Source organism: Schistocerca serialis, chromosome 5 (assembly GCF_023864345.2).
Source record: "Schistocerca serialis cubense isolate TAMUIC-IGC-003099 chromosome 5, iqSchSeri2.2, whole genome shotgun sequence".
NCBI lineage: Eukaryota > Metazoa > Arthropoda > Insecta > Orthoptera > Acrididae > Schistocerca > Schistocerca serialis.
Window position 1 is genome coordinate 12,201,246 of NC_064642.1, and position 144,179 is coordinate 12,345,424.

The window sequence follows — 144,179 nt, forward strand, 5'->3', positions numbered from 1 at the left end:
ATTACGTAAACGAGTAATCTAAGATTTCAAATTGTGAATTCCATTTCTCTGCGAACTGTTACTAGTGGAAAAAGCAACTCTGCACCCATATCTTTTTTTTCTATCAGACAACAAATTCTGTAGGCAATGGTCCCCAAATACAGTATGAGAAAACATTTTTACTTTCCTCGCTCTGACTATTAGCTATGTTACCTGCTTTGCTCACTGTCATTAGTAGCAATATTACCTGAAGTAGTGACTCTGCTGTTAGTTTTGGCTTTGCAAATATTATCGACCAAGAAAGGTTCATAACCATAATTAACTGAATTATATTTATTAAATTCATGCCAGCTTTAAGTTATTTCGGGAAACAAAGGTACTGAACAGACAGATGAAAAACTGAATGGAAAAAGGCTTTTGTTATGAGATTGCTGATAGATAGAGTGGAGGGTAAAATTTGATCTACACTAGTTTCTTTCCGAAAAATGCAAGAGGGATGACATTCTGCTTTCCTGGTGGACAAGTAAAGTTAATTCTTTCATAAAGCTCATTAAAAATCTTAAATAAACGATCAGTTCTATTAGTAGGTCCGTTGCAGGCGAGCAGAATGTCATCTACGTGCCTAAAAAACGGTTGAATACGCCGCACGCCAGCCGTATTCAAGATTCATAGCATAACACGTTGAATTAAGGCCACTGGAGAAAACGTGACTCTAGTGGAGGCATGCTGGTACAACGAGCTGCTCAGAAAGCGCCTTTCTATGATGCAGGGTAGATGGACAACCAACTTCTATGTGGTTCGATGGAACGCCGCACACACCAGTTTACAGCCCGTAAGTCACCAGTTTCTAAACAATAGTGGTTCACAGCCTCGATGTAATTTCCAGAAGCCGAATCTATTTGAAATGTCCAACGTAGGCTGTAAAAATTTTTCACGCAGATGAACCTTCTTCCACCTTCAATTGTGCGTCACATTTTCTAATAGGAGGTCACAAAACGAATAAATTCTAGTCAGTGCTGTTCCATTCATACATAATTCTGCTGTTGAATGAAACAACAAGTTGACTGATACCAATCACTTTCTGTTTACGCTGAGGTAGCAAATGACATGGGGTACCTTCCAGTACCGTGTCGTAGCTCCTTTTGCCCGGCTTAGTGTAGCAACTCGACGTAGCATGGACTCAACAAGTCCCCTGCAGGATGTCGAGCCACGCTGCCTCTATAGCAGTCCGTAATTGCGCAAGGATTTCCGGTGCAGGACTTTGTGTACGATCCGACCTCTTAATTGTGATTCATAAACGTTCCATGGGATTCATGTCGGGTGATCTGGGTACCAAAATGATTCGCTCAAATTGTCCACAACGTTCTTCAAACCAATCGCGAACAATTATGTCCCAATGACATCGCGCATTGTCATCCATAAAAATTGCATAGTTATTTGGGAATATGAAGCCCACGAATGGCTAAAAATGGTCTGGAAGCAGCCGAACATAACCACTTCCAGTCAAAGTTCGTTTCAGTTGGACCAGAGGACCCAGTCCATTCCACATAGACAAAGCCTACACCATTACGGCGCCACCATTGTCTTGCACAGTGCCTTGTTAACAACTTGGGTCCGTGGCTTTGTAGCGTCTGCACCACTCTCGAACTCTTCCATCAACTCTTACCGACTGAAACCGGTACTGATCCAACCACGCCACGGTTTTCGAGTCGTCTACGATTCAACCGTTATGGTGACGAGCCCAGGAGAGCCACTGCAGGCAATGTCTTACTGTTAGTAAAGACAGTCGCGTCGCTTGCCTGCTGCCATAGCCGATTAACGACAAATTTCACCGCACCGTCGTAAAGGGAACGTTCGTCGCGCGTTCCATATCGATCTCTGCGTTTATTTCAAGCATTGCGGCTTGTCTCTTACCACTGACAACTCTAGGCATACGCCGCTGCTCTCGTTCGTTAACCGAAGGCGTCGGGAGCTGCGCTGTCTGTGGCGGGAGGTAATGCCTGAACTTTTGTGTTCTCGGCCTACTCTCGACTCTATGGATTTCGGAAAATTGAATACCCTAACGATATACGAAATGGAAAGTGCCATGCGTTTAGCTCCAATACCCATTGCGCGTTCAGAGTCTGATAACGCTCATTGTACTGGTTGTACGGACATAATCACGTCGGAAATCCTTTCACATGAACCAGCTGAGTACAAATGTCGAGAAACAAAAGATTATTTCAGAAACACAGCTCTGTGGAGGTCTTTGATTAAAAACTAAACGTAAATGCATGAAATGAGGAGCCAAACGCATAAAATTACACCCGGGAAAGAATGGGCCAAGTGCATGTACAGGGTTATTACAAATGATTGAAGCGATTTCACAGCTCTACAATAACTTTATTATTTGAGATATTTTCACAATGCTTTACACACACATACAAAAACTCAAAAAGTTTTTTTAGGCATTCACAAATCTTCGATATGTGCCCCTTTAGTGATTCCGCAGACATCAAGCCGATAATCAAATTCCTCCCACACTCGGCGCAGCATGTCCCCATCAATGAGTTCGAAAGCATCGCTGATGCGAGCTCGCAGTTCTGGCACGTTTCTTGGTAGAGGAGGTTTAAATACTGAATCTTTCACATAACCCCACAGAAAGAAATCGCATGGGGTTAAGTCGGGAGAGCGTGGAGGACGTGACATGAATTGCTGATCGTGATCTCCACCACGACCGATCCATCGGTTTTCCAATCTCCTGTTTAAGAAATGCCGAACATCATGATGGAAGTGCGGTGGAGCACCATCCTGTTGAAAGAAGAAGTCGGCGCTGTCGGTCTCCAGTTGTGGTATGAGCCAATTCTCCAGCATGTCCAGATACACGTGGCCTGTAACGTTTTTTTCGCAGAAGAAAAAGGGGCCGTAAACTTTAAACCGTGAGATTGCACAAAACACGTTAACTTTTGGTGAATTGCGAATTTGCTGCACGAATGCGTGAGGATTCTATACCGCCCAGATTCGCACATTTTGTCTGTTCACTTCACCATTAAGAAAAAATGTTGCTTCATCACTGAAAACAAGTTTCGCACTGAACGCATCCTCTTCCATGAGCTGTTGCAACCGCGCCGAAAATTCAAAAGCGTTTGACTTTGTCATCGGGTGTCAGGGCTTGTAGCAATTGTAAACGGTAAGGCTTCTGCTTTAGCCTTTTCCGTAAGTTTAGCTCCCTGCTTGCTTTATTCGTCGACTTCCGCGGGCTACGCGTGAAACTTGCCCGCACGCGTTCAACTGTTTCTTCGCTCACTGCAGGCCGACCCGTTGATTTCCCCTTACAGAGGCATCCAGAAGCTTTAAACTGCGCATACCATCGCCGAATGGAGTTAGCAGTTGGTGGATCTTTGTTGAACTTCGTCCTGAATTGTCGATGCACTGTTATGACTGACTGATGTGAGTGCATTTCAAGCACGACATACGCTTTCTCGGCTCCTGTCGCCATTTTGTCTCACTGCGCTCTCGAGCGCTCTGGCGGCAGAAACCTGAAGTGCGGCTTCAGCCGAACAAAACTTTATGAGTTTTTCTACGTATCTGTAGTGTGTCGTGACCATATGTCAATGAATGGAGCTACAGTGAATTTATGAAATCGCTTCAATCATTTGAAATAGCCCTGTATAACGCTAAAATACGGAATAACAACGATAGTCGCAATTTGCACCTAAGAAAATAATACAAGAATAGAAAGTCTACTATCCGTAAAAAGAAACAGGCAGAATCCTACCTTGTGAAGGTTTACAGTAATGTGGTAACACACAATAACCCCTTAACGGTCGTAAAAGAGAACTATCATCTGAGAATACGTCCAGTGATCTCAAGGTCCTTTTTCTGTCGTAATACATCACTTATAAATTGTCGCACTTTGTAGAAAAAGATGGTGTGTACGTGCAAAGATTAGACAGCAAAAACAGAAACATTATTTGAAAGTGCAAAGAACATATAGCAAAACATAAACATTATTTCATTTTATGTCTTAGCATTGTATAGATATTCGGTAGTGCTGAAGAACACATATGTTGCAGTGAATATTTCAGGTGGTACAGCAATTTTTTTGTGTCAAGTTTATATAGCTTAAAGTTTGCAGTCATTTACGGAATCATGTGACAAGTTGAAAACGTTAACTGCAATAATTATGTTACCACCAGAGGCATTATTGCGCTTAAATAACGACTTTGACTGTGGTTCGGTGATAAATGCTGAACATTTAGTCAGCTATTTCGTTAGATATCAATAGTTTTGAAATTTAAGTAACATCCAAAGACAGTCAAATTGATAGAATACGAGTAAATGACGTTAACTGCTACAGACATTGAAGTCTAAGAATGATACCGGCATTTATTATGCACATCTCTTAATTGAATCTAAACGAGCTATGACATGTTTCGACATAAATATTAAGAGTTTGAATAGTGAAATCCTGTTCAAATTAAAACCACAGCTGACGAGTGCGACAGTTAAGGACGTGTTACAAGAACTCAAAAGCGACAGCCGAGCCTCCGTTTTACCATAGAACACGCACTTATCGCGCGCGCGCCAGTAGACAATCCAACAGAGCAGGAGACGGGTGGGAGGGGGGAGGGCAATTTATGGGTCAGGTGCGGCCCACGCCAACACCTGCCGCTTTCCAACCCGAAGCCTGGCGTCTTGTTCTATGGCTCTCGCCACCTGGAAATTACAACTTTATCCTCTGTGTCCAAATAGTTAATTCTCCTCCCTTCCCATTACACAGCAAAGGGAAGAGAAGGTTTCGTAGGAAAGTAGTACAAACATTGTTTCTGCAAACAGTTCGTACTTGATCTATTTGCAACAGCTTTTTGGTAAAGGTTATGACTGTATTTCTAACCTGACCTAATGCAATCACATCAATTACTACATATTTGTGATCTGACGTATGTAGGATGAATTCCAATGCCATCAAAAACGCAAGAGACTGTTCAAAAATATTTTCTGAACGTTTTGGTTCTAGGGATATGTGTTGAACAGTGTTTCATTGTAATCTAATAATGCAGCTATGATCTACTGTTTTTGAACCCCAGTTATCCTTGCATCTGTGAAAATAGCTTCAAAAGTAAACAAATAAGTCATACACAGGGGGTAATGGGTATACGTGCAGACTGGTGTGGTGAGTATGGTGTACCGAACAACAATACGTAAGCATTTAAGCCATTTGCAGGCTAATAATTATAGCTAAGTCGTATGTTCTTAGGATGGGTAATACCTCCAAGTACGTGTGGCACCATCAACCCTTTAATGTTAATTTCTCCTGGGCACCAGGTCAGGTGTTGAATTGTGGGCACCTAGATGCAAAATGGGAAGTCTATACTGACAGGGGTGGTCCACCTATTGGTGCAGCTACAACCGTGCAGAAAACATCGAGTAGTACATTACGTGACGTGTTTGCAGGGAGACTGTTCGACGCTTGAAAAAACAATCAACAGTCTGGTGCTTGTACATGCTCGTATTCAGGTATCACGTCTAAAAATATCAGAAATTATATCAATTACAGATGGTTCAAATGGCTCTGAGCACTATGGGACTCAACTTCTGAGGTCATTAGTCCCCTAGAACTTAGAACTACTTAAACCTAACTAACCTAAGGACATCACACACATCCATGCGCGAGGCAGGATTCGAACCTGCGACCGTAGCGGTCTCGCGGTTCCAGACTGCAGCGCCTAGAACCACACGGCCACTTCGGCCGGCTATATCAATTACACCCTGTACAGTTATCAAAAGTGTTGTTCGTGTAATATTCTCAAAACAGTTGTTGCACCAAATGCAAAAATTCGGCGATGATGTCTCCGTCGCTGTCGGATCAGCTCAACATAAGGTTTATGTGCCGCTCTTTCAAGTCATTCAGTGAGCCTATACACGAAGTGCACATAGCACACATCTATACCAGTAATCCTATTCTGACTGCTGTGTATCACTATCAATGTACAACTGTGCCAGTAAAACAAACTGGAAACTGAACCGAACAGTACTGGATGCAAGCTGTATGCTGAAGTGTAGAGTGGGAATTACTGTTCTCTGGCACAAGTGAGCGAATGGAAAAAGTTTCTTTACAAACAAGACACAGAGAGAGTACCGTCGATATTTACACTGTTGTGGAGCTATTTTCGGTGTAATATAGATACAGATATAATTGAGAGTAATACATCTAACGAAACAAAATTGTTCTGTAACTAGCAATGGGTGGTCACAAGTTAAAACTGTGGTAACTACTGAATTACCTATCTGTCTGGCTATCACCACTGTTATTGGCTCAGTTGAGACACTTTTACAAAATTCTGCCGACCTTGCAAATTATTGACGTGCTGTACATAGCTCCGAATGTAATAAACAAGCTTGAGCGCAATCAATATTCTCCCCACACTCTGTATAATCCTCTGGTAAACGACACACCTTCCACAACATCTTACTTACGAAAACCAACTGAAAGTACAGCTCGTCTTTGGAAAATTCGTCTTTATACAAGACGCTTCAAACACAACTAGTTAAGTTTCGGAAATCCTTTTATAGTTATGTCCCTCTATGCCTGACTGGGGAACACATTTACGGATTTGTATACTCTCACAAAAAAACAATGAGCACAAAAAACTTTATACATAAATACAAATACACAGATGCTGCACATCCACTTCTGAGTCGATCTTACAAATAAATCTTCTCCTTGAATTAGAGCAGCAGTCCAATTCCCCCCATGAAGCATGGACCTTGCCGTTGGTGGGGAGGTTTGCGTGCCTCAGCGATACAGATAGCCGTACCGTAGGTGCAACCACAACGGAGGGGTATCTGTTGAGAGGCCAGACAAACGTGTGGTTCCTGAAGAGGGGCAGCAGCCTTTTCAGTAGTTGCAGGGGCAACAGTCTGGATGATTGACTGATCTGGCCTTGTAACACTAAGCAAAACGGCCTTGCTGTGCTGGTACTGCGAACGGCTGAAAGCGTGGGGAAACTACGGCCGTAATTTTTCCCGAGGACATGTAGCTTTACTATATGGTTAAATGATGATAGCGTCCTCTTGGGTAAAATATTCCGGAGGTAAAATAGTCCCGCATTCGGATCTCCGGGCGGGGACTACTCAAGAGGACGTCGTTATCAGGAGAAAGAAAACTGGCGTTCTACGGATCGGAGCGTGAAATGTCAGATCCCTTAATCGGGCAGGTAGGTTAGAAAATTTAAAAAGGGAAATGGATAGGTTGAAGTTAGATATAGTGGGAATTAGTGAAGTTCGCTGGAAGGAGGAACAAGACTTCTGGTCAGGTGACTACAGGGTTATAAATACAAAGTCAAATAGGGGTAATGAGGAGTAGGTTTAATAATGAATAAAAAAATGAGTGCGGGTAAGCTACTACAAACAGCATAGTGAACGTATTATAGTGGCCATGATAGACACGAAGCCCATGCCTACTACAGTAGTACAAGTTTATATGCCAACTAGCTCTGCAGATGACGAAGAAATTGAAGAAATGTATGATGAGATAAAAGAAATTATTCAGGTTGTGAAGGGAGACGAAAATTTAATAGTCATTGGTGACTGGAATTCGACAGTAGGAAAAAGGACAGAAGGAAACATAGTAGGTGGATATGGACTGGGGCTAAGAAATGAAAGAGGAAGCCATCTGGTAGAATTTTGCACAGAGCATAACTTAATCATAGCTAACACTTGGTTCAAGAATCATAAAAGAAGGTTGTATACCTGGAAGAATCCTGGACATACTAAAAGGTATTAGATAGATTATATAATGGTAAGACAGAGATTGAGTAGCATGGAGCGCTGCATCAAACCAGTCTCAGGACTGAAGACCACAACAACAACAACAGAGCAATAATTGTCCAGAAATCTTTTCCAGAATGCTCTAAGTTCTAACACATTTCTTGTGGTGGCCATTTTTGCAGCAGCTGTATATAAATTGCAGTTGTTTCAAAGAAAATGCCTTTTTTGCATGTTGCACATCGAAATTTTTATTTTTATTTATGCACCCAGACGCGTTTCGCCTTTTTTACTAGGCATCTCAGTGGGTGTCCTGAAATATTACATTATTCTTCCATTTTTACACATAGGTTATGGTTTCACATCTAGGTTATAGATTTGAAAATAGTTCCTTAACCTGTTTGTATGAAACGGAAAGGTACTTATAGGTAACATTTAATTCGTTGCATCTAAGCAAACTGCTGTTTCTGATCCATATTTACTTGGTCTTTTAGTAGTTGTTTCTTTTCAGCCTTTGTTTTGTATATATGATAATTTTCCTTTAATGTTAGGATATGTCTTTCATTATTTATTCTAATTATTTTCATATTTTCTCTCAGTAAATTAGAAGTTACCTATAAGTACCTTCCCATTTCATAAAAAAACGTTAAGCAACTGTTTTTAAATATATAACCTAGATGTGAAACTATAACTATCTGTAAAAATGGACAAATCATGTAATATTTCAGGGCACCCACTGAAGATGCGTTGTAAAAACGGCGAAACGTGTCTGATGGCATACGCAAGAATAAAAATTTCGATGTGCAGCATGCAAAAAAGGCATTTTTTTCTAAAAACAACTGCAATTGCTAAGTTTTGTTTTATGTCCCTCCAGTGGTTGATCTGTATTAACACTACAGAACTCAACAATCGTTGTAGGAAGGTTTTCATGAAACCGCAGTTCACAGCAGTAAATCAGGCCGTGCTGCCAGGTTAATAATTCTAGCTTACAGTCGTCCCACACGAATCCGCGGTGCACCCTCTCCTTTCACTCAGCGTCACAAAATGTGATAAGATTTAGAATGTATGAAACTCTGCCAACTGATTCAGTACGAGAACTTCCCCTCAGCCAGTATTTCGTAAATTTAATATACTATGTAATTAGTAAAATAACTTTGGCACTGATTAACTGAAGTAGGTGTACAGTATCGGAGGACATTAACTTATTAAATTAAATAGCAGTGGGCCACCTTTACAGTTAATTTTATAGTTTCAATCTAAATGTATAGCAGTTCACTTATTAAATTTGTTGATAACTTTTGTAACATTTGTGCTTCTAGTGATCATACCTTAACATAGCTATAACCATGACTGTTACTTTAGCCTGAAAGGGTTTTTCCTCTCCCATCAGTTCCCATTCAGAATCATATATAGACTGACTGAAAGAAGCCGCAGAACGAAAAGAAGTTGTGCGACGTAAACGAAAGTACTAGGCGTGTTTCTACGTCTTAATGATGGTGTCTATTCAAATTTTTCAACAGTCATACAACACTGCTGCTAGTAGCTCCACTGTGAGCATGGAAATCAGGTTTGTTTCAGACACACTCTGTAACGGAGTGTTACCTTTGAGAGCAGACGGGGTGAGTTGATGTTACTCAAGAATCCTTTTAAGGCCACAACGTCGCCATTAAGAATAACTAACTGAGTTTGAAGTGGTGTAATAGAGCTATAAGAAGAAGGAAGTTCCTTCTGCGATACTGCAGAAATACTTCTCAGACTGCTGGCAACGACTGTCAAGAGAATGTATGGTTGCAAGAAGACTAGGATCTTGAAGGCCAAGTGTGGCACTGCCAAGAGGGAAGACCATCGTGTTCGGCGTACGTCTCTGGCTCATCGTATTGCAATTTGAACAGCAGTTTACGCCTCAGCGACACAACGAACTGTTACAAATCGGTCACTTCAAGAACACCTCCGAGCCAGAAGCCCTGTGGCACCCCAAAGCAGCCTCATCTGGTATTTCCCAGTGTCAAGCGACAGGTCATTGGAAGGCAGGGTGGAGGCCAATTCTGTTTTCTGATGAAAACTGCTCCTGCCCCGGTGCCAGTGGTGCCCGAGTATTGGCTAAGGGGAGGCCAGCAACCAACCTGTCAGTGTGCTAGACGCACTGGACACACATCTCGAGTTATGGTCTGGAGTGCGGTCTTGTATGAATGCCGGAGCACTTTCGTGGTTATCCCACTCACCCTGACTGGAAATTTGTTCGTCAGTCTGGTGATTGGATCTGTTGTGCTGCCAATGGCGAATAGCATTCCAGGCGGAGTTTTCTAACGGATACCGATGTTGTAACGAAATGTCAACCCGTTACCTTGGCCTTCTCGATCAGCGAATCTGTCTCCAAACGAGCACATTTGGACATGATCTAATGACAACTCAAGCGTCATCCACAAACAGCAATAACCGTAACAGCGTTAACCATCCCTGTATTGACCGGCCATTTGCAACAGGCATGGAACTCTAGCCCGTAATCTGAGATCCAGCACCTGTACTACACAATACATGCACGTTTGCGTGTTTACGTTAACATTCTGGCGGCCACACCGACTATTAATGTACCGGCATTTCACATTTGCAACGGCTTATCTCGCTTTTACATCAACCTGTGATCTTGCAATGTTAATCATTTACATCCTTTACCTAGGTAAATGTATTCCAAATGTTTCCAAAAAACACCGCAGTGTCATTCCAGAATGAAGGGCAAATGGCACATAGACCAAGACATAAACCAGTAACTACAAAACAAATGAAATACAATTCCGGAGTATATAAGATCAAATGTGCTGAATGTGACAGTTATTATATATGACAAACAGGGAGGAATTTTGAAATTCGATACAGGGAACATTGCAGTCATAGCAATCTGACAGCATTTGGAACACATGTAATAGTAAACATGGAGTCAGTAATATAAATAAACAAATGGAGGTGCTACATAAAGCTCCAAAAAGTCTCTATCTCAACGTGCTCGAAGAGATTTAAATATACGCTCGTCAAAGAAAAACCCCAGACCTACTATTTAATGAGCAAAGCGATTTTATGCACAGGAGTTATTATGAGATTTTTAAACACCTGTTTTAGGCTTACACTTGAATGCAACAGCACGCTCCAGTAAGAACCAGCTGCAGCGGAACGGCCCTCAGCGTACTGGCGGCGAGGTGAGTTGGGCGCGGCGGAAGAGGACTTGGCGTGGCGTTGTATACGTTCTGACTTAGGGAAATAAACTCCACCGCCAATCAAAACAAAGTAGAGGAAACGCACATTTTCGAAAGAATATCTACATTTTAGTTATATTTTATGTTTCTTTGTAAAGAAATTTGAAATTAGTGTAAATTTTTTCTTTTCATGGTCCACTCAAAAAAAGATTATTCATATGTTATTACTTTAAAAATTGTTTTACCAAAAGAATATTCGCCATTAATATGCACGGTGAAATAATAACAGATGTACAATTCTTATAGGTAGAGGGCATGTTTTACTGTTACCAATCAGCTTTCTCTAAAACTGCTATATAAGGTTTTAACAGATTAGAATTTACTTTAGTTATGACAGCGAACCGATTGTTCTGTACTGACAAGTTACTCTGTAACTGCAATATATGGTAAGCTGGCATTTAATACGTTCCAAAATTTCTTTTTGTAAACTAAGATATTTCGATCACTAACTGTATCTCTATCGTTAATTATATTTTTAACTTTGTCTAGCAGATCTGAAGATGGGCAGCTTGCCGGAAACCGGTCACTGAAAATAAAGAATAGCGATCACAGACTGAAATGCCATATTTTTATTTAATGACCGATCGCGGAATTCCCATTGAGGCAATCATGTCTAGTTTTGATAAAATGTATTCCTGAATTTTGATTTCTCTACATTAATTAATTTTTGCTGTTGCGGTTTCTTTCCGTTACTGAATATATCCTCATAAAACAGCTCTACTACATCGTCGCGTTAGTAGAACAGGTACTCCCTTCGTTAACAGTACCACTGCAAGATGATAAGATCAGGTCTGGTGATCCCACCTGGCAGACAGAAGGCGTCGTGTATCGTGAGGCCGAAAAATTGGAGAAACAGGGGATGTAAGAGGGAGCCACCTGTAACGTCAGAGTGGAGGTAGGCTTACACTGAGCAGTTAGTTCGGAGTTATAGCTGCTAGGTTTTCTTAGCGTTGCAAATGGTTATCGGGTTAGCTTCAACAGTTGTGTGAACAAAGTGCATACTTATAGTACATGGAGAGATAATAAGCTTCGCTATTTTGATGACATCGCTTCTGTTTATGGATAATTATCATGATTATGTGCCGTGCGGGATTAGCCGAGCGGTCTCAGGCGCTGCAGTCATGGACTGTGCGGCTGACAGCGGCGGAGGTTCGAGTCCTCCCTCGGGCATGGGTGTGTGTGTTTGTCCTTAGGATAATTTAGGTTAAGTAGTGTGTAAGCTTAGGGACTGATAACCTTAGCAGTTAAGTCCCATAAGATTTCAAACAACTTTTTAGGATTATGTACCCGATAAGTGAGGAAACTACCACACCCTGTCTTCTCTGTCAATGCAACGTAACACAAATACTTATTCGCAAAGAATTGAAATTGGTCTGTGTGTACGACGCAGCCATCTTCTTGCTTGGTTGTACCAGTGTTGCGCGTTAAGGAGTTAGTGTGTTCTATGATGGGAAGTAAAACAATGACATATATACATAGTGTTTGTAAATTTTTTCACTTACTCTTAATAATCTCTGAAGAAACAGACATTGGTGACGATATTGCAGCTCTACTAATTTAACGAAATTTATTTGCAGTTGCGGAATCTTCCTGAGAATAGCTAAATTAGTTATGAAGATATTACCTGTTGGTGACAAATTAAAATTTGCGCCCGGCTGGGAATCGAAACCGGATTTACTGGTTGACGCGAGCAGTCTGCTAGCCACATTAACTACCCCTGAGCATACTTCCAGTAGCCAAACATCAGTATGTCATACTTTCTGCGACCGCGTGCTTAGAATAGTGTGCTCGGATAACTGAAGTGGTTAAGGCAACAGTTCACGACAAGCAGATTTCTTGGTTCGAGTCCCGATCTGGCACCAGTTTGGTGTGACACCAACATCCCAAATCTCCACATCTAATGCCGCTAATTCTGAAATCGAGAATTTTTTTTCTTTTTTAGCTAGCTTAAATAAAGGCTAGTTAAAGCACAATCCAGAGGGACTACCACAGATAGTCCGTTTCAGTGCCGACAATAACAGCAGAGGCTGGATGACAACGCCTCCACCATACGTACAGAACAGAACTAACAGACTCCGGTTCTGCGTGCATTACGTCCGCTGGCCGTGCAGGCTGGACCGGCCGTTTCTAACAGCCGGCAGAAGGCTGGAGGTGCGATCAAGTGGGTTTCTACCGACGTCTAGACGTGGACTGGTACGGCGTATTATCGATAGCGCACCACACCATACTCCTCAGAATCTGTTTCGGTACGAGAAACCCCACTTTGGAGCGATCTTCCTCAAAAATCTGAGTAATTAAATTTCTTTCAAATTTAAAAGTGCAGCTAATCGTTCAGCTTCTGTAACAACAGATGCCTCTTCCACACACTTATCTGCAGCTACCCCTTGCTTGTCCCCGTCAGTCCCACACTACTTCTCGCTTTCATCCACGGAACGACTGTTCTCCCTTAACACCTCTTGTCACTGTCGTTTCAATCTGTTCCTCTTTCATTATGCCCTTCCGTTCTGATGATGCTAAACATGTCTAAAAATAATCAATATTATCTTTGAAACTTACTGGCAGATTAAAACTGTGTGCCGGACCGAGACTCGAACACGGGAACTTTGCCTTTCGCGGGCAAGTGCTCTACCAACTGAGTTCGCAGAAGAGCTTCTGTAAAGTTTGGAAGGTAGGAGACGAGGTACTGGCAGAAGTAAAGCTGTGAGGACGGGGCGTGAGTCGTGCTTCGGTAGCTCAGATGGTAGAGCACTTGCCCGCGAAAGGCAAAGGTCCCGAGTTCGAATCTCGATCCGGCACACAGTTTTAATCTGCCAGGAAGTTTCATATCACCGCACACTCCGCTGTAGAGTGAAAAGTTCATTCTAATATTATCTTTATTTTTAATTAACTTCATTATTATTATTATTACTGTTAGTGTCAGTTATTGTTATTCACACTGATAATTACATGTTTTCTCGTAACGCTTTGCCATATGAACGTAACTAAACCACAAGTAGCATGTTTATGAAGAATGGTTTGTAATATTTTTGGTACGTGTTGTGCCTCGTACGATGTAAAAGAGGACATTAAGGCTATTTTTAACTATTTAACTGGTGGATCGACAAAAATCCAAATCACAATAACATCACCGTCTCGCAGAGTCGATTTAAATAAGCTGACCTTTAGTGTTTATGGTAGATTATTGTACTACATGAGGTATTATTATTATTATTATTATTATTCTCATTATCCTGAAACCAGGATGGAACAGCGCCGTGCTAAACAGCAGTCCAGAGAATGAACATCACTCAATAACGATGTGTAAGGAGCGGGTTACTCGTTTTTATGCAAAACCGTAAAACGTTTTTTTTTATTAAAGTAGCTTCCTCTGCTTCTTCTACATTCATATAAACGCACATGCAGGGGTATGGCTGTTCTAGAGGCTTTCCTCTTCCTATAAGATGATACTACGACGCTCCCAGTTCTGCAAAATTTATGCATTGGCTAAAGATTCTGTCCCTGCTTCAATGTCACTTGCATCCCAGCTTCACAAAGATCTGAAAGACAACAGCAAAACTTCCGTCACTGAAATTAGCTAATGAGGCTTCTAAGTGTACAACCTCAAGTCCATTTTAAATTCTGATCGTGGTCCTTGTTCATAATAGATGTAAACGAAAAATTTGTCTTTAGCAGCTGTCTCACTTCTATACAATTCCCTGTTGTGAGTAATGTGAGAATTGGGCAACTGATTAACATGTAGACCGAGAGCTCTTAATCACTCACTATTATAGAAGATAATACAGTGACAGTATTTATGAGAGTGAACTACACGTTCACCATGCGGAAGTAATTCAGACTAGATCACGAAATCATAATCATCTCTGACACCATTACAACAAAAATCTGTCTAAATAGTAAAGTCCATCACACTGTATACTTGGTTACCCTACGGTCTGTTCCACCTGTAAGAAACAGATAATCCACGAAGTCCAGGCAGCGAAATAGTGCAGCAGTCAGCTGCTAACACGAGCGATACAAAATAGATGTTCTTAACTAATTATACTGTTGAGCAATCGGTGAATCCATTGTTAAAAGAATTTCTTTGTGCTCATCTGGAGTGATACTTGCCAGCTTCCTCCAAGGTTTTCTTCTTGGGGGCCTCTGCATCATCAGATCGGTGTCGTTTAATGTCGCTCTTAGTCTGCAGAAACAAAACGAATTCGTGCGGAGGTGATTGAATTGCGAGGGAAAACGCAGCCATGCTTTCCTTCGCCAGAAACTGGCACACTGCCATGGCTCTCAGGAAAGCAGCATTATCACGGCGGAAAATACAGTCCTCCACCTATCACAGATCGTGTCCTTTCGCCAGCACTGTTACGCAACATGCGCACAACCTACAAATAGAAAATACGGGTAACGACTGCCTTGGTTCAAACCGCACTGATCTGACAATCCCCTTTGCATAAAAAAGGAAATGAAACGAGTGCGATTTTGAAATCTGAATTCACCTGACGCACTTAATTTGGTGAGCGTAGTAATGACAAAACGATGATAATGGAGTGCAATCGAATGAAATCAGATGATGCTGAGGGAATTAGAATAGGAAATGAGACACTTAAAGTGGTAGTTGAGTATTGCTATTTGGGGAGCAAAGTAACTGATGATGGTCTAAGTAGAGGGAATATAAAGTGCAGACTGGCTGTGGTAAGGGAAGCGTTTCTGAAGAAGAGAAATTTGTTAACAACGAGTACAGATTTAAGTGTCAGGAAGCCTTTTCTGAAAGTATTTGTATAGCGTGTAGCCATGTATGGAAGTGAAATATGGACGATAAATAGTTTAGACAGGAAGAGAGTAGAAGTTTTCTTAATGTGGTGCTACAGAAGAATGCTGAAAACCATGTTACTAATGAGAAGGTAATGAATAGAATTGGGGAGAAGAGGAACTTGCGGCACAACTTGACTAGAAGGAGGAATCTGTTGGTAGACATGTTATGAGGCATCAGGGGATCACAAATTTAGTATTTGGGGGAAGCGTGGAGGATACAAATAACAGAGGGAGACCAAGAGATGAATACACTAAGCAGACTCGGACGGATATAGGTTGCAGTAGTTATTCGAAGATGGAGAGGCTTGCGCAGCGTAGAGTAGCATGGAGAGCTGCATCAAACCAGTCTCTGGACTGAAGACCACAACAACAGCAACAATAATGTCATATTCTCTTCGCTTCATTGTTTTGTAGTTTCGGTATTTTAATCACAAGAACGTGTGTCGTTTCCACTAATGTCACGGACGAAAATACTGTGGATAAGTTTTTTGCCCGTTCTCTTAGCATATTTGCTCTCGACTCTTCTATTTCTGATCAGTATAAATCGAAGGAACATATTTCGCATCGGTCTTTCTCATCCAAATTCACATTCTGTTGAATTTCGCTGAACTGACCTCAAAGGCAATCAAGCTACTTCCGTCATTGTTCTGTTGTCCGTCGTTGGTGTTCGAGAGCTTGTTCGTGAATGTTTTCGTCTGTTTTAGCCTATCACAGACGTCCAGAACTAGCCTTGCTGTCAACTGACAAGTCGCCATTTTTCAGACGAAACTGCAGCTCGTGTAAATGAGAATTGCTCACAGTGTTGTCTTTGTGAGGAGTTTTCGACTGCAGAGCGAAAACTACGGCGTTTCTCCTGACCAGAAGGAGAAAGTTTGCTTCTATTGCTGTAAAATGTCGAGCAGAGAGCGAATCAGCTGCTGCAAGAAGTTCACTATAGGTAACGAAGCCTGCCGGACGACGTACCGTGTACTGAACTCGCGAGGAGCTGCCCGACGCGCTTCTAGCGGCAGAACTGCGTACTGCAACACCTCCGTCACCTGCAGTGCCTCTACGGCAAATTCTGGGTTGCCTCTGGAAGTACTAATTCATCGTTCTTCTCGCATCGCAGATATCTCCATAAATACTAATTACACCCAATGAGAAATAGTACAGTTACGTTGTTCATTACTTACTTGTTCCAATGATGACTTGAACAATATTTTATCGAAATGATGCGAAACGAGATAGTTTACAAGATACACTGGTGTGCCAAAACCTCACGACCACTGTCCACCGCGAGATTGGATGCCACCTTCTGGCGCTGCGGGCACGTGACGCGGTAACAAATGTGCGTAAGCGGAGTAGGCACGGACGGGGGATCACCGTAGCGAAGATGTGGGCTGCAAATGGGGAAATCCATTGAGAAAAGCCACTTAGACAAAGGGCAGATTATTATAACGCAGAGCCTGTGAACGAGTATCTCGAAAACGGCGAAGCTGATCGAATGCTCACGTGATACTGTCATCTACGGAAAGAGGTAGAGGGATAGTGAAACTGCTACTAAATTGTTAGAAGTCCACGATTCTTCACAGAAACGGTTTTAGCAGGCTTGTCTGATGTTGTTGTTGTTGTTGTGGTCTTCAGTCCTGAGACTGGTTTGATGCACCTCTCCATGCTACTCTATCCTGTGCAAGCTTCTTCATCTCCCAGTACCTACTGCAATCTACATCCTTCTGAATCTGCTTAGTGTATTCATCTCTTGGTCTCCCTCTACGATTTTTACCCTCCACGCTGCCCTCCAATACTAAATTGGTGATCCCTTGATGCCTCAGAACATGTCTTACCAACCGATCCCGTCTTCTGGTCAAGTTGTGCCACAAACTTCTCTTCTCCCCAATCCTGTTCAATACTTCCTCATTAGTTGTGTGATCTACCCATCTAATCTTCAGCATTCTTCTGTAGCACCACATTTCGAATGCTTCTATTCTCTTCTTGTCCAAACTATTTATCGTCCATGTTTCACTTCCATACATGGCTACACTCCATACAAATACTTTCAGAAATGACTTCCTGACACTTAAATCTATACTCGATGTTAACAAATTTCTCTTCTTCAGAAAAGCTTTCCTTTCCATTGCCAGTCTACATTTTATATCCTCTCTACTTCGACCATCATTAGTTATTTTGCTCCCCAAATAGCAAAACTCCGTTACTACTTTAAGTGTCTCATTTCCTAATCTAATTCCCTCAGCATCACCCAACTTAATTCGACTACATTCCATTATTCTCGTTTTGCTTTTGTTGATGTTCATCTTATATCCTCCTTTCAAGACACTGTCCATTCCATTCAACTGCTCTTCCAAGTCCTTTGCTGTCTCTGACAGAATTACAATGTGTAACGTAAAATAGATGGTGATCTGTGGTATCTCTGCCAAAAGATTACAAAGCTGATGGACGTACATGTGTCTCTGACCACACCTTTCATCGTACACTGTTGAACATGGAGCTCCGCAGCAGACCACCGCTACGTGTTCACATGTTGACCCGACGACATCGTCAATTACGACTGCAGTCGGTGCGAGACCATCAGGATTCGACCGTCGATCAATGGAAATGTGTCGGCTCTTCAGTGAATATCATTTTTTATACACAAGGCCGATTATCGTCTCCTCAAACGCCGCCATAGAGGCGAACGGCGGCTCGTGCATTCTCCTGCGCTTGCGTGGGACCTGTGGTAGTAGCACTGGAAGACACGCCGACAGTTGCGAATTACCTGCAGCCCTTCATGCTTGACGTCTTCCCCGAAGGCAATGTCATGTTTCAGCTGGATAATTTTCTTCGCCTCGGAGCCAGTGGTTTGTGGAGCACTATAGTGAACTGACGTTGATGTCTCGGCGACCAAATTCGCCTGATGTAAATCCCTCGCTATCGTGAGGCATCACCGCGTACGCAAATCGTTGGCCTGTTATTTACGTGAATTACATAACCGGTGCCTACACAACTAACACCACATACATCCATAAACCTGACCACGAACTGTTGGATCCCTGACATGCAGAATCAGTGATATATTTCGTTCCAAAGACGGAGAAACAAGTTAAGAAGGCGATACTGTTTTGGATCATCACTATATGTATACGTGATTACTAATTTTAACATAATGAAGTAATCAACGTATTATTTTTGAGCTACGCTACTTTTTTTTAAAGAATGCCTGTGTCTGAAGAAAAATTTGGCTGGAGCAGAAAGTTACCCAGACTATATTTAAAACTTGCTTTGCTCTGTGTCAGACGTTTTATGTCTTTGGGCTAATGATCTGAATTTTTGGTTAACATGTACTGAACTCCTTACTGTGTCAGCAACAGCATTGATAATGGGTAATAAAAGTAAGTGTTTCTAGAGTGTAGGTATGTACATAACAGTTCTTCTCAAATGAGAATTTGAGAATTACACTAGTGAAGAAGCAGTTAAAATGTGGAACTCTTGATCAGGTACCTACAAGATAACTACGGCTTAGCGCTACCACGTAGCCGGCCGAAGTGGCCGAGCTGTTCTAGGCGCTTCAGTCCAGAACCGCGCGACTGCTACGGTCGCAGGTTCCAATCCTGCCTCAGGCATGGATGTAAGTGATGTTAGTTAGGTGTACGTAGTTCTAAGTTCTAGGGGACTAATGACCTCAGGTGTTAAGTCCCATAGTGCTCAGAGCCATCTGAATAATTTTTAGCTACCACATATTATTATTAATTCTTTTATACTTTCAGTACATTCCTTCCACGTGGCGCGTTATCCCAGATAATTATTCCGTAAGACATTAATATAAATATGCAAAACATATTAGGAGGCCGATTTGTTTGTTTCCTCGACTGGCAATTATACGACGAGCAAGACTAGCCGTAGGCTGTTGTCGGATCAGATCGGTAGTATGCTTCTCCTAGCGTAAGATTCCATTGGTAATTACACGTAAAGATCAGGAGCATTCTACCCTATTTACTGTTTCCTGTTCGTGTTCGTGTTCTACATCTCTTGCAGGTATGAACAGAGAGAGAGCCCATTTTCAGAAAATCACTTAATAATTTTTTGAAGAACATCATTAACAATTTCCAGCTTTATTTCTAACGGGATTTGTTTCAAAAGTAGTATCGTCTGTCAGTACGAATTATGATACTTCCTTGCAGATTAAAACTTTGGGCCGGGTCGAGACTCGAACTCGGGACCTTTGCCTTTCGCGGGCAAGTGCTTTGCCGAGGAGAGCGTCTCTGAAGTGTGGAAGGCAGGAGACGAGGTACTGGCGCAGGCTAATCTGTAACGGTGGGTCGTGTGTCGTTTCAAAGTTCCCGAGATGGAGTCTCGTTCCGGCACGCAATTTTAATCTGCCAGGAAGTTTCATAAGAGCGCACATTCCACTGTAGCGTAAAAATTTTGTTCCGGAATACTTGAAGGCCAGTCATATACATGGAGAATAATATGGAGCGCAAATTATACTCTGTGGAACTGCTTCGTGGTTCCTGCAAACTCACTAGTATTTATGTCCTTTGGTAGCGCCGCTATCTACTCTTTGGATAGAAAATTGTATGTCCTTAGGAAAAGTAATGAAAAGCAAGGTGATAAGGCCGTGGATCGTTGCGTTAGTAGCGCGTGCCGGCAGCCGCCAGTGTGACGAAGTGTGGGTTTGAGATAAGAGACACGCCAGTGAACTACGAAGCTCAAATGGTTCAAATGGCTCTGAGCACTATGGGACTTAACATCTGAGGTCATCAGTCCCTTAGAACTTAGAACTACTTAAACCTAACTAACCTAAGGACATCACACACATCCATGCCCGAGGCAGGATTCGAACCTGTACCGTAACGGCCTCGTGGTTCCAGAGTGGAGCACCTAAAACCGCTCGGTCACAGCAGCCGGCTAACTGCGAAGCCAGGGCAGCCGACGGCAGCAGTGAACCGTACCGCACAGCGGTAACCATGTAGCCAGCGACGTGATGTCACCACACCAGGGAAGGACTCTCGTCATGGGCGACGTGAATAGAGCCACGGCTTAGAGGAAGAAATGCGCGCCAGAGGCTTATAACTAAGTTCGAGTCCCGTGTGCTCCTGCCGCCAGCATTGAGACCATCACGGTCAGTCGCGACGACCTGCCGTCCTTCACACACCCTTCACTTCCAACATCCTTAGAATTTTTGGGAAAAACGTTTCGCACTCTGTTTAAGTTGAAGTAAAACTTATGGGTTGTAATGCCATCATGTCCATGAGGCACAAGTGTTTCTAAGTCGGGAATGATGTATGCTATGAAATGCGTGTTAGAGATCACGCAAAACACCAACAGGAGACATTTTATTATGTGAAGCCCGTATTGACCTCAACTCACAGTATTTTTTCCCAGCATCATTATGGAGAAAAACTTCACTCTCCTTGCGATAAGACCTTGTGGTGTGTTTGCTCTGGAATAAATCGCCGGCCTCGTGTTAGGATTTAAATACGTGTGCAACCATCGTGGTTTATGTTTTCTTCGAGTTGCTTAAATCGCTTGAGACAACGCTGGGATAGTCCCCTTCAAGAAGAGACAGTCGCAGACTTCTTGAATCCAAGCTGATTTCCGTCCCTAATGCCCTCAACATCGATGTGGCGTTAAGCTGTGATCTTACTGACGTACCTTCTCAGCTTCGCTTAGGATTTGTCGGCAAGCACACGCCAGCAGAGAAATGGCTTGCAGACCCTCTAAGAGGGCACCTGCGGAGGACGGACTGACAAATGACGTCATCAGAGGGCCCGCTCGGCCCGAAAGCCACGATAAGCCGCACACTCACTCAGCAGCCGCCCGCCCTGGCGACCTGGACGAGGCACCGTCCCTGGGCTATCGCTCGAGTTCGCCAGTAACCGTACCTACTGAGTTTCTAACGTCTCATCAGTGCAAGAGATTTATTGCTGTTGCACCTCATTCACCGGGCAAGATATGACAGTAGATGTAGAGAGGATAGCAGTTCATGTCAGCGTGTCATATAAACCGTTTTGGAGACAATCAGGGCAGTTCGCGTAGATTACTTGCAGATGATACTATCGCTTACCGTCTAGCAAAGTTATCAGAGGACCAAACCAAAATCGGAAAATGAGTTTAGGAATGTCAGGAAAAGTGTCAATTGACGTAAACTGTAAAAAGAGTCATCTCTTCCACCTGAGTACTAAAACAATCCTGTAGATCTTGATGACAAGATAAATCTCACAAATTTAGATGCTATTGATTGAAGTAAGACGCCCGCTGTGGCCGAGTGGTTTTAGGTGCTTCAGTCCGGAACCGCGCTGCTACTACGGTCGCAAGTTCGAATCCTGCCTCGGGCATGGATGAGTGTGATGTCCTTAGGTTAGTTAGGTTTAAGTAGTTCTAAGTCTAGGGGACTGATGACCTCAGATGTTAAGTCCCATAGTGCTTGGAGCCATTTTGAATTTCATTGAAGTAAATATCTACAGATTACAATTACGAAAAACTTCGACTGGAGCCAGCGTAACGTGGAAATGACTGTGTGAAAGGCGAACCAAAGATTGCGTTTTACTGTAGGAACACTTATAAGATGCAACTAACTTACAAAAGAAGCTGCCTGTATTACACATGCCGTCCGCTTCTGAAGTCTTGCTCCACAGTATGCGATCCTTTCCAGAGAAGATTGGTAGAGGACATTGAAAACGTTCGAAGATGGGCAGCCTGTTTCGTGTTATCCTGAAACCTGGAGGAATGTGTCACAGATATGACAGGCGAGCAGTGGTCACAGCCATCGTCCGGTGCGGGGAGATCTGATTACGACATTTCAGTCGCCAACGTTCTCCAAGCGCGAAAATATTTTGGTCTCTCCCACCTACACGGGAAGACAAGAACATTGCTATAAAATGAGAGAACTTAGAGCCCGCAGCTGTTCACTTTTCCCACTTCCTATCTGAGAGTAGAATATTCTGAAAGTGGTTCTATGAACCCTCCGCCAAACACTTAAGAGCGAACTGCAGAATAGTCATATAGTTGAAGGTATGTGTGGGAACGCAGTTACCATGTAATTCCTTCACCGTACAATTTTAACCCTTTGATGGTCGTATTAATTACAATATCGTTTCTTACTGTGAAAATTGGTTTCCTGCTTTTCAATGGATAGTGAGTGAAGCCATGTATCTGAAGTTCGATTGTTGCTTATAGTTTTATAATTATTTTAAGTGGGACGTGTATGATCCGTTGGAATCAAGGAGGAGTAAATGGCCCCATAATTATCGGTTCCTCGTCGAGTCCAGCGAGACATATATATCGCATTTAAAACAATGTTTTAACTATGATTAGAATACGTAAAAAGAAGAAAGTTAAGAAAGGACCATTATTACGTCAAACAAATTCTAAGATAATAAGCTAGTTACAGTTTTGTCAACTTCTCGCCGCCCGAAAGACGTTACGTTCGTCACAAGAAAAAACACAAATGGTACAACGTCAGATATATCTTGCCCTGCATCCATAGCAGAGTACATACAGCTGTAATGGGAAGTGTACACTTAAGCGGAAAGGGGGATACATTATTGGCAGTATGCCATTCTAATGGAGGAAGTGTCTCTCTTAATTTCTTTAGGGCATTTCAACAGCAAACAGTTTTATGATATGGAACAGTAATAATACAGGAAAATGTGACCACCTTGCTTTTGTAACGCAGATTTCAGTTGGGAGGAATATAAAGAGAGAAGGCAAGCATTCATCAGCATTTTTCGTTTCACTTCAAATCATGGAAAATTAAATATGATTAGACCATCGAATAAAATTCAGTGTGTACATAACTAAAGTTCCAGCCCAAAAACGCTGTATAAACAGAAGCACTGCTCAGAATGACGTCAAATTTCAACAGCACATTATTGACGCAGAGGGAAACGTCATGGAACAAAAACAGAAAGGAAGAATTGACCAATAGATGAAACTACAGTTTTTGGGCTCATGAAAATTGAAAACCGTTATTTTGCTTTTTATGCAATTTTTGGACCCAGGACAATTGCAAACCTATGTAATTTTGCTTTTTATGCGGTTTTTTAACCTGAGGACAGTTAAAAACCCATTTTTCCCATTCGACGTGGTTCGACGTTGCCGTGGTGGATGGGCCTACCTACAACTGTTGACTGACGAACTTATGCAGTCACATACATTGAACAGTACAGATGATGTAATGAGCAACTCAAACCATAACAGTCATACTGCGATGCATCTGTGTTTTGTAGCCGACACTATTTACGTTAAGGTGCGTAGAGCGTCATCTATTGGTCAAATTTTTTTAATTATTTTTATTCCATTATTTTTCCTCCCTGTGTCAGTGGTATGCTGTTCATATTTTACGTTACTCTGAGCAATGATTCTCTTTCTACAGCGATTTGAAAGTGGAACTTTAACTATGGACTACCCGTACATAAACGTAAACAATTTAGACACAAATGTGATCAAGAGACACAAATGCAAGTTCTCTACATACACTCGTCATAAGACAAGACCATTAAATAAATTTAAAAGTGTTTTATCAATAAATATGGCACAAATCTGTATCTTTCTAGCAAATAATGTAGGTAAGACAATATAAATCTGTTGCAGACAGGAAGAAATACCATACAAAACCACCAAAACGCAAGCCAGACGACGCACAACCGAAACTATTAAGAGCTATGTCGCCCATTAGGTGCCACAAAATGAGCCTGTTGGCTCCAAAAAGTTGATACATTCAACGCTACATCGCAACACTGCTCAGATGTGGGACTATCACATCTCTGGGGAATCAGAGAAATAAATTTATACCTGAGACGCCAATTTCTCACTGGTCGCGAAAGAGATAGGGAAACGTCTAATGTGCATATTTTGTAGAAAAATAAAGAGTGAAAATAAAAAATATTCTAAGTGCTACTTTTTTCGGTGTCATGTTTTCAGTGCTTTTGTGTTCTCTGAATTCTGTCGCCTGTTTCTAGACTTGTTCCTTCAAATAACGGAGAAAATGTTTCAAACATTCGATTCCCAGTGGCTTACGGTCTATATGATAAGCAGTGCTTCTCTAGTGAGTTCTGTAAGCTTAAGTTATGGAGCGATTCTGCTTAATTCTAATATGCATTAGACGTCTTTGATTTTAAAGCTGTGTGTGAAATATTGTTGTCAATGCAGGCGTGTACGATTTGGAAATGCAATACGGTATGATCAAAGTGTCTCGTATTCATCCGTCTCAAATAGCTATTAAAAATTCTTACTCGGAAACAAAGGAAAAGAAAAATGTCAGTGTAGTCAAAAGAGGAAAGACCATGGGAAATATATGTCATGCTGTACTCTGTTTGTCAATTGAAAAACACAAAGATCTCTTGTCGATGCTGGCACTAGTTCAACTGCACAGAGAGTTGTTCAGTAAACTTTGCAACATCTTATCCCAAGAACAGATTAGTATGACTGCGTGAGAAACAAAAATGAATACTGAGGGATAGTTTTAGATGAATTTAATGTTATTCTCTAGTAAAAATGATGGAAAAGGAATGAGAAATGTTTTTGTTAAGTACAATCCCACTGGTTACAATATTACTGTTGCATTTCTGTATTATCATAAATAAAATTAATGGCATTTGGAAGGAAAACCTTCTCATGGTATTGGCACTCAGAACCAGTTTTCTGTTTTGGATGTAGAAAGTTTTTAGTAAATTATTTATTTCCAGAATGAGATTTTCAATCTGTCATATTAAAATTGTGTGCCGGACCGACACTCGAACTCGAGACCTTTGCCTTTCGCGGGCAAGTGCTCTACCAACTGAGCTACCCAAACACGACTCACGCCCCGTCCTCACAGCTTTACTTCCGCCTGTACCTCGCCTTCTACCTTCCAAACTTTACAGAAGCTCTCCTGCGAACCTTGCAGAACTAGCACTCCTGAAAGAAAGAGCACTTGCCCGCGAAAGGGAAAGGTCCCGAGTTCGAGTCTCGGTCCGGCACACAGTTTTAATCTGCCAGGAAGTTTCAATATTTTCTAATTCGCCCATTTATTTTTCCAATGATGATGTGGACAGCAGAATATTTTGGTATCAGAATACCTATTCAGTTTTTTGGATACAAATAAGTTATGCATGGAGACACCCATATAGTTTTTTGGTTATTTGTGGAATTACCACTTCCACTCCTCAAATTTGTTGCGGAATTCGAATCTAATCATTGTCACACTCTCGTATCGACCCTAACGCTAGATTCCAGGTCAAACGTAATGGAAAATTTTCGTTTCTATTGAAAATATCTCGGTGGATCCTTATCTCTGTTCTTATGAGGCACGTATGCAACTCTATTAATGGTGTGTATGCGCAATTATAAAGAATTTTCATGTGAAATAAATTAATAGGGAGCGCAGACTTTAAGAACGTATTTCTTGAGGTTATTTTTGTTCTGTCGTTGCAACTGCAAAAGTGGGTGATTCTTTCACCAGACACGTTTCGCTTTATTGAGGCAAAGCATCAGCAGTGGTATGGAATTTAGTTATTTAGATTTTCATTTGTTTTTAGATCGAAAAACAGTTCTTTAAGGATAGGTTGATTTGCACTTACGGTAATGTTTCGGCTGATTTTTCGCTTACATCGGGAAGTGCCGTCTGCTAGTGCATCGTTGTTTTTCTGCGTTAGACACTGATAATTTTGGTCTAATTTTTGGATGTTCTGCAACACTATGCATTTGTTACGTTTTTCACAACACATTTTCATGCGCACCACTGTATTCTGTTTATTTTTGTACTTCAAGTATGTGTTTTGTAGGGTTGCCAACATAACCTTTCCACTACTTTGTCTTAGACCTAAAACAGATATATATTTAAATTTAGGTTATTGTTTGTGTGTAGTTCTATTTAATTACCCTTCTGTGTATTTATGTGCTGTGTAAGAGTAGAGAAGGAATAACGATGCAGAGATTTTTTTATTTTTTTAGGGGAGGGAGAAACCATGATGAGTGTGCATAAGGATATAGCAGTGTAGCAGTGTGATAGAGTCTTGAGTTAGAGGAGAAGGTGAGGAGCGAGACGTAAAATGATAGTTTGAGTGCGGGGGTGGGGTGGGGGGGGGGGGTCGTTGTGGGATAGTGGGAGTGCGTGAAGGATGGAAAACGCTCTTTTCTTTTTCATGTAATTTCATCAATTATTCTATATAGAGTCTTGTTTCCAATGTTTGTCTGGTCATTGAGCAACCGTTTATTTTGTGTTAATGCTTTTTGTATGTGGAAATTTTCTTTAAAAGGGAGGGGTCTGTCGTTACTGATTTTCATAATATCAATTTCTTCAGTATTGATTGGTGAAGACCACAGACCATAGACGACGCAATATTGAATATAAAAATCAGTGCTAGCAGACGGCATTTCCAGATGCAAGCGAGAAATCAGCCGAAAAATGACCGTATTTACAAATCAACTTACTCTGAACGAACTGTTTTTCGATCTAAAAACATATCAAAATGTAGATAACTTAATTACAAACACTGATGATGCTTTACCTCAATAAAGCAAACGCGTCTGCTGAAAAAATCGCACATTATTGTAGTTACAACGCCAGAAAAAGAAAACACTTAATAATTATAAAGCGACTACAGACACCATGGCCACACAAATGAAGAATTTTAAAACGTATGCTACGCTGTGAACTTGTGTTTGCTTTTGAAATGGTGTGGGCTATTTTCGCCGTTAAAAGCTTATGTAGCTGTCGAAAGATGGTTTTAAATGCCAGAAACCTGAAACACAGAAAGAAATTTAATAAAGTAGTGACGGTTACCATCTCATTTTATTCTCATACTTACTTTGCTTGTGATATCCTAGCCAGTCCTTCTTATACCATTCGCTTATGTTCCCCAAAAACCTCACTACCCTTTTCCTTGACCTTGAGTAGGTATTACTAAATTAGCTCCGAAAACCTGGATATGATGGGGAACAGATTAATATGGGAAACACGGAGAGCGTGTCACTCACTAAAACTAACCATACAATTTCTCCATATCCGTGACTGAGTGGGGGTTGTACTCCAGGCTGCGAATAGCCGTCTGCTTCGTAGATATTGAAAGGTAAAGTCACGTGGCTGTTTTTCGAAGTACAGCCCCTAGAAACCTTGAATACCAAGCTCAGACTGGAGCCTCATACACAGTGAAGCTTCGACAAAGTGCTTTTCTCAATCGTTTAGGGACGAGTCAGTGACATGAGAAATACTGAACTCGCCAAAGCAGCAGATCAATCAAATACCTTAATCTGCACTCAAGATGTTCGACATGCACGACCCAATCTAAATTATCAGCTATAAAATTATATTCAGAAATTACAGTTGTCGGAGCAGCTGCAGGTTTGCGATTAATAGCTGATCAGTTAATGAGAAACACTCTGGTTTACAGCCTGGTACCAGTGTTCCGGAGGTCAGGATGCGGAGTGGAGAGGAGAGAGGGGTGAAGAGACGTCAGTAGGGTGTGATGGGCAGGAGACCGCAGTAGAATCTCAGCACGGGTATTCTTGATTTGTCTCACGTGCTAATCGCTGTTAGCGCGTTCCCGTCGTATAGACGCTGACCCGAGAACTTTCCTAATGATGGATTCTTAGCTCTGTGTATTCGTTTTCGATATTTTCCTCGTAGCCAGTTGCTCATATAGCAGTGTGGTGTCCTCAATGTAAATTTCGTGCGACTAGGGCCTCCCGCCGAGTAGACCGTTCGCCGGGTGCAAGTCTTTCGATTTGACGCCACCTCGGCGACTTGTGCGTCGATGGAGATGAAATGATAATTATGAGGGGTTTCCTCAATATCAAACACACGTTCTCCGTTCACGTAGGGCTCTGCCGCTGCTGGTTACTCTGTTTCCTGGACATACACATCTCATGACTTCTTGGCAGCGTTTCAATACACTGCGCCGCGTTTGAGTAACATACACGGTTCAGACACGTTAATGTGACCACCGCCTTTGTTCGACGTCAATGTGCAATGGGCACCCACAGGTGGCAGCAATAACAGTGGAGGATACACTGTATAAAGCAAGTCGGTGGTATGCAGATAACAGTGCAATCGCCATCTATGTTCGACCTCAACGTTCAGTAACCACTTGCAAACGGCGGTTGGCAGCACTAGCAGTGAAGGGCATACAAACCGAGTCGGTGGTATGCAGATAACATTGCAGTCGTTGTCCAGAAGGACATGGTCATTGGGTTTCGGGTCAAGGATGGAAGCATTTCCGAAATGGTTGAGTTTGTAAACTGTTCGCGTGCTGCCGTGGTTAAAGTATACCGTGCATGGCAAAATGGCGCCACTCAAAACCAGCGTTTAGGCGACTATGGTTCTCCACGGGCCGTACATGACACGACTGAACAATGGGAGATGTGTGTGGATGAATGGACAAGCAACTGTTGAATTCGGTGATCTTTATAACAATGAAACATATTACGAAGAGAATCTGGTGCCGATAGTAGCTATCATTCTATCCATGTTTTAGACATGAAGACCGCCTAATTCACCGCGTAATTACAATGAAAACACGTCAAATAGAAGCCGCTGCGTTGAGAACACTATAAAATATACCACTGTTTTCGTCTAACTACTCAATATCTGCTCTCTGCTCTCTGTTGGAAGATTGTACGCTTCAATCACCCGTAAGTCTCACCATTTTGTATGAATGTATCTCAGAGCTGTATGATGATATATTGTTTTGTTCGCACTACTCGTGCAACACGGACAGATATTTCGAAGGGTAAACTTCATTTTTTTCACGCTGTACACAGTGTATGGAAATGTTTTAATCAGGTTTCTACTACCTTCCTGCAAAAACAAGATGGGACATTGTCATCTTGCATATTCGGGAATCCAGCCGGATGTTCGCGTCGTTCTCGCACGATATTTCAACAGCGTGCCTCGCTGTCTTCTTCAGGTGCTACCTGACACTGGTCCTTGGCTCGATCGAGTCCAGTATTTATGCCTGGGAGGAGCTGGGCGTTCCCTAATCGGTCCGCGCCGGGTCGAGTGTTCCATCTGTGGTCCGCGCCCGCCAGACTCAGCTTCAATGGACCCCTCCAGTCGCAGATATTCCGACTGCCGTCGGCGCCCGTTCTGGCCGTCCTCAACGGATGTGGTTATCATCTGAGGTGTGTCAGACCTGGTCTGAGATGTTGGGTACTCTATCTCCTGACTGTTACTATGATTTCCACTTCTGTTTCGTGCTGGGCGCTCCCTAATCGGTCCACGCCGCGTCGTGTGTTCCGTCTGAGGTCCGCGCCCGTCAGACGCGGCTACATTGTCCCTCTCTGGTCGCTGGTGTTCCCTCCGCCGTCCGCGCCCGGCCTGGCTGTCTTCTGAAGTCGAGTTCATGATCTGGGGTGTGTCAGATCTGGTCTCCAATGTCAAACACCTTGTCTCACGGCTGTTCTCTCGGTCTCCACTTCTATTTCTTGTAGAATCCCGGAGTGTCCTGCGCTGAGTTTTCACAAGCTCAAGTGCTGGATTCCAGGCAGTGCTGATTTGGTATCCCGAGTCACGGTTGATTAGATTGTCTGTGACCTTAATCTCAATGGCTTCTTTAATGACACTGTCCCAAAATCTTGAGGTCTGTGTCACAATCTTGGTGTCATTGTAATCCATTGAATGGCCAAGTTCCAGACAATGCTCTGCTATTGCTGATTTAGTTGCCTGCCTGAGTCTGGTATGTCTCTGGTGTTCTTTACACCTGATGTTCACAGTTCTGGTGGTCTGGCCAATGTATGACATCCCACACTGGCATGGTATGTTGTAAATACCTGGCTTGCGTAGCCCCAGGTCATCTTTTACATTCCCCAGCATAGCCCCAATTTTGGTGGGTGGGCAAAATATGCTCTTCATGTCATATTTCTGGAGAATCCTGCTGATCTTGGCAGAGATAGGTCCGGCATATGGCAGGTATGCCATCTTCTTTGCCTCATCTGGTTCTTCTTCTTGATCCTTTGGCCTGTTAGCAGGTTGAAGTGCCTTCTGGATATCTCTAGAGGAGTACCCATTCCTGCTGAACACTGATTGTAAGTGTTCTATTTCTGTGGCCAGACTATCAGTATCTGACAGAGTTTGTGCTCTGTGGACCAGTGTTTTGAGCACTCCATTCTTCTGTGCTGGATGGTGGCAACTGCTGGCTTGTAGGTATAAGTCAGTGTGCGTAGGTTTGCGGTACACACTGTGTCCAAATGTGCCATCTGCCTTTCTCTTCACCAGAACATCCAAGAAAGGAAGTAGTCCATCCTTCTCCATTTCCATTGTGAACTGAATGTTCGGATGGCAAGAGTTCAGATGTAGCAGGAACTCATCTAACTTCTCTCTACCATGGGGCCAGATGACAAAGGTATCATCCACATACCGAAAAAAGCACTTGGGTTGATATGTGGCTGAAGAGAGTGCCTCCTCTTCAAACCTTTCCATAAATAGGTTGGCCACCACTGGTGATAGAGGGCTGCCCATAGCCACCCCTTCTGTTTGTTCGTAAAATTGACCCCCATATAGGAAGTACGTCGAGGTGAGTACATGCCTGAATAGATCAAGGAGAGCCCCATCGAACTTCTCTCCAATAAGCTCAAGTGACTCCTTATTGCCTTAAGCATATGACGTTAAGCATTTCATAGGTTAATGGCTAAAAACGGAAAACTCCAGTTGTGTTTGAAGTTCGTTGCAAAGCGCTATGTGATCTTATTAACATACAATGAATGAGCGTAGTGCTGCGTTACGGATAAGTACACGCGTGGATATGGGGAATTCTTGTAAATATTCCGCACCAACTATTGCTGGAAGGCAGTAGTTAAGGGACCGACTGTCTTGTCGGATAGCAGGCGCGGGAAATATTGATATTTAGCAAACGATTCTGTGACGAAGGTTACTACATCGCTTGCAGGTGAAAAGGTACGGCCAGACGGGGATTTTACACAAGTGTGAAGTAATCAGAACAGCACAGGACACCGACATACTATAAGGAACCCATACGTTGCATTTACAACAGCGCCTAGTGCTCAGTGTGTATGGACCGAATCAGACTGAGGAAAGCTGACGTTGTAATTATCAGACAGCACTCTACTTGTCCCCTCCAGAAGAACCACGTCACAGGCGTAGGGAAATGAAGTACAGATAAGCGAACTCGCAGGCTGAAATCAGTCAGTACGCGTCTAGAACCGGACAGCACGACGGTTGTTTAAGTGGAAGGCGAACCACGACGACCTTCTGGTGATATATATCGGCGGACAACCAGCACACAGTTGCACAGATACGCTCCTCTCTCTGGGTGAAATCGTCTGGCAGACTGCAACCTGAAGTACGCAGGGGCGATTCCAGTGCGCGAACTCGCGGCCTCCCTGGTACGGAGCTGTCATTCCGGCACTGAAAGAGCTGCCCTGGGCGGACGGCGGAAACTGATAAGTTTCATTACAACGACGGCGGACGGCTGTTTCCCTTCGCCGCTCCACACGGAGTCCACGAGTTGCGCGGTCAACACACGCGGCGGCCACTTGGCCGTAGTGAGAGTAGGAGCGCTACGTCTGCAAAGCTGGATGGCCGACGCCGACGCAACAGATTCTGGCGTTTGGCACTGGCGCTGACCCGAGTACGCACTGTGCGCAGCGCCATGATCGGAATCAACAGAAGGCTGGCTGCGTACCTTCGAGGCAATGAAGTCAGCGACACACTTGGCGGTGTCGTCACGCTTCTGATACAGGGCTATTACAAATGATTGAAGCGATTTCATAAATTCATTGACATATGGTCACGACACACTACAGATACGTATAAAAACTCATAAAGTTTTGTTCGGCTGAAGCCGCACTTCAGGTTTCTGCCGCCAGAGCGCTCGAGAGCGCAGTGAGACAAAATGGGCGACAGGAGCCGAGAAAGCGTATGTCGTGCTTGAAATGAACTCACATCAGTCAGTCATAACAGTGCAACGACACTTCAGGACGAAGTTCAACAAAGATCCACCAACTGCTAACTCCATTCGGTGATGGTATGCGCAGTTTAAAGCTTCTGGATGCCTCTGTAAGGGGAAATCAACGGGTAGGTCTGCAGTGAGCGAAGAAACGGTTGAACGGGTGCGGGCAAGTTTCACGCGTAGCCCGCGGAAGTCGACGAATAAAGCAAGCAGGGAGCTAAACGTACCACAGCCGACGGTTTGGAAAATCTTACGGAAAAGGCTAAAGCAGAAGCCTTACCGTTTACAATTGCTACAAGCCCTGACACCCGATGACAAAGTCAAACGCTTTGAATTTTCGGCGCGGTTGCAACAGCTCATGGAAGAGGATGCGTTCAGTGCGAAACTTGTTTTCAGTGATGAAGCAACATTTTTTCTTAATGGTGAAGTGAACAGACACAATGTGCGAATCTGGGCGGTAGAGAATCCTCACGCATTCGTGCAGCAAATTCGCAGTTCACTAAAAGTTAACGTGTTTTGTGCAATCTCACAGTTTAAAGTTTACGGCCCCTTTTTCTTCTGCGAAAAAAACGTTACAGGACACGTGTATCTGGACATGCTGGAAAATTGGCTCATGCCACAACTGGAGACCGACAGCGCCGACTTCATCTTTCAACAGGATGGTGCTCCACCGCACTTCCATCATGATGTTCGGCATTTCTTGAACAGGAGACTGGAAAACCGATGGATCGGTCGTGGTGGAGATCATGATCAGCAATTCATGTCATGGCCTCCACGCTCTCCCGAATTAACCCCATGCGATTTCTTTCTGTGGGGTTATGATGAAAGATTCAGTGTTTCAACCTTCTCTACCAAGAAACGTGCTAGAACTGCGAGCTCGCATCAACGATGCTTTCGAACTCATTGATGGGGACATGCTGCGCCGAGTATGGGAGGAACTTGATTATCGGCTTGATGTCTGCCGAATCAGTAAAGGGGCACATATCGAACATTTGTGATCAAATAATAAAGTTATTGTAGAGCTGTGAAATCGCTTCAATCATTTGAAATAACCCTGTATATAACAACCGCTCAGCGGTTGGAGGGTAGGTGGTGGGGGGTCTAACAATGGCTAATTCGCGCTCCTTTCGAACGACACCTACTTTTTGACAGGTCTCAAAATTCATGACGCCTTGTCACGTAAACTGTCTGTCGTACAACGGTTTAATTTTTTCCCGGTAGATTCAGTGGTGTATGTGGATACTGTGCGCTGAATGTGTTGGTAACAGAGTTAGCAGTAGAGACGACGACGACGACGTCTACGGCGAGGACGTCGACAACGATGAAAGAGATTTATATTAATACGTCATGCCAGATGCTGAAGTCCTGCTGTAGTAACTGATAAAAATGTTTCCTTTCACTAATTTTTGAAATTATATTTAAAATTTATTGAAAGTTTGAACGTGCTCCAATTCTCAAGTTCTGGATGAAGATACACTGTCCAACTAAATTAAAGTATAATGTACGAGAACCCCATAATTATTTCCCATTGTAGAGTATAAGTTTCAAATGTGGCTCAAAGAGGCCTGCAACTAATCTCTGTAATAATGAAAACGGGTGAGGCCCTGTGACGTCACCTTCGGGCTCGGAGACGCTTCAAACTGCAAGGCGTCGATACAGTCAGCAGATCATGTCACTTCTAAGGTGAGTTAATGACATCACATTGGAGCAATTTTCACCACTATTCTGCCCACCGCCACCGTGGACGTGTCACACGATTGGAGGGGGGGGGGGGGGGGTTGTCACAACCCCTCTAACCCACCTTATATCATTCTTTAGAACAGAGACGCCCTGTCTTGAAATCACTAAATGTTATTATGTGTGGCCAAGGAAAACATTCAGACGCACTGCCGCTCAGAATGAAACCCATAAAGCCTCAGGGAATGGCATAAATGGCGTCAACGAAACCACTCCTTCCCTTGAGGCGTTGAATTCCACAGATCTTGCAGTCGTAAACAACAGTTCGGAGAGCGATAAGTAAAAACACGCCGTTCTTGACATTCTTCGACACTACTGAGACCCTAACGACTTTTCACCCCTTATCTAAGGACATAGTGACCCTGTAAAGACGCTGGAAACGATCGCACTGATAGGGAGTCCTGTCCGAGTGTAGTTTTGGCGCTGGCGTACAGTCTGAAACCAGAAGCGACTGTTCAAATTTATTTGAAGAAATTAGAAAGCAGAAAATGGTGCTTATGCTTTTCCAGCCCTCCTGTTTTGTGCACTCATGTGGTGTGATGAAGAAAAAGTGCATCTTTGACACGCACATGAACAAAAAGGCAAAAGGTTCCTCTAAGACCCCATGGTTCAGGAACACTGTCAGTGCCACCCACACACATTTGTTGAGTACTTTAAAACTGTACATGCAAAGAGAAATCCCATGATATTAATCCTAGTCACCTGTAGGTAGGCAACCACTTGACACCTCTCCACTCCTGCACGCCTAATAGCAGCTGGCCAGGACTCTCACGAGTTTTCTCTGTGCAGGTACATTTTTAAAGTGTCCAAGAAATGAGTGTGGGTGGAACGGATTGTATTGCCGAACTGTGTGGTACCGTAGGGCCCTTTTGCTTCTTATTCCCACATGTGAATCGTCTGTGGCGTGTCAGCAGGGTCAGAGGTTAACAAGAGTGTGACCTGTCGTTTTTGACTGCATACTGTGTGGGAATCAACCCCTCAGGTGAAGGGGCGGTTTCACTGACGCCTTTTATACCACCGCAGGAGGCTTTATGGCTTAGATTTTGAGCGGCAGTCTCTCACAAATGTCTTCCTCGGTCACGCATAAGAACAATGCTTGATTTCAATGCTAGGCGTGGGGTCATCTAAAGAATGGTAAAATGCGGGTAAGAGGGGATGTGACGACTCTCCCATTGTATGACACTCCCAACGTGGCGTTGGGAAGAACTGTGAAATGTGGTGCACTGTGACATCACTGACACACCTGAGACGTGACGTGAACTGCTGAACTCTGGCCTTTTGTCGGATGTGTCGACAGCTGGCTGTTTGCAGCGTCGCCGACCCAGGGGGTGAAATCGCAGAATGCCGCGCTTTCGTACGATTACAGACGAAGGTTGTAGGCGTATTTCAGCTACATTTCAAACTTACACGATGCAGTGGTAAAAAATTACGGGGTTTCGCAAAAGTGATGCACTATCTGTGTTGCACGTTGTAACATGTACAATTTTCACGCTACGAGCTTTGCTGCCTCGTAGTTTCCGTAAGAGTATGAAATAATTTAACAGGGTGTAGAGAATACTCCACTGAACAATTTGAGGTAGGGAACCTTGGATCGGAGAAGCCAGCTGAAGGAGATAATAGGAATAAAATCGCATTACTGAGTACTTTTTGTTTACATAAGTTAGAGTTAACTGCAAATATCATCGTTGACTGAATGAACGTACCATTTGTAATGATCTCACAGAATGTGCTAAAACTGATGGCGATAAAGCTTCTGACGTATCGTGACAAGTATCCCTGGTGTGTTTCGAATCACATCAGAGGCAGCTACAGGTCTGGCAACTAATTACATCTCCATATCCACTGGGGTCTGATAGACAACTGTCCGCAGCTCGTGGTCTCGCGGTCATTTTCTCGCTTCCCGGGTTCGATTCCCGGCGGCGACAGGGATTTTCACCTGCCTAGAGTTGACTGGGTGTTTGTGTTGTCCTCATCATTTCATCATCAGCGACGAGATTGGACTGAGCAAAGGTTGAGCATTTGTACAGGCACTGAACCACGCAGTTGAGCGCCCCACAAACCAAACCTCATCTTCATCATCTTCATCATCATCATCATCATCATCGACAACTGTCTTTAAATATCGCAATAGGAAATAATCAAGGGGATTCAGGCCAGGTGACCTCGCAGGCCATGGAAGAGGACCTCCCCTTCCAATCCAGCGGCCAGGAAATTCAGCACTAACATGGCTGCGGACATCCACGCTGAAGTGAGGCGGTGCACCGTCATGTTGTATCCACATCCTCTAATGAACAGCCGTGGTACGTTCTCCAAAAACTCAGGTAGAACTCTTCGCACGAACCTCATGTACAGGTGGCCATTCAGATGGAAAACTCAGGTAGAACTCTTCGCACGAACCTCATGTACAGGTGGCCATTCAGACGGCCGGATGGAGTTCCTAGTAATCAGGTTCTTCCTCCTTGTTTCCTTTGCAGGAAATAATGAATGTACATGTAAATAAACATCACAGTGCACGTAAACATGCACTCATGTTAACTGCAAATAAACTGGAAAAATAGTAATGTTTGACAAAGCGGTAGACAAGTTTACTTCCAGCCGGCCGAAGTGGCCGTGCGGTTAAAGGCGCTGCAGTCTGGAACCGCAAGACCGCTACGGTCGCAGGTTCGAATCCTGCCTCGGGCATGGATGTTTGTGATGTCCTTACGTTAGTTAGGTTTAACTAGTTCTAAGTTCTAGGGGACTAATGACCTCAGCAGTTGAGTCCCATAGTGCTCAGAGCCATTTGAACCAAGTTTACTTCCATATGTCCTTAAGCTGGCTCCTCAGACTAGTTTCTCTGCCTCAAATTGTTCAGTTAAGCATTGTCTATGTTCTGTACTGGGTCGGGGTTCAGTGACACAAGATAATGAGCGTCAGTGACAGAGGAGGGCAAAGGTCATTATTTTGTTATGGGTGGTGGGAAGGAAACGACACTTCGTGGGCGGTGGAGTGGGCTCTCTCCTTGGTTCAGTGGGTGAGGTGTAACATTGTTGGTTCCACTCACAGTCATTCATCGAGAAATTAGACCCTTTAAACAAAGAGAGTAATACATTGTGTTCTAACTCGCTCAATTCCTCGTGGCGGCGGAGCGGCGGAGTCGCATCGTGCAGGCTCCGTTGGCAGCTTATATTTCCTTAATTATTCTCCTCAATTCACCATCAGCCTCCCTCATACTCCCTGCTGCTAGCACTCCTACCTAAAATCTGTTTCTTCAACAATGTCCAATTCTAACAGTACTTATGATCTACGAATATAAACTCTATATGTATGTATTTTTCCAGGTGTGCCTTTGTAATCGTTTATTTCACTTTTTGTACTAGATGTAGTTTAACATGCCTACTAAACATATGAATGTAAAATAAGTAGAATGCCTGGTTAGATGTAATAGAGGGCCTGATGGCCCTAATCTTGTCAGGTTAAATAAATAAATAAATATCCGGCGACGGCTCGTGTTGCAGCGGCGCGCCGACGGCTTATTCTTCCACTCAGTACAGTGCCCGTGACTCGCTGCGACGGCGGCGCGCTCTTCTCCTTGTCAATTCGCTCGTTTCGTTATTAACAAGCGGGTACGGCGTGACGCGGAGTGCTCCTTCCCGGAATCGAACCAGCGACCCTCAGGTTCGGATTCTTCTGGCGGAGTTCATCAGCCACTAAGTTCACAAGTTACCGACTCGGTCAAACCGCAGTCCCTTCGTCCTCACCAGACGCCTGGGCAAGTACCACAAGAACTGCTGTCTGGTAACGTCTGGAATGCCATCTTCTGCGTTGGCCTATTGGCGCGGTACTGGCATCTTCTACTGTCGAGCAGCATGGCAGCTACGTCGTTGCAGCGAAGTATGACGTCCGCTCACTAACCATCGTTCCGTCCGTACAGGCTACGTTTCTTCGTGTCTTCTTACTCCCCTCGAAAGACCTCCTCAAATGACCACCTCACGCCCGTTTGTCGGAGGTATTCATTCGGTGTTTTTGCCAATGTCGCGAAAGTTTCTAGGGCGCCGACTGGCCTTTCGGTCGTTGATCTATGCTTCTCACGTTGGGTCGAAACGTGCCGGCTTTCCATTGTTTTGCCTCTATGCCGGTGTGGTTGGACATTGCCTTGTCGTCCCCGTCCCCATTGCCAGATACATCATGCACGTAAGTTTAATATGCTGACTGGTCCTGGAGCATTGACCACTGATGTGCGAACACCGCTCGTCATTGATCTTGAAAGCGTCACCCGTCTGCTCGGTCGTTGATCTGTCGAAGTGCTGACTAATGCTGCCCAAACTCCGCTGGTCACTGGCCTTCTTACGTTGGCCAGAAACATGACCAATGTCACACACGTGCCGGCTTCTCTTGTTCGACTGCTGCCGCTTCCAGAATTGTATGGCTTAACGCGTCAAAGTCTCTAAGACGTCCACTTAACCTATAGCATTTGAAGATGGTATCTATTCTTTCGGACATGTCTGAAAGAGTAGATACCATCTCCATACATTTAAGGCAAACCGGCCATTGACCTTCTTCTTGTGTGGTGGATGCACACGCATTTCCTGAACTCTGACGGGACTCGGTAAGATTGCCGCGAGTAATGAGTGTAATGGGCAGGGGCAGTAGGAATGTAGAGTGTGGACATTAAGTTGGGAACGTGGGTCTCACGGAGAGCTTGCCAGGGATAAATCCCTGCAGTCGCACTATCCTCTGTGCCCTCGGTGGCTCAGATGGATAGAGCGTCTGCCATGTAAGCAGGAGATACAGGGTTCGAGTCCCAGTCGGAGCACACATTTTCAACTGTCCCCGATGATGTATATCACCACCTGTCGACAGCTTAGGGTCTTGTTTTAATTATCATTTAATTAACCTATAATAAGTCTTTCTGCTTTGAACAACCATAAATAATACATAATTATTATACATAGTTATTGTACACGCTGCAGTTCTGTTACATCTTTGCAACATCTTACCGAAACACCCTGTACACAGTTTCCATCTCTTAATACTTGACTTATGGTGCTGAACCTCTAACATTATAATCAGTAGATTATGACCGCATATTAAATATTTAAATTTAGTCAATAGTTACACGAAATACTAAAACTTTAATATTTGTAGGCCCTGGAAGTCGCTAGATAGGCAAACTGCGACTGGGACACAGTAATCGTTTTAGGCCTTTAGTAGTGTATATTATAAAATTCTGACATGTGGGTAGCATAGAGAGAAGCATCAGGGCGTATAAAGAAACAGATTGAGATGTGGGATGCAATACGTACAGTAGTAACTGACCTCGCTCACTGCCGACGTCTTTGTTGCTCTAAGTATAAGAACTGAGTAACAGGAGAATCAGGTTGGAGCACAAAGTATATGGGTGCCGTCGTTCAGTTAGGCGTGTTTGGTGGAAAGCGCCTGTGATGTGAGACGTAGATCAGGAGGTGTTTCCATTGTAATCGTGTACGAGACGGAGGAGATAGAGAAGATCCAAAGAAGAGCGGCGCGTTTTGTCACCGGGTTATTTGGTAACCGTGATAGCGTTACGGAGATGTTTAATAAACTCAAGTGGCAGACTCTGCAAGAGAGGCGCTCTGCATCGCGGTGTAGCTTGCTCGCCAGGTTTCGAGAGGGTGCGTTTCTGGATGAGGTATCGAATATATTGCTTCCCCCTACTTATACCTCCCGAGGAGATCACGAATGTAAAATTAGAGAGATTAGAGCGCGCACGGAGGCTTTCAGACAGTCGTTCTTCCCGCGAACCATACGCGACTGGAACAGGAAAGGGAGGTAATGACAGTGGCACGTAAAGTGCCCTCCGCCACACACCGTTGGGTGGCTTGCGGAGTATCAATGTAGATGTAGATGTAGATGTAGAGCACATGGAGGCAGCAGCCAACCATCGTCTTGTAGGTTTGGTGCCGAACGCCCAAGGACACCATGTCATCATGGCGGGCTTCAAGGCGGGTCGACAGGGAGTTTTCGGAAAGCTGTCGTAAGAATACGTATGGCACAAACTGAAAGTTGATATAGGCACCTCTAGGAATCAAGCAGGTAGACGAGTCCAAGCAATGGATGACCCGGGAAAGAATAATAGGACATCAGAAAAACACATTTTAGAGTGTATTGCGGAAGAACTCCCACTGCAGATATAAACTATTTTTCATCTACTTCCTAAAACTCTTTTTTTGCCTTTAAATTTTATCACAACATAACGGTGATTTTCAAAGACTGTTTGTAGAATGTGATACATGTGATGTTCGAGTGCTTTGTTAATGTATACTGTATTTGTAACTTTTGTAAAGAAATATCTCAAATGTATGATTTACTAAATAATATTTTTTATGGATTAATGAAATGAAAAAATTTGTGTCTGTAATTTTATATACACTCCTGGAAACGGAAAAAAGAACACATTGACACCAGTGTGTCAGACCCACCATACTTGCTCCGGACACTGCAAGAGGGCTGTACAAGCAATGATCACACGCACGGCACAGTGGACACACCAGGAACCGCGGTGTTGGCCGTCGACTGGCGCTAGCTGCGCAGCATTTGTGCACCGCCGCCGTCAGTGTCAGCCAGTTTGCAGTGGCATACGGAGCTCCATCGCAGTCTTTAACACTGGTAGCATGCCGCGACAGCGTGGACGTGAACCGTATGTGCAGTTGACGGACTTTGAGCGAGGGCGTATAGTGGGCATGCGGGAGGCCGGGTGGACATACCGCCGAATTGCTCAACACGTGGGGCGTGAGGTCTCCACAGTGCATCGATGTTGTCGCCAGTGGTCGGCGGAAGGTGCACGTGCCCGTCGACCTGGGACCGGACCGCAGCGACGCACGGATGCACGCCAAGACCGTAGGATCCTACGCAGTGCCGTAGGGGACCGCACCGCCACTTCCCAGCAAATTAGGGACACTGTTGCTCCTTGGGTATCGGCGAGGACCATTCGCAACCGTCTCCATGAAGCTGGGCTACGGTCCCGCACACCGTTAGGCCGTCTTCCGCTCACGCCCCAACATCGTGCAGCCCGCCTCCAGTGGTGTCGCGACAGGCGTGAATGGAGGGACGAATGGAGACGTGTCGTCTTCAGCGATGAGAGTCGCTTCTGCCTTGGTGCCAATGATGGTCGTATGCGTGTTTGGCGCCGTGCAGGTGAGCGCCACAATCAGGACTGCATACTACCGAGGCACACAGGGCCAACACCCGGCATCATGGTGTCGGGAGCGATCTCCTACACTGGCTGTACACCACTGGTGATCGTCGAGGGGACACTGAATATTGCACGGTACATCCAAACCGTCATCGAACCCATCGTTCTACCATTCCTAGACCGGCAAGGGAACTTGCTGTTCCAACAGGACAATGCACGTCCGCATGTATCCCGTGCCACCCAACGTGCTCTAGAAGGTGTAAGTCAACTACCCTGGCCAGCAAGATCTCCGGATCTGTCCCCCATTGAGCATGTTTGGGACTGGATGAAGCGTCGTCTCACGCGGTCTGCACGTCCAGCACGAACGCTGGTCCAACTGAGGCGCCAGGTGGAAATGGTATGGCAAGCCGTTCCACAGGACTACATCCAGCATCTCTACGATCGTCTCCATGGGAGAATAGCAGCCTGCATTGCTGCGAAAGGTGGATATACACTGTACTAGTGCCGACATTGTGCATGCTCTGTTGCCTGTGTCTATGTGCCTGTGGTTCTGTCAGTGTGATCATGTGATGTATCTGACCCCAGGAATGTGTCAATAAAGTTTCCCCTTCCTGGGACAATGAATTCACGGTGTTCTTATTTCAATTTCCAGGAGTGTATTTGTGAAAGTTGTCATTTGCATAAAACGGTACACGCTTAGAGAGAATGTGTATGGTATGGGTTATGTAAAGCATGGAGTGCTTTTGTACTGTACGGCACTTACTGTGGGAAGTCTAAAAGGTGGCTTGGGTTTGTGGCGCGCTACCTGTAGAGCGAGCGGAAATGCTAGGACACAGTCTGAAGGCAGCAGTGAAAGGGGCAACACTCGGACGGAGCAGACGATGCCTTGCCTGGAGATTCTAGCACAGTAGCATCAGATGACGATTTCTGATCATTTAGGCTTTGGTACAAATTGTTGGGCTATGTTATGGACGTTAAAACGACGCCAAGAAGAATTAATTAGTCCAAACTTCAAGAAACTTGTACATCGTACCATATTAATTCGAGTAAACATGTTATAGAAGCACTTGAAGTGCTTTATTCAGTATCTCAGTATCTACATGCGCTAATTTTCATCTTTGAACAAATGTCTAAAATAACTGTTGTTACCTAATTTTTTAAAGTGAAAGTGAGTATATAAGTTTTGAGTAAAGTGTAGATAAAATTCTTTCTGGTATAAATGAAATTCAGTACTGTGAGTCAGTAACACTAAAGTACAGTTTCATATAGATAATGAATGACAAAGTACAAAAAGTGATGAATAGAAAAATGTTTATGCTATTAGAATATTTAAGTATTTAATTTTTTGGTTATACAGATTGCAGACATACAAGTCCACCTGGCCAAATTTATTTGCACATAATAATGATTTAAAGATTCGAGGTCTTTCCAAATCAAAACTATATACGTATGTGGGTGTAGCAGCTAAAAGACTCCTGTGTCTTTTTCAGAGAGATTTATCTGTGAAGTTACATCAAGGGACAGCAGGAAATTATGCCAAATTTACTTCTTCTGCTTTTCTGAAACTTAACCATTTCTTTGTCTAGATAGGCTGGCGACCGTAACTTGGAACAGAGAAGTCTTAGCATCAGTATTATTTCATTTTACTGCGTTTCTTGCTAACAGCTAGGAAACTCTTACAGAAAGGAGCTAATAGTCTGATTTTCATATCCATTAGTCATACATCACGGTCAAGTCCTGTAAAAGGGGTAAAATTATACTATATGCACAATTACCCATATAATAGTGTTATACGTGGCTTTTCCATTAGCAGGATTATTTGTTCCTTTAAAGTACACTGTTATAGTGGGAGCTATGTAGGAAGTTACAATTTTACTAGGAAAATAATTGGTAAAGCGCCTTGTCTCGCATCACAGATGTCACGAGGTTTTAACTACGAGTGACAGACCATTGTGTGGAGGAGTGCATGTCACGTCAGATGGCAGTCTATCTTAGTGACATCATAAGCTATGTATTTGCTCGTTTGATGTTTGTTAAGTCTGAAAACGCAAAGTCGCGTAAGCAGTGCTTTTAATTGTTGTTTCAAAGTATGTCTTCCGCTGGTGACAATATCTAAAGACATAGATGGAGAGAGGTTAATTGAACAAAGGTTATAACGCGTCATGAGTCATCATTTTATTTCAATTATTGCATATTTTAAGACGTGCTGCCTCATAATGTAAAAAGCGTGTCATATAAAATAAAATTTTACGACCCGCACATAATTACAGGGCAGTTTCACTGACATCGATTTGTTGTAGAATAATGGAACATATTATATTTTGTGTTCAGACATAAATGACCTTTCTAGACTCTGAGAAGCTCATCTGCAGAAACCAGCACGGTTTTAGGAAACAGCGGCTATGCGAGACACTGCTGGCCGTCTTTGTGCATGATATACTCGTACAATAAGCTCTAGACACCGGCTCACAGGTTGATGCCATATTTCTCGACTTTCTAAAGGCGTTCGACTCAGTTCCGCACTGTTGCTTGCTACGAAAAGTTCTCGCTTACGGTCTATCCAGTGACATATGCGGTTGGATAGAAAGTTTTATAACAGACAGGGAGCAGTATGTCGTCCTGAACGGGGTAACTTCAACAGAAACAAGAGTAACTTCAGGTGTGCCCCAGGGCAGCGTAATAGGTCCTCTGCTTTTTACGCTTTACATAAACGATCTGGTTGATGGTATTGACAGCTACATTACACTGTTTGCCGATGATGCTCTAGTCTACAGGAATGTAGTGTCACACAAAAGTTGTGAAGAAATCGATGAGGATTTGCAGAAAATGAATGCGTGGTATAATGACTGGCAGTTATCTCTCAATATCAGTAAGTGTAACCTACTGCGTATAACAAGGCGAAAATCCCCCATTAATGTACGAGTACAAAACAAATGCCCTGTCTTTGGAAGCGGTAACATCCGTCAAGTATCTGGGTGTGACTATTCGAAATGATCTCAAATGGAACGATTAGCAAGGTTTAAGGCAAACTCTAGATTGCGTTTCATTAGTAGAATCCTGAAGCGACGCAGTGTTTCAACAAAGGAAATAGCTTACAATACGTTAGTTCCTCCAGTCTTAGAGTATTGTTCGTCTGTATGGGACCCTTACCAGTTGGGTCTTATTCAAGAAATAGAGAAGGTCCAAAGAAGAGAGGCTAGATTCGTGACTGGTACATTTAGCCATCGCGAGAGCGTTACAAATCTCATAGATGTTTGAAGTGGGACATACTTGTGCCCTCCGCCACACACCGCTTGGTGGCTAGCGGAGTGTATATACAGATATAGATGTAGATGTTAGCCGAGAGCACTAATGCGCTGCTTCCTGGAGTCGGGTAGGCGCACTGGCCCTAGATCGAATCCGCCTGGCGGATTATCGACGAAGCCCAGTGTGCCAGCCAGCTTGCATGGGGTTTTCGGGTGGTTTTCCACATCCCACTAGGTAAAAACCGGGCTCGTCCCCCCCCCCCCACCCGTCTTGCCTCAGTTCCATGACTCGAAGACATCTGAAACACGTTTTCACTGATTTACACTAGACACAGGCAACTGGAGTACACTGATTCCGTCCCAGCGGCTACAGGGTGGCGGTAGGAAAGGCATCCAGCCACCCATTCAAATTAACCTTGTCAAATCCGACTGTAACCACGTCGACCCTGAAAAAACTGCGGGACAAGGCGTAAGCGAAAGAAGAAGATAAAATAACATTTTACATGTTATAGTACATTGTTCCACATTATTAGCAAAATTTGTTTTGAGCAATAAAGTAAGGGTCGTAACAATGAATTAAAAAGACAAATAAATTAGTTGTTGGAAGCGGTGTTTTCAAAAAATTTAATATTGGTAACTTGGAAGAATATAACAGAAAGATACGAGAGGAAAGTTAAGCACCTTTTGTCTGTTAAAACAAAATATAGTACATAAATCATGTTTTGTGTTGCTATTCCAGATGGGATGGCCTCATCAGAAACATCGAGCCTATCCTACCTGAAGTAGCGTATAAAATTAAGTCTTATTACATTACTAAATGAAACATTTTAATGACTCTGTATGTATTTGTTTCTACTGTCTAAGAAACTAGCACTACTTATTATATCTTTTATGTGCTTATGTCGGACATACCCATTACACTATTTGTGTTACTACAGCTAGATATGGTTCTGCATGTTATATGTGTGCTGTTATGTTGTATTTTTGTGTGCATGACCAGTGCCACAGGCGGTAGGGAGACCTCGGTACTTAAGCTTCGAGCCTAGCCTCCCCGCAAGGCGTATTCCTTAGCTGTAATGATTGTCTCGTTCCTTATATTAGTCATTTTCATTTATAGGATTTATTTACCACATTTAAAGTGCAGCTTAGATACATGAACCAATCACGTGCTATGTCTGCTTATCTTATAATTATCTTATCTATTTTAGGCGTTATACTCGTTGCGTTAGGAGTCTGTGTCTAATGTTGTTGTTGTGTTTCTGTCATTTTCCGCATCTGCAGCTGAGGCATTGTCTGCGGCAGTGTCTGAGTTCGTGTCCTCTAACGGATCCTGTTGTCGTGTTTGTTGTGTGTCTGTTCGAGATCTGCCGTACGGATTTTCTTCTCTACAGGCATCATGCAGTGTTCTCGAAACCTTATCTGTGATGCGACCTAGAGTATTGTCTGGATCACGTAACATTTCTTTGATGTGATTATATTCTGTTATAGGTGTTACTTGTGTGAATGTGTTACAATGTAGTGCCACGTTTTCAGGAGACCATATGCCCCGCATGTACACATAGCGCTCTGGATAAGGTCCACGCGGATCAGATGTGCTATGTACAGACCGTGGCCGGGCAGTATGTGAACCACGTCGCGGACTGGATCCACACGTTCCAGCTTCAGCCGTTCCCATGTATTGGGGGAGAAGCAGAGAACGGGACGGCCTTTGTCGGGCGTCTCCCACTCTATTTGCCAAGTGTCAAGAAGTCAGTCGCTTAACTGACGCATTTCTACGATTTTTTTCCATGTTATTTCTAGAACCTTGTCGTGCCTGCCCCTGTTTAGCTAGTATGCCACTGCCTTCTGGCGGATAGTGATGTCAATGGGGCAGGTCCCCAGAACCACACATGTGGCGCCAAAAGTACCCGACATTCCGAGTAGTGCGCTCCCCTGTCCTCGCCTCACTGTGTTTCTATAGTTCATTAGACACACACAGTGCGCCCACGCGCTTGCTGTAAAGCGTGCTATGGCTTCCAAGGCAGCTGTGTGATACGTTCGCAGTGTCCTCAGAGATAGTCTGTATTGTGCGGTTTTCCGCCTTACAAGTTTGTGTATCACTTTCATCGCTTTGTCAATTGTTTCTTGTGTTCACAGTGGAAGTCAGTCTTCGTCTAGATGTATTCGTAAATATCGCGTTACTTGTTTCCTCTTTATGTTAACTTTACCTGGTTTAATAATTGGGTTTCATTACTGTCTCCGTTTGAGTAACAGCTATACTGTTTTGTTTTGCTAGAATTTTGAGTTTATTTGGGCTATATATTTACGAGAAATTGTATAGTTTTCCTTTCTATGTGTTTTTTTTGATACATCAACTAATAAGTTGTCTTCATAAGCGACCACCCCGTTTACCTGTCATCCGCATCCATGTTGTTTAGGATTGGCTTCACAGCACTGTCCAAAAAGACTGGTCCACAGATTGAGCCTTGTGGGTATCCTTCTGTTATTTCCTTGACTACTTTCTGGTGTCCTGCTACCCACCCTGCTGACCTGTTTCTGCAATAATCTAGTAAGCTCTTATACAAGGCAGTTGATAGTCGCATCTGTATCAACACAGTGGACTTCGGCCGGCCGAAGTGGCCGTGCGGTTCTTGGCGCTACAGTCTGGTGCCGAGCGACCGCTACGGTCGCACGTTCGAATCCTGCCTCGGGCATGGATGTGTGTGATGTCCTTAGGTTAGTTAGGTTTAATTAGTTCTAAGTTCTAGGCGACTGATGACCTCAGAAGTTAAGTCGCATAGTGCTCAGAGCCACTTGAACCATTTGAACAGTGGACTACGCAGGCCACCAAAGGCTGCCAGATGCACCTACGATGTCGATCAAAACTGCAACGGCATTTTTATTATTGGTTGGGTGTACTATTACTAGTGCAAGATTGACTGCATTACGTGTTGATCTTTTTGCACTAAAACGTTACTGGTGTGGACTTAGGCCAAGAAGCTGCCTGTGTGAATGTAGTCGATCCTGCACCTTAGCTAACGTGTTTAGGAGGCAGATTGGCCTGTATGTTTTGGAGCCTGTGGGTTCCTCTCCTCTCATTTCTTATTACTGACCACACTGGCTGTTTCTTATTATAAGGCATCGTTCAGCAAGTCCGTTAGAAAAGGGGTGATCTTTGTGGCAGTATTTTTAAGTTTACGAAAGTATTCCATTTGGGCCGGGCGCATTTCTGTTTTTAAGTCTCGCTGTAGCTGGCCCTAGCTCTTCAAGGGTGAAAAGGGACGGTTACTCCGGCAATTTCATAAATATTGCTCTTTCGGTCGCATAAGTCCGTATGGTATTGTTGGTCGTGTGTTGATTCGACACCAGGGAGTAGCTTGCTCAGCAGAACCTATGCGGAGCAGTACGCGCCCTGTGTCGTCGTACCAGCTGCCCGTTTTGAAGTTGACAGAACTGTTGGGGTCTTAATTCATTATGTCTGTAGCTTAAACGGCGTCATCAGCCAACCACATGTGAGTACATTGGACGATGCTAAGTATTGTCTGGTTCTGTACTGGCTCAGTGTTGTTATCGGCCGTCCTTGAAGGCCGTCTAGTTGCGACCATGGTAGAGCATTCAATGTCTTCGAGAGACTTATTGTTAGCAGATTACAAACCTGTTTTGGCGATTCGTGCCCAACTCCCATGTAAAACAGCAGCTAACAATGTTTTGGGCCAGTAGGTAATTAGGTAGGGCGGAATTGTCAGCAGGAATTGGCTGCAGTCCAGCAAGCTCCGTGAATTGCGATGAATGCTATTACCAGCTTTGTACGCATGCTAAAATGAATATACTCCAAGTTAATTGGAGGATAGAGGTCCTGAATAATATACATGATTTTACCAGATTAGTGAGCGCATTCTTTAATTGTTTACCAACCTCTCTCAGCGTGCTGCCGGCCGATGAGGCCGAGCGGTTATAGGCGCTTCAGTCTGGAATTGCGCGACCGCTACGGTCGCAGGTTCGAATCCTGCTTCGGGCATGGATGTGTGTGATGTCCTTAGGTTAGTTAGGTTTAAGTAGTTCTAAGTTCTAGGGGTCTGATGACGTCAGACGTTGAGTCCCCTAGTGCTCAGAGCCATTTGATGCAATCATGCATCGTTCTGTTGGTTGGTCCGTTGGTTTTTTTTTTTTTGTGGGGGGGGGGGGGGGACCAAACAGCGAGGTCATCGGTCTTACCGCATTAGGGAAGGATGGGGAAGGAAATCGGCCGTATCCTTTCAAAGAAAGCATTCCGACTTTTGCCTAAAGAGATTTACGGAAATTACGAGTAACGTAAATCTAAATCAAGATGGCCGGACACGGGTTGAACCGTCGTCCTGCCGAATGCGAGTCCAGTGTGCTAGCCACTGCAAGGTTCTGTTAGGTGCACATATGAAATCGCACCACTGGTAACATGCAGCTGGAGTTCAAGTATGTAGAATCTTGAGGTAGGCACGTGTGGTAACTCAGTTATCTATCGCTTTTCGACGACCGCTTATCGTTCTGGGTAGTTTTTTAGATATTACACTGCAGAAGTGAGTTTTTGGGATGCTTCTTTCTCTTCGTGGAAACCGTATGTGTATACTGGTGGAATAATTGTTTTGTCTAAGATGGTATTTATTAAATAACAGAGAGGAGATTTAACAGCTCTTCTTCTTGATGATTTGATTTGATTTACACTCGGCCTCAGCTGAAACTCGGCGACAGTCGGTAGAGTGTTGAGATCGTTATCAAGTTACGAAGACGACGTTACATAAAATAACAGTGCTGAACCGAAATGTCGACGTGCGTGAGATATTTACTTCACGAAGAATCGTAATTAATCGTTCGTAATCGATGTTTAACTAATTAATGATGAAATATTAATGATAAAACCAATACAGTCACATCCATAACGAATTCCCTACAAGCTGGTCGTAATTTCACGTATCTAAGAAATCGTAACAGTGGGCTTGTTATTTGAGTCAAAGATTCTACACAAGCGCCGAGCGCTACAGTTGAATATTATCGCTGACCGTAATTATTACTCGGGAGTTTTATGTCAATAATTTGATAGAATTTTAAATCACAAATGCACGACTTGGCACGAGAGGGTGTTATATTGCACAATATGAGTCACTTCCTAATCGTGCCTTGAGAAGAAAACTTTTCCCAGGTGTTGGGGGGATTTAAATTATATGCTTCGGACCTATCACTGAAGTTCCATAAACCACTGGCTATTATGAATGGTCGGGCGGTGTGGCCGTGCGGTTTCTAGGCGCTTCAGTCTGGAACAGCGTGACCGCTACGGTCGCATGTTGGAATCCTGCCTCGGGCATGGATGTGTGTGATGTCTTTAGGTTAGTTAGGTTTAAGTAGTTCTAAGTTCTAGGGGACAGATGACCATAGATGTTAAGTCCCATAGTGCTCAGAGCCATTTTTTTTATTATGAATGAATATTGTCTATCAGTGTTCGTTGCCTAAATCACTGTCTAAGTAATGTTTAGTTCAATTATCTAGTTAAAAGTTCACTTTATTCTAGTAGGTAAAAGTCCTCCGTTAGAATTCTAATGCCGTAATATTTGAGGTCAGAAGATCGTATTACTGCGTCATAATAGATCACAATTATTCAATCTCAAAAACAATCTAAGCGCGCCTACATGTACGAGCATTCAAATATATGACCTGCTTCGGCTAACTCTCGTAGCGTATTGCCAATGCATTGAATTATACTTCGTCATCACTCACGATTCCCAAAGAGTACTCACACTGAGTATTCTTTGGGATCGCTGGTTCTACTTTGCGAATGTTACTTTTGCAATTTATTATGATTTTGATTTTACTTCTCCTGAAATTTAATCTTTCTTTCGTAGATTGCTAAATTGTCATGTCTTAGATTCCTGGGCCGGTCTGAGGGGCCGTGCGGTTCTAAGCGCTACAGTCTGGAACCGCGTGACCGCTACGGTCTCAGGTTCGAATCCTGCCTCGGGCATGGATGTGTGTGATGTCCTTAGGTTAGTTAGGTTTAAGTAGTTCTAAGTTCTAGGGGACTGATGACCACAGCAGTTAAGTCCCATAGTGCTCAGAGCCATTTGAACCATTTGAATCTTAGATTCCTGATTTAATTACTTGTTATTGTCCTAATAATAGTGATAAATTGGGACTTCGTTTGCTTATTCACTTTTCTGGGAATTTGGGACTTGGGGGGGAAACCTTTGGGGTATTGGGAGCTAATTTTTGATTTTTATGTTTCGTCCGAGGAAGTAGCATTACAGATATCAAGTGTTTTCGAATGTGTGGAGGAAAATAGAAACGATGGATTTTAGGGGAGTTTCTTGATAAATGTGAAACTCTCAATTATTCGGTATCAGTTGCTCGTGCGCACGTGCCTCAAAATATTACGTAGGACATAAATCTTGCGAGAGCCTGTTGGCGGTGTAGGGAGCATCGCAAGCTGCAGAGCGTAATCCGCTGAAGCCCGCCACCGTGCGAACCCTCGGAGGCGCAGAAATTAATGAAGACGGACGGCAGGCAGCAAGCAGGCTGCCGGCTGCTGCAGCAGCAGTAGCAGAAGGCGGCGTGTGGCGGCGGCGGCGGCGGTGCGCGGCATTAGTACGGCCTCAGCCCGCATCGCGCCGGATGGAAAGACAATATTAGCCCAGCTGTGCGCCGGGTTGCTCTCTCCTCGCGAAAGGCGCCGCGATGAATGCCGAGGCGGCGGGTGGCTGCCCGCCTGCTCCTGCAGCCTCTGGAGTGCGCAGGCAGCGTTTGTTCCAGAAGCGGGACCGTACGGGTGCACGGTAAGGGCGGCGCACGAGGGAGGGCGGCGTCTGGGTATTAGTGGCATCTGGAGGGAGAGCTCCGAGTGAATACACTGCAGTCCATTGAAGTAACAACGACAGGAGTTCTAGCAGATAGTGAAATAGAGCTTAACGACCCCTGGAAAAACTCCAGTCAGCTGAGAACGCTAATAAGGTTGTAAAGGATTGTTCGATACAGAAAATTGTAATTTTGGTAACATTTTGGGTGTCACGGGGAAAAGTAAAGCTTCAATAGCATCCGAGTAATAGCACGCAGTATGTCTGCCAAAGAGGATGCGCTGCGAGTCTCTCCTAGTAGAACCTTTGTTTCTGAGTGGAGTGCTGTGTTGGGGAGAGAGAGAGAGAGAGAGAGAGAGAGAGAGAGAGAGAGAGGAGGGGTCGACGTGTATCTTGTGATGGAGTAAAATGCGTTTATGGGGAAGCAGTGGTTGGGAAGGGAGTGAGACAGGGCTGTAGCCTATTTCCGATGTTACTCAATCTGTTATCAATCAGTAAATGGGTAGGTATTAAAATCCATGGAGATGAAATAAAAACTTTGAGATTCGCAGATGACATTGTAGTTCTGTCAGAGACAGCAAAGGACTTGGAAGAGCAGTTGAACGGAAAGGGCATTGTCTTGAAAGAAGGATATAAGATGTACATCAACAAAAGCAAAACGAGAATAATGGAATGTAGTCGAATTAAATCGGGCGATGCTGAGAGACTTAGACTAGGAAATGAAACGCTTAAAGTAGTAAATGAGTTTTGCTACTTGGGGAACAAAATAACTGATGATGGTCGAAGTAGAGACGATATAAAATGCAGGATGGCAATGGCAAGGAAAGCGATTCTGAAGAATAGAAATTTTTTAACATCGAGTTAAGTGTCAGGAAGTCGTTTCTGAAAGGATTTGTATGGAGTGTAGCCATGTATTGAAGCATCCTAGGGCCCATCTTCTTTAACCTGTACATTAATGACTTCCCAGCGACACAAAACACGACGTTAGCCGTCTACGCGGATGACACAGCCATCCTCGCGCAAGACTGGAAACCGTCGAACATCAATTCACGAATACAGACAGCACTCAGAACAGCTAAGCCTTGGTAGGAGCGATGGCGTATTAAAGTAAACGTCGACAAGTGCGAAGCAGTTCTGTTCACACGCAGACCGAAACTACTGCGCAAACACCAACACTGTAGACCAATAACACTACATACACGCGCCATACGTTTCCGAGAGAAACTCACGTACCTTGGTGTCTGGCTGGACCGGAAACTTACATGGGGGGACCACATCGAATACGCTGCCAACCGAGCGCACGCGAGGCTCAAACAGCTCTACCCAATGCTCAACACGGAAAGCACACTGAATAGGAGGTTGTCGAGATCCTTATACATGATACTGATTAGATCTCTGATGACGTACACAGCTCCCGTCTGGGGATATGCAGCTCCCACACGACTGCGCCGCCTGCAGATCATACAGAACAAGGTGCTACGAATCATTAGCAATGCTCCACGCTACACACGCGCCGTGGATCTTCACCATGAATACCGCCTTGTTACCCTCAAGGAGGTATTCAAAAAACACGCCACACGACTATACAGGAACTCGAGACACTCGAACAATCCTTTCATCCTCACTCTGGGAAACTACGATCACAACCACAGGTGGAAACACAAGCGGCCAAAGACACTGCTAGCTAGGGCATAGCCACCTATGGTTAACTAACATACGCAAACAGCGACAAACGTCGGCAAGCCCCTGCATATCAGCAACACTGACTGGCAACTACCAGCTGCTGTTAGTGCCGACCAACAGGCCACAGCAGGGACACGCCCACAGACGTACAAACAATCTGCCAACATTCCCTCACACTGTGCCTCCGGTATATGACCTATCGGACACAAGATCGATAACAAACCTAACTGCTGCAGGTTGCTGACGCTGAACGAGGACTCTGTACCAGCACCCAGCGCCAGCCGCCGAGCAGCACAAACGCACAACGTCAAGGTATCGACATGCATGATACCCACTACTAACAAAGCCCATCGCAGGCAGCAAGACAACCGCTACTGCTCTTGCCGCCCGACCTAACTTTCGCAGAGGTTTTTTTCCCTTGGCTCTTGCCTTGGCACTTTTATTCCTCTGCCCTACAAACCGCTACCCTTCGTCAGATTTCGACCAATCTATCTCCAGATGAGCGCGTATTAATGGTTAATCCTAACCAGACGTACGCAAACATCGCAGTACCCACATCCTGCGACACCTCACTTTAGTGGAAACTAACCCCTATGCAGAGATGGCAGTAGACCTTTTGTGTTGGCCATCATGCCGGTGTGGGCGTGGAGGGGCTCCACCTCTTTATTAAAAAAAATGTATTGAAGTGAAACGAGGACCATAAATAGTTTAGACAAGAAGAGAATAGAAGCTTCCGAAATGTGATGCTACAGAAGAATGCTGAAGATTAGATGGGTAGATCACATAACTAATGAGAAGGTATTGAACAGGATTGAAGAGAAATTTGTGATACAACTTGACTAGAAGAAGGGATCGTTTGGTAGGGCATATTCTGAGGCATCAAGGGATCACCAATTTAGTATTGGAGGGCAGCGTGGAGGGTAAAAATCGTAGAGGGAGACCAAGAGATGAATACACTAAACAGCTTTAGAAGGATGTAGGTTGCAGTAGGTACCGGGAGATGAAGAAGCTTGCACAGGATAGAGTAGAATGGAGAGCTGCATCAAACCTGTCTCTGGACTGAAGATCACAACAACAACAACTCATCCACAAAAGAAGTGGCTTGTGAGGCACTTGTTCGCCAGATTCTTGAGTAATGTTTATCTATCAGGGATCCCTGTCAGGTAGGACTGATAGAGGAGACAGAGAAGATGCAACTGAGAGTGGCGCGTTTCGTCACGGGATCGTTTAGGAGGCGAGAGAGCGTTACGGAGATGCTAAACGAGCTCCACTGGCAGACGTTACAAGAGAGACGTTGTGCATCACGGAGAGATTCACTATTGAAATTTCGGGACATCACTTTTCAGAAGGAGTCGGACAACGTATTACTTCCCGCCACATACATCTCGCGTATTGACCACGAGGAGAAAATTCGCGAAATTAGAGGCATTGCAGACACTTACCGACATTCTTCCCACGCATTATTGGCGAGTAGAACAGGGTTGGAGGGATCAGATGTACCAAAAGTACCCTCCGCGACACACCGTTCCCCTGCATCATCCTCACACGTTATTTTGCGTCCAGGATACCAGAATACCTTGATATCATCTACTTCGTGGTCACCATTTTCAGTGTTACGTTTATCCCTGATCTAATTACGGGTACTCCCCAATACATCTGCACGACTACTCGGCAATTCACACTTAAGTTCCTGGCGGACGCTTCTTCGAAACACTTTCACACTATTTCTCTGCCGTTCCATTTTCGAACAGCGTCGGGGAAAAACGAACACTTAAAAATTTTCTGTGTGAGCTCTGATTTCTCTTATTTTACTACGATGACCAGTTCTCCCTGAATAGGTGAGAGTCATCAGAACATTTTCGCTAAGAGAAAGGCTCAGGGATAGGATCAAAATTTAAGGAGAAAGGATATCAATGATATGATTCGCTCATGACATTACTATCCTGAGTGAAAGTTAAGAAGGATTAGGTGACGTCCTGAATGGAATGAACAATCTAATGATTACAGAATATGAGTAAATCGAAGAAAGAAGAAGGTAATGAGAAGTAGCAGAAATGAGAACAGCGAGAAACGTAACATGAGGATTGATGGTCACGAAATAGATGAATTTAAGGAATTCTACTATCTAGGCAGCGAAATAGCCAACGACGGGCGGAGCAAGGAGGACATCAAAAGCAGACTAGCCCTAGCAAATAGGGCATTCCTGGCCAAGAGAAGTCTACTAGTATCAAACATGGTCCTCAATTTCAGGGAGAAATTTCTGAGAATGTACGGTTTTAGCACAGCGTTGTATGGTAGTGGAACATGGATTGTGGAAAAACCGGAACAGAAGAAAATCGAAGCAGTTGAGATGTGGTGCTACAGACGAATGTTGAAAATTAGGTGGACCGATAAGCCAAGGAATAAGGAGTATCTGCGCAGAATCACATTCGTGGAAAGTTGTATTTAGCCGATATTCACAGGCCAAGTGGCACGAGCGTGTTGCTCCATCTTGCCTGAAAACATTGGTTTCCAGACAGTTCTCCTCCAAAGCAGGATAAGGTGCAGACGTTACGATACTCTTGACAGTCCGTCTGGGTGTATTCTCTTCAAAGAAGGACCGAGAATACAGATGCTTATCAATCCATACGTCACATACGGCGAGTGCAACTGGTGTATTCTCTTCAAAGAAGGACCGAGAATGAAGATGCTTATCAATCCATACGTCACATACGGCGAGTTCAACGGCTGTTCCCGCACAAAACGTGGCAGTTCTATGTACTCATTGTCCCTGTCGCATAGAATGAATACTCCATGTCATCAGCATCGATCTGTGCTAGAAAGCGAAGAACGAATTCAGGAAGTTCAAGAGGTTTCAGTTCCTGTACCATCTGGATGTTGTCGGGCACAAGCGTAAAATTGACAGCCAAAGTTTTTCGTGCGTACTCATGTCCTTGGGATGGACGATTCCTGCGACACTGCACTAGCACTACCCGGGACACGCGCTGTACGGTCAGTTACAGCAGCAGCAACTTCGTCAGTAACATCCTGGTACCTTACCTAGATCACCCATGTTTAGAATTTCATCGTCACCTTCTTTAAACCATTAAATGACATCGGGCCTCTCCTCACACGTTTCAGTCGGCGATACTCTCCCGATGTAGCACTGTAATTGCCTCTGTTCACATTAAATTGTTCCACTTACATTGTACGTTCTCTCTTCTCGCTAGCCACACTGTTCACTCATGTAATGGCTTGTCAGATGACAGCGTGGGTGTCGTACCGTCACACAAACAGTGTACTGTGCCAGATTTGCACCTTTTGACCAAAATTGGAACTAGTGAGCGTAAATCGGTTTCACATTAGCGAATGAGCATATCTAGCAAGTTTCGGTACCATATGATAAATACAGCCCACACTGGACCTCTCAGGGTAGCTACACTTCAAATACAACCATTCGGGCATTATACACTTCTGGAAATGGAAAAAAGAACACATTGACACCGGTGTGTCAGACCCACCATACTTGCTCCGGACACTGCGAGAGGGCTGTACAAGCAATGATCACACGCACGGCACAGCGGACACACCAGGAACCGCGGTGTTGGCCGTCGAATGGCGCTAGCTGCGCAGCATTTGTGCACCGCCGCCGTCAGTGTCAGCCAGTTTGCCGTGGCATACGGAGCTCCATCGCAGTCTTTAACACTGGTAGCATGCCGCGACAGCGTGGACGTGAACCGTATGTGCAGTTGACGGACTTTGAGCGAGGGCGTATAGTGGGCATGCGGGAGGCCTGTTGGACGTACCGCCGAATTGCTCAACACGCGGGGCGTGAGGTCTCCACAGTACATCGATGTTGTCGCCAGTGGTCGGCGGAAGGTGCACGTGCCCGTCGACCTGGGACCGGACCGCAGCGACGCACGGATGCACGCCAAGACCTTAGGATCCTACGCAGTGCCGTAGGGGACCGCACCGCCACTTCCCAGCAAATTAGGGACACTGTTGCTCCTGGGGTATCGGCGAGGACCATTCGCAACCGTCTCCATGAAGCTGGGCTACGGTCCCGCACACCGTTAGGCCGTCTCCCGCTCACGCCCCAACATCGTGCAGCCCGCCTCCAGTGGTGTCGCGACAGGCGTGAATGGAGGGACGAATGGAGACGTGTCGTCTTCAGCGATGAGAGTCGCTTCTGCCTTGGTGCCAATGATGGTCGTATGCGTGTTTGGCGCCGTGCAGGTGAGCGCCACAATCAGGACTGCATACGACCGAGGCACACAGGGCCAACACCCGGCATCATGGTGTGGGGAGCGATCTCCTACACTGGCCGTACACCACTGGTGATCGTCGAGGGGACACTGAATAGTGCGCGGTACATCCAAACCGTCATCGAACCCATCGTTCTACCATTCCTAGACCGGCAAGGGAACTTGCTGTTCCAACAGGACAATGCACGTCCTCATGTATCCCGTGCCACCCAACGTGCTCTAGAAGGTGTAAGTCAACTACCCTGGCCAGCAGGATCTCCGGATCTGTCCCCCACTGAGCATGTTTGGGACTGGATGAAGCGTTGTCTCACACGGTCTGCACGTCCAGCACGAACGCTGGTCCAACTGAGGCGCCAGGTGGAAATGGCATGGCAAGCCGTTCCACAGGACTACATCCAGCATCTCTACGATCGTCTCCATGGGAGAATAGCAGCCTGCATTGCTGCGAAAGGTGGATATACACTGTACTAGTGCCGACATTGTGCATGCTCTGTTGCCTGTGTCTATGTGCCTGTGGTTCTGTCAGTGTGATCATGTGATGTATCTGACCCCAGGAATGTGTCAATAAAGTTTCCCCTTCCTGGGACAATGAATTCACGGTGTTCGTATTTCAATTTCCAGGAGTGTATGTATTGTATCTCGCGAACCATTCGGAATGGGCGTATGTCCAAACGAAGTGTTTTACTTCAAATGATGGTTCCTGTCACATCCCTGGATACTGACTATTCTTCCTGGAACAGTCTGTGTGTAACATACCGTGTGTAAATGACCGAAGAGACCCATTACTTTTCGATGGCAATGAAGCTCCACAATCAGTACCGACCGAAAAATTCCGAGGAATAACAACCTTCAGCGACCAAAACTCGAGTAACAGTATGATATAAAGTGTCGGAAAAGCGGACGTCTGGCCGATATCCGTGAAAAGCATTTTAAGGAAGTGTAGTTCACATACGAGAAGAGTGCCCTTCACTTCACTTGTAAGACAAATTCTTGTCGACTACTGTTCGTCAGTCAGAGACTCTTATGAGTCGAATTCTCAGAAGAAATAGAGTGGAACTAACGTAGCGCGGCGATTTCGTCACGTTTTGTTCGATGGTGCAGTAGCACAAAAGCGTCCCGGGAATTCTTTACAAATTTCAGTGGCACCTCTTACAAGAAAGGCTTTGTGCAGTATGCATAAGTTAGCTATTGAAATTTAGAAGATGTACCAGCCAAGAAGAGTCGGACATCAACTTACTCCCTCGCACATATGTCTCGTGAAAATGGTCACAACGTAAAAATCGGAGATATTAGCGCTCTTATGGACGTTTGTCGACAGTCTTCGCAACATTATTCGCCAATTGTACACCAAAGAGGAAAATGCTAGCGTTAACAAAGGCGGCCTCCACTCCACTCCTTAAGATTACTTGAAAAATATGGACGAAAATGTACTCATGAGATACCGATATGAACTGAGGGACAAGTTACTTGGATCTGGGACACAGTCAGTGGGAATCTGGAGGAAAAGAACCTGGAAATATTTGAGATGATGCTAATACCATGATTGAATTAATTGAAGAGTCAAAATATGAAATAATGGTTGGTTGCTGTTGGTTGTTTTGGGGAAGGAGACCAGACAGCGAGGTCATCGGTCTCATCGGATTAGGGAAGGACGGGGAAGGAAGTCGGCCGTGCCCTTTGAAAGGAACCATCCCGGCATTTGCCTGGAGCGATTTAGGGAAATCACGGAAAACCTAAATCAGGATGGCCAGACGCGGTATTGAACCGTCGTCCTCCCGAATGCGAGTCCAGTGTCCAACCACTGCGCCACCTCGCTCGGTATATGAAATAATGATCTGCTAAAAGCGTTAGAGGTGGAAAAAGTATAAGGTAGATCCTTACCATAGGGACGGATAGTTAACAAGCAGTTGGTAGGAGCACTGGGGTTCTAGTCGGGTGGCGTGTCGGGGGGGATGGGGGAGGACTGGTTGTTGACTTAGACAAAGGTTAGAATATATAAAACTGATTATAGAGGACGTCGATATGATCAAATCAGCAGCAAAATAGAACTAATGCAGATTATCTAACCAGTCGAATTGTAATGACTTTCAGAAACATTGTGCTAACACAGTAGCAGTAGGCATGCACGGTTTCCAGGAATTCCCGTTATGTACTTCTAGGATATGTAAAGGGCAGTGAGTACCTAATATTCTGAATAGGAACCAATGTCCGGAAACGTCATCCAACCACGTTACAAAGCATCAAAGTTGAAAGTGCCTGCTCTGTGAATGTATGTATATACAGGGGGGTTCCGTGAAGATGTTTCAAATTTTCGGGGATGTTGGAGACGAAAAATTTATTAATTTGAGGTACGGGTCCCTGAACCGGAAACGAACGAGTCGAAAGTTGCTAGCGAAAACCGTTCTGATACCTCTGACAATGGAATACATGTACTGGTACTGTTTTTAGTAAGATTGTAGCTTAAGCAACTTTCAGAGGTTGTAGTATGGACCAAAACAACAAAAGATATCTAATAAAAATGTGCTCTAAAATGCATGCCATAGGAGCTATGAGCACATGCTCAATAGAGGAATGCATTTTACTCTAGCGAAGATGAAAAAGTGCTCACATCTCCTCAATTATGCACCGTTACATGTATTCCACTGGCAGACCCGTCAGAATTATTTCCACTTGTAACTTGTTTGTTTCTGAACCACGGACCCTTACCGCAAATAGATACATTTGTCCTTCTCCATCAGCCTTGAAAGACCGTAGCGTCATCACGGATCCCCCCTGTATATACGTACATTTACAGACGCCGATGCCTAAAACTTTGACTCTCTGTAGCGTCGTTGGATGACGTTTCTGAACATGAGTTCCCATTCTATACATTATGTACTCAGTCCCCTCTACAAATCCTAGGAGTGTGTAACGAGAATCTCTGAACACCCTGTGAGGATAAAGTTTTCTTTTTAGAACAATTCATAGAAGTCTGTGCAGAATCTGGTCGCTCATTTAGGCTGAAACAGATCGGCACCGCAAGACATCCCAGACGCTAGAAACGCAGCGCCGGGTCAATACTCGTGGTACTGGCAGTTGGCAAACACGAGTAGGTGAAAGCCGGTAGCTTTGCATATGTGCAGCGAAGGGGGAAGAAGGTTGCTACGTCAGGCTTACAGTGACAGTGTTCAGGTGGGTATAGAAGGCGCGCACCTAGGGAGGAACTTGGTTTAGACCAGTCTCGGAGGACGGTTAAGTAAATAAGTGGGCAACACAAGAGGGAGGAGTTCATGTTAATTCATGTTGGCGGCCGGTCACGGGGCGCAAAGCCAGAGTCTGCTCTGCCTCCAAAGAAAGGTGTTTGTTCTGCTAGGGTTCTGGGTCGCAAGAGAGAGAAGCAAAGCCCGCAACTCGTGGTCGTGCTGTAGCGTTCTCGCTTCCCACGCCCGGGTTCCCGGGTTCGATTCCCGGCGGGGTCAGGGATTTTCTCTGCCTCGTGATGGCTGGGTGTTGTGCGATGTCCTTAGGTTGGTTAGGTTTAAGTAGTTCTAAGTTCTAGGGGACTGATGACCATAGATGTTAAGTCCCATAGTGCTCAGAGCCATTTGAACCATTTTTGAGAGAAGCAACTGTGTTCTGCACTGCAGAATCCTCCAGCGTCCACACACGTGACCTGTACCGCGTACGCTATTGGCTAAAAGCGATGGTGTGAATTCGCTAGCAGTTCCAGCAAAGGGCTCAAGACGTCTCTTAACAGCAGCTTTAACTAGACAGAACTGGCCCGGTTCTGAAAGGCAAGCGACTTGTGTCTCGTAGGCATGGCGTAAGCTACTCGGGGAGAAAATTTGAAAGGATTGTCTAGGTTTTTGACATAAATTTTCTATACCAATTACCTAAAATATTGCGTCAGGCTGCCACCCTGTACATTCCGTCCACCTTCCAGAGGAATGGTGACTCAGATTGTTTACCAAAGGGTGTCAGTCACTCCTCGGAAAGATGGTTTGCCCTAGCAGGGGCCTTAATGCTATGGGTGGCATTTGTTACAAATGTTTTCATTTAGTGTAAATGGGAGGGGACTTGTATATAATCAAGTTTATCAAATTTCAATGTTAACTGTTCGAATTTTGTGCAGAAATACAATAGGTTCTGTAATAACTGAAATCATCACTTTCCGGATAATCAGATCTTAAAAAAGAACGAAGTTAAAATCATGCCAGAAAGCTTCACAAAAAAAGAACGAACTGTTATGGTTTCTATAATGTTGAGGGAAAAAATCTATTATTAATTTACTGTTGCAGTACTACATTCCTGGAAATGGAAAAAAGAACACATTGACACCGGTGTGTCAGACCCACCATACTTGCTCCGGACACTGCGAGAGGGCTGTACAAGCAATGATCACACGCACGGCACAGCGGACACACCAGGAACCGCCGTGTTGGCCGTCGAATGGCGCTAGCTGCGCAGCATTTGTGCACCGCCGCCGTCAGTGTCAGCCAGTTTGCCGTGGCATACGGAGCTCCATCGCAGTCTTTAACACTGGTAGCATGCCGCGACAGCGTGGACGTGAACCGTATGTGCAGTTGACGGACTTTGAGCGAGGGCGTATAGTGGGCATGCGGGAGGCCGGGTGGACGTACCGCCGAATTGCTCAACACGTGGGGCGTGAGGCCTCCACAGTACATCGATGTTGTCGCCAGTGGTCGGCGGAAGGTGCACGTGCCCGTCGACCTGGGACCGGACCGCAGCGACGCACGGATGCACGCCAAGACCGAAGGATCCTACGCAGTGCCGTAGGGGACCGCACCGCCACTTCCCAGCAAATTAGGGACACTGTTGCTCCTCGGGTATCGGCGAGGACCATTCGCAACCGTCTCCATGAAGCTGGGCTACGGTCCCGCACACCGTTAGGCCGTCTTCCGCTCACGCCCCAACATCGTGCAGCCCGCCTCCAGTGGTGTCGCGACAGGCGTGAATGGAGGGACGAATGGAGACGTGTCGTCTTCAGCGATGAGAGTCGCTTCTGCCTTGGTGCCAATGATGGTCGTATGCGTGTTTGGCGCCGTGCAGGTGAGCGCCACAATCAGGACAGCATACGACCGAGGCACACAGGGCCAACACCCGGCATCATGGTGTGGGGAGCGATCTCCTACACTGGCCGTACACCACTGGTGATCGTCGAGGGGACACTGAATAGTGCACGGTACATCCAAACCGTCATCGAACCCATCGTTCTACCATTCCTAGACCGGCAAGGGAACTTGCTGTTCCAACAGGACAATGCACGTCCGCATGTATCCCGTGCCACCCAACGTGCTCTAGAAGGTGTAAGTTAACTACCCTGGCCAGCAAGATCTCCGGATCTGTCCCCCATTGAGCATGTTTGGGACTGGATGAAGCGTCGTCTCACGCGGTCTGCACGTCCAGCACGAACGCTGGTCCAACTGAGGCGCCAGGTGGAAATGGCACGGCAAGCCGTTCCACAGGACTACATCCAGCATCTCTACGATCGTCTCCATGGGAGAACAGCAGCCTGCATTGCTGCGAAAGGTGGATATACACTGTACTAGTGCCGACATTGTGCATGCTCTGTTGCCTGTGTCTATGTGCCTGTGGTTCTGTCAGTGTGATCATGTGATGTATCTGACCCCAGGAATGTGTCAATAAAGTTTCCCCTTCCTGGGACAATGAATTCACGGTGTTCTTATTTCAATTTTCAGGAGTGTAAACTCAGTGTCCTAGAAAGTAGATACTGCCCGAACTACATCAGCACTGACCTTTCAATGATTTACAGGTGTCCTAGAAATGAGTAGTTGTTTGGTCGTATGTTAATCCCATTGCTACATGGTGGGGTTAATACCAAAATATAAAATATATCAACAACATGACAGAAAACTTAATTCTGTGATAAAGTATTCGGATAAAAACCACAATAAATCCGTTTACTGCAGAACATTAATACGTAGCGTGGGTTAAGTACATTTAAAAAGAGTGTTAACTTAAATAAAATCCTGCTACGTCATCTGAGTATTTCTGCGGGTAGTAGTTGCACAAAGATCCACCAACTACAAAATATTACAATAATTTCAATAAAATGTAGACTGCAATTAGCAAGTTGGAGAGATGATGTACCACAAATCACATGAAAGCTTTTATCAACATTAACCCATGTTAAAATACAAAGTATAAAGTCTTTTCTTACACCAACAAAATACTGGAATTATGAATGAAATCAGGGGATACCGAATGCTACAGATCAAAACCCATGAGTTTCAAATATTAAAATTCTACCTCAATTTAAAATACTTTAGGTCGCATGGTATAGTAACAGTCCACCAAAACGTAACGCTCTATGGAGTACACATTAAGACAGACAGACAGAGAGAAAGAGAGAGAGTGAAATATTACGCGTAGGTCAAAGTTTTCAGTATTTTCAACTGGAAAAACTGTAGCATACACTAGCCAGAGCACCTGATGAAGTGCCACTGCCTCAGCTTCAATAGGTAATTGGAAATGGCAAAAGCAGCTAAATAATATTGAAGATCTCAGAAAGTCAAAAGAAACGATATACCTATTCATTTAAAAACCATTTTAAATTACCTCATGAGGTAATAGTAATTATGTACATCACTTAATGTTTTATTTAATATAATTTGTTATAAATGAAGTAAATGAAAATTCACAAGGTTAAAATATGGCCAAGTCGTGGTCTGAATGGTTACTGGTTTGTTGACAAATAATATAGGGTCTCATAGCTACAATAAATATTTCTGATACGTTAGGGCCCAAGATCGAGTTCTATATTGTTCAATTGCAAAATGAGGATCTGGTATGCCGTTAAATATTTGTAGGGTGAACGCATCTACTGTAAGGGTTTCCTAGACATAACATATTTCGAGCTATATTCATTAACTGTAGAACACACGTACTCCTTTAAATGGTTATTTAACTTCTACAACCACAAAATAAAATCTTCAACATGTGTCACCTCATTACACCTCAATTATAAAAAGAACATGAGGCAGATGTACTTGAGGGAACAGATGTGTGGTAAATCGTTAAAATCCATTACCTTAACGTGAAAATATTGCTCATCATCTCATCGTAACTATGGTATCACTCACACAGTTAAGGCTTTCTCGACCGGATTTTTTAGCTATTGACAATTCTTCCGGGTTGTATGGCCGTGGTCCATGGAACTCTTCTGTCCCTGACGTTTCGTCCAAAGCTACGTTGGGCATCGTAGGAGGTGCTCCTGGTTGTACTGAGTCTTTCTGACTGACGAGTCGGACGTCGAAGAGCGGTCTAAATACCGTGGAAAGTGGGCGTGGTCTCGATTTCACGTGACAGCAGAGATAAACCTTGTCAAAGATAAAATATAATATCGACCATAGTACACCAAAGATAAAAACTTGTCATCGATTCTGTAGCGTCACTGTCCATATATCGCTGAGTTTCATAGCTTCTTCTTTTCTGTTAAAAGTATCCCCATGTTTATATACACTCTTGGAAATGGAAAAAAGAACACATTGACACCGGTGTGTCAGACCCACAGGACTTCATCCAGCATCTCTACGATCGTCTCCATGGGAGAATAGCAGCCTGCATTGCTGCGAAAGGTGGATATACACTGTACTAGTTCCGACATTGTGCATGCTCTGTTACCTGTGTCTATGTGCCTGTGGTTCTGTCAGTGTGATCATGTGATGTATCTGACCCCAGGAATGTGTCAATAAAGTTTCCCCTTCCTGGGACAATGAATTCACGGTGTTCTTATTTCAATTTCCAGGAGTGTATTTTGATAGTTTCTCTGTATAGCCGTGGATAATAGTTCGTCGAAGTACATAAGACTTCAGTTTCCGAACATTTTACTGCTTGATCATCCGACTGAAGAACAAGTACCGCCACGTCTGACTTGTCTGTTTTCCCTGGTCGGCAAAGACTTTTATGTTCCTTCAACCGTGTATCCACACTTCACTCTGTAGTTCCAACGTAGACATTACCACATGTACATGGAATCTTGTATACACCACTTGCAGTCAGAGTGGGACGTTTATCCTTAACGGAACGAAGTGCTTCATCTACTTCCTTCGTTGGACTGAAAATCGGTCGAAAGTTATGTTTCCTTAAAATCTTGTCGATTTGATCCGTTACTTTTTTGAAGAAGGATAGAGAAACCGTTTTCTTCCATCGCTGTGTCCTGTCGTTGTCCTTAGGCCTCCTGTTATTTGGTCGCAATACTCTATTTCCCTACTAGAGTACCCATTCTTCTCAAAAGCCTAGGCGTCCAAGTATTCCGGGTGATAATCCGTTAGCTCTGTCCACTAGACTTTTAGTTACACCTCTTTTCTGTTGTGGATGATGACTGGAATCTTTATTCAAGTATCTGTCGGTATGTGTAACCTTCCGAAAGACTTTACGTTCCATGCTGCCATGAGTCTGTCTCATAACGAAGACATCCAAGAAGGATATTGCATTGTCTTTCTCCATTTGCATTTGCTGCCAGAACTCAAGCAGCACACGCGGGCGCTGTGGAGCGCGGCTCTTTGTATTCAGCGCGCCCGTGTTGTTGGTGCGCCGCGCTGCGACAGGTAGCAGCGGACGCCGGAATGTCAGAAGACAGCGTCTGGAGCGCGATCGCAGGTGGCGTGGTGCAGCAACCAGTCTCGCCTTGCAGCGAAATAACAGCGGTGAATGCTGACCGACCAAACAGCGCCAAACTCGAACCAAAAGTAAACGGTCACCCTATGGACCGAACGGCGCAAACGAATCGCTTTACTGACACCAGTGTGCATGGTCCAGAGAAGGAGGAAGGTTTTTGCATCCGGCTTACGCCGAGGTTGTGCAGGAGGTCAAGTGGTCAGGACTTGCGAGTGGGCATCCAGGGCTATCGTTAAATGACAGGCCAGGAAATTAAACCAAAGATAGAGAATGTATTTCAATGTACGATATACAAGGGACGCAGCTAGGGAGGAAAGGGCACGTGGTTCATGTAAAGATGTGTTCGCAGCCGTCTTTCCCAAGAAAGGCGTCTGTCCTGCTTGAGGTCTGGATAACAAGAGAGCGAAGCAGCTGTGTTCTGCACTGCAGACTGCTCCAAGACCACACACGTGACCTGTATCCCTCGCAGACTATTGGCTAAAACCGATGGCGTGAAATTGCTAGCAGTTTCAGCAGGGGGCTCAAGGCGTTTCTTGTCAGCAGCTTTAACTGGACAGAAATGCCTCGGTTCTGAAAGGCAGGCAACTTGTGCCACGTAGGCACAGCCGAAGTAGCTCTGGGAGAAGACTTTTAAAGTTTTGACTGGGGCCGCTGAAATAAATTTATGTAAGCAATTCCCTAAACTATTCCTCGACTGGATGCCACCCTGCGCAGGGTGTAGCAACATGCAATGGATTCCAGTAGACTCCGAAAAAGTACAGCTGCTCCTTCGTTACTTAACTGTCACCAAAACCTCGCCGGCTTTTGTGACGCTCGGGCCCAAGACGCACACTTTCCGCTCCACGCCGTTTTCCACAAGCGTCCAAGAGGATTTAGGTGAGGCGACTTCGAGGGCAACACAGTTGCGTTCGTGTTTGTCTTGCGATGTTCACAGCATGGAGTTACAAGTCGCTTTCTCCTGCAGGGTGCTCCTGAATTCATAAAAGTCTCGTGTTTCAAAAATGACAAAGCGGAAACACGTTTAAACTTGACATGAGGTTAGGTTTTCTGTTCGACAAAGATTGAAACATAGCACCTTCAGTTGTTATGAATAGAATTTTTTCTTCAGTAGCTAACCGTTTAAAACTGTAATGACGAGACGAACAATTTTTCCTTAACGTTAGTAGAACCCGGCACCTATCACAGTCGACTTCCAGCCACAAAAAGACGTTAAGTATTGGTGTCTTTTGCCAATGGCGAGATGTGCGATTGTTAAACTAGAAGTAATGTGACGAAAAGTTATGTCCCATGTGGGAGTCAAACCCCACACATGCACTACATACAAAGAGACGACAACTATCGAATTCATTTCCACAAATAGCTGAAAGTGGTACCTTTGAGCTGGAAACGATTTGATGGACTGGAAGTCTAAACCGACACCTATCGTTATTTTTGACAACACGGGAAGACACGTTTACATCAAAATTATTTGTAATGTTATTTATTCATGAAGGATCCTATGAACTACATGGCTCTTAATGATTCTTGGCGAATAACGCAAGCAACCACATATATCTTTAAAACGCTTTATTTGAATCGCATAACTGGTTTCGGGCAATCATACCCATCTTCAGATGGCTCGCATTCTCAATTACACTGACTTTTGCGCAGCAGCATATCGGCTGTATTGGCATGGGGCAAAAATATTTGAATATTTTGTTTCACAAATAAAACATGCTAATACTCATGCATTTTTAATATACTATCAGAGTACACGGATATACCAGGTACGTACGTATATTTATTCTAATCTTCTGTTAGTCCATATTGTCCTACCTCCTCTCTGTGCATCTGGTACTCCCTCCTCTCTCTGGCCATCTCCTGTTCTTCCCGTTCTCTGTTCATTCCCACCCCCTCCCTTTGTCTCTTCTTCCCCCTCCCCCTCTTCTCTCCACACACGTTATCACCCCCACCAACAGCATTTCTTTCCAGATCGTTAAATAATGTGTGTATAAAATTCAGTTCAAATCGTTCCAGGGATTGGAGATGAGCTTTTTACCAGTGCCTTAGCACGCGTACACGAATGTCAGATACATTTAACACATTTCACACTTATTTGTACACATATTTCACCAGTATCTCTGACAAATTTCGGCTTGCAGTTTCATTTTTACCCATCTCAATGTTTATGACGTATCTCCTGAATAATATTTCGTAAAGTGATATAATTTTGCAAGTACATTCAGTATTGTATGTGAATACTTCCTGCAAAATGTGTTACGAATACAGGTAGTAGTAATGAAGTGATAAATTAAAACGTCATACTTGATGTGACAGTTTTACCCCACGATCAGAGAAAATGTAGTTAGCGATAAACTTTTTTTTTCCTTTCATCAGTTTGTGGGGGTTGTTAGCGAGAAAAACATCGTAAGGAATTGAAATTATGTGTAAAGTTCCTTGCAAATACTAAGTGACTCAAATACTGGATGCATAAAGCATGCTTATTAGTGCGTCATGGACTACAGGGCCTTTTCATCCCCACCTCAGCCGTTTTATAGGTGGTGGTTCTATCCCCCACAGCAATTCTTTACGGACAGTAATTTACGTGCGTACGTAGTTCTGTTGAAATCGGTCCAGTGATTTAGGAACAGATGCGGACCATACAATCATCTATACATACATACATTTTTATAATAATTATTGATATGGTGGAATACACTGTATGTAGGTGTACACAACTATTGCACCTCCGCACGCACTTTTCGCGGAGTCCTTGAGCAGTTTGGAATCTTGGAGAAATAACGAAATTATGACACTCTATCGCCCTGAAAGGATCAAGCGGGCTAATAGTAGCAGTCAACATTCCAATAATTCGGCAGCCCCACAGCATCCAACCGTCAAGGCGTGCCTTCAGTTGGACGTGGCTTACCTGAAGAAATTTGTCAAGTCTCGTCATCACTGAGTCAAGGTTATTGGCGGTCTCACACCGATTCGTGATGTCTCCTTGAGCTGACTAATTTTTGATCTGTGTATTTACATCCCCCCACATTTCGGAATCTCTTGAAAAGCAAAACGCGAAAGCTTCCCCACCATTCCATCAATTTTCCAGCTTATGTAAACACGTATTGAGCGTGCGAGGTTTGAAGCATGTTACGTTGACGCCCACTTACTCACCACTCACTGGTTTGTCGTTGTTTATGTGTAGTAATCTCACATGTAGACTACTCACAATGTTGAGAATAGTAGATACGGACAGAGAACAAAGCGCTACTGCTTTTGTCCGTTTCCCTCTGAACAGACGGAAATACGTATTTGTTTCTTAAATGTTCAGATGGCTAACTTTCCAACTGCAAATTTCTGCAGTACTGGCAATGAACACATGTTTAACTTATGAAGCCTGTTATATAGTGGCAAGTTACCATTACATCCAAAGAAGGTGTGAGATTTCGCACACACAAAAGTTGTGAAACTTTACAATACATTGACAGGTATTTATCTATATTCGAACGTAAATGATGATGATAAAAGGTCTGGGAGGCGACTGATACATACGAGCAGATTTCGCACGTATGCGTGATCGCTTTTCAGTACAATCGTTACAGTGGTGTATGAACTGGGAATTACACACGCAAGCTCTCTCGTACAGCAGAGGCAGATGCAAACATGCACGTGGAAAATCTGTCACACGGAGACTCGTGAATTAAGCAGAAACAAAGGACTCTCTTGAGTTTGCAAAGCTGTGTGTGTAGATCACACAGAACAAAAGCAGAAAACGCAGTGTGCCGCGAAAACAGGTTAACAAAGAAAGAAAGGCACCGCACAACAGCTGTTCACGCATAAACAGGTAGAGCCAAGTGAATAATAAACAATGGAAACACGAGAATAGCGAGCGTAATTGAAAAATTGCGTTACGTGGGGCCACAAACGGTTTTCAGAGTAGTATTGTGAATAGAATAATAACATAACGTGCCATGCTGTAACACCATTTCCGATGCTTTGATGGAAATGTAGCGAAGTCTGTATTTCGTACGTAAACAGCAGCACAAATTTTGCTTATGTCGTATTGAATTGTGCAAGTTCCCATATAATGTAACAGTCCATCGTTGTGTACGAAAAAATAACACTGTCCAGTTTCGGCAATAGGCCATTATCTAGTAGGCAATTTTAGACCACATCACACGTAATTTACACATAATTTACAGACATTAGTAAATCCGAAACAAAAGGCCGTCAACATAAGACTGTAAAGTGAAGTGCCTACTGTATGACATGGAATTGTCGCCGTAAATATCGTTAACCGGTTCATGCTTGATTCGAGGAACCATAGACATATTCATATTTCACAGAAATCCTGTAATTTAGTGAATGAACAAAAGCATCTGAGGACAGGGTTAGTTTCACTGTCTGTTTGTCAGAGTGATTTTCCATAAAACACAAAAAACAATTTACACAGAGCAGTGTTTCCGAAATAGTGTGTTTTTTAGGCATAACAAGTTTATTGTTTCATGAAGGCTAATAATTAAATTTTTTACCCTTTATCTGTGCGTAAGAAATAACGTAACGCCTAGTAAGATGCACATTTTATCTTTTGCGGTAAGCAACACATTCTACAGTGATCTAGTTTTTGAATCAACTGATACCACCTGAGCTCTTTTCTTGCGTAAAGTTTTTTCTTCTTGCGCCGGTCTTCTTTTGACACATTCTTTGCTTCAGGTATTCTGAATAAGCCTGAAGATGACGTTCTGTTTGAACGCACAACAGTCAGGACTTCCGAGATTCTAACAAAATTTCTTGTGGGACGATTTTTGTTAAAGAGGGGTAAAACTCTAAGAATTCAACACGAATACCATGCAGAAAAAGCGCATATGGAGTTTAATTCATAGACGGAATTTCTGTTCCATTCTTCCACTACTGTCGACTGCACGCTTTTGTCGTCTATTGTTGAGTTGCTTACGTTACATCCAGCCAGAAGGTTAACGTTGTCTACAAAATTTAGCACCGGCATCTGCTCAGCTTGCGTTTTCACTCGCCTTCATTCATACATTTATCTTCAAAGTCGCCATTGCTTCGTCGGTGTGTATGTGCCAAATAAAACTTCACTCAAACAGAATTTATAGACTGATCCGTTCGTTCTTCGTAGTATATCTCATACCTTATGATCGAAAAAGCGCACAACGCTGTCCTAATATTCTTTAACCTGCTTTATTCCATAAACTGGTTCTCGGCTTTTGCGCCATTATAAGGTATATAGAAAATATTTGTGTCTGTTAAATTTTTGTGAGGTCAAATATTTTCAACTTTTTGCATCTTTAGAACATCTCAGTTTGTTTTACTAGATGACAACTGTTAACGCAAGAGGAATTATTTCAGTAGGATGCAGTGTGAAACTATTTAGCTCAGATGTAATATGTAATATATTAAATAATAACACACATGATAAATCACAACGACTTCTCTGGGTAGAAAAATAAGTTCAACAGCATTGGGCAAAACATTGGTGACATGTTCCAAGTGGATATCTGAACAATCCGAGACTGCATTGTTCAGTCATCCCCTTCTCAAATGATCCATATATATCTAAGACTGAACAGGTAAATGAAACAGTTATTATTACGGTAAGTAAAATTCTGACGGGGCAAGTTGTGACGTCCCCTCTCCCCTTTTGTGGTCGCTGTTGATGTTGAGCCGCTACTGCTACGGCTCGGTCGGTGGAAAGGAGACGCGACGCGCAGTGATGGTTGTCTGTCGCAGTCGGATAACGTGGAACAGCAGCTGAAAATCTCTAAAGAAAATTGTTTCTCGCGTATAGTATGAATGTCCGTTTGCGAGTCCGCACAGTCTTCTCAGCGATGCGAACTGCTGATTTTAATTGTCTGTTATGCTTTTATGATTATTTGCTATGCCTGATTAGTTAGTTATTGCAGTATTGAGTGAATCATTCATCACCGGCGTCGTTTCACACCACTGTAGCGAGGAAAAATTCATTTTCGGTTCTGTATCAGTTGTTGTTGTTAGGTTGCTAGGCAGAATTGTTCACTACGGCACGACGCAATTCCAGAGATAATCTAAAATACTATCTTGCTTTCGTGCGTCGTGATATTATTTTGACAAAACACTCTTTTCAATGCTCAATGCTCATCAAGTCACTTTTTCAAATATAATGTTCACAGTTAATGAACTTTGATTATCAGTTATCACACAGTTCAAATAATGATGGAGCAACACATGCGATTTCCATTACTGACGAACAATTTTATTGTTCCTTCTTAGCAGTTAGTTTATAATCATCACACCACGCGCACACCGATGGATCAGATCAATTACGATTCTTTTCAGTCCGGTAATCGTGGCGATTACAACAACTTTTACAATGGGCGTATTTGTATTATCTTCATGTGGTCGTATTAATGGTTGTAACACCACAGCTCTTATGCTGTATGGATTCATTTTGCTTTATTTAATGTTACATTGTTGATCGCCTGTGAATGTGTTCAAATCGATAGCATAAAATTGTGTATTCTTTTCTTTGTCAAACCTTTGATGTCGTGATTTGATTCTATGCAAAGTAGTGTATCTGCAATTTGTATTCTTTGTCCCATTTGGAGGGAACAGAACTTTTGTATGTAATTGTAATTTTGTGTGAATAATTTTTTGTAGAAGTGTCAATATGTGAAAATGTTCTGTTTTATTTAATGTATTTGTTTGCTGTTATGTAAATTGCTGATCCTCACTTAGGGTTCTTAGTTAGTTTGTATGTAAATGGTGTAGTGGTTCCCCTCTGGAACGGAAATGCATAGCGCGCGCAAATTGTGGTTGGCATAGGTGGAAAAGGTGGAACTGATAGTCAGTCGGAGACGAGCTACGAGTCGGGGACGAGCAGTCAGTCGGAGACGAGCCACCAGTCGGAAAGGAGCTACCAGTCTGTGCACTGTCAATGTAAAGGTGCATATCATGCTGATTCAGAGAGAGGCTTTTACTGCTTCTTTCCAATGCCTCGGATGGGTGGATAAATAGCTGGATCTATTCTGGAATTTGTATGAATCATCGCCATGAAGATACGATAAAGTCCGGCAATTCTACCTGTAATTCCACCTACCAACATGCAGTTGCCACCACATTGCGCAATCACTGTAACGTAATACTATATTGATGTACAGTGAAGGATCAGCCTAATGGATGTGTTAGTGTGCTGAAATATAAGGTAATTCATATCGGAATTTATTTACTTACCTTGATTTTACTCCTCATCATAACACCTCTCAGGGTCCTCTCCGTTTGAAGTAAAGTGATTACCGAGTGTCCTTACTGAAAGTACGTTGAAGCCTAGAGTTTGGTTAAATAATGCCTCTTGAACTTATTAGAAAGATAGTTAAAGCTAATGTGGTAACAGAGTGAGTTAAAGCAAAGGTTATTTGTCCAATAATAATTTTCCTATTGAAGCTGTTATTTAAAGTGCTGTTACCAACTTCAAACTTTAGGCTGAGTCTTATAAAGTAAATGATCACGTTGTTGTCTGTAGTAAATTCTAAAAAGGAGAGTCAGTTCCTTGCAGTTTTGTCAACATTGTATTTCGTTGTAGTAAAAGTGAGAAAGCTGCAGTTGTGAAACGTTACATTCTCATGTATGCCAAGTGTTTGTCTCTCTTGTGTGCATATTAACAGTATAAAGACCACTCAGTTTGTGTAAACCCAGAAAGTGATAGTGTTTTTCTGTACCTGTTATAATTTTGAAAATAGTTCCTGCTGCTCTAACTGTTAGCTTCAATCTTAAAACATATGTTTGTTAGAGTTCATTGCACTCGCGTGTTGCTAAGTCTAGGTTGTGTCTGTTGTGTTGTCCATTATAGTTACTTATACCTACTTTCATAAACGAGAATGTTAATCTTTCTCTTGCCTAATTAGGCTGGCGACCGTTTCCCTTATTCTATAAACAGTATAGCTAGGCAAAATTTTGTTTGTCACTATTCCAATATTAACGTAATTCTGACTTTCATTTCCGATAAGCCACTTCCATTAGGAACAATACGGTCAACTTAACAAAATTCCTCTCAGAGGGTAACACTGCTCTGTTGCTTTGTGCCATAGTTACTTTTACAAAATTGTTTTATGTTACAACCTGCTTCTGGCATTGAGGTTATGGTACAGTAGTTAGCAGACGGGGAGTGTTATACGTGGCGCCGCGTGACAGGACGTTGTTCAGTTTGCACCTACAGACGGAAAAAATTATAAGTAGTTAGCATTTTACAAACGTAGAGTGAACATAAAACGTCCAGCGGCACGAACCTGTACATTACCTGACAGAACTGGTAGTGAAAGTTCAGTTTAAATTAAAAATAAAAGGTGTCAGTACCTAATAATAGCTAAAATGGACAGGAAACTAGAAATAAATCTAGACCCGCGAGAGCAGAATACAACCGAGAGCAGTTCAAGCAGCACACCAACAGATGGCATGACGCGCGAGTTAAATTACGTACGTTATCACGCAGACGTCAATAAACAAATTGAAGCTATGTGTGTCGCGCGTACTAAGCAAGACAATATGGGCGATGTTGTCGAAGACAGTGGTTATGTTAATGAATCGCGGGATATGTTTGAATCACCAAAAACTGAAAGGAAAGTAGAACTTGAACACGAAAATGTAGCAGAACCTAAAAGTGAAAAGAATTCAGATATGAAAGAATTGTTAAAAATATTGTCTGCACAAATTGCAGCACAGGGACAGCAAAATGCAGCAGAAAATGACAATATTAAGGCACAAATTGCAGCACACAGTCACAATATTAATGCACAAATTGCAGCACAGGGTAGTGATATTAGTAAACAGATTGAGAAAGTTGATGTAAAAGTAGACATTGTGAGTAATGAAATTAAAAACCTCAAAAGCGAAATTACTGTCATCAATGGCAATATTGCCAACATACAAGGACAAATTGATGACATTAACGAAAGATTTGACTCTGAAGTAATTAAAATTCAAGATCAAATTGAACCCTTAGTATGTACTAAGGTTGACGAAAAGGTATTCGGTATTAAATCCGAAATACAAACCGAATGTAACGCGGAATTTGCACAGATTAAACAATCTGTAACAGAAACAAGCAGAGCTCTAACCAAACAGATTCTTACTTGCGAAAAGAAGTGTGAACATAACACTTCACAAATCCAAGGCAAAGTGTATGACTTGGAAAGGAAAATACAAACCGGACCTACACATTTTACTGAAAGAATGCCTCTCAGTAAAATATTAGAGGGCGAGGAAAAATTCGACCCAGCGAAGAGACATAACGGCTGGCACCCCCTAGACTTTGTAAAGAATTGCGAAAGAAATTTTCCTGAATATTTGTCTGACCAGGTAAAAATTAATGTTGTAATTAGTGCACTAACGGGAGAAGCAAAAAGGTGGGGGTTGAATCTGGATACAAACCAGATGTCTTTTGAAAATTTTAAGCAAAAGTTTATTGACGAGTACTGGTCAGAACAAAAACAAGACCAGTTGTGGCGTGAGTTTTTAATGGCCAGGGTGTATGATATCAGAGGTAGGCAAACCATGAAAGAATTTTGCGAATCATGGTACAGAAAACTGATACATTTGAAGGCTAGAAGGACTGAAGCCGAGATCGTTTGGGTTCTTTGGCAGAAACTGCCTGAGGATTCTAAACGGTATGTTGGAAGTACACATAGAAGTTTTTCTGCGTTCTTGGAAAGGGTAGAGGATGAAGATCACTGGCGAAGAAATCGCGAGTCTCGTCCCCACCATAACAACAATAATTCGCGCGAAAGCAATGACCAAAACGAACGACCTGAAAACAATAGATATCGTGTAAACACGATTCAAAGAGGTCGGGCGAGAGGCAGGGGAAATTACACTACGCGCGGTAGAGGATACATGACGCGGAATTTCCAAAATAGAGAAGAAATGGAAAACTGAATACCGCGTGTGTTACGGGCCGGATTCACGCGGAAACCGGTTTTGGGCCCAAAGAAAAGATGTCAAATATTAGATTCGAGAAGGAAAAATGTAAACTACGGGGCAGAAAGGTTAAGGACGCACCTATAGCAGACGGGCGCGGAGTGATACATAGTGGCGTTTCCAGTGCTAAGTCACGTGACCGTTCGTGCTCGGGCCAGCGGTTGCTGGAGCAGCGTACATTGCATTCGGCAGCACACACAAATGTCAGACGTCAGAACAAGATGGCTGCCATAGAGAGAAACAGAAGAGGCGGGATCGGACACTTCCGATGGCCGGTTTCAGTAGTAGATGCATGTAGAAATGAAAATAAAGTTAATAAGTCATATGATAAAGATAACTCAGTATCGGAATCGTGCGAAAAGACTTCATTAAAGAATGAAAGGGAGCCAGAAAAGGCGAGTGGAAAGGAGAACATTTGTACTGTTAATGATGTGTATGAAGTAAAAGACGTAAATGTCGGGGAGGTTGTGATGAATAAAGAGGAAAGGGAGGTAGAATATGCCACGCAAAAGACGTGTGCACAATTAATAATAGGCAAAAATGAGGTAGAGGAGTACGTTAGTAATCATGACATTATGAGCAGTGCAGATGAAATTATTGTTGATGGAAAGGTGTTTAATAGTTTTGATGCAGAAGGGTCTAGTAAGAATTTCGCACGATTACCTGAAAATGACAGCATGGAAGAAAATGAAATGAAAGTTATTGAAGTATGTGACGATTATACTAAGTATGAAGTTAAGGCTGAAATCGTTCAAAGTGATATAACAGAAGTGCCTGACTGTCCAAACTATGTGTATTGTGTAGTAAATGAGTCGAAAAACGAAGTTGCTGAAACATCAAATGTTGAACTGCTCCACTGTTTAAAGGTTGCTTTCCTGCTCGAATCTGATGACGAAAATGAAATCAGTGATAGTTCAGATGATGAAGGGTATATGAATACAGATAAGAATGAATATACCAACTATTGTTCAAAAGTCGAGTACTTAAGTAATTCTGATGGTGAGGAAAAGAGTAGTGATGACTCCAGTGAAGATGAATTCTCAGGTGTAAATGAAAGTGAATATACTTTTACTGAGAGAGGGTATGAGAAAATTAGTGAAATTTTTCCAAAGCAAGATACAGGAAGTAGAACTGGGCCAAAACTGAAGGAATTATTTAGTAATGTAACACAGGGGCATAATTTGCAGGAACCTCCAGATGATACTATACTGGGGCAAGCCTTAACAAATGTTTTGAAAGAGTGTGAATCACAGGAACAAAAAGAACCTCATGATAACACTATATTGGGGCAAGCTTTAACTAATGTTTTGAGTAAGTGTGAGGCACAGGAACAAAAAGAACCACCTGATAAAATAATAGCAGAGCAGGAGATGTTGTACCTTGCTAAAGACTTTGAAATTCCAAAACCCAAAAAGCCACCTGATGAAACAAAACGTTGGCAAGATCTGAATAGGTTAGTGAAAGATGTAGAAAGTAGGAGGCCTAAAAAGCCACCAGACTTAGTAACTGTTTATGAACCATAAAAGACTGCCTTGTTAATAAAGAGACTGGAGGCAGGGTGCTGTATTTGTATATATGTTGTTAATATAATGCATGACTTCATTATTATTATTATTGTATCTGAGTGTTACCTGAAAGTCGATTATTGTTTTGTTGACCTTTAGGCCTGTGGCAGTTTGTTGCTTATTTTCTATAGTGTACTGTTTAAGTTTGCTTAGAAACTGTTTATTTTCAATTGAATACTTACTGTTGCCAGTCTAATTATGAAGACAGGGCCATGTAGTGTGAGAAGCCTGAATACTTTATGACAAATGATGATTATGGTAACTTCACGAGAGTGCAAGGAACTCCATAAAGTAATAATTTATTCCTAATATACTTAAAGATCAGAAAGGGCTTATGTTTGCATTTACTTAAAGCTACATGTCCTCTGATGAGGGTTGTTGAACCCTCAGGGGGCAATGCACTCTTTGCATTGTCAGGTGCCCGACGAGCACCAGGGACCCTAGTCGTTGCTAGCACTACTTCCATTTCTTTTCGTGCTGCCAACCTTCCTCTTCATCATTCAGAACTTTTACTATCTTCTTTCCTTCTTCTCTATCAGAGTGTATTGAATAGTGTGGCAATGATGTAAGGTATTGTGTATTTTTTGTGGACAAGTAAATGGAAAGTAATATGGGTACACTAGAAAATAGCAAAGAATAATGAAAATATAGTGGGTACTGTAAAGGAAAAATGAAATTAAAAAGTAATTGGAAAGAGAAATATGGATGAGAAAAGGTAAGAATATTGAAAAGAAAAGGTAAATGAATGCCATAATATAATTAAATGTAAATGTTTTTGAAAAAGAAAGGGGCAAATATGGTGTTGAAAAACTGTACATGTGTTTAAAACTGAGGAGATGAACCTGGCTAAGGTATGTGTAAAGTAGATGTGAGGTATGTGTCTAGTGCCAGCAAAAGAGTTGGCAGAAATCACTTGCAATAGGATATGAAATTATTGTCCTGATCTTGATGTATGTAATGACCTAACTGTGTGTGGAAAAGCAATGATAAAGGAGTAGTAAGAAATACTTTATCCTAACTTGATCCTGAATATGACATTTAATTCTTTCTCGATTAATGTATATGTTACCTGATTGTGTCATTTGAAAAGAAATGGTTTTGTTACCAGTGTCTAATTGCTGTTTCAAAGTTACAGGTTTCATGTTTTATACCACTAATGCAAATTTTACCAAAAGTGTGTCAGAATGATAAAAAAAAACTGGAAATGATGACAATAAACTGCTCAAAAATATGTTGATGGGCTGTAAAACAAGACAAAATAATAAAAATGCTGTGGTCCTGATGCTAAGGACTACAAAATATACGATGTGAGCAGTAACCAAAGGACTTGCCAGTGTGGGGCAAGGAGCTGATAAGTGGCCATGAACTGCCAAACCTAGAGGATGGGGCAGTGTGTCAATTTAAAAATGTGTTTTTGTGTATTCTTAATCTAAATTGTGTTTTTGTGTCTAAATGTGTATGTAAAAAGACTGCTAAACCAATAATGGGTAGAATGTGTAACATGGACTGCTAGTGCTGAGGCAAGCAGTGAATTAAGTTAGGTTTTTTTGAGCAATATGTTATAAACTGACTATTCTTATTGAAGTCAGTGAAAAGTTATTATAAAATGTATAAGGAATCTTATTTAAATGGATGTAGATGTTTTTGATACTAGGTTTTTTGAAATAACGTAAAGTTTTGGACTGCCTTGTTTTGAAACACAGCAGTGATGATTAAAGATAGGCTCTGAATATGTTAGTGTGTTTATGTGTAACAAATATTTTGGACTGCTATTAATGAAGAGCAGCTTTAAAGTTAATTATTTTGAAACAACCTTGCAAAGTTACTTTGGTATTTAAGGAGTCAGTTGGAAAAGGTTTCTCATAGTTGTTTGTATAAATAAGTGTGCATATCCGGATGCAAACTGAAATTTTCAATATTTCGTTAATTACTGAACCTTGTAAAATATACTGTGATCATTAATATGCTTGTGTGTCTGTGAAATTTTACATTCCTCTATAATTATTGAGAGACAAAATTCTGTTTTGCTAACTTAGAATGTCCTGTGTTATTGTATATGTGTTTAAATTTTTTTTCATATTATTTAAAGGCTTTTCCTATTCTACTTATATGTAGATGAGTTTGTGTACTGATTGCCTATTAATTGAACTGTGTGTGTGTATGAAAAGAACATGCTTAAAGATATCTTGTGTTATGGTGCAAAATTAGTTTCCTTAAACCAGTGTGAAATTGAAAATTGCTTTAGATATTTTACTTTGAAAATATTTTGGAAGAAATATATGCAATTTCTTAGTGTATATACTGTATATTTGTAATGTGTGTGTGTGTTTTTTTTTCTCCCAACTGAAGTTGGATGGAATAAATTTTTTTTGCAGCCAGCACCACTTAGGTGTTATGGATGTTTCCTTGAAGTATCCCTGATGGGAAACTTCAACGAAACATGGGGCATGTGTAACACCACAGCTCTTATGCTGTATGGATTCATTTTGCTTTATTTAATGTTACATTGTTGATCGCCTGTGAATGTGTTCAAATCGATAGCATAAAATTGTGTATTCTTTTCTTTGTCAAACCTTTGATGTCGTGATTTGATTCTATGCAAAGTAGTGTATCTGCAATTTGTATTCTTTGTCCCATTTGGAGGGAACAGAACTTTTGTATGTAATTGTAATTTTGTGTGAATAATTTTTTGTAGAAGTGTCAATATGTGAAAATGTTCTGTTTTATTTAATGTATTTGTTTGCTGTTATGTAAATTGCTGATCCTCACTTAGGGTTCTTAGTTAGTTTGTATGTAAATGGTGTAGTGGTTCCCCTCTGGAACGGAAATGCATAGCGCGCGCAAATTGTGGTTGGCATAGGTGGAAAAGGTGGAACTGATAGTCAGTCGGAGACGAGCTACGAGTCGGGGACGAGCAGTCAGTCGGAGACGAGCCACCAGTCGGAAAGGAGCTACCAGTCTGTGCACTGTCAATGTAAAGGTGCATATCATGCTGATTCAGAGAGAGGCTTTTACTGCTTCTTTCCAATGCCTCGGATGGGTGGATAAATAGCTGGATCTATTCTGGAATTTGTATGAATCATCGCCATGAAGATACGATAAAGTCCGGCAATTCTACCTGTAATTCCACCTACCAACATGCAGTTGCCACCACATTGCGTAATCACTGTAACGTAATACTATATTGATGTACAGTGAAGGGTCAGCCTAATGGATGTGTTAGTGTGCTGAAATATAAGGTAATTCATATCGGAATTTATTTACTTACCTTGATTTTAAACCTCATCATAACACCTCTCAGGGTCCTCTCCGTTTGAAGTAAAGTGATTACCGAGTGTCCTTACTGAAAGTACGTTGAAGCCTAGAGTTTGGTTAAATAATGCCTCTTGAACTTATTAGAAAGATAGTTAAAGCTAATGTGGTAACAGAGTGAGTTAAAGCAAAGGTTATTTGTCCAATAATAATTTTCCTATTGAAGCTGTTATTTAAAGTGCTGTTACCAACTTCAAACTTTAGGCTGAGTCTTATAAAGTAAATGATCACGTTGTTGTCTGTAGTAAATTCTAAAAAGGAGAGTCAGTTCCTTGCAGTTTTGTCAACATTGTATTTCGTTGTAGTAAAAGTGAGAAAGCTGCAGTTGTGAAACGTTACATTCTCATGTATGCCAAGTGTTTGTCTCTCTTGTGTGCATATTAACAGTATAAAGACCACTCAGTTTGTGTAAACCCAGAAAGTGATAGTGTTTTTCTGTACCTGTTATAATTTTGAAAATAGTTCCTGCTGCTCTAACTGTTAGCTTCAATCTTAAAACATATGTGTGTTAGAGTTCATTGCACTCGGGTGTTGCTAAGTCTAGGTTGTGTCTGTTGTGTTGTCCATTATAGTTACTTATACCTACTTTCATAAACGAGAATGTTAATCTTTCTCTTGACTAATTAGGCTGGCGACCGTTTCCCTTATTCTATAAACAGTATAGCTAGGCAAAATTTTGTTTGTCACTATTCCAATATTAACGTAATTCTGACTTTCATTTCCGATAAGCCACTTCCATTAGGAACAATACGGTCAACTTAACAAAATTCCTCTCAGAGGGTAACACTGCTCTGTTGCTTTGTGCCATAGTTCCTTTTTACAAAATTGTTTTATGTTACAACCTGCTTCTGGCATTGAGGTTATGGTACAGTAGTTAGCAGACGGGGAGTGTTATACGTGGCGCTGCGTGACAGGACGTTGTTCAGTTTGCACCTACAGACGGAAAAAATTATAAGTAGTTAGCATTTTACAAACGTAGAGTGAACATAAAACGTCCAGCGGCACGAACCTGTACATTACCTGACAGAACTGGTAGTGAAAGTTCAGTTTAAATTAAAAATAAAAGGTGTCAGTACTTAATAATAGCTAAAATGGACAGGAAACTAGAAATAAATCTAGACCCGCGAGAGCAGAATACAACCGAGAGCAGTTCAAGCAGCACACCAACAGATGGCATGACGCGCGAGTTAAATTACGTACGTTATCACGCAGACGTCAATAAACAAATTGAAGCTATGTGTGTCGCGCGTACTAAGCAAGACAATATGGGCGATGTTGTCGAAGACAGTGGTTATGTTAATGAATCGCGGGATATGTTTGAATCACCAAAAACTGAAAGGAAAGTAGAACTTGAACACGAAAATGTAGCAGAACCTAAAAGTAAAAAGAATTCAGATATGATAGAATTGTTAAAAATATTGTCTGCACAAATTGCAGCACAGGGACAGCAAAATGCACCAGAAAATGACAATATTAAGGCACAAATTGCAGCACACAGTCACAATATTAATGCACAAATTGCAGCACAGGGTAGTGATATTAGTAAACAGATTGAGAAAGTTGATGTAAAAGTAGACATTGTGAGTAATGAAATTAAAAACCTCAAAAGCGAAATTACTGTCATCAATGGCAATATTGCCAACATACAAGGACAAATTGATGACATTAACGAAAGATTTGACTCTGAAGTAATTAAAATTCAAGATCAAATTGAACCCTTAGTATGTACTAAGGTTGACGAAAAGGTATTCGGTATTAAATCCGAAATACAAACCGAATGTAACGCGGAATTTGCACAGATTAAACAATCTGTAACAGAAACAAGCAGAGCTCTAACCAAACAGATTCTTACTTGCGAAAAGAAGTGTGAACATAACACTTCACAAATCCAAGGCAAAGTGTATGACTTGGAAAGGAAAATACAAACCGGACCTACACATTTTACTGAAAGAATGCCTCTCAGTAAAATATTAGAGGGCGAGGAAAAATTCGACCCAGCGAAGAGACATAACGGCTGGCACCCCCTAGACTTTGTAAAGAATTGCGGAAGAAATTTTCCTGAATATTTGTCTGACCAGGAAAAAATTAATGTTGTAATTAGTGCACTAACGGGAGAAGCAAAAAGGTGGGGGTTGAATCTGGATACAAACCAGATGTCTTTTGAAAATTTTAAGCAAAAGTTTATTGACGAGTACTGGTCAGAACAAAAATAAGACCAGTTGTGGCGTGAGTTTTTAATGGCCAGGGTGTATGATATCAGAGGTAGGCAAACCATGAAAGAATTTTGCGAATCATGGTACAGAAAACTGATACATTTGAAGGCTAGAAGGACTGAAGCCGAGATCGTTTGGGTTCTTTGGCAGAAACTGCCTGAGGATTCTAAACGGTATGTTGGAAGTACACATAGAAGTTTTTCTGCGTTCTTGGAAAGGGTAGAGGATGAAGATCACTGGCGAAGAAATCGCGAGTCTCGTCCCCACCATAACAACAATAATTCGCGCGAAAGCAATGACCAAAACGAACGACCTGAAAACGATAGATATCGTGTAAACACGATTCAAAGAGGTCGGGCGAGAGGCAGGGGAAATTACACTACGCGCGGTAGAGGATACATGACGCGGAATTTCCAAAATAGAGAAGAAATGGAAAACTGAAAACCGCGTGTGTTACGGGCCGGATTCACGCGGAAACCGGTTTTGGGCCCAAAGAAAAGATGTCAAATATTAGATTCGAGAAGGAAAAATGTAAACTACGGGGCAGAAAGGTTAAGGACGCACCTATAGCAGACGGGCGCGGAGTGATACATAGTGGCGTTTCCAGTGCTAAGTCACGTGACAGTTCGTGCTCGGGCCAGCGGTTGCTGGAGCAGCGTACATTGCATTCGGCAGCACACACAAATGTCAGACGTCAGAACAAGATGGCTGCCATAGAGAGAAACAGAAGAGGCGGGATCGGACACTTCCGATGGCCGGTTTCAGTAGTAGATGCATGTAGAAATGAAAATAAAGTTAATAAGTCATATGATAAAGATAACTCAGTATCGGAATCGTGCGAAAAGACTTCATTAAAGAATGAAAGGGAGCCAGAAAAGGCGAGTGGAAAGGAGAACATTTGTACTGTTAATGATGTGTATGAAGTAAAAGACGTAAATGTCGGGGAGGTTGTGATGAATAAAGAGGAAAGGGAGGTAGAATATGCCACGCAAAAGACGTGTGCACAATTAATAATAGGCAAAAATGAGGTAGAGGAGTACGTTAGTAATCATGACATTATGAGCAGTGCAGATGAAATTATTGTTGATGGAAAGGTGTTTAATAGTTTTGATGCAGAAGGGTCTAGTAAGAATTTCGCACGATTACCTGAAAATGACAGCATGGAAGAAAATGAAATGAAAGTTATTGAAGTATGTGACGATTATACTAAGTATGAAGTTAAGGCTGAAATCGTTCAAAGTGATATAACAGAAGTGCCTGACTGTCCAAACTATGTGTATTGTGTAGTAAATGAGTCGAAAAACGAAGTTGCTGAAACATCAAATGTTGAACTGCTCCACTGTTTAAAGGTTGCTTTCCTGCTCGAATCTGATGACGAAAATGAAATCAGTGATAGTTCAGATGATGAAGGGTATATGAATACAGATAAGAATGAATATACCAACTATTGTTCAAAAGTCGAGTACTTAAGTAATTCTGATGGTGAGGAAAAGAGTAGTGATGACTCCAGTGAAGATGAATTCTCAGGTGTAAATGAAAGTGAATATACTTTTACTGAGAGAGGGTATGAGAAAATTAGTGAAATTTTTCCAAAGCAAGATACAGGAAGTAGAACTGGGCCAAAACTGAAGGAATTATTTAGTAATGTAACACAGGGGCATAATTTGCAGGAACCTCCAGATGATACTATACTGGGGCAAGCCTTAACAAATGTTTTGAAAGAGTGTGAATCACAGGAACAAAAAGAACCTCATGATAACACTATATTGGGGCAAGCTTTAACTAATGTTTTGAGTAAGTGTGAGGCACAGGAACAAAAAGAACCACCTGATAAAATAATAGCAGAGCAGGAGATGTTGTACCTTGCTAAAGACTTTGAAATTCCAAAACCCAAAAAGCCACCTGATGAAACAAAACGTTGGCAAGATCTGAATAGGTTAGTGAAAGATGTAGAAAGTAGGAGGCCTAAAAAGCCACCAGACTTAGTAACTGTTTATGAACCATAAAAGACTGCCTTGTTAATAAAGAGACTGGAGGCAGGGTGCTGTATTTGTATATATGTTGTTAATATAATGCATGACTTCATTATTATTATTATTGTATCTGAGTGTTACCTGAAAGTCGATTATTGTTTTGTTGACCTTTAGGCCTGTGGCAGTTTGTTGCTTATTTTCTATAGTGTACTGTTTAAGTTTGCTTAGAAACTGTTTATTTTCAATTGAATACTTACTGTTGCCAGTCTAATTATGAAGACAGGGCCATGTAGTGTGAGAAGCCTGAATACTTTATGACAAATGATGATTATGGTAACTTCACGAGAGTGCAAGGAACTCCATAAAGTAATAATTTATTCCTAATATACTTAAAGATCAGAAAGGGCTTATGTTTGCATTTACTTAAAGCTACATGTCCTCTGATGAGGGTTGTTGAACCCTCAGGGGGCAATGCACTCTTTGCATTGTCAGGTGCCTGACGAGCACCAGGGACCCTAGTCGTTGCTAGCACTACTTCCATTTCTTTTCGTGCTGCCAACCTTCCTCTTCATCATTCAGAACTTTTACTATCTTCTTTCCTTCTTCTCTATCAGAGTGTATTGAATAGTGTGGCAATGATGTAAGGTATTGTGTATTTTTTGTGGACAAGTAAATGGAAAAATAATATGGGTACACTAGAAAATGGCAAAGAATAATGAAAATATAGTGGGTACTGTAAAGGAAAAATGAAATTAAAAAGTAATTGGAAAGAGAAATATGGATGAGAAAAGGTAAGAATATTGAAAGGAAAAGGTAAATGAATGCCATAATATAATTAAATGTAAATGTTTTTGAAAAAGAAAGGGGCAAATATGGTGTTGAAAAACTGTACATGTGTTTAAAACTGAGGAGATGAACCTGGCTAAGGTATGTGTAAAGTAGATGTGCGGTATGTGTCTAGTGCCAGCAAAAGAGTTGACAGAAATCACTTGCAATAGGATATGAAATTATTGTCCTGATCTTGATGTATGTAATGACCTAACTGTGTGTGGAAAAGCAATGATAAAGGAGTAGTAAGAAATACTTTATCCTAACTTGATCCTGAATATATTTAATTCTTTCTCGATTAATGTATATGTTACCTGATTGTGTCATTTGAAAAGAAATGGTTTTGTTACCAGTGTCTAATTGCTGTTTCAAAGTTACAGGTTTCATGTTTTATACCACTAATGCAAATTTTACCAAAAGTGTGTCAGAATGATAAAAAAAAACTGGAAATGATGACAATAAACTGCTCAAAAATATGTTGATGGGCTGTAAAACAAGACAAAATAATAAAAATGCTTTGGTCCTGATGCTAAGGACTACAAAATATACGATGTGAGCAGTAACCAAAGGACTTGCCAGTGTGGGGCAAGGAGCTGATAAGTGGCCATGAACTGCCAAACCTAGAGGATGGGGCAGTGTGTCAATTTAAAAATGTGTTTTTGTGTATTCTTAATCTAAATTGTGTTTTTGTGTCTAAATGTGTATGTAAAAAGACTGCTAAACCAATAATGGGTAGAATGTGTAACATGGACTGCTAGTGCTGAGGCAAGCAGTGAATTAAGTTAGGTTTTTTTGAGCAATATGTTATAAACTGCTATTCTTATTGAAGTCAGTGAAAAGTTATTATAAAATGTATAAGGAATCTTATTTAAATGGATGTAGATGTTTTTGATACTAGGTTTTTTGAAATAACGTAAAGTTTTGGACTGCCTTGTTTTGAAACACAGCAGTGATGATTAAAGATAGGCTCTGAATATGTTAGTGTGTTTATGTGTAACAAATATTTTGGACTGCTATTAATGAAGAGCAGCTTTAAAGTTAATTATTTTGAAACAACCTTGCAAAGTTACTTTGGTATTTAAGGAGTCAGTTGGAAAAGGTTTCTCATAGTTGTTTGTATAAATAAGTGTGCATATCCGGATGCAAACTGAAATTTTCAATATTTCATTAATTACTGAACCTTGTAAAATATACTGTGATCATTAATATGCTTGTGTGTCTGTGAAATTTTACATTCCTCTATAATTATTGAGAGACAAAATTCTGTTTTGCTAACTTAGAATGTCCTGTGTTATTGTATATGTGTTTAAATTTTTTTTCATATTATTTAAAGGCTTTTCCTATTCTACTTATATGTAGATGAGTTTGTGTACTGATTGCCTATTAATTGAACTGTGTGTGTGTATGAAAAGAACATGCTTAAAGATATCTTGTGTTATGGTGCAAAATTAGTTTCCTTAAACCAGTGTGAAATTGAAAATTGCTTTAGATATTTTACTTTGAAAATATTTTGGAAGAAATATATGCAATTTCTTAGTGTATATACTGTATATTTGTAATGTGTGTGTGTTTTTTTTTTTCTCCCAACTGAAGTTGGATGGAATAAATTTTTTTTGCAGCCAGCACCACTTAGGTGTTATGGATGTTTCCTTGAAGTATCCCTGATGGGAAACTTCAACGAAACATGGGGCATGTGTAACACCACAGCTCTTATGCTGTATGGATTCATTTTGCTTTATTTAATGTTACATTGTTGATCGCCTGTGAATGTGTTCAAATCGATAGCATAAAATTGTGTATTCTTTTCTTTGTCAAACCTTTGATGTCGTGATTTGATTCTATGCAAAGTAGTGTATCTGCAATTTGTATTCTTTGTCCCATTTGGAGGGAACAGAACTTTTGTATGTAATTGTAATTTTGTGTGAATAATTTTTTGTAGAAGTGTCAATATGTGAAAATGTTCTGTTTTATTTAATGTATTTGTTTGCTGTTATGTAAATTGCTGATCCTCACTTAGGGTTCTTAGTTAGTTTGTATGTAAATGGTGTAGTGGTTCCCCTCTGGAACGGAAATGCATAGCGCGCGCAAATTGTGGTTGGCATAGGTGGAAAAGGTGGAACTGATAGTCAGTCGGAGACGAGCTACGAGTCGGGGACGAGCAGTCAGTCGGAGACGAGCCACCAGTCGGAAAGGAGCTACCAGTCTGTGCACTGTCAATGTAAAGGTGCATATCATGCTGATTCAGAGAGAGGCTTTTACTGCTTCTTTCCAATGCCTCGGATGGGTGGATAAATAGCTGGATCTATTCTGGAATTTGTATGAATCATCGCCATGAAGATACGATAAAGTCCGGCAATTCTACCTGTAATTCCACCTACCAACATGCAGTTGCCACCACATTGCGCAATCACTGTAACGTAATACTATATTGATGTACAGTGAAGGATCAGCCTAATGGATGTGTTAGTGTGCTGAAATATAAGGTAATTCATATCGGAATTTATTTACTTACCTTGATTTTACTCCTCATCATAACACCTCTCAGGGTCCTCTCCGTTTGAAGTAAAGTGATTACCGAGTGTCCTTACTGAAAGTACGTTGAAGCCTAGAGTTTGGTTAAATAATGCCTCTTGAACTTATTAGAAAGATAGTTAAAGCTAATGTGGTAACAGAGTGAGTTAAAGCAAAGGTTATTTGTCCAATAATAATTTTCCTATTGAAGCTGTTATTTAAAGTGCTGTTACCAACTTCAAACTTTAGGCTGAGTCTTATAAAGTAAATGATCACGTTGTTGTCTGTAGTAAATTCTAAAAAGGAGAGTCAGTTCCTTGCAGTTTTGTCAACATTGTATTTCGTTGTAGTAAAAGTGAGAAAGCTGCAGTTGTGAAACGTTACATTCTCATGTATGCCAAGTGTTTGTCTCTCTTGTGTGCATATTAACAGTATAAAGACCACTCAGTTTGTGTAAACCCAGAAAGTGATAGTGTTTTTCTGTACCTGTTATAATTTTGAAAATAGTTCCTGCTGCTCTAACTGTTAGCTTCAATCTTAAAACATATGTGTGTTAGAGTTCATTGCACTCGGGTGTTGCTAAGTCTAGGTTGTGTCTGTTGTGTTGTCCATTATAGTTACTTATACCTACTTTCATAAACGAGAATGTTAATCTTTCTCTTGCCTAATTAGGCTGGCGACCGTTTCCCTTATTCTATAAACAGTATAGCTAGGCAAAATTTTGTTTGTCACTATTCCAATATTAACGTAATTCTGACTTTCATTTCCGATAAGCCACTTCCATTAGGAACAATACGGTCAACTTAACAAAATTCCTCTCAGAGGGTAACACTGCTCTGTTGCTTTGTGCCATAGTTACTTTTACAAAATTGTTTTATGTTACAACCTGCTTCTGGCATTGAGGTTATGGTACAGTAGTTAGCAGACGGGGAGTGTTATATGTTTCCTACTCAAGGGTAATAAGGTATTGCAGTCTTCGATACTATGTCCATTCTCCGTTGTAACTGTTCACTTTGATGAAGGTTAAGTCCAACAATAATATCTCCAATAATTAAAGTTCATTAACTCGTCGTACACTACCAGAATATCACTTCAGTTCAGATTCTCAAGTCAGAATAACTGAGAACAAAGTCCGCGCATCTCTGTCACACAATATTACTTTTTTGTAAGACGAAACAATTTCGTAGCGTTCCGTTTGTAGTAATATAACACACGGTGCTCTCTGTCTCTCTCTCTCGACATGATAGCAAGCAAGCCAGCAAACGACTAACATTTCCATAATCGAGCATTGTAGACACACTGAAGTTCCTTTTCGCCGCGTTTAGAACTCTCTTTCACAATAAATGTTATCTATGAGCGACAAACTACTTTGGGCTTAACTTTCGTCGTACTGATTTGCAGTTATTACCAATATGTTTCATAGCTAATTAAAAATAACCTTACTTTCTTTCTAGCTTTATTTCATAACATAATTATTGAAATTGGTGTTCATCAAAACTTTAATGTGTTATATTATTGTCAAAGTTGTCGTACCTGTCAGGATAACACTTTTCCCTACTTCAAATGATCATGACATTCTTATTTGGGTTTTCGTGTTTCTTGGGGTGTTACAAAATGAAACTACTGTAACTGAAATAAAGTGAATTGGGAGATATGAGTGGTAGGGGTAACTTACAGGGTGGTCTCGTTTGGATTATTACCAGCATCTGCACTTAAACGCTGCTAGTAAAGGCGATGTGTCTGGTCATTCAGAACTAAGCTTAGGAAACTAGTCATACCTTTATTTATTTCCATTATTTGACCGGCCGTCGTGGCCGAGCGGTTCTAGACGCTTCAGTCTGTAACCGCGCGTTCGCTACGGTCGTAGGTTCGAATCCAGCTTCGGACATGGATGTGAGTGATGTCGTTAGGTTAGTTAGGTTTAAGTAGTTCTAAGTTCTAGGGAACTGATGACCTCAGCTGTTAAGTCCCATAGTGCTCAGAGCCATTTGAACCATTTTCAATTATTTCTAAGCTGTTCATCTTCTAGCCTTTGACGGTGTGGTATAAGACTTCATGTGGTACCTTGTGACAGTAGCATTCCGTAAGCAGGTGGTCTGCAAAAGTGCAGTACTTTTTTCTGTCTCCAACTTCTATGGTGTTGCGTCTAGCGCGTAGATAGTGGTGTTTTCGCATTCATAATTTTCATCACAGTTTCGAGTTTTCTCATATAATATTTACATTCTTCTAGTGCGCCGAAGGAAGAAATCTGTCCGAGTAAGTGGTCCACTTAGTCAACAAGATAAGGAATAGTGGCCTAACTTCTCGCCTCCGTTCCAGAGAAGTCAACCGTCAGGTAAAATTTACATTGCATTAAAGAAAGGAGCTTCCGCAGTAAAGAAACTCCTTACTGCTTCTGTTAAAGAATCGCAGTTACTGCTTACTACACGTAAAGAACCAGAAAATGAGTTGCATGGCAAGATTCTTCTCGCAGAACAAAAAATACAATTATAGTGTTGGAAAATTTTTCTAACTTAATGCTAAGTAGGTAAATTAACGGTGCAATGCTAACGGATAAGTGTTAATCGTTAAGGAAGGAAATAAACGTTACAAAGCGACCGGAGACATGTTAATCTGAACCCACAGGGAACTAATTTCGAAAGTACTTCAGCTGAGATGAATTAATGACGTTTTTAGCCTACCTTTACTCTTATTAAGCAGCGATGATGATTAAATTGCATTTATTATTATTTAATTATTTAATTAAAAATAAATGCTAAACATTAACATACTTTAGTGGACCCGCCACACCTATTTGATGGAAGTCAGTCTACAGTTTTTGACAGGAATAAAGTCATGCAACGAATATTAAGTTTATCAGCTGTTAATACTATATGGTGACATTATACGCTTTAGGAACACACAATTTCTCGATCAGTAGACACACTGTCATCAAACAACCATAAATCAGTATAATTGTTCAATATGCAACTTGGATTGAAATGAATACTACAGTTCCACCAATTAAAGTTTTTTTTTACTTTTTAATAAAATGGAACTGTTTTTGAATGCCACATTTTCCTGCATCGTATACTAGTTGTAAAAAAAACTCTTTCCATTTTATTGTTGTCCACAATCAACAGTTTACCTGTACACACAGACTGAGAAAATTTGGAAGCTATAGCTAAAACCATCATTGAGTTATATGTTAATGAAACTACAAAATAATGTTAGTAGAAGAACTGGTTTAATGTTTAATTTGTTATATTTTACAAGTTTTCATTTAAATATATGTATTTTACAGATGTTTAAAACCGTCCTGCACCTTAATCAGGATCTTCCTCAACTTCTCTTCCTTTTTTCTCTGATCTTATCGACTACACGTGAATTTTGGACCCCTTTATCAATGCGACATCAGCCCGATCTAACCGCTTCTTGCCCAGGAATCTCGATGTTTGTAACGGGTGCATTCCTACGTTCAAATCTAAAAGTTCGTATACCTTCAAGTTCCCTTCAATGCCTTCATTATAATATATAACAGCATTAATTGTTGCTATCTGCACAGTTTTAGCATCAAAGTATGTAGTTTTGGGGCATCTCAGCCAAATTTGGCTATTCCAACTTCCCTTACAGTTCTGTGTACCTCCAAATAAACATTTTTTAATACCCTTGGATGTGAGAGATCGGCCTACACAAGACTTATTTCGTTTAAAACGGCAGAAGATAATATATTTTAATGGTTGCATGTTTCACCATCCTCCTTACATTTCTAATATCTGCACCAGTTCTCACTGTCTTTGGGGTACAACGTATCATATAGATGGTCGTTGGTAGAGAGCTTATGGAAGAGTGTGGCCGAAAGTTCTCTTTTCATAAAGTGTACCCTTCTTGTGTTTTTTGGGACTGCTTTTCCAAAATAAACTTGCAGACTGTCTATTTCCTTGTCTGAAAGCCTTCAAACACCTTACTAGTATTTTCTGCAATTTTTTCTGTTCATCAGTTCCCTCAGTCTATTTCCTGAACGTTTCTGTTTGTGCTCGAAACACTCCAGTTTTCTTGTCTTACTGTATGTACCAATATGGGTTTGCCACGCACACTGTTTTAAATCTTTACTATTGCCATCTCCTAACTAGTTGGTGTACCTTACGTTGTGTTTCGTAAAAGACCTACCAGACATTTTTAATGCACCTTGAATTTCCTTGCCTCCAGTTGCCCCTCTGTAGATCTTGTGTCACCATTATTTGTGATTTTACCAACATTCCTCTTCTAATGTTTTATCTTCTAAAGGGGTCCTTGTCGACAGGAGAGGCAATATTTTTACGTACTTCGCACATCTAGTACTTCGCCATTGTCAAAATTGCTTATAGATGCAATACTACGAAGAGAAGAGTGACCTCTCTTCGTTCATCAACCATCTGCTGACACAGTAAGAACTGTATTTCCTTCATTATTCTGAAAAACTATCAAAGCTGTTTTGAGTGCATGCAACTTCCAGTGTACACAGTTCTGAACTTACATCATTAAATCGCATCACGGTAGCAAGCAAGTTCAGTACACCTCTCAGCAAAGCACCAACTGCTCGCTCCCTTACAAAACGCTCTCAAAGCATAACCAAACCTCAGAATTTCTTCGTTGATTCCACTGCATCCTTTGGACGCATAAAATGAACCCTCCGCATCACAATTATTGCGATATAAATACAAATTACTTTCAGTTTCACATCTCTTATTTACTTTTTCTATAATATCCACTTTGCCACTACACTATACTCACTACACTGTTTTTAATTATTCATTTACTCATTTATGATTCTGCCTGCCGTGAAACTCTCTACTTTGTCTACCGTTTCATCTCAGAGTAGTAACTGCGACTGATATCATCAATTGTTTGCTGGATGTATTCCAATCTCTGTCTTTCTCTACAGTTTTTGTCCTCTACAGCTCCCTCTAGTAGAATGGAAGTTAGACCTTCATGTCTTAACATAGGTCCTATCGTCCTGTCCCTTCTTGTCGGTGTTTTCCTCGCCGTTTCTGCGGAGAACCTCCTCATCCCATACTTTTTCAGTCCATCCAATCTTCAACAGTAGTCTGTAGTGCGACATCTCCAATGCTTCGATTCTCTTGTTCCGGTTTTCCCACAGTCTTTGTTTCACTACCATAAAATTCTGTGCTCCAAACGTGCATCGTCAGAAATTTCTTTCTCAGATTATGGTCAAAGTTTGAGATTAGTATACTTCTATTGGCCAGGGATGCTCTTTTGGTTAGTGCTAGTCTGCTTTTTATGTCGTCCTTGCTCCGTCCATCATGGGCTATTTTGCTACCTAGGTAACAGAATACCTTAACAGCGGCTACTCGTGATCCTCAATTCTGACATCAAGTTCCTTGTTATTCTCATTTCTGCTACTTCTCATTACTTTCCACTTCTTTACATTTACTGGTTAGACTGTTCATTCCATTAAACAGATCCAGTAATTCTTCTTCACTTTCATCGAGGATAGTAACAACCTCAAGGAATCTTATCATTGATACTCCTTCACCTTGAATTTTAATCCCAGTTTTGAACAATTCTTTTATTTTCATCATTGCTTCTTCCCTCTTGGTTCTTGTGCGTATTATATATTACACATCTTTTCCTGTTGATTACTCCTATTTTCATTAGAAATTCGAAGAATTTGCACCATTTGACAATGTGGGCCGCTTTTTCCATGTCGACAAATCCTGTGAAATTGTTTTTATTCTTCTTTAGTCTTGCTTCCATTAAAAGCAGCAATATCGGAACGGACTCTCTGGTGCCCTCATCTTCCCAAAAGCCAAACTGACCGTCATCTGAGATACCCTCAATTTTCTTTTCCGTTCTTCTGTATGTTATTCTAGTCAGCATCTTGGACGCATGAGCTGTTAAGCTAATTGTGCGACGAATCTCGCACTTGTCGGCTGTTGCAGTTTTCGGAACTGTGTGAATCATGTTTTTCCGAAACTCTGGTGGTATATCGCCAATCCCATACATTCTACACACGAGCTTGAATAGTAGTTTTGTTGCCACTTGCCCCAATGATTTTAGAAATACCTATGGAATTTTACCCAACCCTTCTGACTTATTTCATCATAAGTAATCTAAAACTCTGTTAGATTTTGAGTCTAATACTGGATCTTCTCTCACTTCCCCGTCCACTCCCACGTCCTCTTCCATCACGTCCTCAGACAAGTCTTCCCCTTCACACAGGCCTTTAAAGTACTCTTTTCAACCATCCATCCTCTGCTCCGCATTTAATAGTGTAATGACCATTGCGCTCTTAATGTTACATCCATTCCTTTCAGTTTCACCAACGGTTGTTATGGCTTTTCAGTATGCTGACTCAGTCGATCCGACAATATTTTCTTTTGGATTTCTTTCCATTTTTCATGCAGCCATTTCGCCTTAGCTTACTGTATTTCATATTTGTTAAGTGACTCATATTAGAAATCCCTGAATATCGTGAATATATTTGTACTTCCTTTTTTCATCGATGCCGGCCGAAGTAGCCGTGCGGTTAAAGGCGCTGCAGTCTGGAACCGCAAGACCGCTACGGTCGCAGGTTCGAATCCTGCCTCGGGCATGGATGTTTGTGATGTCCTTAGGTTAGTTAGGTTTAACTAGTTCTAAGTTCTAGGGGACTAATGACCTCAGAAGTAGAGTCCCATAGTGCTCAGAGCCATTTGAACCATTTGTTCATCGATCAAGTGGTGAATTTAATGTGTTACATATGACTTGTTCCCAGTTATCTTACCACTTCTGTGATTGCTCCGTTTAGAGATGTCCATTTCTCTTCAACCGAATTGCCTTCTGATGTATTCCTTGCCGCAGTATCCACAGAATTACAGAACCTCAAACGTACGTCTCCATTCCGTAGCTGAACCGTTGCTTCTTCACCCACTGAATCTTCCTGCTAGTCTCTTAAAATTCAGCCTACGTTTCATAATTACTAGATTGTTATCTGTATCTGTATATGCTCCTGGGAACGCCCTACAATTCAGTATCTGATTTCAGAATCTCTGCCTGACTATGATGTAACCTAGCTGGCCTTTCCCAAGTATATCTATTCGTGTTGTGATTCTTGAATAGATATTGGCTATTAATAGTTGAAATTCATTGCAGAACTCAATCAGTCTTTCTCCTCTCTGATTCATTCCACCAATCCATATTATCTCGTAACCCTTTCTTCTATTGCTTTTGCTTCCGCATTCCAGTACCGCATGAGTATTGGATTTTCATCTCCCTTTATGTACTGAACGACCCGTTCAGTATACTCTTACACTATCCCAATCCCTTCCCCTTCTGCCAACGACGTCGGCATGTTTACCTGAACTATTGTAGTCAGTGTTGGTTCGCTGTCGATTTTGATGAGTACAATCCTATCACTGAACTGCTGAGAGTAACTCACTCTCTGCACTGCCTTCCAATTCATAATGAATCCTACTCCCGTCATACCATTTTGTGCTGCTGTTGATATAGCCCTATACTCATGTGACCCGAAGTCCTTGCCTTCTTTCCATTTCACTTCGCTAAAGCCCACTACACCTAGACTGAACCTTCGTATTTCCCTTTTCAGTTCTTATAACTTTCCTACCATGTTCAAACGTCTGACATTCCACGTATCAATTCGTAGAACATTACCCTTTCGTTGGTTATTCAGTCTTCTTCCCATACTGACATTGTACTTGGCAGTCCCATCCCGTAGATACGAATGGCGGGACTAATCCAGAATATTTTGCTAATGGAGAGATCATTATGGCAGTTTTTCAAATACAGGATACAAGTCCCGCGGCTGTGGCTTTAAAGCAGTGGTTTCCATTGCCTTTGATCATTGTTGATTCTTCCGACTTTACGGGCAGTTTCCCACCCCTAGGACAAGAGAATGGCCTGAATCTCTGTCCGCCAGACAAGGCCGTCAGCAGAACGAGGGTGACGTCACACACTGCAAGTGTTCGGCTGGTATTGCTCACGATTTTTAGTCGAAATGTAATCAGTGGCGATGTTTGAATCCTGAACCGAGGATGTATGTTTACATGTCAAAAACGGTACACCTATACCACGGGTAAACCACCATATTGCTAACCACTGCATTGTAAAAACGAGATAATGTTTGAGCATAAAATTGTAACACCAATTAGTGCAAGCCCAGAAGAATCTTATTCATATGAATTATTGAACTGCGACAACGAATTAGAACATATCTTCTTCCTGGAAGCACTCTCTTTGAGAGAACCTCCAGATGTGTCTTGGGCTGTGTTTCCTCTAGTAAAATGATTCCCAGCAAACTTAATTTTTTCCGTAATAACACGAGCATAGTTGTCGATAATAAATGGACGGTTCACTCATAACTGTCACATTCACCCTGTATAAACACCTATAATTACACTGAAGTGATGAAAGTAGTAGGATACAGGGTGGTCCATTGATAGTGGCCGGGCCAAATATCTCACGAAATAAGCATCAAACGAATAAACTACAGAGAACGAAACTCGTCTAGCTTGAAGGGGGAAACCAGATGGCGCTATGGTTGGCCCGCTAGGTGGTGCTGCCATAGGTCAAACGCATACCTACTGCGTTTTTTTAAATAGGAACCCCCATCTTTTATTACATATTCGTGTGGTACGTAAAGAAATATGAATGTTTTAGTTGTACCACTTTTTTCGCTTTGTGATAGATGGCGCTGTAATAGTCACAAACGTATAAGTACGTGGTATCACGTAACATTCCGCCAGTGTGGACGGTATGTGCTTCGTGATAGATTACCCGTGTCAAAATGGACCGTTTACTTATTGCGGAAAAGATCGATATCGTGTTTATGTATGGCTATTGTGATCAAAATGCCCAACGGGCGTGTGCTATGTATGGTACTCGGTATCCTGGACGACATCATCCAAGTGTCTGGACCGTTCGCCGGATACTTGCGTTATTTAAAGAAACAGGAAGTGTTCAGTCACGTGTGAAACGTCAACCACGAGCTGCAACAAATGATGATGCCCAAGTAGGTCTTTTAGCTACTGTCACGGCTAATCCGCACATCAGTAGCAGACAAATTGCGCGAGAATCGGGAATCTCAAAAACGTCGGTGTTGAGAATGCTACATCAACATCGATTGCACCCGTACCGTATTTCTATACAGAGGGAACTGTATGGCGACGACTTTGAACGTCGTGTACAGTTCTGCCACTGGGTACATGAGAAATTACGGGACGATGACAGATTTTTTGCACGCGTTCTATTTAGCGACGAAGCGTCATTCGTCAACAGCCGTAACGTAAACCGGCATAATATGCACTAGTGGGCAACGGAAAATCCACGATGGCTGCGACAAGTGGAACATCAGCGACCTTGGCGGGTTAATGTATGGTGCAGCATTATGGGAGGAAGGATAATTGGCCCTCATTTTATCGACGGGAATCTAAATGGTGCAATGTGTGCTTATTTGCAACGTAATGTTCTACCGATGTTACTACAAGATGTTCCAGTGCATGACAGAATGGTGATGTACTTCCAACATAGCTCGCGTGCGGTTGAAGCGGTATTGAATAGTATATTTCATGACAGGTGGATTGGTCGTCGAAGCATCATACCATGGCCCGCACGTTCACCGGATATGACGTCCCCGGATTTCTTTCTGTGGGGAAAGTTGAAGGATGTTTGCTACCGCGATCCATCGCATGTGTGAACATTACGGAAGGCGAACTACTCGCTGTTGAGAGGAATGTCGTTACACGTATTGCCAAATGTATTGAGGGTGACGGAGATCATTTTGAGCATTTATTATATTAATGTGGTATTTAGAGGTAATCACGCAGTAACAGCATGCGTACTCAGGAATGATAGGTTCACAAAGGTACATGTATCACATTGGAACAACCAAAATAAAATGTCCAAACGTACCTACCTGTATTTTAATTTAAGATACCTACCTGTTACCAAATGTTCTTCTAAAATTGTGAGCCATATGTGTGTGACTATTACAGCGCCTTCTATCACAAAGCGAAAAAAGTGGTGCAACTAAGACATTCATATTTCTTCACGTTCTACACGAATATGTAATAAAAATTGGGGTTCCTATTAAAAAAAGCGCAGTGATATCCGTTTGACTTATGGCAGCGCCATCTAGCGGGTCAACCATAGCGCCATCTGGTTTCCCTCTTCAAGCTAGACAAGTTTCGTTCTTAGTAGTTTTTTTCGTTTGACGCTTATTTCGTGAGATATTTGGCCCGGTCACTACTAATGGACCACACTGTATAGTGTCGGACCTCCTTTTTCCCGGCGCAGTGCAGCAGTTCCACGTGGCGTCGACTCAACAAGTCGTTGGAAAGTCCCCTGCAGAAATACTGAGGCGTCGTGACTCAATAGCCGCTCATAACTGCGAAAGTATTGCCAGTCCATGATTCTTTGCACGGACTGACCTTTCGATCATGTCCCTTAAATCTTCCATGGTATTCATATCGGACAATTTGGGTGGCCAAATCATTCGCTCGAACTGCACAAAATGGTCTTCAAACAAATCACGAGCTGTTATGGCAGGTTCAAATGGCTCTGAGCACTATGGGACTCAACATCTGTCATCATCAGTCCCCTAGAACTTAGAACTACTTAAACCTAACTAACCTAAGGACATCACACACATCCATGCTCGAGGCAGGATTCGAACCTGCGACCGTAGCGGTCACGCGGTTCCAGACTGAAGCGCCTAGAACCGTACGGCCACACCGGCTGGCCTGTTATGGCAGGGTGACATTGTGCATTGTCATCCGTAACAGTTCCATCGTTGTTTTGGAATATGAAGTCCGTGAATGGGTACAAATGGTCTCCAAGTATCCGACAATAGCCATTTCCAGTCAATAATCCAATGATTACGTGTAAATGCAGCCAACACCATTATGGAGGCACCACCAGCTTGCACAGCGCCTTGTTGACCATATGAGTCCGTGGCTTATTGGGGTCTGTGTCCTACTCTACGTTCAGCTCTTACCAACTGAAACTGGGACTCATCTACGAAGACTCGTTTTTCCAGTCGTGTAGCTCCCTACTGATATGGTCACGAGCCTAGGGAGTGGCGCTGCGTGCGACTTCGCGCTGTTAGCAAAGGCACTCGTCTGGTTTGGCTGCAGCCATAGCACATTAACACCGTTTCGCCGCCGATAGGTTCATCGTATGTCCCACATCGATTTCCATAGTTATTTCACGGAGTGTTGCTTGCCTGCTGGCGCTTACAATGCCACCCGAACACCGTTGCTCTCGGTTACTAAGCGAAGGTTGCCGGCCTCTGCGTTGTCTGTGGTGAGAAGTAACGCCTGAAATTTGGTATTCTCGGCACGCTCTTGACACTGTGGAACACGGAATACTGAATTCCCCAACTAATTCCAAAATGGAATCTCCCACGCATCGAGCTCCAACTACCGTTCCGCGTTCAGAGTCTGTTAATTTCCGTCGCGTGGCTGCAGTCACATCGGAAGTTGTAACCTCCCCCTCACTTATCGACCTTAATGACAGTGAAAAATTAAACCGCGTGTACCTAATGGAAATTTGGGAAAAGCAATCGTCACCGAAGTTAATCTGTCGGTAAAGAGGGAGGAAAGGGTTACATCTAAATGAAAAGAAAAATGCAAATGAAACTGGTGGAAATTAATTTTGAAAAGGGGTAAAGTTAATAAAGAAAGTAAATGTGCGGCCGTTACGTTAACAATTAACTAGAGGTAATTAGGTATTTGAGTTTTGGGGGAAATTACGGTCGCCAGTCCTAAGGACAATTACTATAGTAACTGAAAAAAGAAAGGTTATTACACATATAATTAGCACTAGAAGCGTGGCAACTGAAGGTTGACACGTGCAGTGTGAAAACTGAAAGTTTGTCAGAAGTAATAAATTTCGCTACACTCTGACTTAATTTAGCAAAAGAATTAATAAAACCGGAAAATCGAAAGTTAATTTAGTGACTGAAGTCAATAGTGAGCTTTCTTTCTGAAGCACATCGAAATTCAGTAAAATACGGTTAGTCTTGGACTACCTCAACAATCATTTCAAAAGCTACTTGAATGTACGCAATTTAGAAACAAGAGATTTAACTTTGAACTTGAATTAAATTATTCTGAACAATTAACAATAGTAAAATTTAGTACGTACCAAGCTGAGCTGCAGTCACAGGTAAGCTAAAATATGGTAACAAAACTCGCACTCTTAATTTGTGCTTGTGTAATCTAAGTGTTGTAGCCAGCTATGAATACTTTAGCTGAATTTTGAAGTTAAAGTAGTGAAATGGAATAATATTACTTTAATGTTGGCGTCTGAATTTCCACGACACTCGGGTTCATTTCGGAAAAGGAAGGGACCCTGCTTGGTAATGCAATTGGGACAATGAGCAACTAAGGTTCATGCTACGTTGCTGTAATTTTGCGATTTGAACAGTTTTAAAAGCTGGGGTCTGCCATACAGTTCTAAAACTTTACGTGCTTCCAGTCTTCCTTGTTGGTTGATTGAAGGTTTGAAGCCGTCGATGGAGGAGGTGGCGACAATCACTCATTGTCGGCCGTCGCTGTTGCAGAAGCTGGATGTTGGCGCGCCTTCTTCTCGACACGGTCACCAGGCGAAACGGGCTCTTGATGTGCGCCAGCTAATGCTACCCGTCCGCGATACCGTGTCAGAAACTATCATAGCAAGTCGAGCGCAATTACATGCTGCCCAACCCCGAAAGCGCGGCAACTCGCGGGAGCGTCACACAACACACCTGCTCCACTGCACCACCCCAGCCAAAAACTCGCTGCTCTGCCCGCGCTCCACGCGGCAGAGTTCCACTACCAAAGATCCTAAACACTTAGGTTCTCCACACGACCTATCGATGTATTCGTTCGATAGCATAGTTTTCCCTAGGCCAGACCCAGCGTATAAATACAAATAATATTCACAAAACAAACCAATTATAAATCGACACAAATGCATAAATATACACAAATAGTAAAACAATTACAATATACAAAGACACAGAAATATTATATCTTCAGGTAACAAAATAAGGAAAAAAATTTGCAGTGCAATAGATGGAAATAGGAGGATATGTATTTCCGGCGTAACAAAGTCTTTCCACATGAATCACCGGAGTACAAATGGCAGTTCCGCCAGTGCACTGACCTTTTATACCTTGTGGACGCGATGGTAACGCCGTCTTTGTATGTGCTGTTACGACTTCTGCACCACTTGTTAGCAGCAGACACAGTGGCTGCGCCAAAGACTGAGACGGCGTCGAGTTTTACAGCTATTTATTGAACTTTTACAATTTCTCCCTCGTCCTCGCTGCCCAGCCCTGCGGACCCCTGCGCCTGGCTGCTGCTGTGTAGATTCTTCGACAATGCGCGCAACGCGCGCCGCTGTTCGTACTCGGGAGCCTCAGGCCACCAGTGTTCCGCTGAAGCCATGATGCCCTGTCGTTGAGATGAACTCGTCGCCGCTCGGCGCCCCAGTATGGCACGCCCACGGAGCCGCGTCGCCGTGGGGTCAGCTGCCGCCACCTGCTGCACCGGCGGCTGGGAAGCCGTCAGTCGCGATGTGCGGGAACTCCCGTCACGGACGGACCACGTGCCGTGGGGCCGGGTTGCCGTGAAGTCCGGGCGTCAGTCCCCGGCGGCGCCTGTGACCGAAACCGCGCTGCGGCCGGTCCTGCTGGAAGTTCTCCCTGTAGTTAGTCAGCCATGGAGCCGACCGAACTCGGGCCGACCTCCAGAGCTGAAGTTGACATCTGGCGGCGAACGGATGAGTCCTGCGAGTTGGTACAGACTTCCGGAATCGTCACCTACGAAGATTGAACATTCGGACACGGACCACGTCCGTCCTCAGATCCGTACTGCTTCCTAATGGCTTTTGTCTGTTGCTGCCTGTGCTCCACTATTTATATCCGGCAGGAGGACGTTTTTTCCTCTCGGTGGTAGCTTTTCGTTATTACTCCCGCAGTATATTGCAGCGTAACATAGCGTGCTGGCCTCACTTCCCCTTACTCATCACCCTCCAGTCTTCGCTCGGCGCTCGGTCTGTGTGCGTCCTTGCGTCAGTGTGTTGGTAGAATGCTACTGTCAGCAAGGCTATCTGTGCCTGCCTACTTCGCAACGCCTCGGTTGCCGGCGTGCCTCTGTTTTGCCATTCTCCACTGCTTGAAGCAACACTTACTAAATGTGGCCGCAACAGTGCATATCGCTATCCCATTAGTTCGGCAAGTGAATCTATATCACCTCAACACTATTTCCAGAAAGAACAAATGGTTATCTACTATTTGTTTAAATCGTTTATTCATCGGAGAAATGACATCTGTGGATGATTCCCATAACAACAACAAGTATATTTTGATACTGGAGTGTACAGGTGTCAAAGATAAAACGATTTGAAATATGCAAGCCTTCCATTGAAAGAATGTTGAACGATATGCAAATTGACGCGCTAATACATTAATTTATTGAGGCGAAAATTATGGTCATAGTCATAAAAGTTTCGTAACATTAAACATATTAATTTTCAAAAAAAATGTTTTTATGAAATCACTATCATTCTCCCTCATCGAGGGCGTACTTGTAATGCATGTTACGTATTAATACATAATACCAACATAAACAAAAATTAATTTCTATCAAACAAAAATGAAATAGGTATCGAAAAGAATAAAGTTTGAGAAGGAATGCATGTATTTGCGCATGGTTAAATATGGAGCCACCGAAATTGGCGAGCTATTTGGTAACGAATACTCGCGCTTTCAATTGTCTGAATTAGCGATCCAAACACTATTTGGAGCATTTGGAAGTAAAGCATACGTTCAAAAAGTCTTGTGTAATTTCTTAGAGTAGGCCGCCGAATTTTTCACTTTATGGACTAAGGTTGACTGAAAAGTAATGCCTCCACCTTCGTAAGTCTTCAACAGTTGGCAGCATTGGTATGCGGCAGGTACTGGCTTGTTCCGTAGCCTCTTCTCTACAGCTCCAGTTGGCGGGAAGCCTTAGCATTGAACGGTTGTGTTGTTACAGTGTAAAGTATGGAACTCTGCGCAGACGGTCGGCCAATGCGATTTAAGCAACGTGCGGTCATTGAATTCTTGGCAGCAGAAGGTGTCACCCCAAAGGATATTCATCAGAGAATGAAAGCAGTTTATGAGGATTGTGCGTCGTTGGACGAGTAAGTTTAAAGATGTTGAGGTGGGAACATCTGACCTGCGTGACAGTCAAAGAGTTGGACGTCCTGTGACAGAAACCACCGAGTTTCACAAGCAAAACGTTGACAGATTGATTCAGGACAATCGTCGTATCACTCAGAGAGAAACTGCAAGCACAATCAGCATTTCACAAGAACATGTGGGTCACATTATTGCTTTGCTCGGCTATCGGAAGACCTGCGCACGATGGGTACCCCGGATGGTGACTACTGAAATGAAAACGCACAGACTTGAAATTTGCCAGGAAATCGGAGTGGCCGTGCGGTTCTAGGCGCTGCAGTCTGGAGCCGAGCGACCGCTATGGTCGTAGGTTCGAATCCTGCCTCGGGCATGGATGTGTGTGATGTCCTTAGGTTAGTTAGGTTTAAGCAGTTCTAAGTTCTAGGGGACTGATGACCCCAGAAGTTAAGTCATATAGTGCTCAGAGCCATTTGAACCATTTGGAACTCCTCTCGCGTTATGCGAATGAAGGCGACGATTTCCTCCATTCAATTGTGGCAGGAGACGAAACATTGGTACACCATTACGACCGGGAGACGAAACGTCAGTCTATGGAATACCGACACAAAGGTTCGCCCAAGAAAAGAAATTCAAGACGCAGCCCTCAGCTGGAAAAATCTTGGCCACAGTGTTCTAGGACGCAGACATAGTTATCCATGTAGATTTCCTTGCTCGTGGTACAACAATAAATTCAGAGCGTTACATCACAACGCTGCGAAATCTGAAACGACGGATAACAAGGGTCGGAAAGGAAAAGGGAAATGTTTTCCTTCAGCATGACAATGCCAAACTACACACTTCACGTGCCACCACGGCAGAACTTCAGACTGAATCTCACCACCGTACGGCATCCTCCATACAGTACAGATTTAGCACCGTCTGACTTCCATCTGTTCCTGATAATGAACGACGATCTGCGGGGATATCATTATGCACCTTATCAAGACGTCGAGAGAACTGTGAGGCTGTCGTTGCGGAAACAGAGTGTCGACTTCCTCCGTGACGGCTTCAGAAAACTTGTTCATTGTTGTCAGAAATGTATCAAATTGCCTGGTGATTATGTGGAAAAGTGAATACTGGTAATTAATGAAACGTTCTAAGCATTATTTATGCGTTTGATTTATTAAAATATTCCCATCCAAAGCCAGTTAATGAAGGTGGGGGCATTAATTTTTAATTCACCCATCGTATTAAGAACGGATGTATGAATCGTTACATACCTTCCAGCAGTTCACACCAACTTTTATTTTAGTTTTATGTAACTTACGACAAATAAGTAACGAACTGTTCAAATGGCTCTGAGCACTATGGGACTTAACGTCTGTGGTCATTAGTCCCCTAGAACTTAGAACTACTTAAACCTAACTAACTTAAGGACATCACACACATCAATGCCCGACGCAGGATTCGAACCTGCGACCGTAGTGGTCGCGCGGTTCCAGTCTGTAGCGCCTAGAACCGCTCGGCCACTTCGGCCGGCTAACGAACTGTGTAAATACACACATGAGCATAGCTTTATATTATTTGTTTAGTAAATGTTTGTAGGTGGTCTAAATGCCGCTTCAGTCTGACATATGAATCAATATCTGTGAAGTGGTACGCCATGGAAGGTCAGAGGTCAGACAACGCGCACTACGCTGGGGAAGCGCAGAATTCTGGTAGCAACCCGTAACCAGCGACTGCACAATTAACAGCTGCCTGCGGTCAGCTAACTAAAAGTGACGGGAGTTTTCCCGTAATGACATGTGGTAACGACTTTGATGTGTGATACAGCTTATACAGTTATTATTAAGCACGTGTAATATCCACGACACTACGTTCTAGCCACTAGATATTAAAATGAACTAAGTGTAAAAACTTCAACAAATATTATCGATACTACGTATAAAAAAGACTGCAACGTGTAAAAATGACAAGAATTATTTCATTATTTCTTCAACAATTTAATTTCTCTGTGAATTAAAACTATTATCAGAGGATCACACTCATGGACAACGACAGTTATAATCTTTTTTTTTTAGTTATCTCTGATAATTGTGGTTCAGTTGTTCTTCCTGTTCTAACGGATGAACGGTTCTGACGTGAGACGTGTGAGGTCTGTAAAGAGAAAACCTGTAACTATATGTGTTGTTAATTATTATTTGAAAAATAAAGTCTCTATTGTCTAGACGTGGATTTGTATTTATTTCAGTTGTAATCCAATCTAATTAATGTTTTTAAGTGTTAATTTTCAGCTCCGCAGTTAGGAGCGCAGCCATTAGCGCTAGTAACTTACAGCGGAGTTTACTAGTAGCTGGTACAAAAAATATGTCGGTATTTATAATTGAAAATTATTTTAAATGCTAAAGAATAGAGATAAAGGCTTAAAGAGTTTTATCTATATATATTACCTTGATAAGATAAATCGAGAATAACAATAGACAAATTAACTATCGTCTGTCTGCCGCCATCTTAGCAAAAACATCTCCGCGGCAGTTTTGAATCGAGAATTTTAACAAACATAAATGTTGTCAGAAATAAATGAATGGAAATAAATGTGCACCGGTGGTCCCGAATCTACTTTAAAAATCAGAATTCAACTCAAATTGAATCCTTAAATACAGTGTTCACAGCACGTTACGTAATATCAGTTTCTTATTTGCTGATGTATGAAGCCTAATTATTTACGTGAAATATTTTAATAGGAGACATACGACAGTGTTGTGCGCGGGTAGTATTTTGTGACTAAATGTTCCCTTTGCTAGAGAAAAGTGCTTCCATCTTAAGTAACAGTTGTGTAAAATCTGATAAATTATATGCAATTTAGTGACAAATATTTGCCGAAATAATCATTTTTGAGATGAAACGAATTGTTACGCTGACAGTAGGTAACTGGTTTTATATTTTTTTGATCTAACTGAAATATCAGTTATAAGTAATTAGTCAAGAAATACTATAAACCGATTCCGCCACACACGCCGCATTCTGATCCTGTTCTAACGATTTGTTGTTCTGGAAACAATTCACTCCTCCCTCCACCCTAAGTATGTCCCAACTTACAGTGGTCGTCGAGCAAGCGCAAGAAAGAGGAGGAATGGTGTGGCAGATAAAAATGTACGTAGAGGAGTGGATGGCCGGAGCTCTAATTTGATGAAAGCATTCCTTTGTAGGGAAGTCTCATACTTTGGTTCGTAGGTCAGCAAACTGTTTTGTTTCCGTCAGAAAGCCTGATTAAGCGCAAGCCTGCTCGCAAAGAGAAAGATTCCTTGTGGGAAAATAATTTCATGTTCCTGAATTTCTCTGGTCCCAAAGCGAGAAAATTAACTCCCAACTGCTGCTGTTTTGTCTTCAACGTTTCGAATCCTCCTGGCGTACTGATAAAGAGGGCGGATGTGTCGACAAGACCAAGGGTAGTTTTTAGGTGGCTTCCCACATCCCACGAGGTGAATACTGGGCGTGGAACCCACGTACCGCCTCAGGCGCATGCTACGCATTTACAGAACTGTCTCACACTTGCAGAATGAAATTTTCACTCTGCAGCGGAGTGTGCACACTTGCCCGCGAAAGGCAAAGGTCCCGAGTTCGAGTCTCGGTCCGGTACACACTTTTTATTTGTCAGGAAATTTCATATCAGCGCACACTCCGCTGCAGAGTGAAAATCTCATTCTGGAAACATCCCCTAGGCTGTGGATAAGCCATGTCTCCGCAGTATCCTTTCTTTCAAGAGTGCTAGTTCTGCAAGGTTCGCAGGAGAGCTTCAGTAAAGTTTGGAAGGTAGGAGACGAGGTACTGGTGGAAGTAAAGCTGTGAGGACGGGGCGTGAGTCGTGCTTGGGTAGCTCAGTCGGTAGAGCACTTGCCCGCGAAAGGCAAAGGTCTCGAGTTCGAGTCTCGGTCCGGCACACAGTTTTAATCTGCCAGGAAATTTCTGTCTCACACGTGCTCGTAGGATTTACTCAAGAGGCAGACAGATGGGTTACACTGATTCTGTACGTGGCAGCAGACTCATTACCTTAGATGTTTAATGTCTTATTATCAACAGCAGCAACAGCTATTGTCAAATTACTTTTTAAAAGGTTAATTTAAAAAGTCTCAAGAAAATCTTCGTTACATTACTCGCCAAATCCCCATCCTGTATAGATTGTCCCTTGAACTACCACCGTCGTGCTAGAAGAGAAGCGATGAGTACCAGTGTGTGTGTGTGTGTAGCGTGCGCCTATCACATACCTGAAAAATAGTAATCTTATGAGCTATTTCAACGCATCCACGAAACTGAGTTATGGTGTTACTTCTTTTGACTCTTGCACTGTTTTGGTACGTTACAGAAAGCGCGATACAACCTGCCTGCCTGTAGCTAAGAAGCCTCCTAATTCGCCTTTCGCCAGGATCGTCTGCACTCTGCCGCACCAACTTACCGGCTATACGCATAGTTCGCTCTCAGTCGTTGACCACCAGTAACTGAAGGGTGGCCATTAGGGGAAAAGTGCTGTCAGTTATGTGAGACACAGGTGCTACGAGAAACTGCCGTAACTGAACAACAATTTGAGCGAATGAGTGCCCTGCTGTATTGTCAACATTCTCAAGAAGCGCGTCGCTGGGAATTAGTACAAGACGGCCTTGCTACTTTATCTGCTACTTGGTATCTACGCCCATAGTGCGACCCCTGAGCATTTGATGCACTTTTTTGGTGAACATCTGGATGTGCAAACTGTATGACTCGTTCAGCATTATCCCTTGTACAAAATTGTTAAGGCTTTCGTGGCCACTTGTTGACAAACTGCCTATTGGCTTCTGTCTCGGGTTCTTCGGCCGACGTTCATCTAATGATTTTTCTGACGTTTCGCCAGCACGAGCGGCTTCACCCTCCATTGCCGGTGGTGAACTGGAGCCGAGCTCGCGGCCGCAGACTATATGTACCTGGCGCGCCAACGTCCGAGGGCTACTCCGCGGTCATTTCCGGTGCGGTTCTCCTCTTGCTACCTGCGACGGTCGTTCGCTGCAGTACAGGCAGCCAGGATCCGTTTACCTTAAGGCTTTCCTCTTTCTTGTTGAAACTGTTCGCGTGTTTTTGTATTTCTACAGCTTCTCTGAACAAGCGCGTGTGATAGTGCTTCTCTACAGCCAGAACTTCCGTGTCGGCGAATTTTATTACGTGGTCGGTCTCATTCAGTGCATGCTCTGCCACGGCCGATTTCTCCACCTGCCCCAACCTGCAATGTCGCTTATGCTCTTTGATCCTGGTGTTAATTGATCGTCCAGTCATTCCGACATAAACTTTTCCGCATGTGCATGGTATACGGTATATTCCCGACATTGCAAGTGGGTCTCTTTTCTCCTTCGCCGATCTAAGACACTCTTTGATCTTCCTTGTCGGTTTGGAAATCGTCTTTACGCCGTGTTTGCGCAATATACGGCCGATTCTGTCCGTCACTCTGAGAATGTATGGCAGAAAGGCCGTACCCGACATTTCTTTTTGTGGTTCCTTACTTCGCCTAGTGTTTGGCTCTGTTACACTTGTAATGTAATTTGTGGAGTACCCATTGTTCCGCAGAACAGTTTCCAGGTGTTGCATTTCTCATTTGAGGTGTTGAGGCTCACATATTCGTCCTGCTCTCGTTACGAGCGTTCTAATCATGCCTCTTTTCTGGCTCGGGTGGTGCTTTGACAGATTGTGCAGGTATCGGTCCGTGTGTGTCGGTTTCCGATACACGCTGTGTCCCAGGTTTTCGCCGTCCCTTGTGACCAGCACATCTAGAAAGAGGAAAGCCTTAAGGTAAACGGATCCTGGCTGCCTGTACTGCACCGAACGACCGTCGCAGGTAGCATGAGGAGAACCGCACCGGAAGTGACCGCGGAGAAGCCCTCGGACGTTGGCGCTCCAGGTACATATAGTCTGCGGCCGCGAGCTCGGCTCCAGTTCACCACCGGCAATGGAGGGTGAAGCTTTGATAATGCCAGCCACTCGTGCTGGCGAAAAGTCAGTAAAATCATTAGATGAACATCTACCGACCTACTTGTGAGTTGTAGTGTAGTAATGTTGATGTAGACGTAATCTTCTAGTGAAAGCTGTTACTGTCGCGGACGCTGCTGGTCACACTCCTGAGAGAACGTTTCCAGGATCTGGCAAGGGCCTTCTATGAGGGTTCTTCCAGATCCGAAAGCGCGCTCATCCACGCCCTAGGTCGGTATGACATGTCCCGCGATAAGCATAAGCGCCCTATGACGATCTTCGACGACTAAGTCGAAGAGAAAATCCCAAAACCCAATCCCTAATCCAGTTCCTTCCCATATAACACCAATCTTTTCGCCTACCTCAGGCAAGTACTAGACTCACTCACAACAAACATCACAAGTCACAGACACCAAAAAACTATAGAAAAATCACACACACACGTTCACAGGGGAGTAAAAGCCGAAAGGCTACAAACTCCCCCACACACACTTCCCCAAAGAGGGGAAAGTAAAAGATGTGAGCAGAGCAGCACTCGTGCTGGCGAAACGTCAGAAAAATCAGTAGATGAACGTCGGTCGAAGAACCCGAGACAGAAGCCAATAGGCAGTTTGTCATTATCCCTCGTGTCGTATGGCTTTTATACAAAGAGCTATAGACTTTAGTTAACGCCGACAGTATATCAATATTTTTCCAGATTTTTCCGTGGTTTATTTACGAGGGTAGCCTCATACCCAGAGTAGCGTAATACTTTCGTACTCGGAATTCAGAGGCTGGGGTCCAGCGTGGTGTTAGCTGTCCTGTGAGAAGGTTTGACAGGTGAGGATGATGTGTTTGAACTTCAGATGTGGAGAACAACGGAGGTAGGTCTGCTACGCACTTGCCCAAGCAGCTCTGTTAGACTACCTTGTTCAGATGCAGGCAGTTTACCGGTTGGCTTTGTAAGTTGGGTTTGTACGGTTGTTACTTCCTCTCGTAGCCCACTGACATGTTTTCTTTTCTTTAACACGAATAATGGTACAAGTCACAGTCACATAAAATACGAGAGGGGGGCAAAGAATGGAGAGAGAAGATCGAAAACATTACAGACAGTAATTTAATTTTATCCGTAATGGATGCTGTTGAACTCCTTGATTGTTGCTCTATAGGATGTAGAAAATTTTCCGCTGCCAGTCACAATAATTGTTACAGACAGTGGTTGTGATGTAAGCATGATGAATAACTTTGGGAACACTACGTCTATTTATGGCACTCCTGGATTCCGACAAGCACTCTCAAATCCAGTAACGCTAAGATAACTCTGCCTTGTTCATAGCGGTTGGCATCTGGCCACTCAATGAAGACATATTTGCTGTTGAAGACTTTCTGTCATCGATCATGACTGATCGTCTAAAATTTACTGAAAATGCAAAGGGAGCCCTACTTCAGCTTCTTCTCCAAGGGCAGATCCTTCCTTACCAAATCCAGAAATTCAGTTTAGCTGACAAGGCATTACATGGTTTCCCAAAGCTGGCGAGCTAAGCAGAAGTAAATTATGTGCGCTGTTTAACACATTAACCAAGAAGACAATTTTTATGACGCACTAGGCTTACTTGCTTAACATCACATTGCCAAAAGGCAGTAGTCAGAATTTGGAGCAGCCAAAAGTAAAATAAAACGTTCCAGCCTTTACCAGGTGTGCCCAGCTGGAAACATCATCAGATTGATCGCTCCCAGCGGCTTACATTGCTGCATGGCTCCAAATTCTGACTATTGCTTTTTAGCAACCTAATTTCACGTAAATAGCCTTCGTGCGTCATAAGAATTGTCGTCTTGGTTAGTATGTTTCTTGTTATACTTGATTTTCTATGTATTATTTTATAGAATTTACCAACATCTCATTCTGATGAAGACACCCCTAGTAGGTGTCGAAACCTAGGTCAATGTACTTACCGTATACATGTAACCTATTGACTGTTTAATCTTACGTTGAAACTAGTCCACGGTTGCTGAACAACAGCTATGTTTCAAACTGTACTTTATACTTGATTCAGTGGGTAACTTGTTTTATTTGCTGTCTTTTGATAATAAGCCAAATTGTTGTAGTGACCACTGTTTTCTTCCGGTAATTTGATGAGACCCTTCAATAACATATATCAGTGTGTGCTGCTGTCCCCGTATTTTCATGCTCAGTTCGGCTACCCCTAGTAATGTTCAGTCAATAAGATGTTATCTCTTGCTTCACACTGGCATTACCTAGAAATCTGCATGATCTTACTGGGAGTTCCCCTTCCCTATAGGTCACCTGCAATCGGACGTATAGCAATACACGGGATATGCTACGCAAATCAACCAACATCTCACACAAAATAGTGCACAATGGACAAAGAGCACACGATAAGTGGTTCACAGCAGGTGTAGAGGGCATACCTCGTGAAGACAAGACTCTCGACACAGAAATTTTTCGTATGGACACTAAAGACGGGCTGTCATGTCCCCGCACCAGCACATCATCATTTCATTAACATCATCATCATCATCATCCTTAATACAAGAAAACTAGTGTAAGATAATTTTAAAGACTTTCATTTTACGAAAGGATTTTGAGTATGTACCTCTACAGCACAGCTTTGTATGTACATGAATCACACAAATTTGGGAAACCAGAAAGATGGGAAATCTAAGCGATTTCGGGGTGGTGCTACGTAAGGTCGCTGAAAATGAAGTCGACCGATAAGACGTGAGGACGTTCTGACGGCCGTGGTGGCCGAGCGGTTCTAGGCGCTTCAGTCTGGAACCGCGTGCCAGCTACGGTCGCAGGTTTGAATCTTTCCTCGGGCATGGATGTGTGTGATGGTCTTAGGTTAGTTTGGTTTAAGTAGTTCTGGTTCTAGGTGACTGATGACCTCAGATGTTAAGTCCCATAGTGCTTAGAGCGATTTGAACCATTTTTTGAGGAAGTTCTCCACAGAAACTGCGGGGAAAGAGGGATAAGTTGAAACCACTTGTAATACCAGAGCTCTGAGGCTCTATTAATTTACTTTGCCTTTTTGTATTTTATGTAACATTCTGTAGCTAAACTGTTATAAATACTGTTTGATTATATCGATAACACAAGAGGGTTCGCTTTTTCCTTTGTAAAAACTTCGATGTCATTGTTCATTTCTATACGATGTAGTGTCTCTGTTACACTACTGGCCATTAAAATTGCTACACAACGAAGATGACGTGCTACAGATGCGAAATTTAACCGACAGGAAGGAGATGCTGTGATATGCACATGATTAGCTTTTCAGAGCATTCACACAAGGTTGGCGCCGGTGGCGACACCTACAGCGTGCTGACGAGAAAAGTTTCCAACCGATTTCTCATACACAAACAGCAGTTGACCGGCGTTGCCTGGTTTCCGACTTTGATAAAGGACCGATTGTAGCCTCTCGCGATTGCGGTTTATCGTATCGCGACAATGCTGCTGGCGTTGGTCGAGATACAATGACTGTTAGCAGAATACGGAATCTGTGGTTTGAGGAGGGTAATACGGAACGCCGTGCTGGATCCCAACGGCGTCGTATCACTATCAGTCGAGATGACAGGCATCTTACCCGCATGGCTGTAACGGATCGTGCAGCCACGTCTCGATCCCTGAGTCAACAGATGGGGACGTTTGCAAGACAACAACCATCTGTACGAACAGTACGACGACGTTTGCAGCAGCATGGACTATCAGCTCGGAGACCGTGGCTGCGGTTACCCTGCGATGGTGTACTCAACGACGAACCTGGATGCACGAATGGCAAAACGTCATTTTTTCGGATGAATCCACGTTCTGCTTACAGCATCATGATGGTCGCATCCGTGTTTGGCGACATCGCGGTGAACGCACATGGGAAGCGTGTATTCGTCATCGCCATACTGGCCTATCACCCGTCGTAATGGTATAGGGTGCCATTGGATACACGTCTCGGTCACCTCTTGTTCGTATTGACGGCACTTTGAACAGTGGACGTTACATTTCAGATTTGTTACGACCCCTTGACTCTACCCTTCGTTCGATCCCTGTGAAACCCTACATTCAGCAAGATAATGCACGACCACATGTTGGAGGTCCTGTACGGGCCTTTCTGTATACAGAAAATGTTCGACTGCTGCCCTGGCCAGCACATTCTCCAGATCTCTCACCAATTGAAAACATCTGCTCAATGGTAGCCTTGCAACTGGCTCGCCACAATACGCCAGTCACTACACTTGTTGAACTGTGGTATCGTGTTGAAGCTGCTTGGGCAGCTGTACCCGTACACGCCATCCAAGCTCTGTTTGACTCAATACCCAGGCGTATCAAGGCCGTTATTACGGCAATACGTGGTTGTTCTGCATCCAAATTGCGTGAAAATGTAATCACATGTCAGTTGTAGTATAATATACTTGTCCAATGAATACCCGTTAATCATCTGTATTTCTTCTTGGTGTAGCAATTTCAAAGGCCAGTAGTGTATTTAAATCCTTTGTCTCATTTGGAGGGCGATAAAACTTACTGTATATAATTGTAATTATTGTTCAAATAATTTTATGTTGAACGAGGCAGGATAACCGACGCGAGATTCCAGGACCGCAGGTGCTACTGACGGGTCGTTCATAATTCTACCGCCACCATTCCAGTTCAGAGTATTTGCTAGTGAGATACTACAGCTTCATACTGGGGAGAGTGTCTAGCTAGCTGGCAGATCATGATCAGCGTGCATGACCACCTCAGACCTCACAGCATCTGACTCTGCCATCCATCTGATGGGACAACATTGGCAATGACCAGAGCTGCACTGAGCGCTCTCTGGGCGGCGTGCGAATCAGTTACACTTGCATCACAGCCACATCTTCCTTGGAGCGGTCTGTTGCTTGAGAAGCTCCTACAGACCGGCGCACGGGGAACCCACCAGACCATGAGTCACCGGCCGATGCTTTGGCTGGACCTCTGATAGTCTTGAGTCTGCCACTGATGACAGCAGATTCCACTAAAGCCTCCGCAGCAAATGGCCACCACTGAGGCCATGCCTATGAGATGTGTACTGAACAATAAATTGAATAATAATTACTTTTGTTTAACTGACGCCTGGCGACGCCACGCAGGTCTTCAAGCCACATATCCTGAGGAAACGAAGGAGCTCCAGTTCGCTTGTGGACAACCCCTATGGAAGGAAAAAGGAATGAGGAGTCAGGGGAGTGGAAAAGAGGGTGGGATAAAGCATAGTAAGAAGGCGTGTAACACGTTTTCCATTATATCGCGGTTTTCAGATACGCGTGCGGGCTTTGAAAACAACTACGCACCCTCAGACTCAACGTTGAAATATTAAAAGTTTTGGGTGGTTTCGTTGTCTAGGGGTTGGGATACGTAGTTACCGCATTGCAGGCTAAATACTGCTGAGTCTACAGTATACGATAAGAATGCACACATGAATCGAATGGTCGAAGGTTTCTATCACTCGGCAGTTGCGAATTAAAATGTAAATTTATAAATGAAAGATTGCAACTAAAGAAAATCTGCAGGTATTATCATAACGACTTTAAATGGTGAGTACGATAGTAGAAGTACTTTTGAGAATGCGGTATATTTCTGCAAAACACTTATTGGTGCCGATGGTCCAGCAATTAAATAAAACATAAGTTGAATAACAGGGAAACAATAGATTCCTACTACACTTAATTAGTTATGAACCACAACATAGCTCGAGAGATATTCACTTCTAAACGCAGACTACGTCTTCACTGTAGAAGCCACGGAAATCTCAACAGAGCACAGGTCGGCACTCCGAAGTATTTCTATCCCCCGCGACCACACTCAAACAGCTCCACTGTCCAAGTCTTTCCGCTGACTATGCTTCCGCCGCTCCGTCGCGTCCACAGAGCATCCTTCTATGCTCTGTGGTCGCGTCCAGCCCTTCCTGTGTCGAGTGCCGTACTCCCCCTCGCGCCGCACTGCTCACAATTACCTCGTGCCCTCCCGGGAGACGATCGCTGTGATGGGCTAGAGCGCTCGCGCCATGTCTTCATGCCAACTCACCCACACAAACATAATGAAACACATTAAATATTCCTAATGCTGGACCATAAGCACGCTGTAACCCACATTATTGGATACATAAACAAATTAAGGAAACATACACCAAACAAATAGAACAAAAGGTAGGCCAGTAGTCTAATGTCCCCGTGCTTTCTAAAACACAGTATTTAACCAATTTCTTCATGAACAGTATATATCGGATATAAACATAGACATAGATGAATAAGTATATTTATAAGCATGCTGATACCGTTTTTTCGCTTAACTGTGGAGTACTTATGGCCTCACGCGATCGATAGTAATAGGCCACTTTGACCTCCAATAACTGATGTACTATTCAAGTTACATGCCTACAATTCATACCAATTTAGGTTTACACCAAAGACACGTCGATCGACGAAATCGGATGAAGTGTTTACATTTTGGAAATTAGTTGCTAGGTGTTACATGTATAATTTACCGTCAAATATTACACTTTAAACTAATAAAGATATTGAAAATCTGATTACACCATCAGAATCGTCGTGCAAATAATAATAATAATGTACATGTTTCTTTTTGAGGTATCATGATTCATCTGGCTACTATCAATTTCTATACGAACTGTGAAATGTCTGCCATGTTGGTTTCACAAAGTCCGCCATCTTTGGCACTCCAGGCGTGTCTCCTTCATCGACACAGAGCACCGTCCTCGTCACAGTGGAATTCCCAGCCACGCGGCTGGACTATGCGCTGGGGCTACCCCCTCTTGCTCAGCTAACGTTCGGCGCCACGTGTTTACTGCCGGGCCCCGGCTGGCCGAGCGGCCCGTGTGGATGCGCCAACTTAGAATATTTTCAGGGCGCCACAATTCGCCCGTTACCTCACACACGGTCTTGAGTCAAGATTGTACGCTCAGTGTTGAAACAAAGCAGTAGGCTTTACCAGAAATATCGACCCTTAGACAATGGGTCTAATAGTGTATTTTAAATACGAGAGTATGCCATCGCCGGCCGCTGTGGCCGAGCGGTTCTAGGCGCTTCAGTCCGGAACCGCGCTGCTGCTACGGTCGTAGGTTCGAATCCTGCCTCGGGCATGGATGTGTGTGATGTCCTTAGGTTAGGTTTAAGTAGTTCTAAGTTCTAGGGGACTTATGACCACAGCAGTTGAGTCCCATAGTGCTCTGAGCTATTTGAACCACTGTATAAAGGCACTGCATAACACTTAAAACACTTGATAATGGCACTTTGAAGTCGAAATCATGATTGTGTAAGTGTAAATGTAACACTGCAAATAAACAACAGTCTAATGGCGGTACTGACTTTAAAGAAATACAGTATATTATGACTGAGGCCCCGCAATATGAAAAAAAATTGTTAACTATAGCGTAGTGTTGTTTGCGTGTTACATGCATTTCAGTTCGAAAGTTTCAACCTTTACGCGTAAGTCCGACTGTATACTTATTAGCACTCTGTGTCGGGAAGTCGTCGCAATACTTTTCACAGTCAATGCTTTCAAACAATGACGATGTACAACAGCCACCAGTGCCTGATGCGTCAAGAGGAAACAAATCGAGCGATGATATGCGTATATCATTAAAGATGATGAATAATAAAATATCTGGAGATTATTTGAAGTGTGTTAAAGTAGTAACTCTATCGGGCCATCCCACGTGTGAAGTCTCTTTCCTGAGGAAAACCTATCTTAATGCATTGCATATTTCTTACGTGATTCAAATCTTTCTTTTCTCCTTCTGCCAGGAAGGAAGGGTACGTTACAGAGGCAGTAAGTAGAATTTGATAACTCCTGCTTGTCAGAATATAAAGAGGAACAAGCGGTGTCTCACCCTCGTCCCCTATTTTTGTTACGGCATTTGATTCTGTAGCGTTGGAACGAGATGCGAGCACAGTGCTTATTTCTCAAAGCCCAAGTTAGAACTCAAGAAGTGGAAGTTACAGAAAAGGATCAACGTGTAGAGTGGTAGGGTGTACTCACTGATTTGCAGAGATATACACCCCCTGTAAGACACATCTCTGAATAAGGTAAAACTATTGGAAAATGAATTGTTCTTAAATTGCATCATTAAGTAAACTACTGGTCTTTAAAATTGCTATACCGCGAAGATGACGTTTTACAAAAATGACTCTGAGCACTATGAGACTCAACTGCTGTGGTCATAAGTCCCCTAGAACTTAGAACTACTTAAACCTAACTAACCTAAGGACATCAGTCACATCCATGCCCGAGGCAGGATTCGAACCTGCGACCGTAGCGGTTGTGCGGTTCCAGACTGTAGCGCCTTTAACCGCTCGGCCACTCCGGCCGGCGACGTTTTACAGACGCGAAATTTAACCGACAGGAAGAAGATGTTGTGATATGCAAATGATTAGCTTTTCAGACAATTCACACAAGGTTGGCGCCGGTTTCGACACCTACAACGTGCTGACATGAGGAAAGTTTCCAACCGACTTCTCATACACAAACAGCAGTTGACCGGCGTTCCCTTGTTAAACGTTGTTGTGATGCCTCGTGTAAGGAGGAGAAATGCGTACCATCACGTTTCCGACTTTGATAAAGGTCGGATTGTAGCCTGTCGCGATTGCGGCTTATCGCATCGCGACATTGCTGCTCGCGTTGATGGAGATCCAGTGACGGTTAGCAGAATATGGAATCGGTGGGTTCAGGACGGTATTACGAAACGCCGTGCTGGATCGCAACGGCCTCGTATCACTAGCAGTAGAGATGACAGGCATCTTATCCGCATGGCTGTAACGGATCGTGCAGCCACTTCTCGATCCCTGAGTCAACAGATGGGGACGTTTGGAAGACAACAACCATCTGCACGAACAGTACGACGACGTTTGCAGCAGCATGGAGTATCAGTTCGGAGACCATGGCTGCGGTTACGATTGACGCTGCATCACAGGCAGGACCGCCTGCGATGGTGTACTCAGCGACGAACCTGGATGCACGAATGGCAAAACGTCATTTTCTCGGATGAATCCAGGTTCTATTTACAGCATCGTGATGGTCGCATCCGTGTTTGGCGACATCGTGGTGACAGCACATTGGAAGCGTGTTTTGGTCATCGCCATACTGCCGTATCACCCGGAGTGATGGTATGGGGTGCCATTGGTTACACGTCTCGCTCACCTCTTGTTCACATTCACGGCACTTTGAACAGTGGACGTTACATTTCAGATGTGTTACGACCTGTGGCTCTACCCTTCATTCGATCCCTGCGATACCCTACATTTCAGCAGGATAATGCACGACCGCATGTTGCAGGTCCTGTAGGGCCTTTCTGGATACAGAAAATGTTCTACTGCTGCCCTGGCCAGCACATTCTCCAGATCTCTCACCAGTTGAAAACGTCTGGTCAATAGTGGCCGAGCAACTGGTTCGTCAGTTCAGTTTGACTCAATGCCCAGGCGTTTCAAGGTCGTTATTATGGGCCAGAGGTGGTTGTTCGGGGTACTGATTTCTCAGGATCTATGCACCCAAATTGCGTGAAAATATAATCACGTGTCAGCTCTAGTATAATATATTTGTCCAATGAATACCCGTTTATCATCTGCATTTCTTCTTGGTGTAGCAATTTTAATGGCTAGTAGTTTATTTGTACCCTAATTCACTTCCAACGAATCACAACTTCTTCCCTCACTTCTAGAATCACCTGCTCTGAGCGCCCTTGGAGACTTTTTCTCTAATTCTCCCTTAACGGTAACATAGTAGTCCATAGCCCACTTTGCCATCAATATCCTGATTGCACTACGACTTCGCAGGCCGCACTTTCACCCAAGCAGGTGTTGGGACGCGACACAGTGTCACTATGCCACATGGCAAACTAATGAACCCGTGACATCTTCCAGTGCCGGTGAACTACTTAGGGACAGCTGTAGCAGCAATAGCTGTTGAGGGCTGGATTCCAGAAGAAGCGGCCTTGCGAACTGCTCGCCTTCTGTGCAATCAGCAGCGGCAGGAGGGTGCCGGCGCTGTTAGCGGCGCAGAGCAGGGGGGGGGGGGGGGGGAGGGAAGGAGGGAGGACTTGTTAGGGCCTCTCGCTCCAGTGGCCACCGCGGCGCGCCTTCCCGGAAGCGACGGGTCCCGGCCGCCACTCTCTGCTCCACAGGGACTCCAGCGAAAAAGGGGAGCGCTTCCTTTACGGCAATCACCGTAATAACGCTCCACCTTTTGTGTTCCCATTCCCCGCGCCCCCTCCAGGCAACTCTGTTCTCTTCCCCACCAGAAGAGCAGTGATATGACATCGAATAACAACAACAGAGGTCGGGCAAATGTTCATTATTAGCTTAGTTCTGAGAAACAGTTTACGCTTTCCGAACTTGGACGCCAGACACCTCACAATAGACGGAAAGAAAATATTCGGCGTTAGATCGGTAAGGAAATCAACAGAGGATGACCTGCCTCCGGATAATGAGCCCAAAACCGTGTCATAAGCCCTACTCTTTCGCAGGGGTCGTTCGACCACACAAAACAATAGACGCTGCGTCCATGACACAGAGATCAAAAAGCACTTCCATCACACCTGCCCATTAACGACTGAGGTGTAGGGAGGGAAGTCCTCCATTTAACCGAAAATCTAAACTAATCTCCTCAGGCTAAGGTTAAGATCACCTAGAACGAGAAACACTCAGACAGCTGGTTGGATGCTGCCAATTGAACATTGCCCCCCCCCCCCCCTCCCCCTTCGAAAGGACAAGAGGTACACCAGTCTATCTGTATGTATACCAAACAGACTTGCTACTGGTATGGTTAAATCCAGAAAGAGCATGTTAAACTGGGGTTTCCCTAGCTCATATATGCTCTGATGAATATCAAACCACAACTCATTCCATGAACTGCAGCAAGTACACTTTGAAACGCTCGATGGATAACTTGATGGCAGCGACACCTAACACTCGTGATTTGCTAATGTTCTGCATAGACGATACCCGATTTGTGTTACAGATTTTGTCATTAAGAACTTTTATGTCACGCAATTTGTATTTTTACCAACGTTTCCTTCTAATAGGAATAAGTAATTAAAACTGTATCTCGTCTACACTTGGCTCTGAGCACTATGGGACTCAACTGCTGAGGTCATTAGTCCCCTAGAACTTAGAACTAGTTAAACCTAGCTAACCTAAGGACATCACAAACATCCATGCCCGAGGCAGGATTCGAACCTGCGACCGTAGCGGTCTCGCGGTTCCAGACTGCAGCGCCTTTAACCGCACGGCCACTTCGGCCGGCTCGTCTACACTTCCCAGTTACTTCCATAAAATAAGAGACTTGAATCGTTTCACATGAAAATATTAATATTTCGACAGATTAAGCTCTCTCAATACAACGCAAGCGCAGGTTTCCCTGCGTTTCGTGACACACTTCCCGCACCTAACGATGAGCATTCTGGAAAGGTACTTTCCTCTCCTCACTCGTAATGGCTCAACCTTTAATGATCTCAGTGTCTACGCGTGGTTATATATTAAACATATTTTCTTCCTTATTGCTAGTAATCATGAATTTGTAAACATATCTCCAACTTGAGGTTGTGGAACCACCCTTGGTTTCGTATACCTACTGAAACTATCTCCGTCATAACAGTCTACCACCACATCCGCTGTAACCATTTTATAGTAACTTCTGTTTGCTACGTTCGGTACTCGATTTCATTTATCTCTGTGACGAGAATATTTGGACTGTTCAAAAGTAATATTTTAACGACATTCCTCTCATAACCAAAGCGTCCGTATTCATACCCTGAAATTCTGACTCCTCCTATAAAAATGCCCCAACCTCCATTTCACCTTCTTGGACACTTCGTGTATAACACCAACAGCAAGGAATTCGTGACCTGTATGATTCTGATGTAGTTCAGTCCAACGATATAGTTCTCTAACCTCCACTTAAGCTTTTGTACGTCAATGTTCCTACGAGGATAATACAGCAATCAAGAATAAAGAAAGGATTTCTGGAATCCATAAAAATCTGATAAAGAATTGCGAAAGGGGTGGGTTAAACTCTTGAGACATTTCCAGTAAACTGACGTTCCATGTTAAAGCGAACTGCGATGTACCACAACCCCTACAGTTAATTATTTAGTACTTCCTGACAGTAGAATTAATATGATTCCTTAAATACCCAATTTTTTGCAAACTTTAGACTGAAATTTACTACTAACCTTCCATGAAACAGCATTTTACTGTAGTGGAATAAAAATCGCCTATTCAGAGACCATAATTGTCGTTTTAGCGTCCTAAGAGTCGAAATTATGAATCATCTTTAACAAAAACAGAGTCATATAATTAGAGTGGAAATGTTTTTCCTTAAGTTATCAGAGGACATAAAGCCGAATCGTCTGCCTCCTGATGGGCTTTTCCTATTCTGTTGTGTGAAGCCTCTAACACCGTTAATAACTGCACAAGAACCTCTGAATTTGGTATCTCAGAAGAAACCGATATCGCTTCCCTTTATTTTCTAGCCACATGTCATAAAGTCCTACGAATTTGTTTTATTTGACTTATTTACAACTTTTATGTGTGAACTTGAAAAATTCTTCAGAATAAAAACACAGAGAGTGAATGTTCTGCAGCACTTACTAAAATCCGAAGAAGCGATTACCGGAAAATGTAGAGAAGAAACCGCTTTGAAGACAAGCATCACATATTCAAATCCACGTCTACTCCAGTAATCTTTACCACGAATGATAGAAGCTGCGGGAACTACATTAATCTCATATTTGCTGTTATCAGTATAAACAGATTAGTTTCGTCAACGTAGGTGGGACCGACATGTTTTGCTACATTCACGTCTGTCAATAACAAACAAAGCCTAGAACGACAATATCAGCCATGGCAGTATAAATTCCGAGAGAAACCGCAGGACGATTTTGGCTGTAAACAGAACGGACGGGAGTTTGCATATTTTGTAGCTACGCCACATGACGTCAACAGCTGTATTTCTATTCTCTCTCAATATGCTGGTGGGGGTTGAATTGCTCTTCCACTCTGTTAGTCTGCATAATTACTGTTCGCCTTATCCTCTAGTGCCCTGCGTGACGGTATGTCGCAGTGGGTTTGAGGTACTGCTGAGAATACAGTGTGCTTATTTTCTGCTTAATGCCTGGTGTGATACATCTGTTAACGGCCCCCTAGAGTTCTCTGATGGCGTTCATAAGAATCACAGGTGCGGACAAGGGGCACCGAGTTAGTATCGTCACCCGACCACTGCTGTTGAATATTCATGTCAGGCTAAGTAACACTGTTGTATTCACTGTCTTCGTATTAGTGCAGTTTATGCGAATATTTTGACGTACTATGTTGCCATACCGCAAACAGTAAATATTGATTTGGAATGGAATAAATATTCGGTACTGTGGTGCAATAGGAGTGCAAATGCATGTTACAAACATGTTACATTTGACAATGAGCAATAAAGCTGTGCACGAATACCATATTATTTCGTTTCATGAAACAATAGAATTCGTGATAAAATTAAAGTAACAACGACTATTGGTCACTTTTGTAGCTATCCACTGAAGGTATACTTTCTATTCTGAATGAAACTGATGTCAGTGACGTAGAAGATTTGTACTTAGATCATGCTGATGATGATTCTAATGAAACAAGTGAATTTATGTCAAGATGTAATACCGAAAATTCGGGATGCATGGCACCTGCTACCGTTATATAATTTTTTTTTTTTTGTATTGTATGTAAATATTCGTAATTTAAATGCTTTCTTTTAATAAGTAACGACATTGCTTCACTATATGCGTACATTTAGGTAGAAGTCTGTTGACAGTTCATTGTATTTATCTTTGTTTTACTGTGAAACTTATAAGCTCTGGGAAAAATCCAAGGGAATTGTTATTTGCATCGATTAGCAAAGATAAAAGCAGTGCTTGTGCGTTGTAAAATCTTTGAGTAGGAGTTGTTGCACAGAGCACGCGCAAAGAGGGAGACGGGTTCCAGCGCTTGTAGTGTGCGGAAGTGTGGTGTTAACACTCTCGCAGTAGAGAGTACCATTTTCGGCGGCATCATGTACGCGCGCCGGCCAGATGTCTAGAGCAGGAGTACGGACAGTGGACGGGCGGAAGAGGCTGTATTAATTACGATTGCCCGTTCCTATAATTAGCCGTGGCTCCACAATATGCTACCGTCTTCAACAAAAGCAGCAGTTCCAGCAACACAGTTTTGTCGTCGGCTCCGAATTTCGTCGTACGCACAGCACTGAAGTAAGACTGTTCATTGGTAGAAAGTATTAATGGCTAACCCAGCAGCACAAATGAATGTGATTTGATTGATAACATTTATTTAAATAATAATAAGTTAAACTCAGGGCGATTGTGTCGTCATTGCCCCCAGACATTGTTACCAAGCAGGATCCTTGTTCCTTTTTTCCCCTAATATGATAACTGAGTGTCATAAGAAACAAATTGAACAGTTACAGCCAGTTTATTAATGAATAGTTTCTCTTTTAAGAATTTTAGCCTCAGTCTACTTTCAATTAACTGTTGTACAACAGAGGCTTCCGTATATGACCAAAGTAAAGCAATTTCATTTTTCCAAGTTTGAGAATCAATCACGGGAAAAAATCCAAATCTATAAGAAATGCACAAATTAAGAGTGCGGAAGTTTTATTTATTTACATATAGCTTGGAGCACATGGCTGTTTGGTTCGGTACGTATTCTAGTATTTAATTCTGTTCAAGTAAGTAAAAGAAAGGCTCAATTGTTCAGACAATAATATGAAATCCAACTTGGAAAACAAGTAACGGCAAAGTAAAAAGCGCTTACTTTTTTTCTAAATTTCTTTGATGACATTATGCTGAGGTCACTGAAAGTCATTGTTCACGTAGCGAAGTTCAGTACTAACATAGAGTTGGCCGGCCGGAGTGGCCGAGCGGTTCTAGGCGCTACAGTCTGAAACCGCGCGACCGCTACGGTCGCAGGTTCGATTCTTGCCTCGGGCATGGATGTGTGTGATGTCCTTAGGTTAGTTAGGGTTAACTAGTTCTAAGTTCTAGGGGACTGATGACCTCAGATGTTAAGTCCCATAGTGCTCAGAGCCATTTGAACCATACAGTTTAATTGCATATTTTCAAATCATTAAACGATTGCCTTTTTCAAAATTTAATGCCAAACATAACGTGTTAAGAGAGTTATAATTGCACACGAAATAGCGAGAAGAGGCAATAATAAGAGGTTTTCGTAAAATAAAAATTTTTGGGACCGTGGGGAATGGTGTCGGGCATTATAGGGTTAAAGAATTCCTAGCTGCTTTACTGTCGTCCCCATTAATAAGATCGACAAAAATCTCTTTTTCTTCTAAGCTTTGATTGTAAATTCGTGCGGTTTCTTAACGTTAGGCTGCTGCAATTTCACCATACTGTGACGCTGTAGACAAATATATCTTGTTACTTCAGTACACACATAGACGCGAAACTATGAGTCCTGTTCGGACTGAAAAACAGATAGAATTCGGGGTCGCCTGTGATACGAGCCGCATTATGCATTTTCACGGACAAATCATTCTCTGTCCAGGGATATCACACTATGGAATGCTTCTGAGCTTACTTGAAAAGTAACTCGGGTATTAAAGTACCAGGAAGCGATACTGCCATAACTGCGCAACGCATTAATTCTGCTAATGTAATGCATTTCGTTTTTGCCCTGAAAGCAAGTGGGATTGTTTTCCTGCTGCCCACGTTTCTCGTAAGTGTGTATATCAGAAACAATACACAGCGTCAGACAGAAAGCACAGATCCAGTTTACATACCTAGCCATCCACACACCCAACCATACATCATACACACTCTCTCTGTCACACACACACACACACACACACATACACACACACACACACAAACACACACACACACACACACACACACACACACACACACACACACAAACACACACGCCCGCTCCTAAACAGGGCTGGGAAGGGAAAGTTTTTATGTCTGCTTCATAAAGGAATACATGGTGTTTTTCGGGCCACGTATGGTCAAATACCTGTTGGAATGAGTCGCAGAAATAGGCCTTTTTCGACGAAATATTCAGACAACAGCTTTACCTGGCTAAAAATTATTTTCGAGCTGTTTAAAAGATTCTGCAACAATCCCTCGCAAGACAGCTTTTTAAGATCAAATGAAGTGCATACCACGAATCATCAAGAAAAAGAGAAAGAAACCATACGGACAAGTAGCACTGGACAGAAAAAAATTTAATTATGAAATACACTGCTATATTGTTTTTTTTTCTTTTTCTTTTTTTTTTTCGACCGAATAGTAGCGGCCTCGGTCAAGAATACAATCATAACGACCGGGAGAGAGGTGTGCTGACCCCACGCCCCTCCTATCCGCATCCTCCTCGGAGGATGACACACGGATTCTATCAAGACTCTGCGAGGCACTAAAGTATGAATTGCAGTGTAAACGTTTAGATGTACAATACAAATGCTTTATCCTCTCTCTGAGCTCAGAATCTCACTCATTATAGAAGACTGCTGACTGGGGCTTTCTGGCTAACATACGGGAAGTTGCAGTACACAAAATGGAAACCAAACATCGTCAGCATGATCCTGACAACCGCTGGCAGTGTGTGTATTGTTTCTTCATCAAACAATGTGTGTGTACTCAGTGCAGTGGCAGCGTCTGAGGTAGCACTAGCATTTTACAGTATTAAATAACTGCATTGGGAAACAGTATTTGACACCAGGGTAGACCGCATGAGGTAGCACTGTTTTAAACAGAGTAGCCTTGTATTCTGTAGGGTGAAGGTTCCAGTCTCCATATGGCGAACCTGAGTAAGGCTTTCTATGGCTTCTCTAAATTACAGTATGCAAATTCTGGGATTGGTACTGCTAGAAGGTCAACTAACTGTCCCATCCTTGCCAACCTACACCTTTAAGTCGGTAAATGACTGTATAACATGACTGAAGAACCTTTGTTGTTGTCGAATGGCCTACCAAAGTATTTCTAATATTCTTGTAAAATGATCTAAGGATGAATATAACTACTGCTACTGCACACATTCACATGATTTTTCTTTGTGTGAGGAATGTCGCCATAGTGATGGAGGGGTTAGTGGAATGTACTGCAGTAACACGATATTCAATAGTCTCCTGACAACAAAAGCAGTCCATATTCGTCGGTACACAGTCGACACGTGTATACTTCAGATGGACACCACGTTGCCGATAGCTGGTGACGTGCTGGGCCATTACCTCCTACCCACGCCTACCCCTGTCAGAGAGGTAGCTGGCACAGCAGTATGAGTGATAACACGGAAATTCTGAGATTTACTGCATTATGTTTACCCACAGACATAAAACAGCCCAAAGGTATAAAGTATTCTACAACAGTGAATGTGAAATTAGAAAGGAAAATGTCATTCAAAGCTGAATAGTGGAAATGAAATTATGAAAAAATGTACACTCACGAAAAAAGAAGAAAATGGTTGCCAAAATTTGAAATCTCAATACATCTGTGTATAATCTCCATATAATCTCACCGACAAAAAAAAGAGGAATGTAACAAATAGTCTTCACACGTTTGCCGCCGGACGACGTTGAGAAAATTCCACAATATTTCCTCGGAGCAACTTTAAGACATATTCAGATGATCGAACCTTGCCGGTGGCTAGGTCAGTCAGTCATAGCTAGCCACCAGCAAGGTTCAACCACCTGAATAGAATCTGTCGCACAGTTGCTCCGAGGAAATATCGTAGAATTTGCACAACCTCATCCGGCGACAAAGTCGTAATGACTATTTACAACATATCCGCCGGGAAAGCTTGAAGAGACCCAAGAGAAACGTAATTGTTCGATTTCTATTTGCTGTACAGTAAATTTAAGAACAGCGATGTGAAGTTGACAGCATAAAAGTGGAGAGTGGAGTGAATATGTTACTACGGGGGCACGACAGCAAGGTCTTCAGCCCCCACGCGAAAACAATTTGCGACAAGTGTCGGAAAAAATATACTAAACAGGAGTTTAAAACAGCACGGAAACTAAAAGTAAGAGAATGTGGGAAACTACGTGTGTAGACACACGGATGCAAGGAACGAAGTATCGCGACAATGTTAGAATATCAACTAAACAAGAAGAATGTGATATGGGGACTTAAAACGATGGAGCAGATGGACGTGGCTGGATAACCACAAGAATAGAAAAGGAGGAGCCAGCCATTCTGTAACACACTAGAACCTCCAACTTAAAAGCTTAGGTCAGAGTCCAGACAAATTACAAAACTTTAAAACTTTATTCACACTCGTCTTATCATCAGCTAAAATAGAGGGCAAGCCCCACTCATATTTGCTTCTGCCCTTGCATCAGAGTATAAAATGCACTCTATTCAAATATGGTATATAGAGATTTGTACCCTGCAAGTATCACAAAATGGGGGATCCTCTCGCTGTAGAAAAAAGCCATATGTAAGTGGGCAGTGCCCAATTCTAAATCCTGTGAGGGTAACTTCATCTCACCTGAGAAACCGGCTGGTAGGAGGAAGGTCACAGCCGAATAGTTGACTTTACCAATTGCTGCTTATTGTCCATTAGTGCCAGCTATTCCTCATCCCACAACAGCTTCAACTTCCTATGTAGTGCAGGAACGACAGCCGGCAGGGGAATAGGACACTGTGCCACGTTCTGCCCTCTGCAAGCCTTCTTGGCAGCCCGATCGGACTTTTCATTTCCCAGTTTCCCTACATGCCCTGGAACCCTGCAGAATGACACCTACTTTCCCTGTCGCTGGAGCAAGTACAGCTGGACAACTTCGAATCTGGGAACAGGTTCTGTAACGATTGCAAGGAACTAAGGGAATCGAAGTAGATGATAAGTCGGTTGTCCTGATTACGTCGCATCTGCTCCAGTGCCTTCAGGATTGTGTGGACCTCCACTAAGAAAATGCTATTCTCATCACGAAGGCGAATCTTGGTGACACGGTCAGGGAACACTTCAGACTAGTCAAGGGAACTTGCTTCTTTGGAGCTATCAGTGTACAATACTGTGAAACCGTGATTCATATCTCAAATATTGAAATACAGAGACTCAAGTATAATATCTGGTGTACTATCTTTCGTAAAATTGGCCACGTCTAAAGTAAGTGTGGGTGTCTGGAGAAGCCAACGTAGAAATCGGCTCCAACCTCGATGTAAGATACTGAGACCAGTCACACCCTCTCTAAAAGTCAATGTTTTGCGCGAATCCTACAGGGGCTCGTTGCCGATTGCTGGTTACGAAAATGCCTTTCCATCGGAGGCCGAACAACTGTATGGTATGCAGGTGTGTGTGATGTAGACAGTGTTTTATATGCCTGGTGCACGTTAGGTAGCCGTCGCCTAATGTGAAGTGGTGGTTTACCAGCCTCTACTCAGCGGCTTTGTATGGGGCTTGTTCTGAAAGACCCAGTGGCCAAACAAATACATTCATGGTGTACGTCCAACATCTTTAAATAAGAGGGTGTCGCAGACCCATACACTGGGCACCCATAATCTAGCAGAGATCGCACACAGGCTCTGTAAAACCGGAGCGGACACGTCCTTTCTGCTCCTCGTGTCCTGTGGCTAAGACGTATTAAAAATACTTAGAGCCTTAAGGGATGTTTCTTCTGATCCTTAATATGTGACAACCATTTGGGTTTACGGTCAATTATAAGGCCCAGAAAACCTCACCGTTTCTTTAAAATTAAAACATTGTTCCCAATCCTCAACTCAGGAAAGTTTAAAATGGAACGATAACGGTTAAAAAGAACACACACAGACTTCTCCCTTGAAAACTCAATACCACACTTCTACAACCATTCACACAAACGTCGAAGAATTAGCTGCAGTTGACGTGTTGTCGTTGCATGGCTTGAGCAGAACACAGAGAAGTCATCCGCACACAAAGACAGAACTTTTCACTACTGATGCTGCTAATAGCTGTGGCAAAGACACTCAAACATAAAACACAACCTTAAGGGACACCATGCCCTGCTCAAAGCGATCAGACAGAATGTCACCGACTCTGTAAAGAAAATATCGTACTAGAGAAAGGACCAAAGAAAAATGGGAAGACATCCACGAAAACCGCATTCATGAAGCTGGTTGAGGATAAGAAGCCTCCTGGTAGTATCTTAGGCCTTCTCCATGTCAAACAATATAGCTAGAAGATCATACCGGTGCATGAATGTTGCATAGCCGACTTCAGGACGACCAGATTATCAGAGGTAAAACGATGCCTCCTGAAGCCACATTTAAAATGACTTAAGGTGTTTCCATATATTATACTTGAGTCTCTGTATTTCAATATTCGAAGATCAAGGCAGCGGTTGACAATCCGCTCCAATGCCTTTCCCACGCAGCTAGTGAGTACAACACTACGATAACTACTCGGGTAGGTACGGTCTTTCCAAGGTTTTAAAAGAGGAATTAAAATTGCCTCACGTGAAGAACGTCAAGAGTCGGGAAAGTGATCTGACGTCCAAATGGCATTAAAAAGTGCGAGGAGGGTAATCTTGTTTCGCCTTGTGAGGTGCCGTAGCATTCTGTAATGGATTCTATAGTGACCAGGGGATGTGTCACAAACCCCCGACACTGCAGAATCCAGCTCTCACATGGAAAGCAGACGGTTGTAATATGGAAGTCCTAACTCCTCGTCTCGGCAACCGCTCTGTGGCGCCGGAAACGTGGATGCTGACTGCAGGTTGCAGTAACTGCGGCAAAACTGGCCGCCATAGTCTCGGCTATGTCCCGCGGATTGGTCTGGAGAGAGCCGTTCCCCATTACAGCAGCCACGGGGCACCTGCCTCCACTCCCAGAAATTCTCCTGATCGTCTCCCACACAGTGGAACTTTTTGTGGAACGATTAGCGTTCAGGCAATGTTGCCACGACCTCTCCTTGCTCTCTCGAATAATTCGGCGACACTTTGCCCTCACTACCCGAAAAGCTGCAAGGTTCTCTCCACTTGTACGGCACTTGAACCTACGCAGAGCCGCACGCCTAGTCCTGATTGCAGAGCGCCATTCGTCGTTCGACCAAGGGACAGGTTGCCTCTTTTGTTGTCCCATAGACAATGGAATGGATGCTTCAGCGGTGCGGTGGATCATTTTGGTAATAACGAAATAAATCTCGTGTGAACAGCCTGGTATGAGTGTGCATAGGACACAATATTTCGGCAATCGACTACGTTGCCATCATCAGCAAATCTAAAACCCACCTGTTTCTTTAGATACGTGGATGATACCTTCGTTTTCTGGCCATATGGAAGAGATAAACTGTCAGACTTCCTCACATATCTCAACTCCAGACACGAGAATATTAAGTTCACCATGGAGATCGAAACGGATGGGCTGCTCCCTTTCCTGGATGTTTTGATTAGAAGACGAGCTGACGGTACTTTGGGCCACAGCGTGTATAGGAAGAAGACGCACACTCACTTGTACCTATATGCGGATAGCTGCTACCACCCGGCACAAGTGAATGGCGTGCTCAAAGCTCTTGTACACAGAGCTTACACCATCTTCGACAGGGACAGTCTCCTACAAGAATTGGACCATCTGAAGACGGTGTTTCGGAGGAACGGTTACAAGGAGGGGCAAATTCGGAAGGCTGTACATCCCACACCTGCAGCACCGGCGGAAACTGAGGATGAACTTCAGGAGGAGGCGCCTTGGCTGTTATTCCGTTTTGTGGGCCTTATCCGGAAAAATTGGACGCATTTTACGTAAACACCAAGTGAAAACCATCTTCCGTCCTCCAAACAAAACCAAGAGCCTTCTTGGTAGTGTCAAGGACAACCTTGGTCTACATAAATCAGGGGTTTATCCGATACCTTGCCAGTGAGGTAGTGTATACATAGGGCAGACCATTCGTACCATTGAGGACCGATGCCGAGAACACCAACAGCACACTAGACTGTCATAGCCCAGTAAGTCGTCAATCGCTGAGCATTGCCTGTCGGAACAAATAAAAGTCCTGACACAGACTTCCAAATACTGAGACTGTGTCATCAAAGAAGCCAAAGAATCCCATTTGGACGTCAGATCACTTTCCCGACTCTTGGCGTGAGGCAATTTTAATTCCTCTTTTAAAACCTTGGAGAGACCGTACCTACCCCAGTAGTTATCGTAGTGTTGCCCTCACTAGCTGCGTGGGAAAGGCATTGGAGCGGATTGCCAACCACTACCATGATCTTCGAATCCAGGAAGCTCCTTAACACATATTCAATGTGGCTTCAGGAGGCATCGTTCCACCTCTGATAACCTGGTCGTCCTGAAGGCGGCTATGCAACTGGCTTTCATGCACCGGTATAGTCTTCTAGATATATTTTTTGACATAGAGAAGACCTAAGATACTACTAGGAGGCATCTTATCCTCGACCAGCTTACATCTTCAGCAAGGCGTGGGAACCCGCGATCATCCGGATTAAGAAGAAAAAGGATACTCCCCAGAATTTACCGACTTCGGGGGAGGAGGGAAGAATAACGAGAGCGGTGCCAGCAGACCCCCCTGAACGAGAAGACCTAGGACCCAGCGCCCAGACGGCGGGAGAACGGACGCTGTACCTGGAGCGCACCGACTCATAGGAAGCGCCTGAGGGAGGAGCGGGAGAGGGATCGTCCTATATATACCTGGCGCCGGCCCACCGCCGGTCAGTACATCAACGCACCTGATGATGGCAACGTGGTCGATTGCCGAAATATTCTTCCTGTGCACACTCATACCAGGCTGTTCACCCGAGATTTATTTCGTCATAAAATACGCCTGGAGAAATTGAAGGATCACATCATTTTGGTAACATGTTCCACCCATTCCTCGACATTGACATGATGTTCAAACTGGGCTAGCTGACCATAAAATGTCCAGTCTGCTCTATTGATCACCCATGGCGGCGGTTTCGTTTTGGGTGCCACTCCATCTGGCAGGTGAATCCAGATCGCGAAGTGATCATTTCCGTGCAAGTCATCGACCACTTCCTACTGATCAGCGTGAGCAAGGGCTGGAGGAGTGAGAGACTGATGCCACTGAACGACCCAGCTGCACTGTAGAAGCGCAAGCTCTCTCCTGTTCAAAATGGCTCTGAGCACTATGGGACTCAACTGCTGTGGTCATAAGTCCCCTAGAACTTAGAACTAATTAAACCTAACTAACCTAAGGACATCACACACATCCATGCCCGAGGCAGGATTCGAACCTGCGACTGTAGCAGCCCCGCGGTTCCGGACTGCGCGCCTAGAACCACTAGACCACCGCGGCCGGCGCTCTCTCCTGTAGTTAGCAAATATGCACACGATGACATGAGAAGCCTCTCAATTGCTCTACCCATGGGGTGGGTCGTTGCAGAGCCCCAAAGCCCATTGTGCGAATTTAAAGCACCACGGAGGATGGAGGGGTGGGGGAGATGTGCGAGAAGGTCGTTTAGAGCGTCTTCATCAAGGGCGTCATGTGTGTGCAGGCGTCATGTGTGATATGGCAACTGCTTGTAAATTAGTTCTAAGGGAGGCAGGCGAGGTGTAGTAATCGGTACTGACGAAAATACCTTCTCCTTCTCTAGCTCTCTCTCCAATCGGATCGTCCTTTTTGTGGAGTACGTAGCCCCGTAGCTCAGCAGTGTGCGACTGGTTGAAATTAGTGTCCCGGAGACACAGACACAGTTGTCTACCGTGGTATAGTAGGTGGAGTTTCTCCACGTGCGTCCTGAACCCCTGCAAATTCCTCTGTAGTATGGAAGTGGTTTTAATTCACCCCTGTCGTTACACCAGAGAGGTGTAACGCGGGGGGAGTGGAGAGGCTGCCTGGACCCGAGGCATCTAACTCCATGATGTCAGGCGTGAAAGAATGACATCTGACGGCATCCAGAACAGCCTTTGAGTCAAACGTCGTCGTCCTTTCCGTGCACCTTGTCCCTTCTAGGATGAGGGGGAAAGGGGGTGTTGAGAGGCACTCTGCTGTTCGTGTCCTTTCTTGATGCTCACTGCGGAACTCTTGCTGGTCTTTTCTGTGGCACCTGCTTTGACTTGGCATGTACACATGCAAGTACCGGTGCTGGTGGTGAATAGTTGTACGCTGGGAGTCGTCTGCGTCAATCTTAGAAACACGTTTCTGCGCCATAGAAACATAAGAAATGGTAAAGGGAGGGGGTTTAGTTGCTTTATATTCCGTTTTGTCTTGGGATCCGCTTGGTGAGTTTTAATTCGTGAAATTTTCGTTCCTCTGCAAAAACAAGGCAGCCTCGGCTCCAGACTGGGTGCCTGCCAGAGCGGCTAACGCAGACTGCAGGAGATGGACAGTCGTTCCCAGCTTCATGGGCTGCCTTTCCACGTTTCGCACAGGTCTCCTCAATTTCTCCATTATACCTACGCGTCCTTTATTCTGCGTCCGCTATCTTCTGTGATGGCTATTCTTGTTACAGTTCGGCAATGCCCTTGTCGATAATGCCACAGCACGTGACTATACCCTTGCTGGAGTCAAGGGAGGTAAGCAATTCAAGATTTATGTCATATTCTCCCTGTTTTCCTGACTGCTTCAGTAGTTCCATTCACTTTGCCCTGTTAGTCTCGATCATTAGGGAATCATATCGTAGCCGGTTTACAGACTTCAGGCTATCAGGAAGTCCTTCCAAATCTTTACGGATATAGAAGGGGGACACTTTTTCAGACGTTCCCTCCTTCCTCTTACTCACCAAAAACACATTTTGATATACAACTTATATCTATCATTGCACCGTTTTACCATGTCAGCATATAGATAATACTAGCTTTTTGTGTTTGCATGCAGTATAATGTTACCCTCTGGGTGGATTTTTACAGATTTAAGCGTGAAATGCCTAAAGGATTTTGATTATCGGACTTGTGTTTAAAGTTACGTAAAGCACAGAAAGTGTCAGATCCAATTTAGATAATGCTGTAACAAATCAATTTTACTCAAATGAAAAGGAATACGGTCGCCAGCCTAATTATGCATACAAAAGTGAAACATTTCTTCAAAAAAAAAATAGTTTTGGTTGAAAAACACCACCTATACTCCCTTCTTACGAAAGTGCAATGAACCCTATCATCAGCAGAAGAATGTTATAGCGGATAAAAGCAGTTATTGTAAGATATTCAAGTTTTCACAAACATAAATGACGCTTTAACACTCATCAACAGTAAATACTTTCCCAAACCTGAGTTATTTCATCGTCACAGCAATTGCAATTCATTACTAAACTATAAATGGACATGGGGCCAGTCTTATTTCATCATATACTTTCTACACAGCACAAATTTAATTAAAATTCACTTGCATTAAGATTCACACATTCCTCAGTAAGCAATGTTGCAACAGTTTTTGTGAATAAGGGTACTCATTGTAGCTTTACCTTCAGTAACAGAAACAGTAAGTAGCGGCCTTCCAATCTGATATTACACTTCTTATCACACAGTGTGCACAAAACTCAACATAAACTTCAAAAGCAGTTAGTATATTCAGTAATGAAGTAACTTCATGCATTTTGAACAACATACAATGGGGGCCCTTAATCTTGACTGCTATTATAAAGCAAACTGGACGCACTTTCCTGAAGCACATTAAAATCAGTAAACTTTGGTAACACTCTTTCATAAATTTGACTCACCTTATATGCTCTTTCAACAGATAATGCAGCAGATATTTTTACCAGGTATTGTATTTCAAATCTATGTTTGAGAACATTTACTTTAACTAACCTCAAAATGACTTGTTAACTGTTCGTCATCAGCCCAATCATTTACTTTTATAGCCGAAATTTAAGCAAGTAATCTTTAAGACCACAAAAATTTAAATTGAAGCAATTCAGTTACTAGGGTGGCGTTCATAAAAGCAACAATTACTTCCTCCCTCAACTTCAACAAAATCCGCAGTAATTCTAGGCAACTTTTTGCACTCAGTTTCAAGCAAAAGTACTCAAATGCTTGTTTTTAATTATCAGTTGTCATACTCAGGGCACTCGAAAATCATTGTTCAAAAGGAGATGCTCCAAAGATGTATTATGACAGGAAACAACTGAAGGCAGGTACACGAATTTACCATGAGTTACCTTATATTTGCACATACTAAATGTGCTGATCCAACACTTTACAAAAGTTAGACCTTTCCTCTCTGCTTAAGTGACTGCGCAATGTTGGTGGTGAGTACACGACCACTTTCCGTTGGAAGTGATATGCTCTGTTATTTTCTTCTTGGCGACGATCATCAGCTTTTGTATATTTTCCAGCAACAGACCAATGTATTAGAGCCATTGATTCACCGGAGGCTTTTCCATAATATCTCCAAGCACTGGAAGCCTCACTCGGCACGTGCACAATGCAGCTTCCAATTACCAGCTGCCGACTGTACGGTTGCTAGTCCCCGACTGACTCTCGTTTCCACCTATTCCTTCGCACCAACCACGTCTTGCTGGGGCTAAATAAATTACGTTGCAGAGGGGGAGTACACCAGGTATTAACTCGATATAACCCAAAAGTGCTAAGTGTGAATCACGATATACATAATTGTGCATTCATACCTTTTTACAAAATCCTTTCACTTACACATATTAGTAAATCAACAAAAAATACATATAAATAATCCTCTTCCAAATGATGCTAAGTGTTCTATCGGTGAAGAGAGAACATAGTGCATATCTTTCTACATCTTTACAGCATATCAAAGATTACATACCGAAGACAACATAATTTATATAAAGCATAATTAATCAGAACAAAATATTTAGGATCTTAACTAAGGTGTTAAAAATTCCTTCAGCTTTATTACTATAAGTGAAATGATTCCGATTATCAGGAGGGCTAAAGTCCCTAATTCGTTTGGAGGGTTGTGTGTGGGTACTCCCAGGTGGTTCACCCTTCTCGCAGGGAGGAGAAGAAGAAGATTTCTTGGGTTCCATCTTGGTCCCGTTAGCACCTAGGGAAATAAGGCTCCTCTCAGATAGAGCCCCGCGTGCCTGAGTAATCCTTGTACAACGGCAGGTTCCCCAGAGCTTGCCCGCTGACGCCTGTTCTACTTCAACAGCCACGCATCTCATTGGCGCGCAGCACACCTTGAGATTGAGGGGTTTTACTTATAGAGGTTTTTAAAATCCATGCGATTCGGGAGGATAACCCAAGATCCCCGTTCCCTGAGACACACAACGCTCAAAAACCGCACCGCACCGTGGTCGCTGAAGCACGCCCAGAGCTTTCACGGTGACAGGGGACTGGCGGTGCTTGCCATTCTTCAGCTCAGGAACCCCTGGGTCGCCAAGCCCGCACCCAGCAAACGAGTGCTGAGCCCCTGAGAGCGACAGCATAAATGTTGAGCCAGGACTGTGGTACCTGTACTATAGAGATTATAGTTCTGTATTTAAATAATGTCAAATGAATGTGCACACAGCCGTGGAATACAGCAAGTACCATGCAAAGTATTTACAGTTCTGGTTAACTACTCTCAGCGGATAGAGGAAGATTCGTGTTTAATATGCAAAAATAGCTGTCAGAAAATTTCACTAACTTCTAAGAAATAATATCTGTAATTAAAGACAGACGAGCACTTAAACTCCACACCATTCATATGGAGCAAATTGGTGAGCATCATTTTTGTTTCTGGTTAAATATAATTTCGATTGGTTCAAAAAAATGGTTCAAATGGCTCTGAGCACTATTGGACTTAACGTCTGTGGTCATCAGTCCCCTAGAACTTAGAACTACTTAAACCTAACCAATCTAAGGACATCACACACATCCATGCCCGAGGCAGGATTCGAACCTGCGACCGTAGCGGTCATGCGGTTCCAGACTGAAGCGTCTAGAACCGCATGGCCACACCGGCCGGCTAATTTCAGGTTGGGCTTGCAAAATTATTAGGAGGGCGTGTTGAAAAGTAGTCCCACCGAATTTGGGAACTTCTAAAGCTTTGTGAATAAAACAAACATTATTAACACTGTACATCTGTATTATTCATGTCTATATACTTGCAGCCCTCTGGCACTCTAGGGCTCCGAATTGTAGCGTGTAACATGTCGCTGTGAAGCGTAACTATGTCGGTGCTTGAGAAACAGTGCGCTGTAATCGATTATCGAATTCGAAGAGTCCGTGCACCCTCTCCTTCAGTATGACAATGGCAGACCACTTACGAGCCCTGCGACATCTGCAACAATGCGACGCGCTGATGACCTAGGCGTTGAGCGCCCATAAGCCGCCCCCCCCCCCAACAATGCGACGGCTTGTGCTCACCGTCATCGATCATCCTCCACGCAGCCCCGTCTTGTTCCGTCCCATTTTCATCTGTTCCCACAATTTATAGGACACCTCTTGCACTTCAGTTTGATAATAGTGAAGTGGTGCAAGCGAGGTGACGTTGTCGCTACGGCAACAATGTGAGATATCCTACAGTAACGAAATCAGCATATTGTTCTGTCGTTGGGAGAAGTATCCGTTGCCTGGATGACTATATTGAGAAATAAATATGCAGACATGAAGAGCAAAAATGAAAACCGATGATACAGTGTTTTATATAAAAGGCCTTAAAAGTTTTCACATAAAAAATAATACTGAAATTACATTAAAAATATTTATTGTGTAGTAAAAAATCTTGCCAAGAACTACAAAGTTTAAATTTAAACAGATGTGAATTGGGATATACAGGGTGAGTCACCTAACGTTACCGCTGGATATATTTCGTAAACCACATCAAATACTGACGAACCGATTCCACAGACCGATCGTGAGGAGACAGGCTAGTGTAATTGTTTAATACAAACCATACAAAATTCACGGAAGTATGTTTTTTAACACAAACCTACGTTTTTTTAAATGGAACCACGGTAGTTTTGTTAGCACATCTGAACATACAAACAAATACTTAATCAGTGCCATTTGTTGCATGGTAAAATGTTAATTACATCCGGAGATATTGTAACCTAAAGTTCACGCTTGAAACCTCCGACCGCTGCAACATACATCGCGTTTCTACAGAATGATCTGCCAACGTTGCTCGAAAATGTCCCACTGGAAACGCGTCGACGTATGTGGTATCAGCTTGATGGTGCACCTGCACATTCCGCAATTAACACTAGGCTGAGCCTTGACAGGATGTTCGACGGGCGTTTCATAGGACGTGGAGGACGCATAAATTGGCCAGCCCGTTCTCCTGATCTTACAGCTCTGGACTTCTTTCTGTGGGGTACGTTAAAGGAGAATGTGTACCGTGATGTGCCTACAACCCCAAAGGATATGAAACAACGTATTGTGGCAGCCTGCGGTGACATTACACCAGATGTACTGCGGCGTGTACGACATTCATTACGCCAGAGATTGCAATTGTGTGCAGCAAATGATGGCCACCACATTGAACATCTACTGGCCTGACATGTCGGGACACACTCTATTCCACTCCGTAATTGAAAACAGAAACCACGTGTGTACGTGTACCTCACTCCTCATGGTAATGTACATGTGCGTCAGTGAAAAGACCAATAAAAAGGTGTTAGCATGTGGACGTAATGTGCTGTTCCAGTCTCTTCTATACCTAAGGTCCATCGCCGTTCCCTTTGGTTCCCTACGTAATTCGGTGCTCTCCGATACACACGATCGAACAGCGGAGGACTGGGTACTCAAGCGTCAACTTTAGGTTACAATATCTTCGGATGTAATTAACATTTTACAATGCAACAAACGGCACTGATTACGTATTTGTTTATATGTTCAGATGTGCTAACAAAACTAACAGGGTTCCATTTTAAAAAACCTAGGTTTGTGTTAAAAAACATACTTCCGTGCATTTTTTTATGGTTTGTATTAACCAATTACCCTCGCCCCTCTTCTCACGTTCGGTCTGTGGAATCGATTCGTCAGTATTTGATGTGGTTTACGAAATGTATCCAGCGGTAATGTTAGGTGACTCACCCTGTATATAACCACCGTTCATCGACTGATGATTTGTTGAATTAAAACGATCTGTAACCTCGAGATTTTTCGTCTACGAAAAAATTTGGTGATTCGCTTGAGTATCGAATGCGTTAATGGGACGGGAGCAACGACAGCTGCAGTTAATAGGGGGCGAGAGAGAGCAAGATAGTGCCCTGGGCTCAACTGGTGGACACCAAAGGAAACGCACGGTTTTCCGTGAGTTGTGCAAGAGTGAGGCCGCGGTTTAACGCAGTTTGCAGAATCTGCTTGTATACAAGTCTGCAGGGAGTCGTGACACTTTTCATTCATGGTTAAGTGTTCCGAGTCACCGGGCCACGTCATGCTACACTTCAGACTTCTTCACTTGCCGACGTTTCGGTCCCCTTTCCCAAAGACACCACTGGTGCCCTGGACGGACGATCGCTGTGGAAACACAACGTCGCGTTCATGTGGAAAAGGCTGTTCTCTACGCTTACTCAAGAGAAGACGTTCAATGAATTCGAAAGTGAAGGTCTATGTACTGAGTTGGCAGAAAATCCTAAGAAATTTTGGTCTTATGTCAAAGCGGTAGGTGGATCAAAACAAAATGTCCAGACACTCTCACGATTCATAAATTATTCCTATAAAGACACAGCCGGTTGTCTGCAGTTTGTCACATTTAATAATATTTCGTCTATGATATTGACAAACTCTCCGTCTTCAGGCCACGAGTGGGCTATCGGGACCATCCGACAGCCGTGTCATCCTCAGATGAGGATGCGGATAGGAGGGGCGTGTGGTCAGCACATCACTCTCCCGGTCATTATGACAGTTGTCTTTGACCGGAGCCGCTACTATTCGGTCGAGTAGCTCACCAATTGACATTACGGGGCTGAGTGACCCCGAAAAATGGCAACTGCGCATGGTGGTCCGGATGGTCACCCATCCAAGAGCCGGCCATGCCCCACATCGCTCAATTTCGGTGATCTGCCGGGGACCGGTGTATCCAATGCGGCAAGTCCGTTGCCAGCATATTAATGAGAGACTCAGAATTTGTCAGTTCGTCTGGTGACAACCGTTGGACATTTACTTGGTACATAATGCGTGACTAGTAGAGCACTCATACATAGTAAAATGGTATGAATAGGAATAAAGGGGTGAACAGAAACGTAACACCCAAGACGTTCTATGCTATCGTGTCGAAAGATACATGAGAATACAGTTACAATATTTATTTGTATAGTTTTGTAGTAAACCACTCTAACAGGAAAATTATCTATTTTAAGGTAGGTAACAGGGACAGTACAAGATTCGTTCATTTTATGGAAAACATCGGATGTGATGCTGAATTTGCTTATTTAGAACTTTTCTTTAAAGTATCAACCTATAAATTGTGGTGTTTTAATTTCAGTACATGGTACGCAAACTTGCAATGAAGTTTTATTAATCAGAAGTTCAGTTTGAAAAGCATACTTTACACCTGGCCTGTGTTGCGGAATTTTTGGGGGGGAATAAAAACTTTAACCGTCAATGTTTCTTTAGAACAAGACCAAGAATTTGATGGACGTGAAGAACCACCAGGCACAGTTCTCAATCCAGGTAATTAAGCTGCAATTAAAGTACGTGGAATAAAAGTAAGCAGTCATTTACACTGTATGCGTGTGAAATTTGTTATTTGGAAGGCAAACGTTATGTCGATGTTGTTTTGAAACAAACGGCCGATTAAACACGTTCATTTTGATACAGAAGGAGCCATTTTTTCGGTCAAGGAGATGACGTACGAAATCCTCGTAACTAGTGAGGGTACGACTTATAAATTCAAAGGCACATTTTTTCAAACTTGGTTTCAGTGACTTGATATATCAACAAACAAACAATGTTCATCAGTTTAATGTTACGTTAAAGTAATTAGAAATATAACAATTCTCATTTGGGAAACAGAATAAAAAAGCACAATTTATGCTGTATTGAATAAAACTTTTTTGAATCTCGAAACCTTTCTTTTAATCTCCTTGGTGCAAAACATATTTTGACTTGTAACTATTCCCTCAAAAAACCAATAAATAGGTAAAATAGAACAGAATAGGAACACTGAGTTTCTATTTTTTATGTTAAAAAGCATGATCTAGGGTCCTAATATAATTATAAGTTTATGGTTAATTACATGAGCTACAGTCCCACATGAATTTGATTTTCATATTTCATGTTAATATTATCTTTTTTTGAAGGTGAAAGCAGTTTCTATTCACCCAATGTTATGGTACAAGTTGCAGCTACAACTGCCGACTGTAACGTGCTGTTTGTCACGTATATATGTGTCAGAATTTAAAATAAACATTTCAGTTGAAAACATATACGTGTTGTTTAGTGATTGATTTAGTTGTCTGTAGCTTTTCTAATTTTTGTAATTAATCTTTCTGCTAATGGGCTTATGATATTCATAGACTAAAAGAGGAATTTCGCACCGATCTGCGAGATGCTTCTGTACATAAAATGAGCCAAAGACATTAAATCAAGTAGGATTCCATGAGGAATCGTTCTTTCCAACGACTGTGAAATGATTATAATCATGTCCGAACACAGCAAGCAGTAGTATATCAATCTGTGTTCAGTATAGTCATCATCAGTCCGTTTAGTAGCCAGACGGCACTCTGAGCTCAGTGCTTCTTGTGCACAGAGCCCGTCTGGACTTTCAGTTACTTTGGTGTGAGTTGGAACTGACAGAACGGTAAGGACCCTTGATTTTATTTTGCAGTTCATCAAATTTATTTAAAATTTTAGTGACGTAACTACAGCTATTAAATCGTCATCAGTCCAGTGTTGTATGTGTGGGTGCGATTAATGAATATTGACCATTTTCTGTTATAAACATCATTGTGGGTTGACATCATTCACATACAATACCTATTTATTCAACCTAACAGACATACCTCCTGATTATGTATATGAGAAACAGGTAATTTAAAGTTATAGGGATGTACGTATTGCGCCAGTGCAACCCTGATCCCTATGACGCAGAGACGAGCTACAGACATTATTCATTGGTTGCATCGTGAGAAAAATTTACTATCGTACCGTTACAGATTTAACTAGAAAAGCATCGTATATGGGATTTCTTAAGACTTATCACACAGCAGCTAAACTACCCGTTGTTATTTGACCACTGATTGACTGTCTTAAGTACTCAAAAGCGCGTTTTCATAGCCGGCCGGAGTGGCCGAGCGGTTCTAGGCGCTACAGTCTGGAACCGCGCGACCGCTGCGGTCGCTGGCTCGAATCCTGCCTCGGGCATGGATGTATGTGAAGTCCTTAGGTTAGTAAGGTTTAAGTAGTTCTAAGTTCTAGGGGACTGATGACCTCAGAAGTTAAGTCCCATAGTGCTCAGAGCCATTTGAACCATTTTTTGCGTTTTCATATATATATTCTGTTTCAGTTTACCTGTAAAAGGTGGGTGCGCTTTCTGTTAAAAGAGTTAGCATGTGTAATACGCAGTGTATGGATGCAGCGTCGGTAACAGCGTACATCACACACGGAACTGTGTTTTTCAGCTGTCGCAGGGCAAGTGAAAGCGATCAATGTCGCAGACTTAAAAACATTCGGACGCTGCTATGAAAGAAGGTCACGAGGTTTCCTTGGTGCAACGTCAGTGTCATCTCATAGACTTGGAATATATTGTGCCTCGTGGAAATTTTATTTGTGGGACAATTTTGTTGCGTCTTCCTCCTTAGACCATATTGGACTAATTTTACTTAAATTTAACTTTACTCTACCAAAGATTAATTTTGTGAGATTAAATTAAATTCTCCAAGGACAGCGCGGGTTATGCGAAAGAGATAAGCGTAATTATGGGCATTCAGGTATGCAAAATTTTTCTTCTTTGAAAGCACATTGCTTGGAGTTGAGTAAACGTGTAGTTGAGACTTACTTTCTTAATTACTTATACTGGCCACGCAAACCGCAGCCTGTCCTTGGCCTCGCTCAGTCCAGCCTTCTACATTTTCCTGTCATCTGCATCCTCATCTACCAGACACAGTATCTGCATGTCTCCCATGGTATTATCTTTCCGTCTCATTCTCGGCCGTCCCAGTGGTCTCTTTCCTTCAGCCTCTCCATCCACTACAGCCTTTATTACCGTGTTCTCCCCTCTCCTCCCTACATGTCCATACCACCTTAGTCTCTTAATTTTCACACTCGCTACGACGTCAGGCAGTGTGTATAATTGTCAGAGGTCACCGTTTTTGTACTTGTCTCTGTTTTCTTTGTGAGGGTCCATGTCTCACTTGCATAGCACACTTTTGGCTTGATGACGGTCTCATATATTCCTATTTTTGCCTGCCTAGGTATTAACTTCGATCTTATGATGTTGTGCGAAGCACCTAGACATCTTCCCCCAGTTTGAATTCTTGTTACTACCTCATGTTCTATAAGGTTTTGCTGGTTGATGTTGACACCGAGGTACTTGAATGTGTCCGTCTTCTGTATTTTTAGATTTCCGATTTTTAGATGGTTTGGTTCTAAGTGAGCGCTTCTTCCTACTACAATGAACTTTGTTTTACTCCCATTTATTTATACTTAGACGTACTTTCTTAGGTTCTTCCATTAGCTCAGTCCCCATTTTCTCCAGGTCTTCCATGTTCTTTCCTATAAGCACAATATCATCCGCAAAAGCCAGGACATTTATGCTTTTTTCCTATGGTGACTCCT